The 144,179-nt window shown below is 38.9% G+C and overlaps 1 protein-coding gene across 2 annotated transcripts; it reads left to right on the top strand.

The window, feature by feature from the left end:
• Positions 1 to 38,953: 38,953 nt before the first annotated feature.
• On the top strand, positions 38,954 to 125,431 carry VAMP7 (vesicle associated membrane protein 7). Of its 2 annotated transcripts, none has more exons than XM_060136997.1 (8): positions 38,954 to 39,071; positions 53,801 to 53,955; positions 59,465 to 59,522; positions 61,511 to 61,648; positions 71,171 to 71,261; positions 92,590 to 92,657; positions 100,254 to 100,346; positions 125,276 to 125,431. In XM_060136997.1, the coding sequence occupies exons 2-8, from the start codon at positions 53,810 to 53,812 to the stop codon at positions 125,288 to 125,290; spliced, it is 609 nt and encodes a 202-aa protein (XP_059992980.1). In that variant the 5' UTR covers positions 38,954 to 39,071; positions 53,801 to 53,809; the 3' UTR covers positions 125,291 to 125,431. The 2 variants fall into 2 exon arrangements, with proteins under 2 accessions (XP_059992980.1, XP_059992979.1); XM_060136996.1 differs by lacking the exon at positions 125,276 to 125,431 and adding an exon at positions 104,471 to 106,280.
• Positions 125,432 to 144,179: the final 18,748 nt, after the last annotated feature.

Below are 144,179 nucleotides of genomic sequence, written 5' to 3'. Positions count from 1 at the left end.
TTTCCTTTTCAATCTTTATGACTTTTATTTCATGTACTGGTCTCATTACATAGTGGCTAGGACCCCCAGTAAAATGTTGAAAAGAGATGGCAAGAGTGGACATCCTTGCCTTGTTCTCAATCTTAAGGGTAAAACATTAGGGCCTTTTTGCAGATGACCTTTATCAGGTTAAGTACCCTTCAATTTCTTTTTGCTAAGAGAATTAGTCTTGATTTTTTTCAAATGCTTTTTCTGCATATTAAGATGATCATATGGTTTTTCTCCCTTATTCTGTTGATATGGTGAACAACAGTGTATTTTCTAATGTTAATACAACCTTGCATTCACAGAATAAACCCAACTTACCTGTGATGCATTTTTAGATAGATATTGCTGGATCCAATTTGTTAATACCTTTTTGAGTAATTTTATATCTTTGTTCATAAGGGATGTTGCTCTGTAACTTTCTATTCTTGTGATATTTTAGTCTAGTTTTAATATCAGGGTAATGCTGGCCTAAAATTTATTTGAAAAGTGTCCTCTCTTCTAATTTCTGGAAGAGTTTGTGTAAGATTGATATTACTTCTTCTTAAATGTTTCATAGAACTCATCTTGTCCATCTGGTCCTATAGTGTTTTAAATGATGAATTCAATGTCTTTATAGAATATAAACTTATTCTGATTTTCTATTTTTTAGTCAATTTCAAAAATTTGATTTTTTTACAATCAGTTTGTGAATTTCATCTAGTTGTGAAATGTCTTGGCATAAAGTTATTCATAATACTTTCTTATTATCCTTTTAATATATGTAGGATATGTAGTGATAGCCCTCTTTTATTCCTGATATTCATAATTTGTTTCTTCTCCCTTTTATTCTTGACCACGTTAGTAAGGCTATTGAATCTTTTCAAATAACCAGCTCTTGGTTTCACTGATTTTCTCTATTGTTTTTCTGCTTTTAATGTCATTGATTCCCTTTCTTTATTATTTCCATCCTTCCACACCTTAGATTGAATTTGATCTTCTATTTCTAGTTATTCAGGTATAAGCTTAGATTATTTATTTGAATACTTCTTTCCTTTCTAATAATCAATACCATAAATAACCCATAAGCACTGCTTTAGCTATAACCCACAAATTTTGGTATGGCATATTTTCATTTTCATTCAGTTAAAAATATTTTCTAATTTAATTTATGATTTCTTTGACCCATGTGTTATATACAAATTTGTTTTCAATTCCAAATATTTAGGTAATTTTGAGATACCTTATAGTTATAGAGTCCTATTTTATTCTACTGTGGTCAGAGAACATACTTTGTATGATTTCACTCCTTTTAAATTTATTGAGACTTGTTTTATGGCTCCAAATATGGCTATTTTGGTGACTATTCCATATACAGTTGAAAAGAATGTGTATTTTGATGTGTGGAGTTTTCTATAAATGCCAATTAAATCATGTTGGTAGATCTAACTCTTCAAATATTTTATACTCTTATTGATGTTCTGTCTACTTGTTCTGTCAGTTACAGAGAAAAATGTGTTGAAATACCCAACTATAATCATGTTTTGTCTATTTTGCCTTTCATTTCTGTCAGTTTTTACTTCATATACATTCAATCCCTGTTGTTAGGTGCATACACATTTAGGATTGCTATGTCTTCCTAGAGAATCAACTTGTTTATCATTGTGAAATATCTGTCTTTATTCCTAATATTTCTTATTCTGAAATCTACTTTATATAATGTTAATATAGCCACTTCATCTTTCTTTAGATTACTTTTGCATTGTGTATCACTTGCCACATATTTCCTTTTTACCTTTCTGTGTCTGTATAATAGAGTCTCTTAATTGGGTCTTGGTTTTGTATCCAAGAGAGGAGAAGAGAAAATGTTTCTTTTCTTTTGTAATGTAAGGAACTCCTATTTGAAAGTCAAAGTAAGTGAAGTCAAATGAGTATATTTTCCAAGATGAGTCAATGCCACCTGACCCAACAGGATTTTAAAAAATCACAGTAAGAAATGAGGAAGAATTAAAAATACTTCTGGCAATATTTTGACATTGAATGAATAATGCATGACTCTCAAGCAGCATATAATACAAATTAAAAATTTTGAGTCAACAGCTCAGGCACATTTTATAATAAGATTGCAATAGAGAATGAAGTATAGGCCTAAGTCATAGACACAATTGAAATACAAATAGCTTTCAATTTTATGCCTTAGTATAAGGGAGCAGTGATATTAATGACCTTTAATGAGAAATAATCTGAAACTTATTTTTATTTGTCAGTGGAATAGACTGTAGTACATTGATATGTGTTCTTTTTTCTAGCAGTTTTACAATATACCAGGTAGTTAGGACACAACAATTAACAACACTATCACTATTCCTGCCCTCATGAAGTTTATATTTTATCAGAAGAAAGAATGAAATATGTAATTAAATAATTACATGTAATTAAATAACTACTAGTAGTGAGAGCACTGAATGCTATAGAAGTGTATGTAATGAGGACATAATCTAGTCTTCAAGGGACCAGAACCAAAGGTTATAGTTAAGATATCTAAAGAATGAGCAGGAGTAAGCTATGTGAAGAGGGTTGGTTTGATAGTCCAACATGGGCAAATGCCTGAGGCAGGAGAAAACTTGGTATGTTTAAGGAAATGAAAGAAGGCCCGCTTTATTCCAGTATACCTGGAATAAAGTGAGGGGGATAAGGTAGGATATGAGATAGGAAAGAACTAGGCAGTGACCTGGCAATGTTAAGAAGTTTGTTTTAGTAATTAGGAGGCTGCAAAGAACAATGGAAATCAAGGTAATGACATAATCAAATGTGCATGAAAATTTTTTACTCTTTGCTGTGTGAAGAAAATATTGGAGTGGAGACAAAAGTTTTATGCAGAAACTAGTTAAGAAGGTATTGGAGCAGTACAATTAAGCATTATTAATAGCTTTGTGGTTAGTGGGTATGATTATGGAGATGTAGAAAAATAAATTAATTGGAGATTTTTAAAAATAAATTTATTTATTTATGGCTGCATTGGGTCTTCATTTCTGCATGTGGGCTTTCTGTAGATGTGGTGAGCAGGGCTACTCTTTGTTGTGGTGCGTGGGCTTCTCATTGTGGTGGATTCTCTTGTGGAGCATGGGCTCTAGGCATGCGGGCTCAGTAGTTGTGGCACACGGACTCAGTAGTTGTGGCTTGTGGGCTCTAGAGCTCAGGCTCTATAGTTGTGGTGCACGGGCTTAGTTGCTCCGTGGCATGTGGGATCTTCCCAGACCAGGGCTTGAACCCGTGTCCCCTGCATTGGCAGGCGGATTCTTAACCACTGCTCCACCAGGGAAGTCCCAAGATATTTTTTTAAGAAAGTAAAATTGACAGGGCGTTTTTGATTCATTGTATATATGGGGTGAAGGAAAAGGAGAAAATAAGATTGATTCATAAGCTTATGGCTTGAGCAGTTGAATAGATAGTATTACCATTTATTGAGTTTGGGAACCCCAGAAGATGAGCAGGTTTGAGGAAAAAAAGATAATTAGTTCAATTTTGAACATATTGAACTTGAAATATGCAGATGTAGAGTATGCAATTAGATATAGTATTGAGCTTAGAAAATGGTGTATGCTGGAAATCAAAGGTGGAAGTCATCAGCATATCAATGGTAGTTGAAGTCAAGAGTGGATGGCATTTCTTATGACAAGTGTGTAGAATTGAAAAGCCAAGTGTCCAGGAAGAGTCCTGGGTATTCCAACATTGAAAGGCCAGGTACAGGCGAGGGACCTAGAAAAAGAGACTTGGAAATGGCCACATAATAGGAGGGAAACCAGGAAAATGTAGCTTAATGGAAGCCAAGGTAGGAAAGAACTTCAAGGAGGGAAGGGTCAATTGTGTTGAAAGCTGCTGATCTTGTAAAATGAAAAGGCAGGTTTAATTTTCATACACACATTCCAAATGGATATAATTAGCAAAGAAAGTGGTGTTGTAGAGTGCAAAGAACATGACATTTTATTGAGACAAACCTGGTTTAAAATCCTAGCTCAGGAAAGTAATGTCAGCAAGATAGTGGAATAAGGGTTTTAGCTCTCATCCCCCCACAGAAACACAGATTTTTTACAACAATCAATGATGAGAATACTTTTGTGGGCATGCAGAAGTCCATAGAGGGGTTCCAGCACCTCATTGGAGAAAAAATCCAAGAATAAACTCATTGAAGAGAATAAGAAGAACAGTTTTACTTTACCTGTGTAACCCCTCCCCAAAGGCGGCACAGCTCAGTGCCAAGAGAGATCCCCTTGGCCTGTGATTTCTCCCATGGGGGAAAGTGAGTGCTTGGCTTCTCTAGCTGCTTTGGAGGTCCACTTTATTTTCACTCCACCCATAACACTTAGGATATTGGCAGAGTGAGTAGTCAGGAGGCAGCGAGGAGCAGGGAGAATGGATGGAGACTCAGAGCAACTTGTGTGTGGAACTCAACAAAGGGTCATGGATTCTACTACTCACCTCATGGAATCCACCAAGAGGTCTGTACACAAACCTTGTAGGATGCATCACCTGCAGGCTCCCCCAGCTGGTCCACAGGTGCCCCCAGAACTCCATGCATCCCTCAACCCCCTGGAGCTAGTGCCCTGTGCATGCCTCCATAAAAGGTACATGTAAGCCTCTGCAGATCATGCACAAGCACGTGCATTCAGCTGGCTTGTCTCTGCTGGGTTGGGAGAAGGCACATAACCTTGAATGCTTCAGGGCACTACTCTAGGGAAAATAAATGGGAGACTCTCAGTGCTTGGCCTGGCTTTGCAGGATTGAGAGAGTGCATACAAAATTGACTTCCCCACCCCTAAGAGGGAACAAGAGGAGTGGAGTGGGCACACCCACAGGAAAGGTCTGAGAGACCCCCAGAGTCCCTAGCTAAGCTGACTTGTGAAGGTCTTTCTCTCCCAGAGTCAGTCAGTAAAGACCAGAGGAGCTGACTGTTTCTTCAAATGCAAAGAAGGCAATGCAAGAATTCAAGGAATATAAAAAAAAAATCAAGGAAACATAACACTACCAAAAGAATGCATAATTTCCCAGTAACGAACCCCAAAGGAATGGAGATCTACAAATTTCCTGACAAATAATTGAAAATAATTGTTTTAAGGAAGCTCAGAAAGCTACAAGAGAAAACATACAACTCAACAAAGTCAGAAAAACAACATAAGAACAAAATGAGAACTTCAGCAAAGAGGAAAAAAATCATAAAAAGAGAATGAAACAAATTCTGGAGCTGAAGATTATGATGCATGAAATGAGAAATGCAGTAGAAAGCTTCAACAGCAGACCTCATCAAATGGAAGAGAGAATCTGTGAACTCAAATACAGGTCACTTGAAATTTTCCAGTCAAGGGGAAAAAGAACAAAAAAGACTGAAGAAAACCTATGTGATTCATGGGGCTTCATCAAATGAACCAATAAACACATGGGACTCTGAACAAGAGATAGAAAAAAGGGCAGATGGTTTATTTAAAGATATAATTGCTGGGACTTTCCTGGTGGTACAGTAGTTAAGACTCTATACTCCCAATGCAGGGGGCCTGGGTTCGATCCCTGGTGAGGGAACTAGATTCCTCACAGCACAACTAAAAGATCCCGCATGCCACAACTAAAGATCCTGCATGCCACAACGAAGATCCTGCATGCCACAATGAAGATCCCACATGCTATGCCGCAACAAAGACCTGGTGCAGCCAAATAAATAAATATTTTAAAAGTAGATAAATAAAATAAAGGTATAATTGCTGAAAACTTTCAAATCATGGGAGGGATGTGGACATCCAGATATATGAAGCTCAGATCATCAAACAAGATCAACCAAAAGAAGATTAAACCTAGGCACATAATAATCAAATTCTCAAAAGTCAAAGACAGAGAATTTTGAAAGCAGCAAGAGAAAAGCAACTCATCATATACAAGAGAAATCCCATAAATCTATCACTGGATTTCTCAGCAGAAACCTTATAGACCAGGAGAGAGTGAGATGATATATATTCAAAGTGCTGAAAAAAAAAAACAACCCTGCAAACCAAGAGTAGTATACCTGGCAAAGATGTCCCTCAGAAATGAAGAAGAGATAAAGTTGAGGGAGTTTATAACCACTAGACCTGCCTGACAAGAAATGCTAAAGGGAGTTCTTCAAGTTGAAATTAGAGGATGCTATTAATAGCATGAATACATATGAAAGTATAAAACTCAAGTGGTAAAGCTAAGTATATAGTCAAATTCAGAATACTCTAATACTGTAAGAGTGGTGCTTACATGACTTTTAACTCTAGCATAAAAGTTAAAAGGTAAAAGCATTAAAGAGAACTATAGTTAGAATATTTGATAATGGATACACATTATAAAAATGATGTAAATCATGTCATCAATAACATAAAATGTGGGTTGGGGAGTAGAAGTACAGAGATTTGTATGCAATTGAAATTAAGTTGTTACCAGCTTAAAATAGACTTTTATAACTATAAGTTGTTTTATGTAAGCCTAATAGTAGCTATAAGGAAAAAATCTCTAGTAGATACACAAGAGATAAAGAGAAAGGAATCAAAGCATTGCACTACAAGAAGTCATCAAATCACAAAGGAAGACAGCGAGAGAGAAACAAAGGAACTTTAAAACCACAAAACAATGAACAAAATGGCAATAGTAAGTCCTTACCTATCAATGATTAACTCTAAATGGATTAAATTTCTCCAATCAAAAGACACAGAGTGGTTGAATGGACTTTTTAAAACTTTTTATTTTATATTGGAGTATAGTTGATTACCAATGTTATGATAGTTTCAGGTGTTCAGCAAAGTGATTCAGTTATACATATACATGTATCTATTCTTTTTCAAATTCTTTTCCCATTTAGGTTGGTACATAATATTGAGCAGAGTTCCCTGTGCTATACAGTAGGTCCTTGTTGGTAATCCATTTTAATATAGCAGTGTGTACATGTCAATCCCAAACTCCCTAACTTTCTCTTACCCCACCCTCCCGCCAGTAACCATAAGTTCGTTCTCTAAGTCTGTGAGTCTGTTTCTGTAAATAAGTTCATTTATATCATTTTATTTTTAATTCTTGATTTCTTTCTTTTTTTAATAGATCTTTATTGGAGTATAATTGCTTCACAATACTGTGTTAGTTTCTGTTGCACAACAAAGTGAATCAGCCATATGCATATGTATATCTCTATATCCCCTTCCTCTTGAGCCACCCTCCCACCCTCCCTATCCCACCCCTCTAGGTCATTGAAAAGCACTGAGCTGATCTCCCTGTGCTATGCTGCTACTTCCCACTAGCTAACTGTTTTATATTTGGTAGTGTATATATGTGTCGATGCTACTCTCACTTTGCCCCAGCTTCCCCCGCCTTCCCCTCAATGTCCTCAAGTCCATTCTCTATGTCTACGGCTTTATTCCTGCCCTGCCACTAGGTTCATAAGTACCTTTTTTTTTCTTTAGATTCCTTGCACAGCAAAGGAAACCATAAACAAGATGAAAAGACAACCCTCAGAATGGGAGAAAATACTTGCAAATGAAACAACGGACAAAGGATTAATCTCCAAAATATACACACAGCTTATGGAGCTCAATGTCAAAAAAACAAACAATCCAATTAAAAAAGGGGTGGAAGGCCTAAATAGACATTTCACCAAAGAAGACATACAGATGGTCAAGAGGCACATGAAAAGATGCTCAACATCACTAATTATCAGAGAAATGCAAATCAAAACTACAATGAGGTATCACCTCACACCGGTCAGAATGACCATTATCAAAAAATCTAGAAAGAATAAATGCTGGAAAGGGTGTGGTGAAAAGGAAACCCTCCTGCACTGTTGGTAGGAATGTAAATTGATACAACCACTATGGAGAACATTATGGAGGTTCCTTAAAAAACTAAAACTAAAACTACCATATGACCCAGCAGTCCCACTCCTGGACATATACCCTGAGAAAACCATAATTCAAAAAGAGACATGTACCACAATGTTTATTGCAGCACTATTTACAATAGCCAGGACATGGAAGCAACCTAAGTGTCCATCAACAGGTGAATGGATAAAGAAGATGTGGCACATATATACAATGGAATATTACTCAGCCATAAAAGGTAATGAAATTGAATTTTGTGGTGAGGTGGATGGACCTAGAGTCTGTCATACAGAGTGAAGTAAGCCAGAAAAAGAAAAACAAATACCATATGCTAACACACATATATGGAATCTAAAAAAAAAAGGTACTGATATTTAGATTCTGCATATAAGGGATATCATACAATATTTCTCTTTCTCTGTCTAACTTACTTCACTCGTATGACAATTTTTCGGTCCACCCATGTTGCTGCAAATGGCATTATTTCATTCTTTTTAATAGCTGAGTAATATATCATTGTATATATGTGCCACATCTTCTTTATCCATTATTCTGTCAATGGACATTTAGGTTGCTTCCATGTCTTGGCTATTGTAAACAGCTCTGCAATGAACATTGGGGTGTATGTATCATTTCAGACCATGATTTTCTCCAGGTATATGTCCAGGAGTGGGATTGCACGGTCATATGGTAGCTCTAGTTTTAGTTTTTTAAGGAACCTCCATACTGTTCTCCATAGTGGCTGTACCAATTTACACTCCCACCAATAGTGTAGGAGGGTTCCCTTCTCTCCACACCCTCTCCAGCATTTATTGTTTGTGGATTTTTGATGATAACCATTTTGACTGGTGTGAGATGATATCTCACTGTAGTTTTGATTTGCATTTCTCTAATAATTAGTGATGTTGAACATCTTTTCATGTGCCTTTTGGCCATCTGTATATCTTCTTTGGAGAAATGTCTATTTAGGCCTTCCACCCATTTTTTAATTGGGTTGTATGTTTTGATGATATTAAGCCACATGAGCTGTTTATAAATTTTGGAGACTAATTCCTTTTCAGTCACATCATTTGCAAATATTTTCCCCCTATCTGTGGGTTGTCTTTTTGTTTTGTTATGGTTTCCTTTGCTGTGCAAAAGCTTTTGAGTTTAATTAGGTCCCATATGTTTCTTTTTGTTTTTATTTCCATTACCCTGGGAGACAGAGTGAAAAAGATATTGCTGCATTTTATGTCAGAGAGTGTTCTGCCTATGTTTTCCTCTAAGAGTTTTATAGTGTCTGGTATCACATTTAGGTTTTTAATCCATTTTGAGCTTATTTTTCTGTATGGTGTTAAGGAATGTTCTAATTTCATTCTTTTTACATGTAGCTGTCCAGTTTTCCCAGCATCATTTTTTGAAAAGACTGTCTATCCACCATTGCATAGTCTTGCCTTCTTTGTTGTAGATTAATTGACCTCAGGTGCATGGGTTTATTACCGGGTTTTCTATCCTGTTCCATTGATCTATATTTCTATTTTTGTGCCATTACCATATTCTTTTGATGACTATAGCTTTGTGGTATAGTCTGAAGTCAGGATTCCTCATTCTTCCAGCTCTGTTTTTCTTTCTCAAGATTGCTTTGGCTATTTCAGGTCTTTTGTGTCTCCATACAAATTTTAAGATTTTTGTTCTAGTAATGTGAAAAATGCCCTTGGTAATTTGATAGAGATTGCATTGAATCTATAGAGTGCCTTGGGTAGTACAGTCATTTTGACAATATTGATTCTTCCAATCCAAGAACGTGGTATATCTTTGCATCTGGGTCATCTTCGATTCCTTTCATCATCAGTGTCTTATATTTTTTGGAGTAGAGGTCTTTTGTCTCCTTAGGTAGGTTTATTCCTAGATATTTTATTCTTTTTGATGTGATGGTAAATGGAACTGTTACTTTAATTTTTATTTATGATCTTTTTTTGTTAGTGTATAGAAATGCAACAGATCTCTGTATATCAATTTTGTAACCTGCAACTTTAGCAAATTTGTTGATGAGCTCTAGTAGTTTTCTGGTAGCATCTTTAGGATTTTCTATGTATAGTATCATGTCATCTGCAAACAGTGACAGTTTAACTTCTTCTTTTCCAATTTGGATTCCTTTTTTTCTTTTTTGTCTCTGATTGCCATGACTAGGACTTGAAAAACTATGTTGAATAAAAGTGGTGAGACTGGACATCCTTGTCTTATTCCTGATCTTAGGGGAAATACTTTCATCTTTTCACTGTTGAGTATGATGTTAGCTGTAGGTTTATCATATATGGCCTTTATTATGTTGAGGTATGCTCCCTCTATCCCCACTTTCTGGAGCATTTTTATCATAAATGGGTGCTGAATTTTGTCAAAAGCTTTTTCTGCATCTATTTAGATGACATATGGTTTTTATTCTTCAGTTTGTTAATGTGGTATATCACACTGATTGATTTGTGGATATTGAAAAATCCTTGCATCCCTGGGATAAATCCCACTTGATCATGGTGTGTGATCCTTTTCAATGTATTGTTGGATTCGAATTGCTAGTATTTTGCTGAAGATTTTTGTGTCTATGTTCATCAGTGATGTTGGCCTGTTATTTTCTTTTTTTGTGGTATCTTTTTCTGGTTTTGGTACCAGGGTGATGGTGGCCTCGTAGAATGAGTTTGGGAGTTTTCCTCCCTCTACAATTTTTTGGAAGAGTTTGAGAAGGATAGGTGTTAGCTCTTCTCTAAATGTTTGATAGAATTCGCCTTTGGAGCCATCAGGTCCTGGACTTTTGTTTCTTGGGAGTTTTAAAAACACAGTTTCAATTTCATTACTTATGATTGGTCTGTTCATATTTTCTATTTCTTCCTGGTTCAGTTTTGGGAGATTGTACCTTTCTAAGAATTTGTCCATTTCTTCCAGGTTGTCCATTTTATTGGCATACAGTTGCTTGTAGTAGTCTCATATGATCCTTAGTATTTCTGTGGTGTCAATTGTAACTTCTCCTTTTTCATTTCTAATTTTATTGATTGAGTCCTCTCCCTTTTTTTCTTTATGAGTCTGGCTAAAGGTTTATCAATTTTGTTTATCTTCTCAAAGAACCAGCTTTTGGTTTCATTGATCTTTGCTATTGTTTTCTTCCTTTCTATTTCATGTATTTCTGCTCTGATCTTTATGATTTCTTTCGTTCTACTAACTTTGGGTTTTGCTTGTTCTTCTTTCTCTAGTTGCTTTAGGTGTAAGTTTAGGTTGCTTTATTTTGAGATTTTTCTTGTTTCCTGAGGTAAGATTGTATTGCTATAAACTTCCCTTTTTGAACTGCTTTTGCTGCATCCCATAGGTTTTGGATCATTGTGCTTTCATTTTCATTGTCTCTAGGTATTTTTTGATTTCCTCTTTGATTTCTTCAGTGATCCATTGGTTTTTAATGACATATTATTTAGCTGCCACGTGTTTGTGTTTTTTTACAGTTTTTTTCTAGTAGTTTATTTTTAATCTCATAGCATTGTGGTTGGAAAAGATGCTTGATATGATTTCAATTTTCTTAAATTTACTGAGGCTTACTTTGTGGCCCAGCATGTGGTCAATCCTGGAGAATGCTCCATGTGCACTTGAGAAGAATGTGTATTCTGCTGCTTTTGGATGGAATGCTCTATAAATATCAATTAAGTCCATCTGGTAGAATGTGTCATTTAAGGCCTGAGTTTCCTTATTGATCTGTCTGGATGATCTGTCCATTGATGAAAGTGGGGTGTTAAAGTCCCCCACTATTATTGTGTTACTATTGATTTCTCCCTTTATGGCTATTAGTATTTGCCTTATATATTGAAGTACTCCTATGTTGGGTGCATATATATTTATAATTGTTATATCTTCTTCTTGGATTGATCCCTTGATCATTATGTAGGGTCCTTCTTTGTCTCTTATAACAGTCTTTTTTTTTAAAGTCTATTTTGTCTGATATGTTATTGCTACTCCAGCTTTCTTTTGATTTTCACTTGCATGGAATACCTTTTTCCATCCCCTCACTTTCAGTCTGCATGTGTCCCTAGCTCTGAAGTGGGTCTCTTGTAGATAGCATATATACAGGTCTTGTTTTTGTATCCATTCAGCCAGTCTATGTCTTTTGGTTGGAACACTTAATCCATTTACATTTAAGGTAATTCTCGATATGTATGTTCCTATTACCATTTTCTTAATTGTTTTGGGTTTGTTTTGTAGTTCTTTTTTCTTCTCTTCCTCTTTTGTCCTATTCTCTTATGGTTTGATGACCATCTTTAGTGTTGTGTTTGGGTTGCTTTTTCATTTTTGTGTGTGTATCTGTTGTAGTTTTGGGGTTTGCTGTTCCCATGAGGTTTTGACGTGGCAGTCTATATATGTACAAGATTATTTTAAGTTGTTGATCTCTTTCCTGCCTCAAGGAGTTCCTTTAGAATTTGTTGCAAAGTTGGTCTGGTGGTGCTGAATTCTCTTAGCTTTTGATTGTCTGTAAAGCTTTTGATTTCTCTGTCAAATCTGAATGAGAACCTTGCTGGGTAGAGTACTCTTGGTTGTAGGTTCTTCCCTTTCATCACTTTAAATATATTGTGCCACTCCCTTCTGGCCTGCAGAGTTTCTGCTGAGAAATCAGCTGATAACCCTATGGGAGTTCTCTTGTATGCTATTTGTCATTTTTCCCTTGTTGCTTTTCATATTTTTTCTTTGTCTTTAATTTCTGTCAATTTGATTACTATGTATTTCAGCATGTTCCTCCTTGAGTTTATCCTGCCTGCGATTCTCTGCACTTCTTGGATTTGGGTGACTGTTTCTTTTCCCATGTTAGGGAAGTTTTCAGCTATTATCTCTTCAAATATTTTCTCAGGTCCTTTCTCTCTCTCTTCCCCTCTGGGACCCCTATAATGCAAATGTTGGAGTGTTTAATGTTGTCCCAGAGGTCTCTTAGGCTGTTTTCATTTCTTTTCATTCTTTTTTCTTTATTCTGTTCTGCAGCAGTGAATTCCACTGTTCTGTCTTCCAGGTCACTTATCCATTCTTCTGCCTCAGTTATTCTGCTATTGATTCCTTCTAGTGTATTTTTCATTGCAGTTATTGTATTGTTCATCTCTGTTTGTTTGTCCTTTAGTTCTTCAAGTCTTTGTTAAACATTTCTTGCATCTTCTCAATCCTTGCCTCCATTCTTTTTCCGAGATCCTGGATCATCTTCACTATCATTATTCTGAACTCTTTTTCCAGAAGGTTGCCTAGCTCCACTTCACTTAATTGTTTTTCTGGGATTTTACCTTGTTCCTTCATCTGAGACATAATCCTCTGCCTTTTCATTTGTCTAACTTTCTGTGATTGTGGTTTTCGTTCTGCAGGCTGCAGGATTGTACTTCTTGCTTCTGCTGTCTGCCCTCTGGTGGATGAGGCTATCTAAGAGGCTTGTGCAAGCTTCCTGATGAGAGGGACTGGTGGTGGGTAGAGCTGGGTCTTGTTCCTCTGGTGGGCAGGGCTGTGCTCAGTAAAACTTTAATCCACTGGTCTGTTGATGGATGGGTCTGTGTTCCCTCCCTGTTGGTTGTTTGGCCTGAGGCAACCCAGCACTGGCGCCTACAAGCTGTTTGGTGGGGCTAATGGCGGCCTCCAGGAGGGCTCACACCAATGAGTACTTCCCAGCACAGCTGCTGCCAGTGTCTTCATCCCTGCAGTGAGCCAAGCTGCCCCCCATCTCTGCAGGAGACCCTCCAATACTAGCAGGTAGGTTTGGCCCAGTCTCTTATGGGGTTACCACTTTTATGCCCTGGGTCCTGGTGCACACAAGACTTTGTGTGTGCCCTCCAAGAGTGGAGTTTCTATCTCCCCCAGTCCTGAGGAAGTATTGCAGTCAAACCCACTGGCCTTCCAAGCCAGGTTTTCTGGAGACTCCTTCTCCCATTTCCAGACCCCCAGGCTGGGAAGCCTGATGTGGGACCCAGAACTTTCACTCCAATGGGAAATATTTTGTGGTATAATTGTTTTCCAGTTTTTGGGTCACACAATGGGTATGAGATTTGATTTTATTGCAATTGCACCCCTCCTACCATCTCGCTGTGGCTTCTTGATTGTCTTTGGATGTAGGGTATCTTTTTTGGTAGGTTCCAGCATTTTTTTTCCGATGGTTATTCAGCAGTTAGTTGTGATTCCAGTGTTCTTGTAAGAAGGGGCCAGCACACATCCTTCTACTTTGCCATCTTGAGCTGTCAGGTTGAATGGATTTTTTTTTAAAAGGCACACACACACACACAAGATCCAACTATATGCTGCCTACAGGAAGCTCACTTAACTTTAAGGACACATATAAGCTGAAAGTGAAGGGATGGAAAAAGATACTTCATGCAAATAATCAAAAGAGAAGGGTTAGCTATAGTCAGACCAGAAAAATAGACTTTAAGTCAAAAACTGCCAGAAGAGACAAAATAGGTAATTATATAATTATAAAGGGGTAAATTCATCAAGAGGATATAGCTTTTATAAATATATAAGCATCCAACCCTGGAACACCTAAATATGTAAGACAAATATTAACAGAAATGACGAGAGAAATAGATAACAATAAAATAATAGCAGGAGCCTTCAATAGCCCACTTTCAACAATAGATCATCCAGACAGGAAATCAATAAGGACACATAACACTTGAGTAACACTACAGACCAAATGAACCTACAGATATATACAGGACATTCTATCCAATGGCAGCAGAATGCACATTGTTCTCAAGTGCACATGAAACATCTCAAGGATAGATCATATGTTGGGCCACAAAACAAGTTTTAACAAATTTAAGAGACTAAAATCATATCAGTATCTTTTCCAACTACAATTACCTCCACATAATAAAGGGTATATATGATAAGCCCGCAATTAACATCATAGTCAATGGTAAAAAGTGAAAGATTTTCCTCTAAGATCAGGAACAAGACAAGAATGTCCACTCTCACCATTTCAATTCAACATAGCATTGGAAGTCCTAACCAGAGCAATTAGGCAAGAAAAAGAAATAAAAGGCATCCAAATGAGAAAAGAAGAAGTAATGTTTGTTTGCAGATGACATGATCTTATACACAGAAAACCCTAAAGATGTCACATAAACATTGTTAGAACTAATCAATGAATTTTAAAAAGTTGCAGGATACAAAATCCACACAAAAAAATAAGTTTCATTTCTATATACAATCAACCAACTATCCAAAAAAGAAATTAAGAAAACAATGCTGTTTACAATAACATCAAAAAGAATAAAATACTTAGGAATAAATTTAACAAAGGAAGAGAGCAATGTGTATACTGAAAAACTACAAAACATGGATGAAAGAAATTGAAGAAGACAAAAATGAATGGAAAGATATCCCGTGTCCATGAGTTGGAATAATTAATATTGTTAAAATGTCCATACTGTCCAAAGTCATCTATAGATTCAATGCAACTCCTATGAAAATTTCAATGGCATTTTATACAGAAATAGGAAAAACAATTCTAAAATTCATATGGTACCACGAAAGACTCTGAGTAGTCAAAGCAATCTTTTGCAAGAACTAAGATGGAAACAACACACTTCCTGTTTTCAAAATGTATTACAAAGCTAAAGTAATTGAAACAATAGGATACGGGCATAAAAATATACACACATACCAATGGAACAGAATAGAAAGCCTAGAAATAAATCTATACCCCTACAGTCAACTGATCCTTGACAAGGGTGCAAGAATATACAATGAGGAAAAATAATCACTTCAATAAATAGTATTGGGAAAATTGGATATTTACAAAAAGAAAATTTTCTTTTTGTAAATATCTAAGAATGGACTTGGACCCTTATCTCACACCTTATATGAAAATTAACTCAAATGGATTAAAGACTGAAACATAAGACCTGAAACTGTAAAACTACTAGAATAAATCACAGGGGAAAACTTCTTGACATGGGTCTGCACAATGATTTTTTTTGGATATGACCCTGTATTAGTCAGGGATCTTCCGTGAAACAGAACCTTAGAGATAGAGACAGAGATAGATAGATAGATAAATAGATAGATAGATAGATAGATAGATAGATATGAGATTTATTATAGGAATTGGCTCATGTGGTCATGGAGACAAGAAGTCCTACAATCTGCTATCTGAAAGCTGGAGAACCAGGAATTCTGATGGTATAATTCAGTCCATGTCTGAAGGCCTGAGAACCAGGGAAGCCAATGGTATGACTCTCAGTCCAACATCAAAGACCTTAGAACCAAAGAACCACTGATGTAAGTCCTGAAGTCTGAAGTCCCAAGAACCAGGAGCTCTGATGTCTGATGACAGGAAAAGATGGACATCCCGGCTCAAAAAAAGAGAGAGAATTTGCCCCTCCTTTGACTTTTTGCTCCATTCAGGTCCCCCAACAGATTCGATGTTCCCCTCCCACATTGTTGAGGGTAGATTTATTTACTCAGTCTATTGAATCAAATGGCTATCTCTTCTAGAAACATCCTCACAGACACACCAGAAATAATGATCTGCCAGCTATCTGGGCATTCCTTAGCCCAATCAAGTTAATACATGAAATTAAGCATCACAAACACCCAAAACAAAGGCAACAGAAGAAAAATAAACAAATGGAATTGCATGAAACCAAAAAGCTTCTGCACAGCAAGGAAACAATCAACAGAGTGAGGAAACAACCTATGGGATGAGAGAAAATATTTGTAAACCATACATCTAATAAGGGATTAATATCCAAAATATATAAGGAACTCAAACAAAAAGTGGGCTAAGGAAATGAATAGACATTTCTCCAAAGAAGATACACAAATGGCCAAGCATATGAATAGGCACTTATAATCACTAATCATCAGAAAATGCAAATCAAAACCAGTGTGGTACTGGGATAAAGACAGACATATTGATCAATGGAATATGATAGAGAGCCCAGAGATAAACTCTCATGCATATGGTCAAATAATTTTTGCAAGGTTACCAAGACCATTTAATGGGAGAAAGGACAGTCTTTTAAACAAATGGTGCTGGGAAAACTAAATATCCACATGCAAAAGAATGAAGTTGGACCCTAATCTAACACCATATAAAAAAATTAACTCAAAATAGATCAGATAGATAAATGTAAGACATAAGACTCTAAAACTCTTAGAAAAAAGATAAGGGAAAATCTTCATGACATTGGATTTGGCAATGGTTTCTTGGATATGACACCAAGGGCACAAGAAACAAAAGGAAAAAATAGACAAATTGGAATTCATGAAAATTTTTAAACTTTGTGCATCAAAAGACAGTATAAACAGTAAAAAGGCAGCCCACAGTATGGGAGAAAATGTTTTCAGATCATATATCTGGTAAAGGATCAATATCCAGAATATATAGTGAACTCCTAAAACTCAACAACAACAAACAACCTGATTCAAAATGGAAAAAGCCCTTGAACAGACATTTCTCCAAAGAAGATATGGAGAAATCTAAATGGCCAATAAGCACATGAAAGGATTCTCAACATCATGAATCATCAGATGAATGCAAATCAAAACTCACACCCATTAGGATGGATAATATCTAAAGAACAGAAAATAATGTGTTGCAAGGCTGTACAGAAATTGGAGACCTTGTGCACTGTTGATGGTAATGTAAAATGGTACTATCACTGTAGGAAGCAGTATGGAAGTTTCTCAAAAAATGAAAAATAAAACTACCATATTATCCAGCAATTCCACTTTGGAGGTATACCCAAAAGAATTAGAAGCAGGGTCTTGAAGAGATAGTTGAACACCAATGTCCATAGCAGTATTATTTACAATAACTAAAATGTGGAAATAACCCAAGTGTCAATCAATGGATATATGGATAAGCAAAATGTGAATATATATATATGTGTGTGTGTATATATATATCACTATTGTACTGCGAGTCCTAGCCAGAGCAATCAGGCAAAAAAACTAAATAAAAGGTTCAAAATTGGAAAGGGAAAAGTAAAAATGTCTCTGTTTGAAGGTGACATAATTTTATATATATAAAATCCTAAAGACTCCACCAAAAAAATGTTAGATCTAATCAATAAACTCAGTAAAGTTGTAGGATATAACATCAACATACAAAAACCAGCAGCATTTGTATACACTAACAATAAAATTATCCGAAAACGAAATAAAGAAAACAATCCCATTTATCATAGTATCAAAAACAACAAAATACTTGGGAATAAATTTAACCAAGAGGTGAAAGATCTCTACACTGAAAACTATAAGACACAGATGAAAGAAACTGAAGAAGACACAAAAAAATGGAAAGATATCCAGTGTTCATGGATTAAAAGAATTAATATTGGGACTTCCCTAGTGGTCCAGTTGTTAAGACTTCGCCTTCCAATGCAGGGGGTGTGGGTTCGATCCCTTGTTGGGGAGCTAAGGTCCCACATGCCTCATGGCCAAAAAACCACAACATAAAACAGAAGCAATATTGTAACAAATTCACTAAAGACTTTTAAAAATGGTCCACATCAAAAAAAATCTTATAAAGAAATGAATTAATATTGTTCAAATGTCCATACTTCCCAAAGCCATCTATAGATTAAATGCAATCCCTATCAAGATTCCAATGGAAAAATACCAGAAGTCAAACACACAATCCTAAAATTTGTTTGGAACCACAAAAGACCCCAAATAGCCAAAGAAATCCTGAGAAAGATGAACAAAGCTGGAGGAGGCATTGCACTTCTTGATTTCAAATATTATAGAGCTAATATAATAAAAAATATTGATAAAAAAATATAATATAATAAAAAAATTGATTTATGTTTAAAATATAAATAAAAACAAACACATAGAAACAGATACATAGACCAATGGAACAGAACCAAGAGCCCAGAAATAAACCCATGCATACATGGCCAACTAATATTTGACAAGGGAACCAAGAATACTCAATGGAGGAAATTCAGTCTTTTCAATAAATAGTGCTAGGAAAATTGGATATTGACATGCAAAAGAATGAAACTAAGACTCTTATCTGACAACACTCACAAAACGTAATTCAAAATGGATTCAAGACTTGGGCTTCCCTGGTGGTGCAGTGGTTGAGAGTCTGCCTGTCGATGCAGGGGACACGGGTTTGTGCCCTGGTCTGGGAGGATCCCACATGCCGTGGAGCGGCTGGGCCCGTGAGCCATGGCTGCTGAGCCTGCGCGTCCGGAGCCTGTGCTCCACAGCAGGAGAGGCCACAACAGTGAGAGGCCCGCGTACCACAAAAAAAAAAAAAAAAAAAGGATTAAAGACAAATGCAAGACCTGAAACCATACAACTCTTCCAAGAAAACAAACAGAAAAAACCTTTCTGACATTGGTCTTGGCAATGAGTTTTTAGATATAACACCTAAACGACAAGCAACAAAATAAAGTAAGCAAGTAGGACTGCATCAAACTAAACAGCTTCTGCATAGCAAAAGGAATGATGAACAAAATGAAAAGGAAACCTACAGAATGGGGAAAAGTATTTGCAAATCACATATCTGATAAGAGGTTAATATCCAAAATATATGAGGAACCCATTCAATTCAGTGTCAGAAAAACCCACAAATAATCCAAGTAAAAAATGGGCAAATTACCTGAATAGATATTTTCCCAAAGGTTTTCAAATGGGTATTCACATGAAAAGGTTCTCAACATCACTAATCATCAGAGAAAATGCAAATCAAAACCACAATGGGGGTGGACCTTCAAGATGGTGGAGGAGTAAGATGTGGAGATCACCTTCCTCCCCACAAATACATCAAAAATACAACTACATGTGGAACAACTCCTACAGAACACCTACTGAAGGCTGGCAGAAGATCTCAGACTTCCCAAAAGGCAAGAAACTCCCCACGTACCTGGGTAGGGCAAAAGAAAAAAGAAAAAAACAGAGACAAAAGAATAAGGATGGGACCTGAACCTCTGGGAGGGAGCTGTGAAGGAGGAAAAGTTTCCACACACTAGGAAGCCCCTTCACTGGTGGGAATGGGGGTGGGGGGGGAACTTCGGAGCTACAGAGTAGAGTGCAGCACCAGAGGTGCAGAGGGCAAAGCGGACAGTTTCCCGCACAGAGGGTCGGTGCCGACTGGCACTCACCAGCCCGAGAGGCTTGTCTGCTCACCCGCTGGGGCAGGTGGGGGCTGGGAGCTGAGGCTCGGGCTTCAGAGGTCAGACCCCAGGGAGAGGACTGGGGTTGGCTGCGTGAACACAGTCTGAAGGGGTTAGTGCGCCACAGCTAGCTGGGAGGGAGTCCAGGAAAAATTCTGGACCTGACGGAGAGGAAGGAGACCATTGTTTCGGGGTGCGTGAGTAGAGGGGCTTCCTGCTCCATGTGCCCACAGATAGCAGAGCACCACCTAAGTGAGCTTCAGAGACAGGCGTGAGCCACAGCTATCATCTAGGACCCCACAGGCAGGCATGGACCACTAACGCTGCCACCACTGCCACCAAGAATCCTGTGTGCAAGTGCAGTTCACTACCCACCTCCCCCCAGGAGCCTGTGCAGCTCGCCAATTCCAGAGTCCCATGATCCAGGGACAACTTCCCTGGGAGAACACACAGCATGCATCAGGCTGTTGTAATGTCATGCCAGCCTCTTCTGCCATGGGCTCACCCCACATTCCAATTATGACTACCATATCCCTCCCTTTCCCTGGCCTGAGTGAGCAAGAGAGCCCTAATCAGCTGCTGCTTTAACCCCCTCCTGTCTGGGTGGGGAACAGAGGCCTGAGGGTGGCTTACATGCAGAGGTGGGGCCAAATCCAAAGCTGGACCCCAAGAACTATGCGAACAAAGAAGAGAAAGGGAAATCTCTCCCAGCAGCCTCAGGAGGAGCGGATTAAATCTCCACAGTCAACTTGATGTACCCTGCATCTGTGGAATACCTGAATAGACAATGAATGTTCCCAAAATTGAAGCAGTGGACTTTGGGAGCAACTGTAGACTTAGGGTTTGCTTTCTGCATTTGATTTGTTTTTAGTTTTATGTTCATCTTAGCTTAGTTTTTAGTGCTTGTTATCATTGGTGGATTTGTTTATTGCTTTGGTTGCTCTCCTCCTTTTTTTTTTTTTCTCTTTTTGAGAGTGTATGTGTGTATGTTTCTTTGGGTGATTTTGTCTGTTTAGGTTTGCTTTTACCATTTGTCCTAGGGTTCTGTCTGTTTGTTTTTTTTGTTTGTTTGGTTTTTTTGTGTGTGTTTTTTTGTGGGGCTTTTTGTTTTTTCTTTTTATGACTGTGTGTGTGTATATTTCTTTGTGTGACTTTGTCAGTTTAGTTTTGCTTTTACCATTTGTTTTGCAGTTCTATCTGTTCGGTTTCTCTTTCTTTTTTTACTTCCAAGCCATGTGGCTAGCAGGGTCTTGGTGCTCCAGCCAGGTGTTGGGTCTGAGCCTCCATGATGGGAGAGCCGAGTCCAGGAGATTAGACCACCAGAGACCTCCTGGCCCCATGTACTATCAATCAATGAGAGCTCTCCCAGAGATCTGCCTCTCAACACTAAGACCCAGTTGCACCCAACGGCCAGCAAGCTCCAGTGATGAATGCCCCATGCCAAACAACTAGCAAGACAGGAGCATAACCCCACCCCATAGAAGAGAGGCAGCCAAAAGTCATACTAAGTTCACAGACACCCCAAAACACACCACTGGATGTGGCCCTGCCCACCAGAAGGACAAGATCCACCCCACCCACCAGAACACAGGCACCAGTCCCCCCAACCAGGAAGCTTACACAAGTCACTGAACCATCCTCACCCACTGGGGGCAGACACCAAAAACAATGGGAGCTACAAACCTGCAGCTTGTGAAAAGGAGGCTTACCCCAAACACAGTAAGTTAAGCAAAATGAGAAGACAGAGAAGTATGCAGCAGATGAAGGAGCAAGGTAAAAACCCACTAGACCAAACAAATGAAGAGGAAATAGGCAGTCTACCTGACAAAGAATTCAGAGTAATGATAGTAAAGATATCCAAAATCTTGGAAATAGAATGGAGAAAATACAAGAAACGTTTAACAAAGACCTAGAAGAACTAAAGACCAAACAAACAATGCTGAACAGCAAAATAAATGAAATTTAAAATACTCTAGAAGGAATCAATAGCAGAAAAACGGAGGTAGAAGAACAGATAAGTGACCTGGAAGATAGAATGGTGGAAATAACTTCCTCGGAGCAGAAAAAAGTAAACAGAAGGAAAAGAATTGAGGACAGTCTCAGAGACCTCTGGGACAACATTAAACGTACCAACACTTGAATTATAGATGTCCCAGAAGAAGAAGAGAGAAAGAAAGGATCTGAGAAAATATTTGAAGAGATTATAGTTGAAAACTTCCCTAACATGGGAAAGGAAATAGTCAGTCAAGTTCAGAAAGCACAGAGAGTCCCATACAGGATAAATCCAAGGAGAAAAATGCCAAGAGACATATTAATCAAACTATCAAAAATTAAGTACAAAGAAAAAATATTAAAAGCAGCAAGGAAAAAGCAGTAAATAACATACAAAGGAATCCATGAGGTTAATGGCTGATCGTTCAGCAGAAGCTCTGCAAGCCAGAAGGGAATGGTAAGACATATTTAACGTGATGAAAGGGAAGAGCCTACAACCAAGATTACTCTACACAGCAAGGATCTCATTCAGATTCAATGGAGAAATCAAAAGCTTTACAGACAAGCAAAAGTTAAGAGAATTCAGCACCACCAAACCAGCTTTACAACAAATGCTAAAGGAACTTCTCTAGGGAGGAAACACAAGGGAAGGAAAAGACCTACAAAAACAAACCAAAACAATTAAGAAAATGGTAATAGGAATACATATATTGATAATTACCTTAAATGTAAATGGATTAAATGCTCCAACCAAAAGACATAGACTGGCTGAATGGATACAAAAACAAGACCCATATATATGCTGTCTACAAGAGTCCCACTTCAGACCTAGGGACACATACAGACGGAAAGTGAGGGGATGGAAAAAGATATTCCATGCAAATGGAAATCAAAAGAAAGCTGGAGTAACAATTCTCATATCAGACAAAATAGACTTTAAAATAAAGACTATTACAAGAGACAAAGAAGGACACTATCGATCCTTGATAATGATCAAGGGATTGATCCAAGAAGATATAGCAATTGTAAATATTTATGCACCCAACATAGGAGCACCTCAACACATAAGGCAAATGCAAACAGCCATAAAAGGGGAAATCGACAGTAACACAATCATACTAGGGGACTTTAACACCCCACTTTCACCATTGGACAGATCATCCAAAATGAAAATAAATAAGGAAACACAAGCTTTAAATGACACATTAGACCAGATGAAATTAATTGATATTCATAGGACATTCCATCCCAAAACAACAGAATACACTTTCTTCTCAAGTGCTCATGGAACATTCTCCAGGATAGATCATATCTTGCGTCACAAATCAAGCCTCGGTAAATTTAAGAAAATTGAAATCGTATCAAGTATCTTTTCTGACCACAATGCTATGATACCAGATATCAATTACAGGAAAAAAAAACTGTAAAAAATACAAACACATGGAGGCTAAACAAGACACTACTAAATAACCAAGAGATCACTGAAGAAATCAAAGAGGAAATAAAAAAATACCTAGAAACAAATGACAATGAAAACACGATGATCCAAAGCCTATGGGAGGCAGCAACAGCAGCTCTAAGAGGGAAGTTTATAGCAATACAATCCTACTTCAATAAACTAGAAATATCTCAAATAAACAGCCTAACCTTACACCTAAAGCAACTAGAGAAAGAAGAACAAAAAAACCCACAAAGTTAGCAGAAGGAAAGAAATCATAAAGATTAGATCAGAAATAAATGAAAAAGAAATGAAGGAAACAAGAGCAAAGATCAATAAAACTAAAAGCTGGTTCCTTGAGAAGATAAACAAAATTGAAAGCATTTTGAAAATTGAAAACAAAAACCATTAGCCAGACTCATCAAGAGAAAAAGGGAGAAGACACAATTGAACAGAATTAGAAATGAAAAAGGGGAAGTAACAACTGACACTGCAGAAATACAAAAGATCATGAGAGATTACTACAAGCAACCATATGCCAATAAAATGGACAACCTGGAAGAAATGGACAAATTCTTAGAAATGCACAACCTGCCAAGACTGAATCAGGAAGAAATAGAAAATATGCACAGACCAGTCACAAGCACTGAAATTGAAACTGTGATTAAAAATCTTCCAACAAACAAAGGCCAGGACCAGATGGCTTCACAGGCGAATTCTATCAAACATTTAGAGAAGAGCTAACACCTATCCTTCTCAAACTCTTCAAAAAATGCAGAGGGAGGAACATTCCCAAACTCATTCTACGAGGCCACCATCACCCCGATACCAAAACAAGACAAAGATGTCACAAAAAATGAAAACTACAGGCCAATATCACTGATGAACATAGATGCAAAAATCCTGAACAAAATAGTAGCAAACAGAATCCAACAGCACATTAAAAGAATCATACACCATGATCAAGTGGGACTTATCCCAGGAATGTAATGATTCTTCAATATACACAAATCAATCAATGTGATACACCCTATTAACAAACTGAAGGATAAGAACCATATGATAATCTCAATAGATGCAGAAAAACCTTTCAACAAAATTCAACACCCATTTATGATAAAAAACTCTCCAGAAAGTGGGCATAGAGGGAACCTCCCTCAACATAATAAAGGCCATATATGACAAGCCCACAGCCACCATCATTCTCAATAGTGAAAAACTGAAACCATTTCCTGTAAGATCAGGAACATGACAAGGGTGCCCACTCTCACCACTATTATTCAACATAGTTTTGGAAGTTTTAGCCACGGCAATCAGAGAAGAAAAAGAAATAAATGGAATCCAAATCGGAAAAGAAAAGTAAAACTGTCACTGTTTGCAGATGATATGATACTATACATAGAGAATCCTAAAGATGCCAACAGAAAACTACTAGAGCTAATCAATGAATTTGGTAAAGTAGCAGGATACAAAATTAATGCACAGAAATCTCTGGCATTCCTATACACTAATGATGAAAAATCTTAAAGCAAAATCAAGAAAACACTCCCATTTACCACTGCAAAAAAAGAATAAAGTATCTAGGAATAAACCTACCTAAGGAGACAAAAGTCCTATATGCAGAAAACTATAAGCCACTGATGAAAGAAATTAAAGATGATACAAACAGATGGAGAGATATAGCATGTTCTTGGATTAGAAGAATCAACATTGTGAAAATGACTCTACTACCCAAAGCAATCTCTACAGGTTCAATGCAATCCCCATCAAACTACCAATGGCATTTTCACAGAACTCGAATAAAAAATTTAAAAATCTGTGTGGAAACACAAAAGACCCCGAATAGCCAAAGCAACCTTGAGAAAGAGAAACAGAGGTGGAGGAATCAGGCTCCCTGACTTCAGACTATACTACATAGCTACAGTAGTCAAGACACTATGGTAATGGCAAAAAAAACAAAAATATAGATCAATGGAACAGGATAGAAATTCCAGAGGTAAACCCACGCACATATGGTCACCTTATCTTTGATAAAGGAGGCAAGAATATACAGTGGAGAAAAGACAGCCTCTTCAATAAGTGGTGCTGGGAAAACTGGACAGCTACATGTAAAAGACTGAAATGAGAACACTTCCTAACACCATAAACAAAATAAACTCAAAATGGATTAAAGGCCTAAATGTAAGGCCAGACACTCTAAAACTCTTAGTGGAAAACATAGGCAGAACCCTCTATGACATAAATCACAGCAAGATCCGTTTTGACCCACTCCTAGAGAAATGGAAATAAAACAAAAAATAAACAAATGGGACCTAATGAAACTCCAAAGCTTTTTCACAGCAAGGGAAACCATAAAAAAGACAAAAAGACATCCCTCAGAATGGGAGAAAATGTTTGCAAATGAAGCAACTGACAAAGGGTTAATCTCCAAAATATACAAGCAGCTCAATATTAAAAAACAAACAACCCAATCCAAAAATCGGCAGAAGACCTAAACAGACATTTCTCCAAAGAAGATATACAGATTGCCAACAAACACATGAAAGGATGCTCAACATCATTAATCATTAGAGAAATGCAAATCAAAAGTAAAATGAGATATCATCTCACACCAGTCTAAATGGCCATCATCAAAAAGTCTACAAATAACAAATACTGGAGAGGGTGTGGAAAATGGAACCCTCTTGCACTGTTGGTGGGAATGTAAATTGATACAGCCACTATGGAGAACAGTATGGAAGTTCCTTAAAAAACCAAAATTAGAACTGCCATATGCCTTAGCAATACCACTACTGGGCATATACCCTGAGAAGACCATAATTCAAAAAGAGTCATGTACCACAATGTTCATTGCAGCACTATCTACAATAGCCAGGACATGGAAGCAACCTAAATGTCCATTGATAGATGAAGGGATAAAGAAGATGTGGCACATATATACAATGGACTATTACTAAGCCATAAAAAGAAGCGAAATTGAGTTTTGTAGTGAGGTGGTTGGGCCTAGAGTCTGTCATATAGAGTGAAGTAAGTCAGAAAGAGAGAAACAAATACCGTATGCTAACACATCTATATGGACTCTATAAAAAAATGGTTCTGGTGAACCTAGTGGTAGGACAGGAATAAAGGCACAGACATAGAGAATGGACCTGAGGATACAGTATGGGGGGAAGGGTAAGCTGGGATGAAGTGGGAGAGTGTCATGGACATATATACACTACCAAATGTAAAATAGATAGCTAGTGAGAAGCAGCCACGTAGCACAGGGAGATCATCTCGGTGCTTTTTGGCCACCTAGAGGGGTGGATAGGGAGGGTGGGAAGGAGACACAAGAGGGAGGGGATATGGGGATATATGTATACATATAGCTGATCCACTTTGTGATACAGTGGAAACTAACACAACATTGTAAAGCAATTGTACTCTCATAAAATGTAAAAAAAAGTACATAAAAGAAAAAACCACAATGAGATTTCACCTCAAATCTGTTAGAATGGTTATTTTCAAAAGACAAGAAATAACAAGTGTTGGCAAGGATGAGGAGAAAAGGCAACTCTTGTGAGCTCTTGGTGGGAATGCAAATTGGTGCAGCCACTATGGAAAACAATATGGAGGTTCCTCAAAAAATAAAAGTAGAACTACCATATGATCTAGCAATTCCTTTTCCAGGTATTTATCCAAAGAAAACAAAATCACTAACTCAAAAAGATATATCCACCCCCATGTTCATTGCCACATTATTTACAATAGCCAAGACATGGAAGCAAGCTGTTCCTATCAATGGGTGAATGGAAAAGAAAATGTTTTACACACACACACACACACACACACACACACACACACACACAATGGGATAGTATTCATTCATAAAAAGGAAGAAAATCTTACCATGTGCAATAACATCGATAGAACTTGAGGGCTTTATTCTAAATGAAATGAGTCAGACAGAGAAAGACAAATACTGTATGATCTCATATGTGGAATCTTGGGGAAAAAACTGAACTCAAAAATACAGAGAATAGAATGGTGGTTGCCAGAGGTGGGGGATTCGGGAGGGTGGGCAAAATAGGTGAAGGTGGTCAAAAGGTATAAACTTCCAGCTGTAAAACAAATAAATCCTGGGGATATAATATACAACCCAGTGGCTATAGTTAATAATGCTGCATTATATAATTGAAAGTTGCTAAGAAAGTAGATCTTCAAAGTTCTCATCACAAGAAAAAAAGGTGTAACTATGTGTGGTGATGGATGTTAACTAGACTTATTGTGGTGATCATTTCAAAATATATACAAATATTGGACCATTAGGTTCCACCTAAAACTAGTATAATGTTATATGTCAATTATATCTCAATTAAAATAAAAACAAAAACAATGTCATGCACACACATAGAAAGTCCTCATTATCCGAGGACAACTGGTACTTAAAATGCAACCTGAAGGGAATCAACCTAAAAGGGGAAAAAAATTTCATCACAAATGATGGATAAAAGGTTTGTTTGGGACTTCATCCAGAAAAATAAAACCTAAGATTATGAAAATAGGCTTGCTTAATCTCATATTTAAAAGAATTTAGGTTTTAATTGCAGCTATGCACTAATTTTTAGATTGGACAAAGAATGAAATAAGAATTGTTTGGGGGATTTGGGGCATTTTTCCAATAAAAGTATCACATTATACAGTATCCTTCACCCCATTTATTGTTCTCCTAGCATAAGAAGGTGATTTTTGCCCAAACATTTGAACAATTCATTGTTTCTTCTAAAGACTCCTCATTAATTTGGTATCAAAATACCTATCAGTCATCCTCCATGTAGATTTTCTTCACTTCAGTTGTTAACTGATCTAATTCATGTGTCAGTGGCTTTGGTGTATTGAAGCAATTATCCAACACTACTTTCAAATTTATGAAATCCTGTATCTTTTGCATGATTTATAATTTTCCCTTGCAATTCATTTGTAATTTTTTATTTTGGCCATGCCACGCAGCATGCACGGGATCTTAGTTCCCCAACCAGGGATTGAACCTGCGCCCCCTGCAGTGGAAGAGCAGAGTCTTAACCACTGAACCACCAGGGAATTCCCATTAATTTGTAATTTTTGCATTGTTAGCATTCAACAGTCAACGAAGGACCAATGATATGATGAAGAGTATAGATGCTATTGTTTAGGTTTTTGAGGCGGACTAATTTTATGTGATCAATTTATCGGTGGCTTTTTCCATGGTATAATGAATTTTGCTTTCCTATACAATGTCATAAATCATACACACTCAGAAAAAAATTAAAGTAATTTTTTACACACACATACACACGTCTATATACATGTAAAGTCTTGTGAGATATATACCCTAAATGGTAAGATTAAGGTTGATTTTTATATTTTCCTTATTACCTACTTGCATTTTCAGATTTTTCTATTACTGATCATGCATTACTTGTGTAACTTAAAAAACTTTTATGACTTATCAAATGAAAGTAGGTTTTGAATAAGGTTGGAAAATAATGAGGCTTATAGTCTGTCTAGTGACAGATTTCGTTTGCATTTGTTTTACAAAGTGGCAGCTGAAATTAGGCCTCGGTAGCAGTGTATCCTAGAGACTATGGACAGTAAATGGACTTGAAACTACAGGATGATAGATTTTGGTTATATCTACTAAACGACATTCTGTTTGTGTTGTTAACTCTGGTAGGCACTACTGCAAATTGAAAAATCTGATCCCAGTTTAGGATTAAATCTGATCCTATTTTGGAATTGGGGAATTAAATAGGTTTCCATAGTCTCTGCTTTTGCAGTATTTTCTAAGCTTATCAGCATCACTTGTGTTCCTTGCTACAAATACAGATACTCATCTTACACCCTCAAAAATGTGACTTTGTAGGCCAGGAATCTATGCTAACAGCTAACACCCCAGGTGATTCTTGTGTAGCCTATGCATACACTGGTGTTAAAGGATCAATGTTTTAGTCCAATGGTCCTAGGAAGAAACCACCAAATTCTTGGTGAATGGACATTTACATTCACTTCTTCATGATCATATAATGAGAGTTTCTTAGGGTCCTCCTTGGGCAATAAAAATGTGATACAACTTCTATATGCATCAACTGCCAGCACCTGCCAACCAAGATACAGTGAAAGATTATTATGTTATTCCTCAGTATCAAGTACCAGACCATAGAATGCAGCAAAATTTGAAAGAGAAAAGTAACCACTTAAAAAAGGCTTTTTGCCAGATTCTAATACAGCTAAATTATAAAAATTTTTCTTAATGACCAGCTAATACAACCTCATAATTTATAGAGAGTCAGAAAGATGAAGTCATATGAATTGTATTGAAATCAGAATTGTAACAAAATCCAGGACAAAAATGTCTCAATTGCATATATTATTTAAGTCTTTTCAGAGCATGTATCTCTAGTACTTAGAATACTTCTTGGCACATTATGGCTCAGTAAAGTTTGTTGAACTGAACTGCTCTGTTTAATTGCAGGTAATCAAAGTCATGGCAATAACTTCTAAAAAAATTTCCTAGAATGTTGGCCTTCCTAATTTGGCAGGCTAAAATTGTATGAATAACTCAGTAAGTCTGGATAACTAAATCATGTTACCTTAATGACTGAAGAAAAGAAGTTCTTTCTGTGGGATTTATTACATAAGCAGTAACCTTTGTCTCTATTATGCTCCTGTCCCACTCATCCTTTAAGATGCAGTTTGACTGTGAAGTCAGATTGGGCTTGGCCCCACAGGAAGCTGCATTGTATAAAGGTATATGGGGACCGTGGAGTAAAAAGAGACATTGGATTTGAATTTCTGATTTGCTATTAACATTTAACAAGAGTTAAGCCCAAGATTTCTCACCATTTTCACCATGTTCTTTTATATATCTACATAAAGAGATGTTTACGGATTGTTTGTAAAATTCTAGTTGTTACTGAAATTTTAAGATATGGACCTCAAGAAGATACTACCCAGGGTTGTTGGAATATTAACTGAGACCACATATATCTAAAAAAATGAATGTAAGAACGTGCCTGACACTTAGTAGGAACTCAGCCACTGCAGTCTCCAAGAGAGCAGGAACTGTGTTTTGTGTACTGTTGCAGTAGTATCTCGGACATAGCAGGGACTCATTAAATATATGTTCAATAAATAAAATGTTAATGTTTCCTTTCCTCTGCCTACTTTGTTCATAAAATCTCTCTCATATCAATTATTGTTCTACCATGCTAAGTACCTTGACCCAGATTGTGAACGTATGGTTTTATCCTTGTTTGTAGTCTCCCAGTTCTTGGTCTTCAGCAGGCTCCAATAAATGTTTGCTAAATAGAAGCCATTAGCCTGTATGTTGATTCAATCCTCTTAAATTTCTATATGACTTTCCATTATACTTAGAAACTTACTGTCTTCTTGCAAAAAGTATTTCCATCTCTCAACAAAGCTAATTATCTGCACAGCTGTGTGAAGATAGAATGCAGAGTTGAGCAAGAGTGTATCCTAGAGATCTTGTGAGCCACAGGATACGTGAATGAATTCCAGCCACTTTTTTTTTACACAGCTTCCAAAACACTCTGCAATTACTTCCCAGAAGGAAGTAAGATACCCAAATTAAAAACATATATCCCTTGATTTCCATTGTGTTACATATGGACTCACAGCTTTCAGATACTCTTAAAACATAGCATGAAAACCATTATCTTTACATGTAAGCTATCTGAAGCCTTTTTTTTTTTTTTTTTTTTTTTTTTTTTTTTTTTTTTTGCTGTATGCGGGCCTCTCACTGTTGCGGCCTCTCCCGTTGCAGAGCACAGGCTCCGACGCACAGGCTCAGCGGCCATGGCTCACGGGCCCAGCTGCTCCGCGGCATGTGGGATCTTCCCGGACCGGGGCACGAACCCGTGTCCCCTTCATCGGCAGGCGGACTCTCAACCACTGCACCACCAGGGAAGCCCTCTGAAGCCTTTTTAAATTTCTTTTCCTTACAGGGAACTACCGCGGCCACAGATTTGAAATAAAGTTGAAGGCTGTAGTGGGAAGGAAAAAAAAAGGCTTGTGATGCCTTGGGGACACCAAAGGTGTGGGTGGCAGCCGCCTTGGGTTCTAGTCCCAGCTCCACAGTCTCTAACCCCGGGATGATTTAGAGCAACCCCTGTGAGCCTTACTATTTTAGACTCTAGGACTGGACTCTATCGGTGGTCCCCACCCCGACCCCCCACCCTGTCAGAGAAGTGCTCCAGGTAAATCCCGAGCCGAGTGGGGAGGGAGATGAAATCCTGCTCACTGTGTTTTTGAGAAGCAATAAAAGAAACAAAAGAAAACCAAAGCTAACCTGCTCTTCATGACTGTTCTGTTCCCTTGCCCCTTGAAGAAGGTCACAGGTTCGGTCGGTTTCCCGCTGCTTTTCCGAACCGGGGTCACGAGCCCGCATTCAGCGGCCATGTTCAGTATGGAAGGGTAGCGGCCCTCCTACCCTTCCATTCCTCACTGGAGCGCTGCACCCTTAGCAGAGAAGCTGCCACAGGCAGTGACACAACACCAGGCCTGCCTGGTCTCTGTCCCCTGACCTTGTTCCCGGCTCTGTTTCAAGCTCTGGGCCCCTTGGGCCCTTTCTGCCAAGGTCCCTGGGCTGTGTACTCTGAAACACTTCACCCTTCGGTAGCACTTACGGACTGTCTTACAACCATTTTGCTGAGAAATGTGAGATTTCTGCTCCTTCTCCCATCTCTGTGGCTTCTGCGTTGTAATTGTCCCTTTTCAAAGTGACAGGAAGGCCCAGGACACAGGAACAGAAATGGAGGGGACAAACGGAAGCAAACAGGTCGATCTGGAACTGTTGGATTTAGTCAACCAACACTGATTGCCTATCCTTCCTTGCACTCCCTCTTAAGGAACTTCTGAAACTTATGGAAGACGGGGTGGGTTAGGAAGCCAAGACCTCGGGAGGCAAACCTTGGCCCCTTCAGTTTCTGTGCAACTTGGAGCCACGGTTTTCTTATCTGGAAAAAAAGGTTGATGACAATAATAACGACTTCCTACCATTACACCAATGATTAAATGCAGTAATATATATTTATCTTAGAATACTATTTGATACCAGAGAAAGACATGTGCACAGATATGGAGGTTCAGCGTTCAGTGCTGAGTAAACAGCTGATGCAAAAACTCAAAGGTAGGAACATACCAGCTCTGTTCCAAGATAGAAATCATGGACGTGCAATATGATCACGCCTTAGAGATGTATTTCTACCCCTGTGCATGTGGGGATAACTTATATAGGCATCTTCATCCCTACCAAGGAAGAGTTGGAGAATGGGGAAGACATTGCTATGTGTCCTGGATGTTCTCTCATTATGAAAGTGATTGATGACAAAGATCAGTTTATGTGTGGAGAAACAATCCCAGCCCCTTCCACCAGCAAATCATTGGTTAAAGGCTGAAGGCTTGAGGAGTCAAAAATTCTAAACAATTGGAAATGAGGCAAGGTGGAAAAAACAAATGTCAAGTTACAGGCCTCTCCCATAGGGACACCAGTTTTGTGGTTTGTTATTGCGTTAGATTGTGGATTCTTTACATCAGATTATAAGTAAGCCAACGTATGGATTTTATGCTTAGAGCTTTGAACTCTAAGTGTTCTCAGTTTTTCATCAGAATTGTAAAGGAGGATAATTTCAAGTCAGTGCTTTCTTTCCCTCTGTTTCATCATTTTAATGTCTTAAACCTAATTACTTGCTGTCTGATAGCAGCAGTATCTACCCCAAAGTCATTAGTATCCCTTATTTTTGACTTGGTTATAAAAATAATTCAAAGTAGCCCATTTTACAGTTTGACATCACCCTTGCTTTGGAAACTTTGGAACTTAAGACACTTAGTTGCCTTGTCAGTGCTGCACTTTCATCTCCTGCACCAAGTCTCAGGCTTGCCCTTGGTCTTGCCTTTTTGAGAATGTTCATGTTCTATGAAGCAGGCCTTTTCTGTTACACTCCATGCAGTGTTTGTCATGCCATTAAAGTGAAAATATAGTGAGCTCCCAATTTCTCCAGGACTAAATGTTCGTGGATAAAAAAGAAAAGTCAAAAAGTTAAATGGCCAAAAAACTTGGAATTTCCTCATGAATATTCTGTATTTTTTTTGAAAACTGGAAAAAGTCAAGGAGCTGAGGGAGGTAAAATTCATAACAGAATGAGAAGAGCAAAATATGCCAACTTAGTAAGTGGAACACTTGAATAATTTTGCCAGACCAGGGCAGATATTTCTATATCTGGATGCTCACTTGTTTTTAGAATAGGCTAATGAAATTGCTCTTCAGATGGGAGTTGATGTCAAGTCTTTATGACTGGCAACAATGCTTTCAGCATTATCACAATATCATTTTACTTAACCTAAACAGTGAAGCACCTACAATAACTCTGTTTGCTGATGATTGTCTTGAAAATGAGAAGCCAAATCTGAATAGATGTGTCCTTGGGGGCATATCTAATGCACCTCTATAATCTGTGACCAAACCAGAGGAACACTCTGACAGAAGAATGTTGTCCTGGAGAAAAATAAATATATAAAGAAAGCTGGGTCATCAGCTTTCCTCCATTAGAATGCTGAGAGGAGCAAGAAATTAGAATCAATAGGGAAATTTGAAAACTCCCCTTTTATACACAACTTTCCTGTGTGTATATAAACTTAACAAAAATGCACTGATGTCTGGCAGGTTGTTTGGGAAATGGCTCCTGCAATTAGAAAGTAAAATGGCTTACCAGAATGTGAACATTCTATTACTGTTAGCTGCACATGGAAACAAGAGGTTTAAATTAAAACGTTTGTAGTCTTTTATTTTTGCCTGCCAGCACCATGGCTACGTGTAGCCATTTGACTGAGAAATAATAAATCATCAAAAGTTGGATGATGGAAATGCTTGGTATGTTATGAGAAGCACTGTTCTATTGCAGATGTAAAGAAACGGCATGTCCTTCGTATGATGAGAAATTTCATTGCTATGTGGGATAGAAACCTCAGAAGTAATCCACAGCTGCTTTGCCAAAGCTGGTGTTGGAACCATTGATGGCTAAGGCCAACAGAGCAGGAAGTGTGATGACACTAACTGGAATGAGCTACAAAGAGAAACAAACTGTCCCATACTCAAATGTCAATGATTTTGTAGATATTGATAATGTGTTAGCTCCCTCTACTGATTGTGAATTTCAAAGGAGAACAGGCATTCTCAAGGTAGATCTATTTTGAGCACAGACGAACAGGAAGAAAATTTGCCCAAGTCCAAATATCCAGGAGAAAAGAAGCATAAATAGCACTGGTGATCAGTGATAAATTGCAATAATGTGAATGATGTTGATGCCAAAACAACAGTCACTAGATTTGGTTGTGAACTACAAAATAACACATCACGATCCAATCCTGTTAAGCAGAATGTAAAACCAGGATCTCTCAGATATGACTAGAGTTCTGTATGACATATGTATCTTATTTTAGCACAACAGACAGTTCTGGAGCATCTACTATAAGAAAGCTAGTTTGTAATCCAGGCTCCATCTCTTCTTAGCTTTGTAATCTTTGTCATGTGTATAATTGGGAGACTGGATTAGGTTATCTAAACCATCAGTTCTATAATTCCAGGTTCGGTAGCTGCAGGAACTGAAATGGAAATTGAAACCTTTACTCCATAAGCTCATACTATCTAAAATCATGTATTATAAAAAAAGAGAATCCATTTTTCAGTAACCTGATGAAATGGTAACAGAACTTCTAAATTTGAAAATTATCAAATTATAAAGTCACCTATTTAAATGGTTCTGCATGCACTGTAGTATACACATCCAGAAGCACTCCTCTTGGAAACTACCCAACATATTTTGAAAACTGTACATATTAATTTATTACCAGGGTAGACAGTATATTGGTATGCTAAATAAAGCCAGATAATTTTTTAAAACCCATACATCATTTCACTCCTTTGCTTGAACCTCTCTATTTCCCATTACACTTAGAATAAAGTCCAAACTCCTTCTTCTAGCTTACGCAGCCTTGCAAGACCCTCTGGCCACAAAAAGATAAGAGGGAACAAACTCCAAGCAGAGAGAGCTGGTGCAAAGATATAAAGTGAGGAGGAGCTTGACATGTTTGAGGAGCAGAAAGGCCTGTGTGATCTCCTCTCCTACTACTCTCCCCTCACTTCCACTACCCTCCAGTCACTATGGCTTTATTTCTGTTCCCTCTGATCTTCTTATGGCTGATTCCTTCTTGACATTTATATTTCAGCTTAAATATTACCCCATCAGAGAGAACTTTCCCTGATTTCCCAGTATAAATGCTTGTGCTAGAGACACAAATTTTGAAGCACAGGTGAGATTACTTTAGGAGAGAATATAGAGTAACAAGAGGGGCTTTGATAGAGCTCTAAAACCTCTAAATTGAGGCAACATTTAGAGTTCATATAGCTATTAACTCAGGACTGTCCGGATCCAAAACTTCTCTTTCTAAGATACTATGCTGTCGGGCTTCCCTGGCGGCGCAGTGGTTGAGAATCTGCCTGCTAATGCAGGAGACACAGGTTCGAGCCCTGGTCTGGGAAGATCCCACATGCCGTGGAGCAACTAGGCCCGTGAGTCACAACTACTGAGCCTGCGCGTCTGGAGCCCGTGCTCCGCAACAAGAGGGGCCGCGATAGTGAGAGGCCCGCGCACCGCGATGAAGAGCGGCCCCCGCTCGCCGCAACTAGAGAAAGCCCTCGCACAGAAACGAAGACCCAACACAGCCAAAAGTAAATAAATAATTTTTTTAAAAAAGTAACATCTCAAATAATAGGTATTGAATAAAATTAAATTAATATTAAGATGAAAAGTAAACCTTTGCAGAGGATGAAAAAGCTTAAAACAGCGTGTACTTGGCTGGAAAATTAAGAGGTGATATTTAAGATATGTCTTGAAGGGTAAATAAGACTTAGATAAGGGAGGCAGCCTGTGCAAAGTCACTGAGGCATGAAAGAGCATGGCATTGAAGTGTTAACTCCAGTAGGCAAGGACATTGTCTGTCTTGTTCACTGCTATATCACCAGAATCCAGAATAGGCCTGGCTCATAGTAGGCACTTAGTACATATTTGTTGGAGGAATAGATAGATGGATGAATTAGTGAATGACACCATACAAGAGTAGGCTTGAGCACAGGATGTGTTGGTGAGAGAAGCAGAATATGAAGCAGGGAAGGTAGAGAGAGGTCAGGTCATTGAGGGCCTTGAATTCTCCGTTTAGAATCTTAGACTTTATCCTCTACATAATGGGGAGTGAATTAAGATTTTAAGTAGAAGTTGGAAATGATCAGATTTTGTTTTAGATAGAACAATTTCAAGTGATGAGGAGTGGGTGGGAGGGAGATGGTGAAGGAGATACTGTAGGTACAGAGATATTACTTCTGGTTTCTAGTGCTCAGATCATTTGTCATGATTTTTTTAATGTCTATAGCCCAGCCAGAGCTGATAACAATAAATAAGGTATGGCATATATTGCACACATTAGAGTAGAACAGTTTGTATAGTGCCTCGTGACTACTGCTATATTTTTGTCATGATTGGAAAAATACTGAGGAATGCAGTGGATTGTAACTTACACAAAATATCTCACCATTTCTCATTTTCCTTTTCTTTCTCCCTAAGTATAAAGTAAATGCTAGCTATCATTATGTAAGACCTAATAAAGAAGAACTAATGACAAATATAATGCTTGTTCAATAAATGCTTATTGTCCTTGAGTGCTTACTCTTTGCCAGGCAGTATTGCTCATTTATCATTGCAGCAATCTTTGAAGACAGGTGCCATTATTATCTTCATTTCAAAGATGAGAAAACTGAAGTTTGACAAGTGAGATATTTAGGGAATGGAATTAACATGGCTTGCTGATTATTTGGATGTGAACTATGAGGGAGTGAAAGCATTCAAAATGATACCCAGCTTTCTGGTGTGGGCAACTGATTGCATGGTTGTGCCATTTACTGAGATGGGATTAGAGGAGAAGGAGGAGCAGCTTATGGGAGAGGGGAGAGTAGAAATGTATTAGGTCAACTAAAGACTACATTAAGTTTTAGGTGCCTGAAAGAGATGCCCAGCTTTCATTAGATATTTCAGTCTGGGTTACAGGAGTCTTGTCCAGGCTTCCTATATGTGAGAATCATCAGCATACAGATGATAATCAAAGCAATGGGATTAGTTAAGATCACCCAAGAAAAGTTTGACGACTAAGAAAAGAAGAGAGTGTAAGGAAGAGCCCTATGGAAAATGAACATTTCAAAGGAAAATGAGGATCTGCCACAAAAGTGGGAGGGGAACCAGAAGAGTGCAGCATCTTAGAAAAAGCTAAGAGAATAAAGGGTGCTATAAAGTGAATGTTTATGTTCTTCCCACCCCAATTTATATATTAGAGCCTGGATCCTCAATGTGATTGTATTTGGAGGTGGATCTTTGGGAGTTAATTAGATCATGAGGGTGGGGCCCTCATGAATGGGATTAGTGCCCTTATAAGAGATGTGTGAGAGATACTATCTCTCCACCACATGAGGACACAACAAGAAGGCAGCAGTCTGCAAGCCAGGAAGCAGGTCCTCACCAGAACCCCACCATACTGTGGCACCCTAGTCTGAACCTTGCCAGCCTCCAGAACTGTGGAAAATTAATTTCTGCTTAAGCCATTCAGTCTGAGGTATTTTGTTAAAGCAGCCCAAACTAAGCGGGTTTCAAGAAGGAGGGAATAACCAATGTAAAATCCTGCAGAGTTGAAGTATTGTAATGGTTAAAAAGTGTCTATTCTAGCAACACGGTTGAGAATTTTGACTGGAAAGGAGAAGTTAAGTCTGTGTGTGGTGAGAGGTTTGGGGTGGTGTGGGGTTGAGAAAGCTGACTTTGGAATATTTTAGATGAGAGAAACTTTGACAATCTTTAAATGCTGATAATAAAGGGCAAATAAGCAGGGAGCCGTTGAGACACGAGACAGACTAGTTTATTAGTGGAGCTCGACTGAGTAAGTAAGAAGGAATAGGGATGTAAAGGGGATGAGGGAGTTTACATCAAAGGAGAAGTAGTTGGTTTATTATTATTATTACCATTTTTATTATTGCAAAAGAATGGGAGAAAGGATTGCTGAGGGATCCAAGGAGGTTAAAAAAATTTCGTGGCGAAAGTAGAGGGAATTCCTGTCAGATGAATTCTATCTTGTCTGTGAAGTAACAGGCGACGTTACCTGCTGAGACTAAGCAGGGAGACGGTGGGGAAAGCTCGGCTCTTCATTTATCCCGCCGGTGGACTTTTTGTGGCCGGGCATTCTCTCGCTTTCTCTAAGGAACAGCGCTTGATGTTGTTTATGACAAGAATTGTTGATGGAGCGAGCGACAGATTCGGCGATAGGCCAGCCGAAACTACCACTCCCAGAATGCAGTGCGGCTCCTGGGAAGTGCGGAGGCTGGGAACGCAGCAGGCCCCTCCCCTCCTCTCGCTCCCATTGGAGGAGCGCTCACATTCCCAGGAAGCCGCGCGCGGGCGGGGCGCTTTTGCGGAAGCCGGCGGCGTCTGGTTCAGCCTCCTCCGGGAGCAGGCAGTTGGCGACCCCGCGCTAACCGGCGCGACTCTGTCCCGATCCCCGAGTTCTCACACGGTGTCCAGACAGGTAAAAGCAGCGGGGAGCGCTGGGCCGAAGGCGGGGAGACGATGGCAGAGGGAGGGCAGAGGTGTCGACGGGAAGGTGGAATTAGGAGGCACTGCAAGGTTGACTAGGGCTTCTCTGGTGTCGACAGTTCGAATTGTCGGACAGGTCCAGTTTTGGTGAAGTGCGTTTTATGCCGCTAACAGGGCCTCGAGTGAAAGAGTCAGAATGCGTCACTTAAGTTGTTACAGAGGAAAAAAGAATGTTAACTTTCCCTCAGTTTGCATTCTGCAAGACCTCTTTGTACCATTTGAATATCTTGAGATTTCTTGAATCTTCTAAAAACTCTCTACGCCCTTGTTTCGATGACGTCACTTTCTGGTTAACCTCCTACTTCTAGGCTCCTAGCCCTCTGCGTGCCCTTCCTCCAAGGCCCAGTGTTGTAATTCTTCTTCCTCAGTTCGTATAGGAGCTCTATATCTCTGCCCCGACCTATTTCCTCAGCGTCAGACCTGTACAGTGTTGTTCTTCTTATTACTATTGGCCAATATTCAAGAAACTGACCACGTACTAGACTCTTTAGTAAATGCTTTACACCTCCCTCCTCCATAACCCCCACAAACAATCAGTTATCAAGTCCTTTTCTTTTTGTCTTATTAATTGCTCTCAACTACCTGTACCTCCATTGTCCCACCCTTGATCCCGGAGTATACTGTCATGTTTCGGACATTTTTTCCCTTTGAAAAGCTGTGACTGAGAGCAGAGCCACTCATATGTTTTGTTTAACACACATTTATTGAACAGCTAATATGTGCTAGACACTCTTCTAAGTGCAAGGGATATAGCTGGAAACAAGACATAGGAGATCGCTACTCTCAGTAGCTTACATATTTGTGAGTGTGTGTGGAAGGGGCAAACGAGCATCAAGGTGATGTTATATGGTGGTGGTGGTTAAAGGAAAATAGAACAAATGTTTTACTTGACAGGGTAGTCTCCTGTCCTGAGAAAGTTAGAAGGGTTGGGTTGGGTCTCAGAGCATCACCCCAAAAGAATATTTGTAATACCAACAAGAATAGTCTTGATCTGTGACCAGACGTCAGGATTTTCATAAACACTTCTTCTTTTTCTCTCTCATATCAATGTTTGTTCTTCATTCTTCTGTCTCCTCCAAGGTTATTACATCAGAATTGGTGGCTTTTCTGTCATTTGCTTAGTTCCTCCCTAAGAAGAGTTGAGGATTGGATTATTCTCAGCTCGACTCCTTTATCTTAGGGAGATAGTTTGGTAATCAAACTATTGTTCCTGCCAGGTCCTACTGAATATAAAGTTATCTGTCATTTATAGTATATTTAAAACCAAAGCATGCTCAGTGTTTCTTAAATATTTGAGGGATTATTATATGTCAGGCACTGTGCTGGACATTGAGAACCTAGTAAGGATAAAACAGACTTTGACCTCTCTTCCAAGAAGAAATAATTGTATACTGAGGGAATTCCCAATACATAGGCTGACACCTGCATTTTTTTTTCTTCATCCAAGATGAGATAATCACAAAACTTTAAGGAATCTTCTAAACAATTGGTGCATTCTTAGATTATTCACCCTTAAAGTCTATTGCATTTATTTGTTTATGTCTGTCTTCCATATTTTACTATGGTTTTCCTTGAGTATAGACGTCCTTTCTTGCTGGTCTTCATACCTCCAGTGTTTACTATATTGGGTGCCATATAGTAAAGCCTTAGAACATGTGTTGAACTGAAATAGAAAAACTATTTGAGGAAATACAGGTTACTTAATTTATACAAGGCCTTCTTTTTACATATGGCCATTAGACTTATCCCAAAACCTTCTCATTTGCCAAATGTGGACCATTCCATCTCATCAGGCTAGTTTATTTACCTTCTCAAGCATGTTCTCACTTCTGTGCCTTCTCTTGTTTCATACCTGTCTCCTAAAATGAGTTCCCATCTTTTTCCTGAGCACCTTCCATGCCCCCCACATTTAATTTAATGGGACAATTTAATAGTATGCCCCATGATACAATGGTGGAAAAAATTTAATTTCCATAATGTATTTCCTGTGAAACATTCTGCTAATGAACTGTTGCAAGGATTAAACATAATACATTTCCTTGCAGTAATACAGATAATGATACAAAATGCTTTCTTTTGATTTGGCATTGGCTATTGCCATGCGCTATGTGACGAGTTAATTCTTCCATTTCTTTCTTCTGTTTGAATAGTTGCTCAGTGTTTATTCATATAGCACATTATAGTATCATTTGGGTTCCATTTGGTACAAACACCTTTGAGTATTATTTTTTGCTTAGCTTGAGATAATTTATGAGTTAGTTATTCTTCCACACTGTCATTTTCAGAATGTCAGAAAACTAAGTCTCAGTTCATAAAAATAAAAGTCTTTTTCCATGCAGATATCTTTCAGATGTAAATCGTTACTGCAAAGTATAAATTTTGTCCTTATAACTGATTAAAAAACACAACAGGAATACAAGAGTGCTTGAGTCATGATTGTCATTATGATTTTAGGATGTGTCAGCCTAGGAGCAGCCAGACATGCCTCCAATACATTAAAAATTAAGCACTGTTTTAGGGAATTTCTTGGCACCTATGCCTTCGTAATGCAAATGCAGCACTGAATTGTTTGCCATCACTCATTTATATGGTATACATGTAGATAATCCGGGTATTCGTATATATTTTTAATGTTATCAAAATAAAAATACAGAATTAAAAAATTTCTCAGAACACAAAGACTTGAGTGTGAGAAACACTGACTCGTCCTTTTACCCTACTCAGTTCCCTGAAACCATCTTCAACTTCCATTTGAAGATGCCTCCACTGAGGAGGGACATTTATGTTGTTGCTGTGCTATTTTGTTAGCAATATTTTTAATGCAGGCAATCCCTTACAAATGGATATATCCCAGAATTTCCTTTGTAAGATTATTGTTTGAAACTCTGGGTGCATTTTTTTCTATAAATAATGCTACTTATGACATTTCGGTTGTTAAGCCAACGAATAGCATCATATATAACCTTTAATGGACTTAAAGACCTTCACCACAATTTCTAATAATTCCTCTATAAAAAACTACATTCAGAATTCTCACTCGGATTCCCCCGTAGCATATCTTTTTTTTGGAATCCCAGCAACTGAAACAAAAATGTTCTTTCCTTAAAACTTTCTGGGCAGTAGAAACTGGTCTTTCTAACTCTAAGCTGTTGGAGGTTGCTCTTCTGGCCCATCGTTCTAAGGACAGGCCTCTAATATGATTATGGAAGGATGTGAGACAGAGGTTTTGGAGAAGAGAGGGAGGCAAGTTGGGGTGATATGAATATGTGGAGAGGGGAGAGTAGGAGTGATTTGGGAGGACTGGTGAGTTCCCAAGATGGGATTTGTTGTGTCCTCAAAAAAGATGTTGAATCCTGACCCCTGCTATCTGTGAATGGGACCATATTTGGAAATAGGGTCTTTGCAGATGTAATTAAGATGTAAGTTAAAGTGAGGTCATACAGGAGTAGGTGTCCTTATAAGAAGGGAAGAGACGCAGAGACTACCATGTGAAGACATAGACACACGTGGAGAATGCCATGTGACTATGGAGGCACAGATTGAAGTGCTGCAGCTACAAGCCAAGGAACGCCAAGGATTGCCAGCAAACCACCAGAAACTAGGAAGAGATTCTAGAAGAGATTCTCCCCTACAGATTTCAGAAGGAGCATGGACCTGCCAACATCTTGAATTCGAGCTTCTGGCCTCCAAAACTATGAGGCAATAAATTTCTGTTATTTTAAGCCTTGCATCTTTTGGTACTTTGTCACGCAGCCACAGGAAACTCATACAAGATTCTTAGCAGGAATGTAGTAGAATTGGGATGATGGCTATGGGACCAAGCAAGGAGTGAGTAAGAGAACAGGGAGGGACAGTGTTAAGACAACTTTCCTTTATATTCCATTATCTTTTTTTTTTCTTCTCTTTCTGGCTTATAGTTTAATTCTTTTTCTTCTTGAATCTGATCTTATATAGCACTTTATCATTTAATGGACATTCACATACTGCTAATAATTAGCAGAGCCATGTTTTCGGACTTCAAATGCAGTATTCTTTTGGCCACAGTTGTTTCTATTGTCCCAATATTCATTAAGACATTACAGATTCTATTGCAAGATAATAATAGTGGGCCCATGTGAGACTTGATTACAGGTGTGATTTTTAGCAGTATAGGAGAGAGTAAGAAATGCTTATTTGTTTTTAACATCTTTATTGGAGTATAATTGCTTTACAATGTTGTGTTAGTTTCTGCTGTATAACAAAGTGAATCAGCTATATGTATACATATATCCCCATACCCCTCCCTCTTGCGTCTCCCTCCCACCCTCCCTATCCCACCGCTCTAGGTGGTCACAAAGCACCGAGCTGATCTCCCTGTGAGATGCAGCTGCTTCCCACTAGCTATCTGTTTTACATTTGGGGGTGTATATATGTCAGTGCTACTCTCCCACTTCATCCCAGCTTACCCTTCCCCCTCCCCGTGACTTCAAGTCCATTCTCTATGTCTGTGTCTTTATTCCTGTCCTGCCTCTAGGTTCTTCAGAACCATTTTTTTTTTTTAGATTCTATATATATGTGTTAGCATACGGTATTTGTTTTTCTCTTTCTGGCTTACTTCACTCTGTATGACAGACTCTAGGTCCATCCACCTCACTACAAATAACTCAATTTAGTTTCTTTTTATGGCTGAGTAATATTCCATTGTATATATGTGCCACATCTTCTTTATCCATTCATCCGTTGATGGACACTTTAGGTTGCTTCCATGTCCTGGCTATTGTAAATAGTGCTGCAGTGAACACTGTGGTACATGACTCTTTGAATTATGGTTTTCTCAGGGTATATGCTCAGTAGTGGGATTGCTGAGGCATATGGTAGTTCTATTTTTAGTTTTTTAAAGGAAGTTCCATGCTGTTCTCCATAGTGGCTATATCAATTTACATTCCCACCAACAGTGCAAGAGGGTTCCGTTTTCTCCACACCCTCTCCAGCATTTATTGTTTGTAGATTTTTGATGATGGCCATGCTGACTGGTGTGAGGTGATACCTCATTGTAGTTTTCATTTGCATTTCTCTAATGATTAGTGATGTTGTTAGTTCATGTGTTTGTTGGCAATCTGTATATCTTCTTTGGAGAAATGTCTATTTAGATCTTCTGCCCATTTTTGGATTGGGCTGTTTGTTTTTTTTGATATTGAACTGCATGAGCTGCTTGTGTATTTTGGAGATTAATCCTTTGTCAGTTGCTTCATTTGCAGCTATTTTCTCCCATTCTGAGGATTGTCATTTAGTCTTGTTTATGGTGTCCTTTGCTGTGCAAAAGCTTTTGAGTTTCGTTAGATCCCATTTGTTTATTTTTGTTTTTATTTCCATTTCTCTAGGAGGTGGGTCAAAGAGAATCTTGCTGTGATTTATGTCATAAGGTGTTCTGCCTATATTTCCCTGTAAGAGTTTTATAGTGTCTGGGCTTACATTTAGGTTTTTAATCCATTTTGAGTTTATTTTTGTGTATGGTGTTAGGGAGTGTTCTATTTTCATTCTATTACATGTAGCTCTCCAGTTTTCCCGGCACCACTTATTGAAGAGGCTTTCTTTTGTCCATTGTATATCCTTGCCTCCTTTGTCATAGATTAGTTGACCATAGGTGCGTGGGTTTATCTCTGGGCTTTCTGTCCTGTTCCATTGATCTATATTTCTGGTTTTGTGCCAGTACCATACTGTCTTGATGACTGTAGCTTTGTAGTATAGTCTGAAGTCAGGGAGTCTGATTCCTCCAGCCCTGTTTTTCTTTCTCAAGATTACTTTGGCTCTTCAGTGTCTTTTGTGTTTCCATACAAATGGTGAAATTTTTTGTCCTAGTTCTGTGATAAATGCCATTGGTAGTTAGATGGGGATTGCATTGAACCTGTAGATTGCTTTGGGTAGTAGAGTCATTTTCACAATGTTGATTCTTCCAATCCAAGAACATGCTATATCTCTCCATCTGTTTGTATCGTCTTTAATTTCTTTCATCAGTGGCTTACTGTTTTCTGCATACAGGACTTTTGTCTCCTTAGGTAGGTTTATTCCTAGATACTTTATTCTTTTTGTTGCAATGGTAAATGGGAGTGTTTCCTTAATTTCCCTTTCAGATTTTTCATCATTAGTGTATAGGAATGCCAGAGACTTCTGTGCATTAGTTTTGTATCCTGCTACTTTACCAAATTCATTGATTAGCTGTAGTAGTTTTCTGGTAGCATCTTTAGGATTCTCTATGTATAGTATTATGTCATCTGCAAACAGTGACAGTTTTACTTTTCTTTTCCGATTTGGATTCCATTTATTTCTTTTTCTTCTCTGATTGCCGTGGCTAAAACTTCCAAAATTATGTTGAATAATAGTGGTGAGTGGGCACCCTTGTCATATTCCTGATCTTACAGGAAATATTTTCAGTTTTTCACCATTGAGAATGATGGTGGCTGTGGGCTTGTCATATATGGCCTTTATTATTTTGAGGGAGGTTCCCTCTATGCCCACTTTCTGGAGAGTTTTTATCATAAATGGGTGTTGAATTTTGTTGACAGATTTGTCTACATCTATTGAGATTATCATATGGTTTTTATCCTTCAGTTTGTTAATATGGTGTATCACATTGACTGATTTGCGTATATTGAAGTATCCTTGCATTCCTGGGATAAGCCCCACTTGATCGTGGTGTATGATCCTTTTAATGTGCTGTTGGATTCTGCTAGTATATTGTTGAGAATTTTTGCATCTATGTTCATGAGTGATATTGGCCTGTAGTTTTCTTTCTTTGTGACATCTTTGTCTGGTTTTGGTATCAGGGTGATGGTGGCCTTGTAGAATGGTTTGGGAGTGTTCCTTCCTCTGCATTTTTTGGAAGAGTTTGAGAAGGATAGGTGTTAGCTCTTCTCTAAATGTGTGATGGAATTCACCTGTGAAGCCACCTGGTCCTGGGCTTTTGTTTGTTGAAGATTTTTAATCACAGTTTCTATTTCAGTGCTTATGATTGGTCTGTTCATATTTTCTCTTCCTTCCGGTTCAGTCTTGGAAGGTTATACTTTTCTAAGAATTTGTCCATTTCTTCCAGGTTGTCCGTTTTATTGGCATACAGTTGCTCGTAGTTGTCGCATGATCATTTGTATTTCTGCAGAGTCAGTTGTTTCTTCTCTTTCTTCATTTCTAATTCTGTTGATTTGAGTCTTGTCCCTTTTTTCTTGATGAGTCTGGCTAGTGGTTTATCAATTTTGTTTATCTTCTCAAGGAACCAGCTTTTCATTTCATTGGTCTTTGCTACTGTTTCCTTCGTTTCTTTTTCATTTATTTCTGAGCTGATCTTTATAATTTCTTTCCTTCTGCTAACTTTGGGGTATTTTTGTTCTTCTTTCTCTAATGGCTTTAGGGGTAAGGTTAGGTTGTTTATTTGAGATTTTTCTTGTTTATTGATGTAGGATCACATTGCTATATACTTCCGTCTTAGAGCTGCTTTTCCTGTGCCCCGTAGGTTTTGGGTCATCGTATTTTCATTGTTATTTGTTTCTAGGTACTTTTTGATTTCCTCTTTGATTTCTTCAGTGATCTCTTGGTTATTTAGTAACGTATTGTTTAGCCTCTATGTGTTTGTATGTTTTACAGTTTTTTCCTGTAATTGATATCTAGTCTTATAGAGTTGTGGTCGGAAAAGATACTTGGTATGATTTCAATTTTCTTAAATTTACTGAGGCTTGATTTGTGAACCAAGATATGATCTATCCTGGAGAATTTTTCATGAGCACTTGCAAAGAAAGTGTATTCTGTTGTTTTTGGATGGAATGTCCTATACATTTTAATTAAGTCTGTCTTGTTTAATGTGTCATTTATTTTCATTTTGGATGATCTGTCCATTGGTGAGAGTGGGGTGTTAAAGTCCCCTACTAATAGTGTGTTAGTGTCGATTTCCCCTTATGTATTGAGGTGCTCCTAGGTTGGGTGCATAAATATTTACAATTGTTATATTTTCTTCTTGGTTTGATCCTTTGATCATTATGTAGTGTCCGTTTTTTCTCCTGTTTTAGTCTTTATTTTAAAGTCAATTTTGTCTGATCTGAGAATTGCTACTTCAGCTTTCTTTTGATTTCCATTTGCATGGAATATCTTTTTCCATCCCCTCACTTTCAGTCTGTATGTGTCCCTAGGTCTGAAGTGGGTCTCTTGTATACAGCATATATACGGGTCTTGTTTTTGTATACATTCAGCCAGTGTATGTCTTTTGGTTGAAGCATTTAATCCATTTACATTTAAGATAATTATTGATACGTATGTTCCTATTACCATTTTCTTAATTGTTTTGGGTTTGTTTTTGTAGGTCTTTTCCTTCTCTTGTGTTTCCTGCCTAGAGAAGTTCCTGTAGCATTTGTTGTAAAGTTGGTTTGGTGGTACTGAATTCTCTTAAATTTGTGTGTCTGTAAAGCTTTTGATTTCTTTGTCTAATCTGAATGAGATCCTTGCTGGGTAGAGTAATCTTGGTTGTAGGTTTTTCCCTTTCATCACTTTAAATATGTCCTGCCACTCCCTCTGGCTTGCAGAGTCTCTGCTGAAAGATCAGCTGTTAACCTTATGAGGATTCCCTTGTGTGTTATTTGTTGCTTTTTCCTTGCAGCTTTTAATATTTTTTCTTTGTATTTAATTTTTGATAGTTTGATTAATATGTGTCTTGATGTGTTTCTCCTTGGATTTATCCTGTATGGGACTCTCTGCGCTTCCTGGTCTTGATTGACTATTTCCTTTCACATGTTATGGAAGTTTTCAGCTGTAATCTCTTTAAATATGTTCTCAGCCCCTTTCTTTTTCTCTTCTCCTTCTGGGGACCCCTATAATTTGTGTCTTGGTGTGGTTAATGTTGTCCCAGCAGTTTCTGAGACTGTTCTCAATTTTTTTCATTCTTTTTTCTTTATTCTGCTCTGTAGTAGTTATTTCCACTATTTTATCTTCCAGGTCACTTATCTGTTCTTCTGTTATTCTTCTATTGATTCCTTCTAGAGAATTTTTAATTTCATTTATTGTGTTGTTCATCATAGTTTGTTTGCTTTTTAGTTCTTCTAGGCCCTTGTTAAATATCTTGTATTTTCTCCATTCTGTTTTCAAGATTTTGGATCTTTACTATCATACTCTGAATTCTTTTTCAGGTAGACTGCCTATTTCCTCTTCATTTGTTTGGTATGGTGGGTTTTTACCTTGCTCATTCATCTGCTGTGTTCTCTGTGTTCTCATTTTGCTTAACTTACTGTGTTTGGGGTTCTCCTTTTCACAGGCTGCAGGTTCGTAGTTCCGTTGTTTTTGGTGTGTGCCCCCAGTGGGTAAGGTTGGTTCAGTGGATTGTGTAGGCTTCCTGGTGGAGGGGACATGTGCTTGTTTTCTGGTGGGCGGGGCTGGATCTTGTTGTTCTGGTGGGCAGGACGCAACCAGTGGTGTGTTTTGGGGTGTCTGTGAACTTAGTATGACTTTAGGCAGCCCCTCTGCTAATGTGTGGGGTTGTGTTCCTGTCTTGCTAGTTTTTTGGCATGGGGCATCCAGCACTGGAGCTTGCTGGCTGTTGGGTGGAGCTGGGTCTTAGCGTTGAGACGGAGATCCCTAGGAGAGCTCTCGCTGATTGATATTACGTGGGGCCACGAGTTCTCTGGTGGTCCAATGTCCTGAACTCAGCTCTCCCACCTCAGAGGCTCAGGCATGACACCAGGCCAGAGCATCACGACCCTGTCAGCTACACGGCTCAGAAGAAAAAGAGAAAAAAAGAATAATAAAAAAAGTTTTTTTAATAATTAAAATAAAAATAAAATTTAATTATTAAAATAAAAAGGTAATAATGAAAAAAAGAAGAGAGCAACCAAACCAATAAACAAATCCACTAATTATAATAAGTGCTAAAAACTATACTAAGATAAACATAAAAATCTGAAATCAGTTCCAGACAGCAGACCCCAAGTCAGTTACTCCCAAAGTCCACCGCCTCAACTTTGGGATGATTCATTTTCTATTCAGGTATTCCACAGATGCAGGGTACATCGAGTTGATTGTGAAGATTTAATCTGCTGCTCCTGAGGCTGCTGGGAGAAATTTCCCTTTCTCTTCTTTGTTCGCACAGCTCCTGGGGTTCAGCTTTGGGTTTGGCCCCGCCTCTGCATGTAGGTCATCCTCAGGCATCTGTTCCTGTCCAGACAGGACGGGGTTAAAGCAGCAGCTCATTAGGGGACTGTGGCTCACTCAGGCCAGTGTGGGGAGGGAGGGTTACGGAATGTGGGACAAGCCTGTGGCCGCAGAGGCCAGTATGACGTTGCAACAGCCTGAGGCACGCCGTGTGTTCTCCCAGGGAAGTTGTCCCTGGATCTCGGGACCCTGGCAGTGGTGGGCTGCACAGGTTCCCGGGAGGGGAGGTGTGGATAGTGACCTGTGCTTGCACACAGGCTTCTTGGCGGCTGCAGTAGCAGCCTTAGCATCTCATGCCCATCTCTGGTGTCCGAGCTGATAGCCATGGCTTGCGCCCGTCTCTGGAGCTCGTTTAGGCGGTACTCTGAATCCCCTCTCCTTGCGCATCCCAAAACAGTGGTCTCTTGCCTCTTAGGCAGGTCCAGTCAGCTCCCAGCCCCCACCCACCCCAGTGGGTGAGCAAACAAGCGTCTCAGGCTGGTGAGGCTGGTCGGCACCGATCCTCTGTGCAGGAATCTCTCCGCTTTGCCCTCTGCACCCCTGTTGCTGCGCTCTCCTCCGTGGCTCTGAAGCTTCCCCCACCATCTCCACCAGTGAAGGGGGCTTCCTAGGGTGTGGAAACTTTTCCTCCTTCACAGCTCCCTCCCAGAGGTGCAGGTCCCATCCCTATTCTTTTGTCTCTGTTTTTTCCTTTTTCTTTTGCCTTACCCAGCTACGTGGGGATTTTCTTGCCTTTTGGGAAGTCTGAGGTCTTCTGCCAGTGTTCAGTAGGTGTTCTGTAGGAGTTGTTCCACATGTAGATGTATTTTTGATATATTTGTGGGGAGGAAGGTGATTTTCACATCTTACTCCTGTGCTATCTTGAAGGTTCCCTCAAGAAATGTTTATTAGTGACATCTGAGAGGAAAGTAAAGTTTCGGTTGCGATGTACCCAATGTTTAATAGGCATTTTTAAAATTGAGGACTGCTTTTATTGAATAAAACACTGCTATGCATAACTTACATAGCTATCCTTATAACTTATATTCACTGTTCCTAGTTATATTCCAAATAATGTCCTCCCTCTTCTAGGTGACTATACTTTATATAAACTTGAAGATTGCTGTCTTTTTCATGTGTAATATTTCTAGTTCCTCTAGCCATTCTTCAAGTGATACAATCTCCAGGTCTCTCACCATACTTTGCCCTTCTGTCCAGTCTTAGAATACTGTACCTAGAACTGAACTCAGTATTACACATGTGTTCTAAATAGCACAGAGTATAATGGCAATAGTACTTAAAGAGATCAAGATACCCTGTTTCTTAATGTAATTTAAGATTACATAAGCATTTTAAGCAATTACATCATAACACTTCATAACGAACTTATGGTCCGCTAGCACACTAGATCTTTTTGTATTGTTGCTAAACTCAGTTTTCTTCTTGAAGCTGCTAAAGGACTGAGGCTGCTACCTTTTCATCTCTTTGTCTCAGGGACCATATGATTTCTCATCTCTGTTTCTCTTTGTGTTTTTTTCCCACTCCACTGCATGTCTCTTTGACCCTTACCAATGACCTCCTTCCTTATAAAATTTCAGTGACTGTTTTATAGTCTTAATACTGTGTATCAGTGAACAGAGCTGGGAGGTGACACTTGTTCCTTCTTCAAGGTTTCTTTTCCTTTGGCTTCAAGGCCACCATACTCTTCTGGCTTTCCTTTCACTTTCCTGGTTGGTCCTCCTCCATCTTCTTTGTGGGTCTCTATTCATCTACCTTTCCCTCAACTATTTGGTATGCCTTGTGTTTTGTCTTTGGTTTTTCCCTCAACTTTGGTTGTGCCTTTGGTTTTTTCTGTATGCAATGTATCTTCAGCAAATAAAGCATGTTTAAAATGGCAGGTCTAGATGAGCTCATCTAGGATAAGAGAGTGTAGAACCAGTACCCATGGAAAGTCAACATTTAGAGGTCAGCTAGAGGAGAAGGATTCAGCAAGAAGACAGAAGGAACAGCCAGACATTTAGGAGTGTTCCCAGAAGGAGGGTTATTCAGATGTGTTGACTATTTCTGAGAGGTCAAGTAAGGTGAGAATAGAGAAATGACCACAGAAGTTTGCAATGTAGAGGCTGTTGGTGATCTTGACAAGCATGGTTTTGTGGAGTGTTGAGGGGAAAAGCCAGATTATAGAAGAGAAGAATTAAAAGAAGATAGAGAAGCAGAGATAGTGTGTAGATGATAATTTTAAGAAATGGAACAGTACCTGGAGCATGTTACATGGTCAGTTGAGGCTTTTAGGTTCAAGGGATATAGTGTATGAGAAAGTCATTTGGAAATTATAACATGCTACTACATATGTGTGTGGAGAAATCCAGAAAGAAGATGGCTGAGGACACAACCCTGCGAAACACCTTCATTTAGAGAGTGCAATGAAGAGACTCCAAGAGGAGTTCAGCTCAAGAGACACATGAGCATTTCTGTTCTGTATGCTGTCCTTCATACCAAAGGCATTCCAAGAGGGAATCAGTGGATTCCCTGACCTCAAGCATTTTATAGTTACTGTGTTTCACAAAACGTGGTCATGTGAATCACCTGCATCCAGACAGGCTTGGCTCTTAAGTATATATTCCAGGGCCCCACCTCAGGCCTACTGAATCAGAATTTCAGGGAATTATACCAAGGATTTGAATTTTTAATAAGTGACTCTCACTTTGCCACCCAAGATGACTCTGGCTTATTGGATGAAACTGAACATGTTAACAAATAACATTAGGTTGAAGAGTTAGTTGAAGAATAGGAAGATATTTGTTCATCTCTTTTATAAGTTCATGCCATTAAATAAGAGAAACCAGGCTATTCTGTGGGGAAAAAAAATAGTACAAATTCATAAACATGAGGAAAATACAGGCATACCTCTTCTTATTGCACTTTGCTTTATTGTGCTTCACGGATATTGCTGGGGTTTTTTGTGGTTGTTTTTGTTTTTTTAACAAATCAAAGGTTTGTAGCAACCGTGCATTGAACAAGTCTGTCAGTGCCATTTTTCCAACAGTATTTTGCATACTTCATGTCTCTGTGTCACATTTTAATAATTCTTGCAATATTTCAAACTTTTTCAGTATGTTTGTTATGGTGATCTGTGATCAGTGATCTCTGGTGTTACTGCTGTGACTCCCTGAAGGCTCAGATGACGGTTAGCATTTTTTAGCAATTAAGTTTTTTAAAATTAAGACATGTACATTGTGTTTTTTTTAGGTATAATGCTATTGCATACTTAATAGACTACAGCATAGTGTAAACATAACTTTTGTATGCACTGGGAAACCAAAAAATTCATGTTACTTGTTTTATTGTGATATTTGCTTTATTGCGGTGGTCTGGAACTGAACTTGCAATACCTCCAAGGTATTACTGTAATCTTAAACTCATTCTGTATTGTTTTAGAAATATTTTGTTTATAAAGGATCTTACCATAATTTATAGAACCATTCCTCTCTTGCAGAAGATTCGGGTTATTTTCAGTTTATTTCTGTGATGGATAATGCCTTCGTAGGACAGGCAGAATATAGTATAGGGATAAAATTGTGAGTTCTAGAACCATACTGCCTGGGTTTAAATACCATCTTTTACCACTTACTAGCTCTGTAATTCTGAACAAATTATTTAAGTCATTTATACTTCATTTTCCTCATTTTAATGTAAGTATCATGATAGTGTATTAATTTCATTGATGTAAGGATTAAATTAAGTGTTTAAAATGGTGCCTGGTGCATAGTAAGTGCTTAATAAATATGGGCTATTATTATTGTTAATAGGTATATTAGTGAATATAGACTCTAACTGCTGTTGAACTATTTCCCTAGGATAAATTTTCAGGATGGGATTACTTTATTAAAGGATGAAGACTTTTTTTTTTTTTTTTTGCGGTACGCGGGCCTCTCACTGCTGTGGCCTCTCCCGTTGTGGAGCACAGGCTCCGGACGCGCAGGCTCAGCGGCCATGGCTCACGGGCCCAGCCGCTCCGCGGCATGTGGGATCCTCCCGGACCGGGGCACGAACCCGTGTCCCCTGCATCGGCAGTCGGACTCTCAACCACTGCGCCACCAGGGAAGCCCGATGAAGACATTTTTATGTCCCTTTGCCATCTATGGTCATTGCTTTTCAGAGGATGATAACAGTTTGTGCTGTGTAATTTGTAAATGCAACCTGTGTATCAGTGTAATGTATGTGTATGTATGCATGTATCACATATACATTACATTGTATATACACACACACATAAAAATATATTATGTGTATGCATTTGGTTTTTCTCTAAATATGAATGCATATCAGTGTGGTTTAGGTTATAAGTTTGTAGAAGACTGTGATTTTGTTAAATCTGTTGTTAAGTCTGTTCTGTTTAATGTTACAGTGCCTTGGTCAGTACTGTCTCCAGATGGATGTTGATAACGATAGTAAGTTACTTTTGAAAGATTATGTCAAAGAAATATTCTAAGTCTTATGTGTCTTTTTTCCTTTTGATAGATCGAAGCCATGGCCATTCTTTTCGCTGTTGTTGCCAGGGGAACCACTATCCTTGCCAAACATGCTTGGTGTGGAGGCAACTTCCTGGAGGTGACAGAGCAGATTCTGGCTAAGATACCTTCTGAAAATAACAAGCTAACGTACTCACACGGCAAGTGAGTTCTGCTCTGTGTGGGTAGCGGGTGAAAGAAGTGAATTATATTATTATAATCAGAAAAGTAGAAAACTAGAAAAGCAAGCTTCTCAGTAGATAATCTGAATAAGCTGACAGAACAATAATCTTTACCAGCTTAGAAAATGTCTGGTTCTATTAATTTTAAATTTAACTAAAAATTATTTTATTCTATCATCAAAGTGATATTAATATTTTAAAGAAAGATATGGAAATGTTAGATATAAAAGTGACTTTGCTATAGAGCTCTAGTACATGTGAAACTTGATGTAGTTAAGATAAAGAATATTTTTTTCTTTCATTCTTTCTGTAAATATTTACTGAGCACTTGACTATCGCCAGACGCTTTGCTTGGTGCTGGGGATACAAGAAATCACTCAGTATTTGCCCTCATGGAGGTTATAGTTTAATGAAGGAGACAGTCAAATCCATAGGTAATCACAGTAGAGGGTAGAAGCTAGTGGATAGGGGGATGGTATTCCAGGTAGAAGGAACAGCTGGTAGAGAAGTATGGAGGCATATTTAGCGAACTGCAGGTGTTTGTCTGTGACTGGTGCCCAACATGGTGAAAATAAAGCTAGAGAGACCGACAGAAGAGAAGTCCTGTAGGGCCTCATAGGCCATGTTAAGGGGTTGTACTTTACCGTATGGGCAATGGGAAGGCATTGAAAGTTTTCAGCTGGGGTGTGACTTGGTAAGCTTTTGCTTTAGAAAAATCACTGTCGTGGCTGGTTGGAGAATGAATTGGAGGGGGCATAGGTGGGAAATCTTAGTAATCATAAAAAGTACCTCAACCTTCCTCCTCAGTACTTAACAATCTTTGGTTACCTAACTCATCCTAATTTCCTTAGACCCTATCTCAGAAGGAGGTCCTTATTGGTTTCCAGGGCCAACTCCTTGTATAATTTAGGATCTAGTCTAAGCTGCTGTAAGAGAGAGAACCCAAAATACAGTATTAATTTATGAGATAGCCCAGAGATGAGTACTTCGGGACTGGTGGGGTGGCTCTGCCATTTTTAATTAGTGCCTTCCAACTCTGGCCAAGGCAGCTTCTTCTGTTCTTGTTACTTCCCTGTGCTTGCCCAGTATTTTTAAAGGCAAAGCCCAGAAGTGGCCTGACAGTTTATTGTTGACTGCATAGTTATGTAGCTAACCTAGCTGGAGTGGAGACTAGAATTTGTCATCTCTAGCTGTGCAGCCATATGCTCAGCTAAAACTCTGTTACTCTGGAGGAAGTTATAGGACATCAGGAGACAACTTGCAATCTTCCAGTCTACTCTTCTGGGCCACCAAAATATTAGGATGTACTCTTCTTCCCAAACATGGAGCATACCTCCTCTCTGCAGGAGGTGGCCCCAAAGACTCATCTGATCGCTGTGTCCAGCTCCAGGTCCAGACAGTCCGAGTGATACGCAGTCCTCTCCATCATGCACAGGAGTGGCTCCTGTGGCCCATTAACAACAAGCTAAAAGACAAGTCATATGATCTCCCTGTTTCATCAGACCAACCCAATAGACATTGGTGGAATAAGAACAGCATCACCAAGTGGAAGTTGTAAACCTCGATTTAGAAAAGGGAAGAACAAGAAACACATAGATGTCACTGCTTCTTAGCAATATTCAAATAACTACTCCACAGCAATTTCAGAGACTCTTATTCTGACCTGGGAGTGGTTAGTGGTTCTGCTTTCTTGGAAGAAATTCTTCATCTTTTCTCCCTTTCTTCTCCAGGAGGCTCTTCCTGGTCCATTATCCTCTCTGGCCACATCCAGAATGGGTGTTAGTGTGTCATCTTTGGGAACTGTATAGGTTTTGTAGTCTGTCACTTCCTGGTGTAGTTTAGGGGCTAAGAAGTTACCTCTGGGTTAAATGACCTCAGTTTCTTGTGAGTATGGCTTTAGGGTTTCTTCAAAAATTTATTGGGCTCAACGATCGTGTTTCTAGTCAGTTCCCAGGAAAGTGCTCAGGGAAAGCACATGTCATCTTTGTAGAGGCAAGGCTGGGAAGTAGGGCATGTTTCCTCCACTCATATTTTATCAGGCAGAACTTAGTCACTAGCCATATCTATAGCTACAAGAGAAGCTAGACTATGTAATCCAATGAAAATGTGGTTATAGTGCAAGAAAGTGATGTTATCCATCTGCTGTGTCTTTCCACCAGCATCCTGACCCAGTCCTACCCGGTATCCTTTGGAGTAAGTCTCTATCACTGAGTTGTCTTTTCTTTTTAACCCTCTGCCTTAGTTTCTTTCCTATAATCATGTTCCATCATCCCAATCAGTTTGGGAATAAAATATCTTTTATTACTGTACACCAACAGAAAAAAGTACATTTTACTGTATGAAAATCATTTCTCCCTGAAATCTGACCTTCCTTTTGCTATTTCTTTCTTTCTTTAATAGCATCACCAGTCATTCAGTTGGCTAAGCCTAAAACTTCAGAATCATATTTGACTCCTTAACCAAATCCTTGCCATTCTCCTCCAGGAGGTATTTCAATCTCCTCTATCCTCACTTGTCATAGCGTCTGTTCAGGCATTCATTGTTTCGCATTTCTAATAACCTCCTCCTAGCTGGTTTTTCTGCTTCTAGTTGATCCCTCCTTAAATCTGTATTTCACTTTCCTATGATTATACTTTCTTGCTTAAAACCCATTGCTTTTAGAATAAAGCCCAAACTCAGCCTTCACAATTTTGTCTATTCCTGACTTTTCTTTCCTTATCTCTATAGAAATCTTTGTCATTACCTGACCTATCTATGTTATTTCAAGCTTTGGTATACTTTTTTCATGATTTTGTGTCTTGGAATGTCCTTCCATTCCTAGGCCCCCGGTAAATTTTTGCTCATTTTACAGGTTCCAAATGAAATACTTTCTTAATTGTCACTTTAATCCTTCTGATTAAAGGGCAGTTCTGATCATGTCCCTTCCTTCAGCAGGTACTCAGGGTAAAGTTCCTTAACACTACTTGAAAGATTCTTCAAGATCTGCCCCTGCTCCCTTCTCTGGCCTTATCTCTCTTTACTTGAGCCCTCAGTTTTGTTCTCCAGCCATACTCAGCTACGTGCATTTCAGTGTTGGGTTCTTTCTCTCTTCCTAGCCTTGCAATAGCTATTACTTTTTAAAAATCTGAGTTTGTCTTCCTGAGCTTATACGTTTCCTCTTCTGGAAACCCCCGAATTCCAAGACTGGGCCAGGTGCCCCCTTTTTGTGTATCTCCATAGCATCCTGTGTTTATTCATATTGTAACACTTATGAAGCAGTGTTATAATTGCTATCTTTATTTTTTGTCTCTGTCCTCTGACTATAGGCTCCTTGATGGCAAGGACCATATCTCATTACCTTCTGTGGTCTTTGCACCAACATACTCCCAAGTGTGGTTTAGGAGAAACAAATTTTGTGGGGGAAATGATGACTTTCATTTTTGCACCTGTAGTGTTTAAGTTGTCTATGGTACTCCTGTTGGATATGTCTAGTAGACAGTAGCGTATGCAGGCCTGGAGCTCGGGAGATAGGTCAGATTTAGATTTGGGAATCATTATTATTGTAGTAGCTGAAAACAGATATCGACAGCAAAACAAGAGAGTGGATGCCACCCGCCAGGGAATGTGTGTGAGAAAAGCAGGGGGCTCCGGATGCTGCAAGACATCAACAGAGAGCGAAAGAGACTACCATATAAACCAGGCAAGCCTGGTGTTAAGAAATCTAGTGGAGAGAAAACACTTTCTAGAGGAAGGAAGTGATCAGCACTATCAAATGTGTCAGAGAGAGCCACTGAATATGCAGTGTGGAAATCATTGGTGGAGTTGATATCAGCAATTTCAGTGGTGGAGGAAGACATTTTGCCTGAGTTCCCATACCTCCTTGTAATTCATATCAAGCCTCTATGTGAACATTAATAATACAATTCAGCAAGTATTCTTGTCTATCTACTTGCCCAGGGTAGAAATCTGGGAAGCAAAATAGACTTATCCCTCTGCCTCACCCCCAGTAGCCAGTCATCAAGTTCTATTATTTCTTCTCAGTCCCTTCTTCACTGCCCATAGTACTTTAGTTTGTTTCTCTCACTGTTCTACTTCAATAGTCTTCTGTCTGGTCCTCCTTTCGGTCAGTTCTCCACACTTTAGCCTAAGCATCCTTTTATATGGCAAATCTGATCACACTCCCAGGCTAAAGCCCTTTGATGCTTGTTCATTGTTCTTAGGATAATGCATAGTGAGGTTTGAAAGTCTTATACAGCATGATATTTGCTTACTTACAACCTCATTTGTGCAAGCAGTTTATTTTTTCCTTAAATTCTGTACTCTAGTCCAGGGGTCCTCAAGCCCCAGGCTGCGGACCGGTGGTGGTCCAAGGCCTGTTAGGAACTGGGCCACACAGCAGGAGGTGAGTGGCGTGTGACCAAGCAAAACATCATCTGTTGCTCCCCATCACTCCCATCACTCGCATTACTGCTTGAACTATTGCTCGCTCACATTCATTACCACCTGAACCATCCTCCCAGTCGCTCGCATGACCGCCTGAACCATCACCCCTTCCCCGCCTGTGGAAAAATTGTCTTCCACGAAACTGGTCCCTGGTGCCGAAAAGGTTGGGGACAACTGCTCTAGTCATATTAACTAATTTTACTTTTAAACCCAGTATTTGCTCTTTTATCTCAAAGCCCTTAAGCTTGTTGGTCTCTCACTCTGGAACACTCTTGCTTGTTCTTTTTGCCGTCTCTTACTTAGTCTTCAGGTCTCAGCTCAAACATCACTTGCTCCAGGATGTTTTCCTGTTACCCTTTGACAAACTCTGTTAGGTGTCACCTCTATGTCCTCACAGCACCATGTACTACCCTTAACTCCTTATCATCCTGCATACTGTGTTTGTTCCACAATTGCCTGCACTTTCATCTCTGTAAAGGCAGGGATTGATGGTTTTGCTTATTTGTATCCTCAGCACCTAGCCCAGTGACTAGTTCAAAGTAGATGACAAATAAATGTTACTGTTGAGTATTCAGTAGAAAAAGTGTTTGCTATGAAATCTTAGGAGAAGTCAAAGAAGACTGTATGGCCCATTTGGGGGTTATTCTTAATTACGTGTCCCTCAGATGTCATCTCTTGTTCAAACCTTAAGTATCTGGGAATTCCCTGGCGGTCCAGTGGTTAGCACTTGGCGCTTTCACTGCCAGGGCCCAGTTTCAATCCCTGGTTGGGGAACTAAGATCCTGCAAGGCACGTGGCACAGCCAAAAAAAAAAAAAGTCCAATTATGCTTTTGCAGTTATTATTTTAATGGGTAATGTGCATAACATTGCACTATGTAGCTTGTTTTAATTTCTTATTTATTTCTATCAGTTTGACTTCAGAGGAACATGTATATAGGGGAGAGGGAGAATAGACAGTATCTATAAATAATATGGTCACGTTGGCAGTACTAAAATTTCTTATACATAGATAGAAGTGAAAGAGATATTACTCATAACCACAGTAAGTTTTATATCTTTTATTCTACAGTTATTTGTTTCATTACATCTGCCAAGACAGGATTGTATATCTTTGTATCACTGATGATGTAAGTAACTTGAAGACATGTTGCTATTTAAGTATGTGTAATGTTAATAGAGCTGGTTCTTAATTATCTGTATCTGTGGTGGGTAAAGGTGATGTGAATATAATGTCTGTAGCTGGAAATTTTTTTCTATACTTTGTATTTATCATATAGAGCAGCAAAACAAAATAAAAGTTGATATCTGGGTATATGCAAATCAGCTTGGTTTTGTAGAGTTTTAGCTTAACCTCTTGTAATTTCTACATTTATTTTATTGTGTAGTGAGAATTGGTGTTCATAATTATGATTCTTTGGTATCAGACCCCCTCAAAATTTATTTATCTGAAATAGTAAATAGATTATTTCACTCCTCCAATCAATAGTGAATTTCTTTTAATGTATGTGGACTTTGGGAAAACAAAATCACAATACATTATGATCAGCTTTGTAAACCTGTAGTTCACATTGGTAGGTTGTTTTTGAGTATTTGTAGCTTCTAGATGGAAAATGCTCAATAACTTAACGGTGGTCATCAAGGTCCTTTCTCCTCTCTGCAATCCTAGTGTTAGCTTCTTCCTGGACACATTCCCCTTATGGTTGCATGGAGCCACATGCTTATTTATTTGTGTCCAAAAAAGACGGACTATGTCTTCTCAAGTCTCTTACTGTATGAATGAGGAAACTTCCCAGATGCACACCCTCCCCTCCCCGCGCTTTCAAAGTAGACTTCTTTTCATGACTTATTGGCTAGGACTAGGTTAAGTATTTATTTCTAAATTAATCACTGACAAGAGGCATGGAATTGGCATGATTGCCATAGGTCAGGGTTCTTACGTTTATTGTGTCACAGACCCCTTTGGCACTCATGGGCCCCTCCCAGAATTTTTTTAAATGTGTGATTATAAACAAAACCAATTATATTAAAATACAGTATTCAAAATATTTTAAATATTGATATAGTAATGTATATGCTTCTTTATGAATTCATTAAATAACAAGTTCTACTCATGGGTCTAATAAATAAAAATTATTTTGATGTGGTGATGAGTATAAATAATATTTTGAGAGATGTTTATAACTGATGGTATATGAAAAAAAGACTTCTCTTGGTGACAAAGTCACAGGTACTGTTAAATACTTCTCCGGTTTGTTACCACATTCACAATTGAAATTTGAGTTAAAGATTGGTGAAAATAATGATGAGATTTTTTTTTTCTATCCAAGTACATCAGCTCCTTGAATTTGGACCATTGACCCCACTTTAAGAACTCTTGGCTTAGACTAATCATCTTAGGTGAAATGGAGATGAGTGTCAACCACAGTGATCATCACAATGATTTATATTCCCTGATTTCACAGTATTTTCTAAAATTATTTTAAAAATACAGCTATATCTGAAATGACTGATGGGAAAGTGCTTGGAGTAGGTGAGAAATATCACTAAATTTGGGATGCTCAGAGTTGAGTCTTATATTTCTTGAGCTATAATTATATTTTTGTATATGTTACACACACACACACACACACACACACACATTTTGACTGGGACTAGATAAGAGTACATCCCTTGATCTTTTCAAATGTACCACCACTATTGAAAAAAATCAATTCAAACTTTATGTCAATAGTGTTATCTTTGTATGTGAAAGACTGTACTATTATGGATTTCTTAAGCATCTTCTTGTGCTGGGCTTTCTAATAGATCCTGTGAAAGATATAGATGGAGTAAAACCCAATTCCTGCTCTCAAGAAGCTAACCTAGGTACTGTTATCTTAGTTGGCAGTAATCAAACATATTTGGATTAGACTCTCAGCTCTTTCATTTACTAGTTGTTTCACCTTTGGCAAGTTAGTTACCTTTTCAGAGCTTTTGTTTCTTTATCAGTAAAATGAGGTCAGTTCCTCCTCATGGAATCGTTGTTAGTAAATGTTAGCTGTTCTTCTGGTTGTTGTTAATCATCCATATCGTCTTTGTTTACTGTAATGTAAACTCTGTGTTGATCTCCTTTCAGGATTTTGAGCGTTCCAGAGCCTTTAATTTTCTGAATGAGATAAAAAAGAGGTTCCAGACTACATATGGTTCAAGAGCACAAACAGCGCTCCCATATGCCATGAATAGTGAGTTCTCAAGTGTCTTGGCTGCACAGCTGGTAAGATCTTTCTCAGGATATAGTATTTGATTCATATCTTCTTTATTACCTTAAAGCACCATGAATGTAGGGGACTCTGACCTGCAGTGTATTTTTCTGATTGTGTTATTATATGCCAAGATAGTAAAACTTCCCTGATTAAAAAAATATATACAGGGGCCATTTTAGGATGGAAAGTGAATAATTGGTGATATTCTCTATAAATGGTGCTCAGAGTATCTCAGGGTTGGGAAAGAGATTAAAGATCATCTACTTCAACTACCCATTTAATGTGTAAATCCACTCAACATGCCAAATGGCCTCTTAACCTATACATTAACCTCTACCCTCCCACGAGGCAAATTTAAATTTTGAACAGCTCAGTCATTTGAAAGTCTGTTCATCTGTATGAATACTTAATTATCCGCTCAGTAAAGTTGTACATATGTATACACCCGTGAAATACCACCCTTTTCAAGATACAAAACATCTCCATGACCCTAAAGGATTCCTCATATCCCTTTGCAGTCAGTTCCCTCCCCATCACTCTGCCTGAGGCCACCACTGCTCTATTTTGTTTCACCATAAATTAGTTTTATCTTTTCTAGAATTTCCTATAAATGGAATCATACATTATATACTCTTTTGTGTCTTCCTTGTTTTGTCAGTGTAAGCTTTTTGATATTCATCCATGTTGTATAAATCAGTAGTTTCCTTTTTTGCTGAGTAGTATTGTATGCATACACCACAATTTGTTTCTCCATTCACCTGTTGCTGGATATTTGAGTTACTTCCAGTTTTCAGCTATCGCAAACAAAGCTGTTATGAACATCCATGTACAAATCTTTGTGCAGACGTGTTTTTATTTCTCCTTGGTAAATACCTAGGAATGGAATTGCTGGGTCATATGGTGAATGATGTTTAATTTTATAATGAATTGTCAAACGTTTTTCCAAAGTGGTTGTACCATTTATATTCCCACTAGCACTTGCAGTGTTTCTGCATACTTGCCAACGCTTGTTATGGTCTGTCTTTTTAATGTAATTCGTCCTTGTGGGTGTGTAATGATATCTCATTGTGGTCTTAATTTGCATTTCCCTGATGACTAAGGATGTGGAGACCTTAAAAAAATGCTTAGTTACCTTTTATCCATGAAACTATTTGAGTGCAAAGACATAAGTTTTATCTGTGATGGTGTTGTGAATGAGAAAAAGAGACTTACTGTAATTGAATACTTTCCTTTTCACTTCTCCTTTTTAATACCCTTTTTGAGGATTACACTTCTAAATATGCATCCTGTAGGGATGAAGTTCCTTTAAATAGTTATAAATCTTTATTATTCAATCAGTTGGTTTGTTTCATACTTCCACTAGGAAACATTCATATATGTGAAGCTATGTAAAACATCACCAGCAAAATATATACCAGTGCCCATTTGAAAGTAAATAGGGTCAGGTTGGTGGCCAAGATGGTGGAATAGGAAGACCCTGAGCTCACCTCCTTCCATGGGCACTCCAAAATTACAACTATTACAACTATTTACAGAGCAACTACTGATGAGAAAGAACAGAAGACTAGTAGAAAAGATCTTATACAACTGAAGATATAAAGAAGGAACCACAGTAAGACAGAGGGGCAGAGACACAGTATAATCAAGATCCATACCTCTGGGTGGGTGACCCACAAATGGATAATTACAATTGCAGAGGTTCTCCCCAAGGAGCGAGGTGTCCAAGCCCCACATGAGGCTCCCCAGCCCTGGGGTCCTCCATTGGGAAGATGAGCCCCCAGAACATTTGGCTTCAAAGGCCAGCGGGACTTAATTTCAGGAGTGCCAGAGGGCTGTGGGAAATAGACTCCACTCTTAAAGAGCATGTATAAAAATCTCACATGCTCTGGAAACCAGAGCAGAAGCAGTAATTTGAAAGGAGCCTGGATCAGACCCACCTGCTGATCTTGGAGAGTCTCCTGGAGAGGCAGGAGGCACCTGGAGCTCACTCTGGGGACATAGACACTGGTGGCAGCCTTTTTTGGGAGCTTGTTCTACCATCCTTTACTAATGGAGCTCGCAAGCACCATTTTAGAATCTTCCCTCTAGCGTATTAATGCCAGGACCTGGCCCTGCCCATCAGCCTATCTGCATCAGTACTGGGACACCTCAAGCCAAGCAACTAGCCAGGCAGGGACACACCTTCACCCACCAGCAGGCTGGTTGCCTTAAGAACCCTTGAGCCTACAGCTACTCCAGGACCTGGCTCTGCCCAACAAAGGGCCCAGGACCTGACCCTGAATAGCAGTGTGCCTGCACTAGCCCTAGGACCCGCTGGGCACTGGCCCTGCCTACCAGCAGACCAACACCAACTTCGGGACACCCCACACTCCACAGCCAGCCATCTCAGAAACTAGCTCTGCCCATCAGCAGGCCAACACCAGCTCTGGGATCCCCAGGGCCCTGCAACCAGAGACCCCAGGATCCCCTGGACCTCTACAGCCAGCTGCCTTGTGACCTGGCCCTGCCCACCAGCGGCTGACAGCCTCCACACAAGGCAGGATCTGGCAACCAGCCAGACTGGGGACCAGCCATGCCTACCAGATTATCCACAGTAGTCAGCCAGCCACAACAGAAGGACCCACACAGCCCATGTAGGAGGTATCCTTATAGCATACAGCTCTGGTGACCAGAGGGAAGTGCACTGCTGGGACTCGTAGGACGTCTCCTAGAAAAGGCCAACTTCTTCAAGGTCGGAAAATGTAATCAACTTACAAAATACATAGAAATAAAAAAAGGAAATTAGGAAAAATGAAGGCACAGAGGAACGTGTTCCAAACGAAGAAACAAGATAAAATCCCAGAAGAAGAGCTAAGTGAAGTGGAGATAAGCAATCTACCGAATAAAGAGTTCAAGGTAGTGATTGTAAAGATGATCAAAGAACCCAGGAGATGATTGGATTAACAGAGTGAGAAGTTAGAATTTTTTAACAAAGAGAAAGTGTAAACAATGACCGAACAAAGATGAATACAATAACTGAAGTAAATACACTAGAAGGAATCAACAGTGGATTAGATGATACAGAGGAATGGATCAGTGAGCAGGAGGACAGAGTAGTTGAAATCACTGAGGTGGAACAGAAAAAAGAATAAAAAGAAATGAGGACTGTTTAAGAAACCTCTAAAACAACATCAAATGTACTAACATTTGCATAATAGGGGTCCCAGAAGGAGAAGAGAGAGAAAAAGGGGCAGAGAACATATTTGAAAACATAATAGCTGAAAACTTCCTTAACCTGGGGAAAGAAACAGATATCTAGGTCCAGGAAGCACAGAGAGTCCCAAACAGGATCAATCCAAAGAGGACCACACCAAGACATTGTAATTAAAATGGCAAAAATTAAAGAAAGAATATTAAAAGCAGCTAGGGAAAAGCAAAGTGTCACATACAAGGGAATTCCCATAAGGCTGTCAACTGACTTTGCTGCAGAAACCCTGCAGGCCAGAATGAAGTGGCACGATATATTTAAAGTGATAAAAGGGAAAAACCTACAACCAAGAATGCTCAGCAAGGCTTTCATTCAGTTTTGGTGGAGAAATCAAAAGTTTTACAGAAAAGCAAAAGCTAAGAGTTCAGCACCGTCAAACCAGCTTTACAGGAAATGTTAAAGAGGCTTCTCCAAGCAAAAAAGAAAAGGCCACAAGAAGAAATATGAAAATTATGAAAGGAAAAATCTCATTGGTAAAGGCAAATATACAGTAAAGGTAGTAAACCAACCACATATAAAGCTAGGAGGAAGATTACAAGAAAAAGGAGTAAAATCACCTATAACCACAATAAAGGATACACAAAACAAAAAAGATGTAAAATATGTCAGTGTGGTGGGAGGGGGCATAAAAATTCAGGGTTGTTAAAATGCATTTGAACTTAAGAGATGAGCAACTTACAATAATCACGTATGTATATATAGATTGCTACATATAAACGTTATGGTAACCACAAACCAAAAATCTATACTAGATACACACACAAAAAAGGGAAAGGAATCCGAACATAACACTAAGATACTCATCAAATCACAAGGGAAGAGAGGAAAAGAAGAACAAAAAAGAAGTATAAAAACAACTGAAAAGCAGTTAACAAAATGACAATAAGTACATACCTGTCAATAATTAAATGTAAATGGATTAAATGCTCCAATCAAAAGACATAGAGTGGCTGAATGGATACAAAAACAAGACCCATATATATACTGCCTACAGGAGACTCAGTTCATATCTGAAGACGAAAACAGAAAGTGAAGGGATAAAAAAGGTATACCATGCAAATGGAAATGAAAGGGAAGCTGGGATAGCAATATTTATATCAGAGAAAATAGACTTTAAAACAAAGTCTGTGACAAGAGACAGAGAAGGACTACTTAATGATAAAGGAATCAATCCAAGAAGATATAACAATTGTAAATATATATGCACCCAACATAGGAGCACCTAAATACACAAAGCAAATATTAATAGACATAAAGTGAGAAATTGACAGCAACACAATAATAGTAGGAGACTTTAAAAAAAATTAATTTATTTTTTTACTTTTGGCTGCATTGGGTCTTCATTGGGTTGTGCGGGCTTCTCATTGCAGTGGCTTCTCTTGTTGTGGAGTACGGGCTCTAGGCTTGAGGGCTTTAGTAGTTGTGGCTCTCGGGCTCTAGAGCACAGGCTCAGTTGTAGCACACAGGCTTAGTTGCTCCCCAGCATGTGGGATCTTCCCGGACCAGGGCTCGAACCCATGTCCCCTGCATTGGCAGGCGGATTCTTAACCACTGTGCCACCTGGGAAGCCCACTAGGAGACTTTAACACCACACTTACCTCAATGGACAGATCATCCAGATAGAAAATCAATGAGGAGACACTGGCCTTAAACAACACATTAGACCTAAATGGGCTTAATTGACATATATACAACATTCCATCCAAAATCAGCAGAATACACATTCTTTTCAAGTGCACATGGCACAGTCTCCAAGATAGATCACATGCTAGGCCACAAAACAAGCCTCAGCAAATTTAAGAAAATTGAAATCATATCAAGCATTTTTTCTGACCACAATGCTATGAGGCTAGAAATCAACTATAAGAAAAAAAACTGCAAAAGACACAAACACATGGAGGCTAAACAGTATGCTACTAAACAACCAATGGATCACTGAAGAAATCAAAGAGGAAATGAAAAAAGTACCTGGAGACAAATGAAAATGAAAACACAATGATTCAATATCTGTAGGATCCAGCAAAAGCAGTTCTAAGAGGGACATTTATAGCAATGCAAGCTTACCTCAGGAAACAAGAAAAATCTCAACCTAACATTACACCTAAAGGAGCCAGAAGAAGAACAAGCAAAACCCAAAGTTAGTAGAAGGAAAGAAATCATAAAGATCAGAGCAGAAATAAATGAAACTGAGACTAAGAAAACAATAGAAAGGATCAATGAAACTAAGAGCTAGTTCTTTGATAAGATAAACAAAACTGATCAACCTTTAGCCAGACTCATCAAGAAAAAAAAGAGAGGTCTCAAATCAATAAAATCAGAAATGAAAAAGGAGAAGTTACAACAGATACCACTGACATACAAAGGATCATAATAGACTGCTATGAACAATTATATGCCAATAAAGTGGACAACCTAGGAGAAATGGACAAATTCCTAGAAATGTACAATCTCACAAGACTGAACCAGGAAGAAATAGAAAACATGAACAGAACAACTACCAATAATGAAATTGAGTCAGTAATTTTAAAACTTCCAACAAACAAAAGTCTATGACCAGATGGCTTCACAGGTGAATTCTACCAAACATTTAAAGAAGAGTTAACACCTGTCCTTCATAAACTATTCCAAAAAATTGCAGAGCAAGGAACACTTCCAAACTCATTCTACAGGTCAGCATCACCCTGACACCAAAACCAGACACAGATATCACAAATAAAATTACAGGCCAGTATCACTAATGAACATAGATTCAGAAATCCTCAACAAAATATTAACAAACTGAATTCAACAATACATGAAAAGGATCATACAGCATGATCAGGTGGGATTTATTCCAGAGATGCAAGGATGGTTCAGTATCTGGAAATCAATGTGATATACCACAGTAACAAATTGAAGAATAAAAACCATATGATCATCTAAATCGATGCAGAAAAAGCTTGACAGAATTCAACATCCATTTATGATAAAACCTCTGAACAAAGGGGGAACATACCCCCAAATAATAAAGGCTGTATATGACAAGCCCACAGTTAACATCATACTCAGTGGTGAAAAGCTAAAACCCTCTAAGATCAGCAACAAGACAAGGGTGCCCACTCTTGCCACTTTTATTCAACATAGTATTGGAAGTCCTAACCACAGTAATCAGACATGAAAAAGAAAGAAAAGGAATCCAAATTCGAAAGTAAAACTGTCACTCTTTGTAGATGATGTGATACTATATATAGCAAATCCTAAAGATACTGCCAGAAAAACTGTTAGAAATAGTAAATTCAGTAAAACTGCAGGATACAAAATTAATATATAGAAATCTGTTGCATTTCTATACACTAACAACAAACTATCAGAAAGAGAAATTTAAAAACAATCCCCCTTACCATCACATCAAAAAGAATAAAATGCTTAGGAATACATCTAACTAGGGAGGTAAAAGACCTGTACTCTGAAAACTATTAAGACCCTGATGAAAGATATTGAAGAAGACACGGATGAAAAGATATACTGTGCTCATGGATTTGAAGAATTTATATTGTTAAAAATGACCATACTACCCAAGGCAATCTACAGATTCAATGCAATACCTATCAAAATACCAATGACATTTTTTACAGAACTATAACAAATAATTCTAAAGTTTGTATGGTGATGCAAAAGTTCCAGAATAGCCAAAATAATCTTGAGAAAGAAGAACAAAGCTTGAGGTATTACACGCCCAGATTTCAAACTATACTACAAAGCTACAATAGTCAAAACAGCATGGTACAGTCACAAAAACACATAGATCCATGGAACAGAACAGAGAGACCAGAAATGAACCCATGCTTATATGGTCAATTAATCTACGATAAAGGAGGTAAGAATATAGTGGGGAAAAAGCTGTCTTTTTCCCTCTTCACCAAATGGTGTGGGAAATCTGGACAGCTACGGCAAAAGAATCAAACTGGACTACTTTCTTACACCATGCACAAAAATAAATTCAAAATGGATTAAAGACTTAAATATAAAACCTGAAACCATGAAACTTCTAGAAGAAAACATAGGCAGTATGCTCTTTGACATTGGTACTAATAATATTTTTTTGGATATGTCTCAGGCAAAGGAAACAAAACCAAAAATAAACAAATGGGACTTTATCAAATTGAAAAGCTTTTGCACAGTGAAGGAAACTACCAACAAAATGAAAAGGCTGCCTACCGAATGGGAGAAGATGTTTGCAAACAGTATATCCGATAAGGGCTTAATATCTACAATGTGCAAAGAACTGATAGAACTTCAACATATAAAAAACAAACCAACTATAAAGTGGGCAGAGGAGCTGGATAGCTGTCTTTCCAAAGAAGACATACAGATGGCCAACATCTTTTCATGGCCAACATGAAAAGATGCTCAACATCACTACTTGTCAGGGAAATGCAAATCAAAACCACAATGAGATATTACCTCACACGTGTCAGAATGGCTATTTTCAAAAAAGGCAACAAATAACAAGTGTTGGTGAGGATGTGGAGAAAAGGGAACCCTCCTGCACTGTTGATGGGATTGTAAATTGGTGCAGCCACTATGGAAAACAATATGGAGATTACTCCAAAAGTTAAAAATAGAACTATTGTATTATCCAGCAGTTCCACTCCTGGGTATTTATCCAAAGAAAACAAAAACAGTAATTAGAAAAGGTACATACACCCCTATGTTCATCGCAGCATTATTTACAACAGCCAAGATATAGAAGCAACCTAAATGCCCATCAAGAGATAAATGGATAAAGAAGATGTGGCATACACACACACACAGACACACAGACACACACACACAGGAATATTACTCAGCCATATAAAAGAATGAAATCTTGTCATTTGCAACAACATGGATGGATCTAGAGGCTATAATGCTAAGTGAAATAAGTCAGAGAAAGACAAACACTATGATTTCACTTATATGTGGAATCTAAAAAAACAAAACAAATGAACAAACTTAACCAAACATTAACAGAGTTATAGATACAGAGAACAAATAGGTTGCCTGAGGGGGGAATGTTGGGGGTAGGAAAGAATAGGTGAAGGAGATTAAGAGTTACAGACTTCCAGTTGCAGTATAAATGAGTCACAGGTATGAAATGTGCTGTGTTGGGAATATAGTCATAACTATGTAATATCTTTGAATTTTGACATATCATAGCTAAACTTATTGTTGTGATCATTTTGAAATGTGTAGAAATATCAAATCACTATGTTGTGTAACAGGAAATAACATAGTGTTATAGGTCAATCATACTTTAAAAACAAACTCATAGAAAGATAGATCAGAGAAGCAGAGTTGTGAGGAGGGGAATTGGATGAAGGCAGTCAAAAAGTACAAACTTCCAGTTATAAGATAAATACTGGGGATATAGTGGACAACATGATAAATATAATTAATAATGCTTTATGTTATGTATGAAAATTGTTAAGAGAGTAAATCCTAAGAGTTCTCATCACAAGGGGGGAAAAAGGTAAATAGGGTTAGCTGGCAGCAAAACTTTCAATTTAGCTGGTTTGTCTTTAGCTCCAGATGTGTGTGTGAACCTCTAAACAAATCTGTGCCAGGATCCTTGACTATAAATGGAGATAATAAAAATGGCATCTTCGTCATAGAGTTTTTGCATGGATTAAATAATATCCCTTATTTGAAGCACTTAGCACAGTGAAGTGACTGGCATATTGTGTATTAAGCAGTCCACAATTGTTTGCTATAGATAATAATTTCAAAATATATATACTATCTTCAGTGTCTTACATTTCTAGATCCTATAAGAAGCCAATGAAAATAGGATGCATACTCTGATCCCAACAGATAACAAGAACAGATGCTCAGAAGCTGGGCCAGTCCCTACCTCATCATACCCAAGAAATGGGGGAAAATTTAGAGTACCCTTTCCCTGTCCTGTTCCTGTTCCCCCTGCCCCCACTACAGTCTTTTCTCCTTTCTTCCTTGTCTGAGCACAGATTATATAACACCCTACTTCTGCCCCAGGAGTCTCAGATGTATATTTGATGTAACACGTTTAGCTTTATTTCATTTAAAATAAGGTGATCTTTTTATACTATAACAATTATATATTTCATATGGTAGCAAGTTTTATGCTTGCCTATATTTTTGGTAATAATTTTTGAATGAAGTGACATCTATCTTTTGTGCCAAAGATAAAGACAGTTTTATAGCATTCTTCAATGTCATTCCTCTTCTTTTTGTTTTTGTATTGTAAATAATGTCTGGGTATCATGAGTTAAATCATATTCTTTTATAGAAGCATCACTCCGAGAATAAGGGCCTAGATAAAGTGATGGAGACTCAAGCCCAAGTGGATGAACTTAAAGGAATCATGGTCAGAAACATAGGTATGTTTCATGGCATACTCCGCATGCATGAGGGCAAAAATGATAATAGATTACTTGATTGGGGTCAAATCATTCTAGAGAGGCGGAAATAGCACTTCCTTATTCTTAATATTGGAAGCTAATTGTCAGCTGAGATATGGATATTACTTACCTATGATACTGCCTGCTGTATGATGGTTTCTTTTTAGCACTTATGACTATTCATTCTAAATTTGTTAGCTTGCTTAGCAAGACTAATTTCCAAGACCCTTAAACAGTTCAGCAACTTAGAATAATTTAGTCAGTTTTGGCTGGAAATACCCAGATAGTTGATATCATCAGTATAGACACTTAAAGTATAACTATTTGCCCTCCTTAGAAAGTTTGTAGCTCTTGACTGAGAAAGAATTGGACCAAAAAACTGTTGTATTCTTCAAGAGAATGAACTATGGCATGAATTCCATTGGCCTGTGTTTTGTCAAGAACCTATTTACCACATTAAAGTAATCCAGAGAAATGCACTGTTTATTTTTTAATTGATTATAACAGTGGTATTTAGATTTAGGATGATGTTAATTTTTTAATAGCACCAGTTCTCACAATATAGTCCCTGGGCCAGCAGCATCAGCATCCCCTGGGAACCTGTTACAAATGCAAATTTTCAGGCCCCACCCCAAGCCTACTGAATCAGAAACTCTTGGAGTGGGAAATCTGTGTTTTCACAAGCCCTCCAGAGGATTCCAGTGCACACTCAAGTTATAGAACCACTCTTAAATATATCTTCTAAGAGGAATGTCTTGCAGAGAATAAATTCTTAATATAAAATTGAACAAAAACTAGTATATAAATGCTTTACAAGATATTTAACTGAGATGTCATTTCATAAATGTCCATTTAGTTATAATTTTGAATTTACTATTTGAATTTTACATTTATTATTAGAACTCTTAAAAGTTATGAAAAGACATTTTAAAAAATTTACTTTGTCTCACCATCCTAAAGTTTTATTTACATTTTCTTTCCTTTAAATTTTTACTTACATGTATACATAGTTAATCATAGTTTATATTCAGTTTTGTGGAGGCAGTATAATAGAGTAATCAAGATTTGGAGTCATACATGCCTGAGTTTGAGTCCTGATTTCACTTCCTACCTGCTGTTAAACCTTGATCAGTCCTCTAACCTCTCTGACCTTTACTCCTTAATCTGCAAAAAGGAGGTAATAGAACCTGAGATTACCAGGATAAAAGAGGTAATGTATGTAAAACACTGTGTACAGTCCCTGGCACATAGTAAGAGCTGAATGATTGTTAGCTGTTAGTCTACTTTATGCTCATGCAGTATTTCTTTGAGTTATATCACAGGTTACCAATTATGTCCTTATGTTGGACACTTTGGGTCTTTAGAGCATTATTACTCAGAGTGGTGTTTTACAACCAGCAAGGAGCTTGCTCCAGAATAGAAGTCAATGCTGTGCTTCCTTCATTGAGAACATCTTGCTATGAAAATGTCAATTTGACTGAACAGTATACTTGGAAACTTAGTTGAGCAGTAGCAAACACTCTTAGGTAGCACTGATTTAGAGTTTGTGTTATAGTAACAGTACTGTTATAAATGTTTCTGTGCCTATTATATTCTTCTTATTTTGTTGAGATTAGTTCCCAGGAATGGGATTAATAATCAAAAGGCAGAAACATTTTTATATTTCTTTTTTTTCTTTTCTTTTCTTTTTTTTTTTTTTTTTTTTTGTGGTACGCGGGCCTCTCACTGTTGTGGCCTCTCCCGTTGTGGAGCACAGGCTCTGGATGCGCAGGCTCAGTGGCCATGGCTCACGGGCCTAGCTGCTCCGTGGCAAGTGGGATCTTCCCGGACCGGGGCACGAACCCATGTCCCCTGCATCGGCAGGTGGACTCTCAAGCACTGCACCACCAGGGAAGCCCTATATTTCTTAATATGTATGTCTCTGGGTTATTTGAAGTGATTTCCTTTCATTGATTTTAGTTTTAAATATAGGTCTAGATGCAGACTAGAGAACTCTTAAATATATCTTTCAATATACCTATTGAAAAACTACTAATATTTTTCTCTTTTTTTGGTCACCAAATATATTTATTTGGCCTAAAAGTGGAAGCAGCCAACTGCTACAATAGTATTTATTGCAGATGCATAATGTTTCCAGAAAATGAACCTTTTTAATCAACTCCTCTTAAATGACATTTATGTTTAGAATTACAGAAATAGCAAATTAAAAATGTAGCAAAAACCTTTCTAATCATCTCCCTTTGATTTTTTAACAGCTTTATTGACATATAATTCACATACCATACAATTTACCCATTTAAAGTATACAATCCAATGGTTTTTACTATGTCCACAGAGTTGTGTGACTATCACCACAATCAATTTTAGAATATTTTCATTACCCCCCAAAGAAATTCTTTACCCATTTACAGTCATTCCTCTTTTCCCCTCAACCTGCAGACCTAAGCAACAATTAATCTCCTTTCTGTCTGTATAGATTTGCTTGTTCTGGACATTTCATATAAATGGAGTTATATAAAATGTGGCCTTAGCAATTTTGAAGTATATAATACAGTATTGTTGACTACAATTAGTGTGCTGTACACTAGATGTTCAGAACTTACTAATCTTGTAGTTGCAAGTCTGTACCCTTTTACAACATCTCCCCAATTCCTGTACCCCCCAGCCCCTGGTAACCACCATTCTACTCTGGTTCTATAAGGTTCACATTTTTAGATTCCACATATGAGTAATATCATACAATATTTGTCTTTCTTTGACTAGCTTATCTCACTAAGCATGGTGCCCTCAAGATCCATCCCTGTTGTTTCAAATGGCAGGATTTTCATTTTTCTCATGGCTCAATAATATTCCATTATATATGTACACTACATCTTCTTTATCCATGCATCCATTGACAGACACTTAGCTTGTTTCCATATCTTGGCTGTTGTGAAATAATGCTGCAATAAACATGGGAGTACAGATATCCTTTCAATATCCTGCTTTCATTTCCTTCAGACAGAAACTCAGAAATGGAATTGCTAGATATATATGGTAGTTGTATTTTTAATTTTTTTAAGGAGACTCCATACTGTTTTTCATAGTGATTGAACCAATTTACATTCCCACCAGCAGTGCATAAGGGTTCCCTTTTCTCCATATGCTCACCAACACTTATCTCTTTCTTCTTGATGATAGCCATTCTAACTGGTATGAGGTTGATATTTCATTGTGGTTTTTATTTGCATGTTCCTGATGACTTGCGATGTTGAGCATCTTTTAATGTACCTGTTGGCCATTTGTATATCTTCTTTGGAAAAATTCTATTCAGTTCCTCTGCCCATTTTTTAATCCAATTGTTTGTTTTTTTGTTACTGAGTTGTATTAATTCTTTATATATTTTGGATGATAACCCCTTATCCAATATATGGTGAATATTTTCTCCCTTTCTATAAGTTGCCTTTTCATTTTGTTGATTGTTTCTTTTCATGTCCAGAGTCTCTGTAGTTTGATGTAGTCCAACTTGTTGATTTTGCTTTTATTGCTTGTGCTTTTGGTATGCTAAATATCATTGCAAAGACCAATGTCAAGAACTTTCTTCCCTATATTTTCTTCTAGGTGTTCTATTGGTTGCAGGTCTTACATTTAAGTCTTTAATCCATTTCAAGTTAATTTTTTGAGTGATGTATATAGGGATCCAATTTCAATTTTCTGCATGTGGCTATCCATGTGGTTTTCCCAACACCATTTGCTGAAGAGACCATCCTTTCCCCATTGAGTGTTCTTGACTCCCTTGTCAAATCTTAGTTGACTCTATATGTGGGGGTTTATTTCTGGTCTCTCTGTTTTGTTCCAATGGTCCATGTATCTATTTTTGCCAGCAATACTGTTTTAATTACTATAGCTTTATAGTATAGTTTGAAATCAGGAAGTGTAATGCCTCTGGCCTTGTTCTTCTTTCTCAGGATTACTATGGCTATTTGGGATCTTTTGTGGTTTCATATACATTTTAGGATTGGTTTTTCTATTTCCGTCAAAAATGCCATTGGAATTTTGATAGAGATTGCATTGAATCTGTAGATGACTTTGGGTACTATGAATATTTTAACAATATTAATTTTTCTGATCCATGAACATGGGATGTATTTCCATTTGTTTGTAATTTCTTTCATCAAAGTCTTGTAGCTTTTATCACACAGATCTTCACTTCCTTGGTTAAGTTTATTCCTAAATATTTTATTATTTTTTATGGTATTCTGATTGGGATAGTTTTATTACTTTTGTTGATATTTTGTTATTATATAGAAACAACTGATTTCTGTATGTTGATTTTATATCCTGCAACTTGATTGAATTCATTGATTAGTTTAACAGTTTTTTTGGTTGAATCATTTTAAGATTTTCTATGTATAATATCATATCATCTTAAATAATGGCAATTTTACTTCTTCCTTTCCAATTTGGATGCCTTTTATTTCTTTGTCTTGCCTGATTGCTCTAGCTAGGATTTCTAGTATTTTATGAATAATAGTGATGAGAGTGGGCACCCTTGTCTTGTTCCTGATCTTAGAGGAAAAGCTTTCAATCTTTCATCATTGAGTATGATGTTAAGCTATGGGTGTGACATAATGGCCTTTATTATGTTGAAGTAAACACCTTCAATATTCAGTTTGTTGAGAGTTTTTGTCATGAAATTATGCTGAATTTTGTCAAATGTCTTTTCCCCATTTATTGAGATGATCATAAATATTTATCTTTCATTCTATTAACGTGGTATGTCACATGTATTGATTTGTGTATATCAAACTATCCTTGCATCCCAAGGATAAATCCCACCTAGTTGGTGTATGATTGTTTTGAGGTGTTGTTGAATTCAATTTGCTAATATTTTTTTGAGAATTTTTGCACCTATATTCATCAGGAATATTGGTCTAGTTTTGTTTTCTCATAGTGTCCTTATCTGGCTTTGGTATCAGGGTAATGCTGGCCTTGTAAAATGCGTTTGGAAGTGTTTCCTCCTCTTCAGTTTTTTTCAAAGAGTTTGAGATGAATTGGCATTAACTTTCCTTTAAACGTTTGGTAGAATTCACCAGTGAAGCCATTTGGTACTGCGCTTTTCTCTGTTGAGAGGCTTTTGATTACTGATTCAATCTCTTTGTTCATTATTAGAATCTTCAGAGTTTCTATTACTTTCCGATTTAGTCTTGGTAGGTTGTATGTTTCTAGGAATATATTCATTTCTTCTAGGTTATCCAGTTTGTTGGCATATAACTTTTCATAGTAGTCTCTTATGGTCCTTTGTATTTCTGAGCTATCATACGAGCTATCAGTTGTGATATCTTCTCTTTCATTTCTGATTTTATTTATTTGGGTCCTCTTTTTTTCTTAGTCTAGCCAAAGCTTTGTCAATTTTGTTTATCTTTTCAGAAAACCAGCTCTTAGTTTTGCTGATATTTTCTTTTGTTTTTCTGGTCTCTATTTCAGTTATTTCCACCATGATATTTGTTATTTCCTTTCTTCTGCTAACTTTGGGCTTACTTTGTTCTTTTTCTAGTTCCTTGAAGTGTAAAGTTAGGTTGTTTATTTGAGGTCTTTCTGTTTTCTTAATATATGCATTTATCACTATAAATTTCCCTTTGAGACTGCTTTTGCAGCATCCTATAGGTTTTAGTATGTTGTCTTTCCATTTTCACTTGTTTCAAGATTTTTTTATTTCCATTTTGATTTATTCTTTGACCCATTGGTTGTTCAGGAGTGTGTTATTTAATTTCCACATATTTGTAGATTTTCTAGCTTTCCTTTTATTGTTGATATCTAGTTTCATACCATTGTGGACAAAACAGATAGTATGATTTCAATCTTCTTGAGTTAGTTAAGACTTGTTTTGTCCTATCAGATGATCTATCCTGGAGAATGTTCTGTGTGCACTTGAGAAGACTGTGTATTCTGCTTCTGTTGGATGAATTGTTTTGTACATGTCTGTTAGGTTCACTTGGTCTAATGTGTGTTTTGAGTCCAATGTTTCTTTTTTGATTTTCTGTCTGAATGATCTATCCATTGCTGAAAGTGGGGTGTTGAAGTCCCCTAATATTATTGTATTGTCTATTTCTCCCTTCATATCTTTTAGTATTTGCCTAAGATAATTAGGTGCTCTGATATCATGTGAGCATATCATTGATTGTTATATCTTCTTAATGAATTGACCACTTTATTATTTTATAATGACCTAATGTGTCTCTTGTTACCATTTTTGGTGTACAGTCTTATTTTGTGTGATATAAGTATAGTTATACCCACTTTCTTTTGGTTTCTACTTGCATGGAATATCTTTTTCTATCCCTTCACTTTGAGCCTGTGTGTGGACTTAAATCTGGAGTGAGTCTCTTTGTAGGCAGCATGTAGTTGAGTCTTGTTTTTTTTTCTGTTTGGTTTGTTTGGTTTTGTTTTTTTTTTTGCGGTACGTGGGCCTCTCACTGTTGTGGCCTCTCCCGTTGCGGAGCACAGGCTCCGAACGCGCAGGCTCAGTGGCCATGGCTCACGGGCGCAGCCGCTCTGCGGCATGTGGGATCTTCCTGGACCAGGGCACGAACCCATGTCCCCTGCATCGGCAGGCAGACCCTCAACCACTGCGCCACCAGGGAAGCCCGAGTCTTGTTTTTTAATCTGTCCAACCACTCTGTGCCTTTTGATTGGTAAATTCAGTCCATTTACAGTTTGAGTAATTATTGTTATGAAAGGACTTACTAATTACATTTCATTCATTGCTTTCTGCCTGTTTTATAGTTTCATTGTTCCTATTTCCCTCTACTTCTGCTTACCTTTTGAAATTGGTGATTTTCTGTGGTTGTGTCCTCTATTTCCCCTTTCTTTGTCTTTTGTGAATCTAATATAGATTTTTGTTTTGTGGTTTCCATTGGGCTTACATAAAGGCTCTTATAGATAAAATAGTCCATTTTAAGCTGATAGCAACTTAACTTTGCATACAACTCTCCACCCATTTACTATCCCTATTTTATCTTTTTGACATCACACTTTACCTCTTTTTATATTGTGCATTCATTAACAAATTATAGTAGCTGTAATTATTTTTTAATTAGTTTTTATTGGAGTATAGTTGCTTTACAATGTTGTATTAGTTTCTACTGTACAGCAAAATGAATCAGTTATACATACACATATATTGCCTCTTTTTGGATTTCCTTCCCATTTAGGTCACCAGAGTGCATTAAGTAGAGTTCCCTGTGCTATACAGTATGTTCTCATTTGTTGTCTATTTTATACATAGTATCACTAATGTATATGTATCAGTTTCAATTTCCTCACCCCCGCCCCACTTTCCCCCTTGGTATCCATACATTTGTTCTCAATGTCTGTGTCTGTTTCTGCTTTACAAATAAGATCATCTATACCATTTTTGTAGATTCCACATATGTGTGTTAATATATGATATTTGTTTTTCTCTTTCTGACTTACTCACTCTGTATGACATTCTCTAGGTCCATCCACGTCTCTGCAAATGACCCAGTTTCATTCCTTTTAATGGCTGAGTAATATTCCATTGTATATATGTACCACATCTTCTTTATCTGTCAGTAGACATTTAGGTTGTTTTCATGTGCTGGCTGTTGTAAATAGTGCTGCAATGAACACTGGGGTGCATGTCTCTTTTTGAATTATGGTTTTCTCAGGGTATATGCCCAGTAGTGGGATTGCTGGGTCATATGGTAGTTCTATTTTTAGTTTTCTAAGGAACCTCCATACTGTTTTCCATAGTGGTTGTATCAATTTACATTCCCACCAACAGTGCATAAGGGTTCCCTTTTCTCCACACCCCCTCCAGCATTTATTGTTTGTAGATTTTTTGACGATGGCCATTCTAACCGGTGTGAAGTGATACCTCATTGTAGTTTTGATTTGCATTTCTCTAATGATTAGTGATGTTGATTATCCTTTCATGTGCCTCTTGGCCATCTGTATGTCTTCTTTGGAGAAATATCTATTTAGGTCATCCACCCATTTTTTGATTGGGTTGTTTGTTTTTTTGATATTGAGCTGCATGAGCAGCTTGTATATTTTGGAGATGAATCCTTTGTCAGTTGCTTTGTTTGCAAATATTTCTCCCATTCTGAGGGCTGGCTTTTTGTCTTGTTTATGGTTTCCTTTGCTGTGCAAAAGCTTTGAAGTTTCATTAGGTCCCATTTGTTTATTTTTGTTTTTATTCTCATTACTCTAGGAGGTGGATCAAAAAGGATCTTGCTGTGATTCATGTCAAAGAGTGTTCTGCCTGTGTTTTCCTCTAAGAATTTTCTAGTGTCTGGCCTTACATTTAGATCTTAAATCCATTTTGAACTTATTTTTGTGTATGGTGTTAGGGAGTGTTCTAATTTCATTCTTTTACATGTAGCTATCCAGTTTTCCCAGCACCACTTATTGAAGAGGCTGTCTTTTCTCCATTGTATATTTTTGCCTCTTTGCCATAGATTAGGTGACCATAGGTATGTCAGTTTATCTCTCGGCTTTCTATCCTGTTCCATTGATCTATATTTCTATTTTTGTGCCATTGCCATACTGTCTTGATTATGGTAGCTTTGTAGTATAGTCTGAAGTCCGGGAGCCTGATTCCTCCAGCTCCGTTTTTCTTTCTCAAGATTGCTTTGGTTATTTGGGGTATTTTGTGTTTCCATACAAATGGTGAACTTTTTTGTTCTAGTTCTGTGAAAGATGCCATTGGTAATTTGATAGGGATTGCATTGAATCTGTAGATTGCTTTGCATAGTATAGTCATTTTCAAAATATTGATTCTTCCAGTCTAAGAACACAGTATATCTTTCCATCTGTTTTTGTCGTCTTTGATTTCTTTCATCAGTATCTTATAGTTTTCTGCATACAGGTCTTTTGCCTCCTTTGGTAGGTTTATCCTAGGTATTTTATTCTTTTTGTTGTAATGGTAAATGGGATTGTTTCCTTGATTTCTCCTTCTGATCTTTTGTTGTTAGTGTATAGGAATGCAAGAGATTTCTGCGTATAAATTTTGTATCCTGCTACTTTACCAAATTCATAGATTAGCTCTAGTGGTTTTCTGGTGGCATCTTTAGGATTTTCTATGTACAGTATCATGTCATCTGCAAACAGTGACAGTTTTACTTCTTCTTTTCCGATTTGGATTCCTTGTATTTCTTTTTCTTCTCTGATTGACATGGCTAGGACTTCCAAAACTATGCTGAATAATAGTGGCGAGAGTGGACATCCTAGTCTTGTTCCTGATCTTAGAGGAAATGCTTTCAGTTTTTCACCATCGAGAATGATGTTTGCTGTGGGTTTGTCGTATATGGCCTTTGTTATATTGAGGTAGGTTCTCCCTATGCCCACTTTCTGGACAGTTTTTATCGTAAATGGGTGTTAAATTTTGTCAAAAGCTTTTTCTGCATCTATTGAGATGGTCATATGGTTTTTATTCTTCAATTAGTTAATATGGTGTATCACATTGATTTTCGTATGTTGAAGAATCCTTGCATCCCTGGTATAAATCCCTGTTGGTCATGGCGTATGATCCTTTTAATGTGTTGTTGGATTCTGTTTGCTAGTATTTTGTTCAGGATTTTTGAGTCTGTGTTCATCAGTGATATTGGCCTGTAAGTTTCTTTTTTGTATCTTTGTCTGGTTTTGGTGTCAGGGTGATGGTGGCCTCGCAGAGTGAATTTGGGAGTGTTCCAGCCTCTGCAGTTTTTTGGAAGAGTTTGAGAAGTATAGGTGTTAGCTCTTCTCTAAATGTTTGATAGAATTTACCTGTCAAGCCATCTGGTCCTGGACTTCTTTTTGTTAAACGATTTTTAATCACAGCTTCAATTTCATTATTTGTGATTTGTCTGGTCATATTTTCTATTTTTTGCTGGTTCAGTCTTGGATGGTTGTACTTTTCTAAGAATTTGTCCATTTCTTCCAGGTTATCCAATTTATTGGCATAGAGTTGCTTGTAGTAGTCTCTTATGATCTTCTGTATTTCTGTGGTGTCAATTGTGTCTTCTCAGTTTTCATTTCTAATTTTATTGATTTGGATCCTCTCCCTTTTTTACTTGATGAGTCTGGCTAAAGGTTTATCAATTTTGTTTATCTACTCAAAGAACCAGCTTTTAGTTTCATTGATCTTTGCTATTGTTTTCTTCATTTCTATGTCATTTATTTCTGCTCTGATCTTTATGATTTCTTTCCTTCTACTAACTTTGGGTTTTTTTTGTTTTTTCTCTAGTTGCTTTAGGTGTCAGGTTAGCTTGTTTATTTGAGATTTTTCTTGTTTCTTGAGGTAGGGTTGTATTGCTGTAAACTTCCTTCTTAGAACTGCTTTTGCTGCATCCCATAAGTTTTGGGTCACTGTGTTTTCATTGTCATTTGTCTCTAGGTATTTTTTGATTTCCTCTTTGATTTCTTCAGTGAGCTCTTGGTTATTTAGTAACATATTGTTTAGCCTCCATGTGTTTGTACTTTTTACAGTTTTTTTCCCCTGTAATTGATTTCCAATCTCATAGCATTGTGGTCAGAAAAGATGCTTGATATGATTTCAATTTTCTTAAATTTACTGAGGCTTGATTGTGACCCAAGATGTGATCTATCCTGGAGAAAATGTTCCGTGAGCACTTGAGAAGAAAGTGTATTCTGCCACTTTTGGGTAGAATGTCCTATAAATATCAATTTAGTCTATGTGGTCTGTTGTATCATTTAAAGCTTGTGTTTCCTTATTTATTTTCTGTCTGGATGATCTGTCCATTGGTGTAAGTGGGGTGTTAAAGTCCTCCACTATTATTGTGTTACTGTCAGTTTCCCCTTTTATGGCTGTTAACATTTGCCTTATGTACTGAGATGCACCTGTGTTGGGTGTATAAATATTTACAATTGTTATATTTTCCTGGACTGATCCCTTGATCATTATGTAGTGTCCTTCATTATCTCTTATAATAGTCTTTATTTTAAAGTCTATCTTTTCTGATATGAGTATTGCTACTCCAGCTTTCTTTTGATTCCCATTTGTATGGAATATCTTTTTCCATCCCCTCACTCTCTGTGTGTATGTGTTTCTATGTCTGAAGTCAGTCTCTTGTAGACAGCATATATAGGAGTCTTGTTTTTGAATGCATTCATCTAGTCTGTGTCTTTTGGTTGGAGCATTTAATCCATTTGCACTTAAGGTAATTATAGATAATGTATGTTCCTATTACCATCTTCTTAATTGTTTTGGGTTTGTTCTTGTGGGTCTTTTCCTTCTCTTGTGTTTCTTGCCTAGAGAAGTTTCTTTAGCATTTGCTGAAAAGCTGGTTTGGTGCTGCTGAATTCTCTTAGCTTTTGCTTGTCTGTAGAGCTTTTGATTTCTCCATCGAATCTGAATGTGATCCTCGTTGAGTAGAGTAATCTTGGTTGTAGGTTTTTCCCTTTCATCACTTGAGATACGTCCTGCCACTCCCTTCTGGCCTGCAGAGTTTCTGCTGAAAAATAAGCTGATAACCTTATGGGGATTCCCTTTTTGGTTATTTGTTGATTTTCCCTTGCTGCATTTAATAGTTTTTCTTTGTATTTAATTTTTGTTAGTTTGATTAATATGTGTCTCTGTTTTTTCTCCTTGGGTTTATCCTGTATGGGACTCTCTGCACTTCCTAGACTTGATTGACTATTTCCTTTCCCACGTTAGGGAAGTTTTCACCTACAATCTCTTCACATATTTTCTCAGTACCTTTCCCTTTCTCTTTTTCTTGGACCCCTATAATTCAAATGTTGGTGTGTTTAATGTTGTTCCAGAGGTCTCTTAGGGTGTCTTCATTTCTTTTCATTCTTTTTTCTTTATTCTTCTCCACGGCAGTTATTTCCACCATTCTATCTTCCAGCTCACTTCTCCGTTCTTTTGCCTCAGTTATTCTGCTGTTAATTCCTTCTAGTATATTTTTCATTTCAGTTATTGTGTTGTTCATCACTGATTGTTTGTTCTTTAGTTCTTCTAGGTGCTTGTTAAACATTTCTTGTATCTTCTCTGTCCTTGCCTCCATTCTGTTTTCGAGATCTTGGATCATCTTTACTGTCATTACTCTGAATTATTTTTCAGGTAGATTTCCAATCTCCTCTTCATTTATTTGGTCTTGTGGGTTTTTATCTTGCTTCTTCATCTGCAACATATTTCTTTGTCTTCTTATTTTGTCTAACCTGCTGTGTTTATGGTCTCCTTTCCACAGGCTGCAGGGTCGTAATTCCTCTTGCTTCTGTTGTCTGCCACCTAGTGAGTGAAGTTGGTCCAGGGGCTTGTGTATGCTTCCTGGTGGAAGGGACTGGTGCCTGTGCTCTGGTGGGTGGAACTGAGTCTTTTCCCTCTTAGGGCAGGGCCGCGTCAGGTGGTGTGTTTTGGGGTTTCTGTGAGCTTAGTACAACTTTAGGCAGTCTGTCTGCTGATGGGTGGGGCTGTGTTCCTGTCTTGTTGGTTGTTTGGCGTGAGGTGTCCAGCACTGGAGCCTGCAGGCAGTTGTGTGGGCTGAGTCCTGGTGTTGATGTGGATACCCCAGGAGCACGTGCACCGATTAATATTCCCTGGGCCCAGGGATTCTCTGGCGGTCCAGTGTCCTGGAGTAGGCGCTCCCAGCCCAGAGGCCCAGGCCTGACCCCTGGCCAGGGAGCCAAGAGCCTGCAAACTTCACAGAGTGGCCAGAGAAAAAAGGAAAAATAGAAAAGAAAACAAACAGACAAACAAAATCCAAGACAAATAGAAAAAACAACAGCAAAGAGACAGCAGCAGCAACAAACACACACACAGAAAAAAGAAAATAAAATAAAAACAAAACAAGAGCACAAGCAAAGGAATTCAAAGATGAGAATAGTCCATAAGGACTAAACTAACAAAAACAAAAAAATGAAAAATAAAACTAAAACAGAAAGCAAACAGCAAAAAAAGTGAAGAAAACAAAATAGAGACATAAAAACAATAAAAAAGTAAAAGGGAAAGAACAAAAACAAGAATAAACCCACAAAACAACAAAAAAGTAAAGTAAAAATTTTAAAATATATATGTTAGGGGCTTCCCTGGTGGCGCAGTGGTTGAGAGTCTGCCTGCCGATGCAGGGGACATGGGTTCATGCCCTGGTCCGGGAAGATCCCACACGCCGTGGAGTGGCTGGGCCCATGAGCCATGGCTGCTGAGCCTGCGCATCTGGAGCCTGTGCTCTGCAACGGGAGAGGCCACAACGTGGCCTGCGTACCGCAAAAAAAAAAAAAAAACAAAAAAACAAACAAAAAAATATATATATATGTTAAAAATTATTTTTAAATAAAAATAAAGAATAGAAAGGTAAAAAATAATAAAATAATAAAAGCAACAGCACCAACAACTGAACAAAATGAAACAAACCAAAAACGAATAATAGTAATAAGAATATTTTCCTGGGGCCTCCTCTGTCAGTGTCCTTGCCCCCACAGTGAGCCAGAGCCAATCCCTGTCTCCCCAGGAGGCCTTCCAATACCTCTAGTTAGGCCTCGGGACCTGCTGTGGGTACTGTGGGGCCAACTCAGACTCTGACCTGGCCAGACTCCTTGCCCCCAGAGTCCACTGCTGCAAAGGCTAGACTGGTCTCAGTTGTGGAACACTCGTTGTCTACTCAGGTATTCCACAGACACAGGATTTAGCAAGCCAACCTCAGGGATTTAATCCGTGGCTTGCACAGCTGCACAGAAAGATTTCCATTCCTCTGCCTGAGTCGCACTGCCCCTGGGCCTCAGCTTTGGTTTTGACCCCACCTCTGCGTGTGCACCGCCCTCAGGCATCTGTTCCTTGCCCAGGCGAGAGGGAGGCGAAAGCAGTGGCCGCTTGCAGCCCACTGACTCAGGCCGGGGGGGGGTACAGCGGCCACAGCTGGGCTGTGTGCAAATTGCCTGCGGCGGCAGAACCAGCAGGCAGTTGCAACAGACGGGCACACTCGCTCTGGTGAGAGTCCCTCCCAGTGCCCGTGGAGGCAGGAGCTGGAATGTGGGGGCGGTGGCGGCCCTGCCCCCCACGTGTCTCTCAACAATGGTGCCTCATTTTCCAGGCAGACCACACTTCCTCTAGGGGCATTCCCAGCTGCGCATCCCCTCACTCCTGTCCCCTCTGCTATATCCACACAGCCAACAGTACTCCTCTCCCCAGACCCATTCTTCCAACCCCACACGTTAGTTCTCAGCCCCCACCAGCATCGACAGACTTTTTGTACCAGGCAGGGGTGCCCAGAGCTGGTTCCCAAGGAGGTTTTGGGGTGTGCAGCGCTCAGTCCCCCAGAGCCCACGGGCAGAGACCCCAGCTCGAGAGGCAAGTGGGCCTGCTCAGATGGGAGCCCCTCTCAGCGCCTGCAGAGGCTGAAGAAGCTGGTGGGTGGGGAAAGGGGTTGTAATGGCGGCTCCACCCCTCACGCACCACTGAACAATGACACCTTGATTCTATGGTATCCTGGATTTTTTCCACAGACTTTCCCAGTTGTGGAGCTCCTTACTCCTGTCCCTTCAGACTGTCTTTTCACAGCCAACAGCTGCCCCCTCCCTGGGTCTGCACTCCAAACCCCACTTTGCAGCACCCAGCCCCCCTCCACAACAGGCAACTCGCGACTCAGGCCAGAATGTGCAGAGCTGCAGTGTAGACCATGCATGCAGTCTTTGTCCTGCCTTCCACAGAGTGTCCACTGCATTCTCCTTTGATCCCCCAAAGATCCGTTTCTGTCCCAGCTGATTTCCCCACTGTGAGGGAGTTTTTCTGAGTGTGGGGACCTCTCCTCACCTTCAGCTTCCCGCCAGATTGCTGGTCCCTGTTTTGATTCCTCTTTTCTTTTTTTCTTCTTTCTTTCATCCTACCTGGTTGTGAGGGAATTTTTCTTGTCCTTTTAGGTTGTCTGAAGTCCTCTGCTAATGTTCAGCAGGTGCTCTATGAGAGATGTATTGTATTGTAGATGTATTCTTGATGTACTTGTGAGGAGTGACAAATTCCATGTCCTCCTATTCCACCATCTTGACTCCTCTCCAGTAGCTGTAGTTATTTTTAATACTCTTTTGCTTTAACCTTTATACTGTAGTTGTGTTTAACACACCAACCTATTACAGAATTAGAGTGTTCTAAATCTGCATACTTACCTTTACCAGTGTATTATATACTTTCATATGTTTTCATTTCACTAATTAGAGTCTTTTCCATTCAGCATTTCTTGCATTGCAGGTCTGGTGGTGATGAAATCCCTCAGCTTATGTTTGTCTGGGAACATCTTTATTTCTCCTTCATATCTGAAGGATAACTTTTCCATATAGAGTATTCTTGGCTGACAGTTTTTTTCTTTCAACATTTTGAATATGTCATTCCACTCTCTCCTGGCACATAGGGTTTCTGCTGAGAAAACTGCTGATAACCTAATGGGGGTTCTTTTGTAGGTCACAATCTTTTTCCTCTGGCTGCTTTTGATTTTTGACAGGTTCATTGTAATTTATCTTAAGAAGGTCTTTTTGCATTGAGATAATAGGGTGATTAGCATCATGAATTTGGATGTCCCAGTCTTTCCTTGAGTTTGGGAAGTTCTCAGCTATTATATCTTTAATAACTTTTCTGCCTTTTATCCCTCTCTTTTCCTCTGGAACCCCAGTTATTATAATATTTGTATGTTTGATGGAGTCCTATAGATCACATAGGCTTTCTAAATCACTCTTTTTCATTATTTTTTCTTCGTTATCCTCTGATTTCAAATTTCCTATCCTTTAGCTCATTTAATCTATCTTCCACTCAGTCTACTCTGAGATAGATGCTCTCTATTGCATTTTTCATTTTACTCATTGAATTCTTCAGCTCCAGAATTTCTGTTTGGTTATTTTCCATAATTTATATCTCTTTATTAAATTTCAGATTTTGTTCATGTACTGTTTTCCTGATATTGTTGAATTGTCTTTCTGTGTTTTCTTGCTGCTCTTTTGGTTTCCTCAAAACTGCTATTTTGGGCTTCCCTGGTGGCAGCAGTGGTTGAGAATCTGCCTGCCAATGCAGGGGACACAGGTTTGAGCCCTGGTCTGGGAAGATCCCACATGCTGTGGAGCAACTAGGCCCGTGAGCCACAACTATTGAGCCTGCACGTCTGGAGCTTGTGCTCCGTGACAGTGAGAGGCCCGTGCACCACGATGAAGAGTGGCCCCTGCTCGCCGCAACTAGAGAAAGCCCACACACAGAAACGAAGATGCAACACAGCTAAAAATAAATAAATAAATAAACAAACAAAAACCTGCTATTTTGAATTCTTTATCAGCTAGATCCTAAAATTTCATGTCTTTGGTTATTGGTGAATGATTATTACCTTTTTTTTTTTTTTTGCGGTACGCGGGCCTCTCACTGTTGTGGCCTCTTCCGTTGCGGAGCACAGGCTCCGGACGTGCAGGCTCAGCGGCCATGGCTTACGGGCCCAGCTGCTTCGTGGCATGTGGGATCCTCCCGGACCGGGGCACGAACCCGCGTCCCCTGCATCGGCAGGCGGACTCTCAACCACTGCGCCACCAGGGAAGCCCTGATTATTACCTTTTGGTGATATCATGTTTCCTTGATTCTTCATGTTCCTTGGAGTTTTGTGTCACTGCTTTCACACATGAAGTAGCAGACACTTCCTCAAAACTTTGCTAATTGCTTTCAGGTGGGAAATATTGTTCATACGTCCTGTTACATCGGGGGTTTTCTCTGACCTTGTGTGGATATACCTGCTCCATGCTTCTTGCTCCCTCTTGTGGCATAATTATTATTTTATGTCTTGTCTGGTCTTACAGCTCACCAGGATGTCTGCTAGAAACCTCTCTTTTGTTTTTCAGAAGGTAGCACTACAGTTCAAGTTTTTGATTTCTCCCTTTCACATAGACCCTGGTCAGGTATTTTGAGAGCACTTCTTTTATTGGAGCTTGCTCTTGCCACTGAACTCAGGAGCACATATAAGGAGCTGGCCGGAGAGTGGGGGGAGGTGTGAGTCTTGCCCTCTGGGCATTGGGGGTGACTGTGGGACTGGTGAGGGGATCATCGGGTGAGGGTTTCCCAGAAGCTCACGGATGGACTTTCCACTGAAGTCTTGAACACAGTCATCAGGAACTATATCCCTTTAATATTGATATTCTTACCTGCTTCTTTCCTGATTTCTTCCCTTCCCCCTTCCCCCAGTCATGGAGGTCCCAGCCTCAAATTTGTTTTGTTTTGTTTTGCTCCAGTAGCATGCTGGAATCTCCCCTCAGCAAGGCTGGAGTTATACAAATTCTCTTTTGTCCTTGGGTGCCTGCTCAAGTCAGTACTCTTCAGGTTTTCCCCAGCCCAACCATGGCCAAGAGGGATTGGGGCAGGTTCACCGGTCCTGCTGATTCCACAGCTCATACAATGGTCTTTCTGCCTATTACTGATGCACAGGTGGATGAGACTCCTCCCAGGTCCCTTGGCATATCTGGATCCCAGAACTCTAACAGAGGGACTTTTGTTCATGGATGGATGCCTAACTAGTTGTTTAAAAGGGGGGACAGAAAGGAATATCTTATGCCACTATGATGCTGACATCACTTGTCCTTGTTATATTCAGAGTTGAGCTCAGTCTCTCTCCCCTATTCCAATAATCTTGACCCCTATTGCAATAGTCTTGAATAAAGTCTTTCTTACCATTTTTGACAAGTGCCAGAATAATTTCTTTTTAATAGTATCTCTCTTCCAACATCTTTCTTGCCTTGTTCCCATTTTTTTATGCTATTGTAAATTGAATTTTTCTCTTTTTTTCTTGGATTTTTCATTGCTCATGTATAGAAATACAGTTGGTTTTTGTATTTTGATCTTGTACAATCTTGTTGAACTCATTTAATAGTTCCATATGATTTTATATATATAGGATCATACCATCTGACAGTAGAGTTTTAATTCTTCCTTTCCAATCTGGATAACTTTCATTTCTTTCTCCTGCCTAATTGCCCTGGCTAGAACCTCTGGTACAGTGTTGAATGAAAGTAGCAAGAGTGGACATCCTTGTCTTATTCCTGATCTTAGGAAGACTTTCACAGTTACGTATGATGTTAGCTGTGGTACTTTCATAGGTGCCATTTGTCAGGTTCAGGAAGTTCCCTTCTATTTCTTGTTTGTTGAGTTATCATGTAAAGGTGTTGGTTTTTGTCAAGTCCTTTTTTGTATCTATTGAAATGATCATATTGGTTTTTGTCCTTTATTTTATTAAAACATTACAATAATTGACTTTTGAATACTAAATCAACCTTGCATTTCTGAAACAAATGCCACTTCATCATGGTGTATAATCCTTTTTATATATTGCTGGATTCATTTTGCCAGTACTTTACTGAGGACTTCTTACGTCTTTATTCATAAGAGATATTGATCTATTATTTTCTTGTGATACCTTTATCTGGTTTTGATACCAGAGTAATACTGACCTTATAGGATGAGTTGCAAGTATTCCCTCCTCTTCTATTTTTAAAAGAATTTGTAAAAAATTGGTATTAATTCTTCTTGAAATGTTTGGTAGAATTCACCCTTGAAGCCATCTGTGCTTGTGCTTTTCTTTCTGCAAAGTTTAAAAATTACTGATTCAATCTCTTTATTTGTTGTAGCTCTATTCAGATATTCTGTTTCTTCTTGAGTCTGTTTTGGTGGTTTGTGTCTTTCTAGGAATTTATCCATTTCATTTATCTAATGTGTTGACATACTCTTGTTCATAGTATTCTCTTAGGATCCCTTTCATTTCTATGAATTTGATAGTTATTATTTTAGTAATTTGAGTATTCTCTATTTTTTTGGTCTGTTTATGCAAATATTTGTCAATTTTGTTGATCTTTTCAAACCTACTTTTGGTTTCATTGATTTTCTCTATTTTTCTTTTATGATCTATATATTTTTTCTGCTCTAATGTTTATTATCTACTTCCCTCTGTTAGCTTTGGATTTAGTTTGCTCTTCTTTTTCCAGTTCCTTAAGATAGAACAATAGGTTATTAATTTGGGATCTTTTGTCTTAGTCAACTTAGAGTACTATAAAAAATTACTATAGACTGGGTGGCTTAAACAACAGAAATTGATTTTCTCACAGTTCTGGAGGCTGGAATTCTAAGGTCAGGGTGCCTGTATGGTTGGGCTCTGATGGGAACTCTCTTCCCAGCTTGCAGATGGTGCCTTATCACTGTGTCCTCACATGGCTGGAAGTAAGACAGGGAGCAAGCTCTCTGGTGTTTCTTCTTATAAGGCCACTAATCCCATCATAAGCCTTCATGGCCTCATCTAAATCTAATGATATCCCAAAGGCCCCATCTCCAAGTACTATCACATTAGGGGTTAGGGATTCAATATATGAATTTGTGGGGACTCAATTCGGTCTATAACATTTTTCTTCTCTGTAATGTAGGTGTTTGCTGCTATAAATTTCCTTCTATTCACTGCTTTTACTTAATCCCATAAGTTTTCCTTGTTATTGATTTCTAATTTCATTTCATTGTTGAGTGAAGCAGCTGAGCTCCCCCTCCCCAAAGCAAGTTTCTAATTTCTGCTCTTTTTCCTGTGTATGGATCACACTTTCCTGTTTCTTTTCATATCATAACTTTTTTTGAAAATTGGACATTTTCAATAATGTAGCAATTCTGGGTACTGATTCCCAACCCCTAGGGTGTATTGTTTGCTGGTTTACTTGTTTAGTGACTTGGCTGCACTTTTTCTTTGAAGTCTATTTCTCCCACAGTGTGCAGCCTCTAATGTCACCTCTCAGAGGGAACAGCCTTGGGCATGCACACAGTCACCCTGGAATGACACAGCTTTCTTGTTTCTTTTCCTAATCTCCCTATTAAGCCTGCCTCTGTGGTACCTCACCCAGCTGTTAGCCTCCACTAATTGCAGACTAATTGTTCCATTTTTATTTTTCTGACAGTTTCCCATACATAAAGTCCTCCAGTGATCTAATTAGATTTGGGTTCCCTTGTGTTTGAGGCCAGTCTTAGGTATTTGTTCGGACCTCAGGAGGGTTCTTCTTAGCTGACTCTTCCCCCAGGTACTCTGTTAAACTTCTAGCTGTCACATGGTTTAGCTTGTTATTCTCATGAAGCTCCCAGCTTCCTGTAACTGCTCATCTCTCAAATCTCCATTGTTTTTGACAGCACCCTTAGGCTTGAACTTCCCCATACTCTGTTCCAAATAAAGTCTGTTCTCTTAGGAAAGCTCTCTGTTCTTAAGTCCTGCCTTTCCCCCTGGGAACAATCTATGAACCACTGTTCTGGAGCTATGGATAGGGACAGTGGACTGCTTCTCTTGGAGTGACACCCTTGCCCTACCAGTGGAGTGCTGGGTAACCCTGGTTTTCTTGGCTTGCCTCTCCCAGTATGGAACCTCTACTCTATGAGTTACGTCAGGGCAGGGGCACTCAGAGCCCACTATTCTTGGCCTCCACCTGCGGTAGAGCTTCTGCCCTGTGCATGGGGGCTAGGTAGATGGAGGAAGCCTCACACCTACCAGTCATGCCATGCTAGAATAGAGCTTCTGCCTTATGGACCTGGGGATGGGGTGAGGTAGGAGGAGAAATGCTGATGAGTTGCTCCTCCTGGGGGCAAAGCATAGCCTTTGAATGGGACCTGAGGGGAAAGAGCGCTCCCAGGCTTTATTTGCCAGGAGTAGAGCTTCCATCTCACTGAACTGAAGCATGGAGTAAGTAGATCATGTCTCAAATACCATAGACTCTCACTTTTCTTACTAAGAATTCATTGATTTTCTTGTGTAAATGTTTCTTCATTTGCTGTATGCCCTTAGGACATTCACAGTTTTCAGAGACTTTAACTTGTTTTTGTTTGTTTTTATAATTTTTACCAGTTATGGTGGTTTTATTGGAGAGAGGCTCTGTGGAGCTCCTCACACTGCAGTTCTGGAAATGTCCAACTCTCATTTATTTTGAAGGTTCTTTTTTGGTTTTTACTCTCAGATCATACCCTTAATTCAGGTGTTTGCAAACTACAGCCCTTGGATCAAATCTGGCCTCTTTTTCTAAATAAAGTTTCATTGGAACACAGTCATGCCCATTCGTTTATTGTTTATGGCTGACAGAGTTCAGTAATTGCAATTGAGACCATTTGGCCCACAAAGCCTAAAAATATTTAGTGTCTGGCCCTTTACAAAAAAACTGACAACACCTACTTTAGTTGATAAGCTTTACTAAAGTCTTTCATTACTTAAAGATATAAGTGCTTCCATAGTAAATACGAGTTGTCAAGAATACCAACAATAATTAAAATCAGATTTGGCTTAAAGGCAAAACTAGTAGATTTGTAATATAAACATGATATTTTTTGTTTTTCCAACATTTTCAGATCTGGTAGCTCAGCGAGGCGAAAGATTGGAATTATTGATAGATAAAACAGAAAATCTCGTGGATTCGGTAAGTATGGGGTATGGTAATATTTTTCCAGGGTGTAAACTAGAGAAACCGTGGTTGATGGCTAATATAATAGGGAAATGTCTTAAATTCAATACTTTAGTGGGGTTTTTTTTCCATTCTAACCCCCATTATGTGACTACATTGTGATCATGAGGATATCAATGAGGCATAGAAAAAAGCCATAACCAATTAATAGCCATTAAGGAAGCTTTCATTTGGAAAACATACTCAATATAAAGAAACAATTTTTTAAAGCTTTGGATTGATGCCTGCATAATTTAGCACCTTAGCTACATATACCAGTCTGTTCTCTGTATATTCGTAAAACACAAAACGAAAGTGCGGGCCAGTTGTGACCCATTGTGGATCCTAAAAATCAGACAGTTCAGTCACTTTCTTGCTTACCGTGACAGCTTGAGCTTTTCTTGTATTAAGCAAGAGGCAGAGATTGATAGGGAAGGATGTGTCCCTGTAACCTACTTATGCTACAATTACGTGTGTCTCTGCATTTTCCATCTGGTTGGTGGATGAAAGTTTTCAGGGAAGATGATACATATACAGTGAATAGGAGGAGGGCAGAGATCAGTTACAATTTGGGTCTATACAATTACAAATGTACATGAAGAGTAGAAATTTACCCCTTGAAACAGATATCAGTGAGTGATCTTGTTCATTCTTACTGACAGGTAGATTGTAGTGGTTAAGAGCACAAGCTCTAGAGTCTGGTTGCCTGGGATTGAATCCCAGCTCTGTCACTCACTAGTTGTGTGACCTTAGGCAAGTTACTTAAACTCTCTATGCCTCAGTCATCATCATCTGTAAAATGAAGATGAATCTTCTTCATAGTGTTTTGAGGGTTAAAGCACACAATGCATGCAAAATCCCTAACACAGTGTCTGATACATAGTAAGAGCTATTTAAAGGTTTATTGTTATTGTTAGTTTTACAGAGACATCTATTAACGGTAGGTCTTAGGAGGATAATAGTTTTTTCACCAAAGTACATGGAAATTGGAGGAAGAGTGGCACCATACAGGAAGTTAAGACACCAGGGTTCTATAATGGCTCACTTTGTAAACTGTTGCCTGGGGACAAAGAGAGACAGGTGTCTGATTGTAGATCTGATGACAAGTTTTTTTGTACTTCCAGTCTATCTCTTAGGTATCCTTAGTCCCTGAAGATGACCTTATTTAGCTGGAGTGGCCTGTGTTTGACCAGTACTAGTATAGTCTGCACTTTCCAAAAAAAGCTTTCTTAATTTTGTTGACTACATCACCCAGATTAACAAAAGGTACTCATTAACTGCTGCCTCTTTTTATGGAGGAATAACAAATACAATAAAGTGCAGTAAATGTACTACTTTTAATAAGTGTGCAGCTCAGTTATTTTTTTACATATGTTTATACCCATGTAACCACCACCTAGGTCAAGATATAAAACACTATCAGCACCTCAGAAGGCAGCCTCAAGCCCCTTCCAGTTAATAATCCCCAACAGAAGTAACTTTTCTGACTTATATCACCCTGGATAATGTTTTTCCCATTCTTAAAATGTATAGAAAAATGGAAACGTATGTTATATATTTGCATCTGTCCCCTTTCACTCACCAGTATGCCTATGAGATTCATCCATGTTGTTGAATGTAGTAATAATTTATTATTTTTTATTGTTTTGTACTACATATTCCATTGTATAAGTCTACCTACCACTATTTATCCATCCTCCTCTGTGGGGCTTTAATTCTGGATTCTCTATTTTGTTACATTGTTCTCTTTGTCTGTCTTTATGCCAGTACCACACTGTATTGCTAACTGTAGCTTTATAGAATTCCCTAAGTCCTTCACTCTGTTCTTCACCAGGACTGTCTTCACCATTTTAGGTCCTTTGCATTTCCGTTTGTGTTTCAGAATAAGCTTGTTATTTTCCATCCTTAAAAAAAATTTGTATCTTTGATTGTGATTGCATTTAACTGATAGGTCAACTTAAGGAGAATTGGTAATCTTGACAGCATTGAGTCTTCCTATCCATAAACTTGACATATGTCTGCTTTTGCATAGGATTTCTTTAATTTTTCTCACCAGTGCTTTTTAGTTTTTGGTGTACAAGTCTTGCACATATTTTGTGAAATATACCTTTGAGAATTTCATGCTTTTGCATTCTATTTTAAATTTTGTTTTCCAATATTTATTGCTAATTATATAGAAATGAAATTAATTTTTGTATATTGACCTGGTTTGTATCCTTCAACTTTCCAAAATTCACTTATTAGTTCTATGAGCTTTTTTGTAGGTGCTTACATTTTATTTCTTTTCCTTGTATTATTGCACTGGCTAGAACCTTCTACACAATAGTGAAGACAAGTTGTGACTGGACATTCTTGAATGAAGCACATCTTATGGGGAAAAATTCAGTATTTTCACAATTATGTTGTTAGCTGTAGATTTTTTAATAGGTACCCTTTATCAGGTGAAAGAAGTTCCTTCAATTCCTCATTTCAGAGTTTTATTCATGAATTTTATCAAATATTTTTTCTCTCTATATTGAGAAGATTATATGGTTTTTCTCCTTTAATCAGTTAATATGACTGAACCTAACTTACTAAACTAATATTTATTTCTGAATGTTAAACTAACCTTGCATTCCTGCAAGATCATGATACAGTATCCTTTTTATATAATACCTTACTGGATTTGCTATTGATTTATTCAGAAATTTTGTATCTGTGTTCATGAGGGATGTTAGTCTATAATTTATTTTTCTTTTTGGGCTTTGGTATCAGGGATATACTGGCCCCATCAAACAGGTTGGGAAGTGTTACCTCTCTCTCTCTATCCTCCAAAAGAGTTTAGGTAGTATCGATATTATTTGCTTCTTTGCTGTTTGGAAGGATTCACCAGTGAAGCAGTCTCAGCCTGGAGTTTTCTTTGTGGGAAGGTTTTAAATCTACCATTTTACTATTTGTTTCCTTTTTTTTTTTTTTACCATCTGTTCTTTGTTCCCTTCACTCTCTTTTTCTGCCTTCTGTTCCATTAATGAGTATGTCTTAAATTCCATTTTTATTCTGTTTTGTTATTTTGTGATTGCTTTAAGGTTTACAGTATAAGGCTTTAACTTATCATAGTCTACCTCCAAGTGGTATTATCCCACTTCACAAATAGTATGAGAACCTTATAATAGTATACCTCCAATTTTTACCTGGCCTTGGTGCTATTGTTGTCATACTTTTATACACACATATAACCTTCAAAAGAGATTTAAATAATAAGAAAAACATCTTTTCTATTTATCCATGTAGTTAATATTTCTCGTAACTCTTCATTCTTTTGTGTAGATCCAGATTTCCATCTGGTGACATTTTCTTTCTGCCTGTAGGATGTCTTTTAACATTTCTTGTAGTGTAGGTCTGCTAGTAATAAATTCTTTCAGTATTTGTATATCAGAAAAGTCTTTATTTCACTTCCTTTTCTTACAGATATTTTCACAGAATAGAATTCTATATCATTTTTTTCTTTCAATATTTGAAAGATGTTTCATCACTGTCTTTTATCTTCTTTCTGACAAAAATTCCACTGTTGTTTTTACATATATAATTTGTCTTTTTTTCCTCTGGGTGCTTATAAGATTTTTCTATCATTGGTTTTAAGAAATTTGATTATAATATACTTTGGTGTAGTTTTCTTTATGTTTCTTCAGCTCTGGGTTTGTTGAACTGTGGGTTTGTAGTTTTTATCAAATTATGAAAACAGTCAGCTGTTATTTCTTCAAATATTTTTCTGTCCTTCTTTCCTTCTAGGACTCCAGTTATGTGTACATTAAAGCACTTGAAGTTGTCCCACAACTCACTGATGCTCTGTTCGTTTTTTTCAGTCTTTTTTCTTTCTGTGTTTCATTTAGGATAGTTTCTATTACAGTGTCTTCAAGTTTACTTATCTTTTTATGCTGCAGTTTGTAATCTGTTACTCCCATTTTGTGTATTTTTCATGTCTACAAGTTTGATTTTGATCTTTTTTATGTCTTTCATGTGTCTCCTTAACATTTGCATGCTTTCCTCTACATTGCTTAATATATAAAGTATATTTATAATTGAAATGTTTATTCCACTTACATGTAATATAAATATTGATAGAGTTGAGTTTAAGTAAGCTATGTTGCTCTTTGGTTTTTATTTGCTCTGTCCTCTTTGTTCCTCTTTTTTATTTTGTTTATTCAAATGTTTAAAAAATTGTTTCATTTTATCACCTCTTGGTTTTTCTAACAACCTTATTTAATTATTTATTTATTGATCAATAAATCACAGACCATACAGTTGACCCATTTAACGTGTACAGTTCAATGGGTTTTGGCATATTACATTATAATTTTTAATTGTGGTGAAATATATACATATAATAAATTTGCCATTTTAACCATTTTAGTGTATAATTCAGTGACATTAATTACATTCATAGTGTTGTGCAGCCATCATCACTATCTATGTCCAAAACTTTGTCATTATGCCAAACAAATTCTGTAACTGTTAACCAATAAGTTCCCATTCCCACTCCCCCCAGCCCCTGGTAACCTCTTATCTACTTTCTGTCTCTATGAATTTGCCTATTCTAGAGATCTATAATTGGAATCCTACAATAATTTGTCCTTTTGTGTCTGGCTTAATTCACTTTGCATCATATTTTCAAGTTTCATCCATGTTGTAGCATGTGTCAGGACTTCATTTCTTTTTATGGCTGAATAATATTCCATTATAGGGATATACCACATTTTATTTATCCATTCATCTGTTGATGGACCACTGAGTTATTTCCATCTTTGGGCGCTTGTGAATAATTCTGCTATGAACATTGGCATACAAGTATCCATTCAAGTCCCTGCTTTTAGTTCCTTTGGGTATTTACCTAGGAGTGGAATTACTGGGTCATATGGTAATCCTATGTTTAGCTTTTTGAGGGACTACCAAACATTTTTTCATAACTGCCACACCATTTTACATTCCCAACATGTGCAAGGATACCAGTTTTTCCACATCTTCACCAGCACTTGTTATTTTCCGTATTTTTCTTATAGCCATCCTGGTGGGTATGAAGTGGTATGTCATTGTGGTTTTGATTTTCATTTCCCTAAGGACTAATGATGTTGATCATCTTTCCGTGTGCTTATTGACAATTTGTATATCTTCTTGGGAGAAATTATTCAAGTCCTTTGCCCATTTTTAGTGCATCATCAGCTGCTAGTGAAACCATCTACATGAAGTGGAGAGGCCATCAGGCTGGTCAGCTTGCCCTTGTCATTCTCACAGGGGTTTTTTTATCTTTTTGTTCTTTTCTACTTACATCCACCCCCACCCATCCCCAAGGGAAGCTTTGGTAAGGTGTAACAATTGTTCTTTATAGTTGAACTGGTTTTAAACAGGTGATATATCAGTGTTCAAATACTGACCTGAGGATTGTGGAGAAATCTTCACCCCAACCTGTTGAATCACATAACTGTATTTAGGTTTATTAGTTTCATTGCTCACTACTTTTTCTTATTCATATTATCTTCCTCCTTCTTGGAGTCTTTATTGTGACTTAGTTTGTGAGTAATTGAAAAGAGTTTGGGCAACTGAGAAGTTCACCAACTATGTACAATTTAGAGGGCACAGTCCCCAAGCCTCCCTCAATTCTGACACCAGCTGCAAGTTTGTTCATTCCCCAAACCATTCTAAGGTTTGATAACTCACTAGAAGGACTCACAGAACTCTATGAAAGCTATTATAGTTATGGTTTTTACAGGCAAAGGTTACAGATTAAGCTCAGCCAAAAGAAGCAGCACATGGGGTGGAGTTGGAGAGGTAACAAACCCACAGTTTCTGTTGTTCTCTCCCCATGGGCTCATTACTCTCCCAGCATAGATGTGTGATGACATTGTCAACAAAGAATTAATCAGTCCATCTAAGAAAGAAATGGAAAATTTTATTTGAGCCAAATTTGAGAATTATAACCAGGGAAGAGAATCTCAGAAAGCTCAGAGAACTGTTCCGCCTGTTAGAAGTCAAGTCACAGTTCTATAAGGCTTTTGAGACAGAGGACTGGACATTAAATGACATATTATTGACACTTACACAATCCAGATCTAAGTGTCACTGTGACCCCTTACAAGATCAAGAAGGAATGTTATCTTTAAGTTGTCTTGTTGGTGCTGGGAGAATGTTGGTCTTTATGGTTGAGCAGGAGTTTTTGCTGATGGGGAAGGTTTGGTCAATGCATAATGCAGATACACAGTGCACATTGTGGGGAGAGAGGAGGCCAAAGGGCAGAGAAAAATTTTTATGTTTAAATTTTTGTCTTGCCATAAAATATGAATTTTATTTCACAAAATACACAGAGCATTGTACAACAAGGAAGCTTGCCCAAGCTTCATTGTTCAGTTTTGTTGTTTTTATTGAAGTATAGTTGATTTACAATGTTGCATTAGTTTCTGGTGTACAGTAAAGTGATTCAGTTATATATATATATATATATATATATATATATGTATGTATGCTTTTTCACATTCTTTTCCTTTATGGCTTATTATAGGATACTGAACATAGTTCCCTGTGCTATACAGTAGGACCTTGTTATTTCATTTTTCAGTTTTTATTGTGGTTTCATTACATAAGCATGATTGACTGATTGCCTACTTGCTTAATCTGAGTCTCCAGTCTCTAGCTCCTCTAGAGACCCAGAGCCCCTATCCTAAATCATATAGTTGGGCTTTCTAGAGTGAGTAGTCCCTGCACTAAATCACATTGTTACTATTTGGCTAGCCCATGGCCCCCAGAAAAGAAAAGGTTACCTCCCAGGAGCTGAGAGCAAAGGTCAGATCCCTGTTTGGGCAAGGTTAAATTCTTTATGATACAGTACACTTAGTAGGCATTTGGGTTGTTTCCAGTCTTGAGATTAGACAAATAGTGCAGTTAGAAACATTTTTGTATATGTCTTTAGATGAACTTGTACATGTAATATCTCTGTTGGGTATATACCTAGGAGTGGAATTGCTGGGCTCTTAGGAATTTTTGTTTGTTTGTTTGTTTTAAACTGCTTGTGTCCTGGTGGGAATCGTTCAGTAGTTATTGAGAAATTGATGCTGCAACAGAAAATGGATAACTGAAGGAGTGAAGTTCTTTGGGTTTGGGCCCTCATACGAGTAAATACATATCTTCCTATGGAAATTGAACAGGTTCTTATGGTTCACAATGCCAGGATTATACTGGGCAGAATAGGCAAATGTGTTTGCAGCCAACTAGCTCATGCTTTCTTATTGGAAGCATGAAGATGAAAAGGCTTTTCTGCTATCACGAAGAACTACTTCTAGTGCTCAACATCACATGCATTGCTGTGGTGGAGAAGAAAAAGGAGGGAATCCTTTCCAGTGGGCTCATACTGCTTACCATATATGTGGCAGAGTCCTGCTTTGTGGAACTAGTGATTATGAATGGCCAGTCTCTACCTGTGGAGAGGGAAGGGGTAAAAACCATTGAAACAGAATTTAATGAAAGTAAAAGTTTTGCAGGTATTATTGCAAATCAATCATGTAGTCAATGCCAGGGATCAGACAATTCATGCTTTTTTTTTTCTAGTCTGTCACCTTCAAAACAACCAGCAGAAATCTTGCCCGAGCCATGTGTATGAAGAATCTCAAGCTCACTATCATCATCATCATCATATCAGTCGTAAGTTTTTGTCCTTTTAATATATGATTTTATTTTTCAATCTCTAAGAAATTAGGTGCTGGAATTCTTTCTCAGTGATTAGCACTCTGAAAAAAAATGATTAGCACTCTGAAATGAGCTACATATAAATTTTAATGGTGAAACACATGACCAGGGATTAGCTTTCCTATGAAGTTACTGTGTCATAGCATCCCTACTTAAACCCTATTTCCCTACTGAGAATTCTTATATGTAAGTAGTCGTTTAAGGCATTCCAGATATTCCTGATTATTTAATGGTTTTCTCACTGCTGAAATGGGACTCTTTTAAACTTGCATTTTCTAATTGAGTGAATATTTTCTAATTATATTTCTGTTTTCTAGTTAATTCTGTTTTCTGTTCCTTTGTTTCTGTTTTCTCTTTTCTAATTCATCTGTTTTGTTTCTGGCAACCTTGCATAATTTTTAGTAGTTGTAATAGTTTGTCAGTTGATTCTTCTGTGTGCTGTAGATCAGGAGTCAGCAAACTTTCTGTGAGGTCCAAATAGTAAATATTTTAGGCCTTGCAGTTCACATACAGTCTCTGTCACATATTATTTTTTTAAACAACTGTTGAAAATATAAAAACCATTCTTAGCTCACAAGCAATGGCTGTAGTTTGTTGACTCCTGCTATAGATAAATTATGATACTGTCTATTAATAATCTTAACCTCATCATTTATTTATACACACACACACACACACACACACACACACGCACACACACACACATTTCATTTACAAGCGGTGCTGAATAATTGTGGTATCAGTAGGAATCTTTATTTAGTTCCTGGTTTTAATTGGAATGCTTCTAATATTTATGAGTGATATTTACTATGAATTCTTGTCACTTTTATTGTGAAGTTAAAGAACATTTTATTTCTAGAGTGCTAAAAGTTTTTTTTAAGAAATGGTATTTCTCTACCCAATGAATTGATAATATAACAACATTTAATAATATATTGAATGACATTAATGAAAGCACTAATAATTAACTATTCTTTCATTTCTGGGATAAGTACTAAGAGGTCATTATGTAGTATTCCTTTTTTTTTTTTTTTTTTGTGGTACGCGGGCCTCTCACTGTTGTGGCCTCTCCCGTTGCGGAGCACAGGCTCCAGACGCGCAAGCTCAGCGGCCATGGCCCACGGGCCCAGCCGCTCCGCGGCATGTGGGATCTTCCCAGACCAGGGCACAAACCCGTGTCCCCTGCATCGGCAGGCGGACTCTCAACCACTGCGCCACCAGGGAAGCCTGTAGTATTCTTTTAATGCATGGTGAGTTCAGTTTCCTAATACTTACTTACTTACCCTTGTCTATAAATATAAAGTAGTCTAGGGACTTCCCTGGTGGTCCAGTGGTTAAGACTTTGCCTTCCAATGCAGCAGGTGCAGGTTCAATCCCTGGTTGGGGAGCTAAGATCCCACATGCCTCGTGGCCAAAAAATCCAAAACACAAAACGGAAGCAATATTGTAACAAATTCAATAAAGACTTTAAAAATGGTCCACATCAATATAAACAAAAAAAAATGTAGTCTGTATGCTGTCCTCCTTTTGGAACCCCAATATAAAAAGATATTGGACCTCTTTGAACTATCCTGCATGTCTGGTAACCTTTTTAATATGTTTAAACTCCTTTTTGCAACACATTCTGGGTGAATCATTCAGCTAACTCTTCCAGCTCTGTTCATTCTGCTATCCAGTTCTTCTTTTTAAAAATTAATTTTTAAATGTTTATTTTTTAAAGCCATGCTTTAAATTTCTAAGAACTTTTATTATTCTTATTTTAACATTTTTTTTTTCATAGAAGTTGTACTTGTTAACAAATATACTCTCTCCTTGAATTTGTCTGGATATATATTCAGAGATATATCATAGGGAATTCATTTCTGCAAGGGCAAGAGCTGGCTAGGCAAGTCCAAAATCCACAGAGCAGGCTGTCAGGAAGGGCTGGCTGGACCTGAGGGGCAGGAGCAAACCTGTATATACAGGCAGAATATCTTCTTCAAGGAAACCTTGGCTCCACTCTTAAGGCCTTTTAACTGCTTGGATCAGGCTTATTCAGATTATGTAGGATAATCTGCCTTACTTAAAGTCAACTGATTTATGAGCTTTAATCACATCTACAAAATACAGCAACACCTTGATTAGTGTTTGATTGGATACCAGTGCAGTGTAGCCTCCCCAAGTTGACACACAAAACTGACCTCACAGAAATGTAGTTAGTTATGTTTATACGTAATGGATATATTTTTAAAATTTTATTTCTAATATGGTTAAGTGTTGATAGTTATAACCCACCTCTAAACAAGAGGTCTTTGGAGTCCTCACTAATATTTAAGAGTGTAAAGAAGTCCTGAACCAAAAGCTTGAGAGCTGCTGCTCTAAGGAGTGGGGGAGGGATCCTTTGCTTTGGGGGTAGTTTGTGTCTGGGCAAAGCAGCATTTCCTCCTCATCCTTTTTTCATTTACAGATGCCCAAAGTTAACTCCTAGCAGATATCTCTGACTCAGCTCCACTTCTCCTTGACCCCTATTGAAGGTCTTCCACCTTAGACAGCTGGACTTGCCTAACAGAGAAGGGCAGCTATAGCTCTATTAATGTTGTACTGGAAATTGTGCCTTGATTGTTCCCTTGTTCAGGATCCTCAGGTGGCACATTCTTGGCTTCTCAGCTTAGCTTCTTCCTCCTTCTTTGGTCTAGGAATTTAGATTGATTTATAAAGGTAGATTATTATTAAATTCAGATTATATTTATTGATTACTTACTACATGCAGAGTACTTTGCCAACTTGCCAACCCTTTACCAGAAGGTGTTGACACCTAACATATTGTACTTCAGCTTTAAAAATCCTTATATTTTAGCCGTGGCAAAGAGTCAACTTTCTATCAAATTGGAATATCTGTGTTTATGTGAATATGTTGAGTAGTTTAGGCTATTTATTAATAACCAGAATTTTCTATAACCCCTACCCCCAACATTTATAGAGAAGTAAGGAAAAACACTTTGCTGACTTTAGGTAGGGAGCATGTAATTCATAATGTATTTTTTTCTAAGTGTGTGAGTAATGAAATCAGTCACTTAAAGATCTTAGAAAGTTGCAATTTAAATCAGAACAAAATGACTGATTTAATGCGAACCTAAATTTTACAATGAATCTATTTTTGGAATGTAGTAATCTGAGCAAGCATATGCCATGCAGAATATCATAATTTAAAATTATAATACCATAATTAAAAAGCTAATACCTCTTTTTTGTTTTTTCAATTTTTAAAGCTTTTTAAAATTGAGATACTTAAAGGAAAATGCACATATCTTAAGCATACAGTTCAATGACAGATTCACACATTTGTGTAACCCATACTTTTATCAAGATACAGAGTGTTTTCATCCCCAGAAAGACGGTTCATGTCCTTTCTCAGTCAACCCCCACCCCCAGCTGAGTGGCTACCATTGTTCTGATTTCTTTTGCTGTGGACTACTTTTGCCTCTTCTAGGACTTCACGTAACAGAATCATACAGTGTATCTTGTTTTTGAGTCCTAAAACGCTAGTACATCTTTATTAGGACTAGTATTTTTGCTGTGTTACTTATAATTGGGTAATTATAATTATCATTGTAATCCACTGAAAGGTTCATGGCAACATTTTTGCTCATAGGTGATATAGATGTAGAGTCTACTCATGCTTTTTAATATTTTTAATCATCCTGATAATGAAAAATTAATCCATGTGCAAAAACCTAAAAATATACTTAATTATAAAATCATACTTAAGGGAATCATGCTAATCTGTGATCTTTATGACAATGATGTTATCAGTAGAGTTGCTTATATAATTCCATTCTGCCTACTTCCCAGTGAAGAGAAACAACCCCACTGCTTTCCCTACCAGAAAAGAAAACAGTGGAATTCAAGTGGATGTGGGTTATATCAAAAAAGATCATTTTAATTCCACTTCTGTGTTTGAAAATACTTGATTAGTATATTGTATTATTACACAACTCCTACTCTAATGGAACCAATATTTGTTCATCAGTCTTTATATATTATTTAGGAGCCTATGATGGATTCAAGAAAATAAAATTGCCTTCTCTGCCCCTCCCCAGGTATTCATCTATATTATTGTGTCACCACTCTGTGGTGGATTTACATGGCCAAGCTGTGTGAAGAAATAAAAAAGTTATCATTAACCAAGGATACGAGAGAACAAAGAGTTAAAAGCAATCCGTGTGATTCAAGCCTTTTAATACTGACAGACGGTGTCTGCCAGTCTCTTCAACCCTCTTCTTTCTCTTTTTTTAATATTCTTCTATGCCTCCAGATTTATCTTTGTCCTATCAACCAGTTTATTCCAGTGCACTTCAGACTGAACCATTTATTGCAGCAGTAGCCTTAAAAAGGCATTTTGTTTCTTTGGTTTGTTAACTAGTGTCATCTACTTATAGATACATTTTTGTTTATAACTGCACAAAGCTATCACCAAGGTAGAAACCACCTGTCTTATGAGCTGTCTACTGAAATTATGGATGACCTTTGTGCACACAAAAGTTTAAGAGACAGTATTGCTAACATCTCGTCTTAATGTCTTTTGATTTTGAAGGGTTTTAAGTGCTTGAAAATAAAATACATGGAAAATTGTTGTTATTTGGGGAATTGTAATTAATTGTTGGTGTTTCTAGGAGCCCAAGCAGGTAAAGTATTAAACATTTTATCTCAGTCAGATGGGGAACGTTTTGCTAGCCTGTTAGAAGCAAACAGAATTATCCTTGTCTGCCTATTATTAACTTTTAGGAAGAAAGTTTTGATCATTCACAAACCTCACAGAGCTTGATAGTCTCTGTTTCTCCATTGCAGTTGATTTGAGAAGACGGTGGTTTAAATATTGTTGAAGGTTGTGGTTTTTTACATATTCCTTTTTCTTTGGTGGGTATTTAGGGCAATTGTGTAGATAATAGAATGGGTAGTGGAGGGAGTGGGGAGACACATTCCTCTGGCTCACCAAAGAAAAGGAAGAGAACCACAGTGGAAAAGCCCAAACTGAATATAGTCAGCAATCAACTCCAGGGTTTGGGTTTGACTGGTGTTGAATAGTAGTTTGAGCATCCTTTGTGGTTTAGTAAGTTCTTTAATCTGCCTAGTTTTGAAGAATTCTTTTGGGAAACTTGAGAGTAGACAGTATGATACATAGAAACAGTACAAGACATTTTAGCTAACATCCATGTAACTGCAGTGTGAAATAACTGGAGTGTAATCATACTGCTTTGGCTACTCTGGCATCTGTTAGCTAGTGTGTACTTTTGGTGTGTATCTGAAAGGACAGCATTTGCTGCTGTAGATCTAATTGCATTTATTTATCAATAAATGCCAGTAAATGGAAATTATATTACATTTGACTATTTTCCCAATGAAAGAACAAATTGGTCTGTAAAACCTAGTCACCTTTTTAGCCTAATCATGTGCCTTGAATATTTATGTGTCACATAATCTGGCACCTGCTACCTGTTCTTCCATCTATATCTTTCAATTCATGCTGATTCGTTTATTTGACATATTTTCAACCCCTTGGGACTCTTTTCCTGGTGAACATGTATAGTGAAAATGTTTTTTCAGTCCTCTTTATCAACACTAATGCCTTTTAATTACATCAGCATTTCCTATTGGAAAACACATTTGTTCCATGAAAACATTTGGCATTCCTTAATAATAACTTCCAAATGTCTTTAATCCAAAGAAAAAGACTTAAAGCTTATTTCCCTTTCTTATACACACCCGAATAAAAATGATGTGCATGTTTTAGGGATAAATTACTTAACCATCCCTTGATCTATTTATGTATAAGAATGCTTTTTAAAGCACATATCTTGTTTTAAATGATGCACAAACTGAAGGCATTAATAAAATTTAAGAGTAATACAATGAGTTGCTTGTTTTAGAGTTTCTTCCTGCAGTCTGATTTCTTCTGATGACATTTTACTATAGTTTACAGAACAAAAGTATTTTACTTATGCTGAAAATACATTTAAAAGTGTGACCTGGAGCCTTTCAATAAAGAGCTATAGCACTGTCTCAGGTGTAAAAAATTTCTTCAAAACCAAAAGACACAAAAGAAGTTAAAAAAGTATGTAGGGCATACCAAAAACAATGAAAGATCATGAAATGACCACACAGCCTCTACAGCCATCATCCTGAGACCATGGTTGAGACAGAACAGGAAAAGAACCCCAGGGATTGTAATCCAGTTCAACACAACTGACTGGTTCTGAAATAGATGGCTCAAAGGAAGGCATTTGAGGGTGAGAGAGAATAATTTGTTGGAGCAAAACAGGTTTGGGTAAAGAAAAAAAGAAATAAGAGTGGCAAAGATGAAATGTACAAAAACTGGGCCACAACGAAACAATAATCTGTCACTTTGGGCCTTTGAACCTAGGTAACTGAAGTCAAGAATGGTAGAATATGTTTCTGTACATGCTAGAGCAACTCAAAAACAGCCCATTTAACTCTCCCCAGGCCTCATCCAGGTTTCAACTGAAGTGTGCATTCCCTAACCAGACAGAGGGGGGAAAAAGGCTATTTGGTTGTTATGAACAAAGAAATAAGTGGTTAAAAGCTAATTATTTCTCTTTACTTCGAACCCTTGGCCACAAGGTCAAATAGTGTCACAGTCCCTAAGTTTCCTTCAGAATAGATGGATATGGCTTCCATCAGATAATGATTCTTCCTTGCTTAACTCTGCTTTCCCAGCCTCAAGATAGACGAAGAAATTGGGTTGCTTCCCTGGATATCTTAATGAAATTGATATAACAACAGAAATAACAGCCCTAGACCCTCCTACAGTGTTTTACATTAGAAGCAGATCTGTTTCTGACTACTCCATCTTTTAAAAAATAATAAATGGGGTAGAGTGGTGGTGGTGGTGGTGGTTAACCTATGATTCAGTTTGAATTCAATGAGTAAAACAGAGCCAACACAAGCATTACTGAAACAAGGGGTTTAATACTGTCTTCAAGCTTATACAGGTGTATGACAAAGTAGGAAGATAAAGTCTGGAAGGGAGGTGCCAGGGGATCAGAGGAACAGTCCTAAGCATTTCCACTTAAAGTGCTAGTGCTGTTGAACAGGTTGGAGCTTGTTGGAAAACCTGAGAATCCCTACACGTCTGTTTGCCAAAATAGGTGTGTGACAAGAGTTGTGTGGAAAAGAAGCCACAGGCTCAGTAAACCTGATGCCAAGTACCCAGTTGTGTCCCCAGTTGGTCAGCAGGGCCAGTAGTCAAGAGGATGAGCTGGATGCAGAGTGGAGGAGATAGAGAAAAAGCTAGGGTATGTCAGGCACCTTAGCGTCTTCATGTCTGACTGCCCTGACCTTCAAAGAGTATTGGCCTCCACTTTCCTTCTGCTTTCCAAGTCTTACGTGAGTTCATTTCACTGGCAAAACAATTCTAAAAGCATATAGGGAAGGGAATTTTAATGAAATTCCCAGCTTCTAGCAAGAACAGTGGTGCCAGTCTAGCACAGTCAAGTTCTTCCTATATTCATTTTTAAGATCAACTGCTTCATCTTATGGAGAAAGACCATTTGGGAAGTTAAAGCATTCTTTTGGTCAAGGTACATTGTACAAAATTATTTTGGATGCGTGTTGTTTACTAAAACAAAACGTCTAAATTCAAAATATGTTGTGACTTGTTACATCTCTTCCAAAAAGAATAACTGTGAAAGAAAATTCATATGCACAAGTTGACACCCTGATTTACTTGTTTTTTATTTGCATTCCAATTTGAACCAGCATAAAGAAAAGTTTAAAAGTCTCATGCACAGAGAGAGAACATTAAATTCAGTAATACCCCTTACAGACTTCACTTCTGGCCAAGATAGAGTAACAGTGATTGTATTTACCCTCCTACCTGAAATAACCCAGTAAAGGACAAAATATTTGAAACAACTGTTTTTAAGACACTGGACTCCAGGCAATGAAGGGCAGTGATATTTCAAAGAGGTGAACCCAATTATTGCCCCAGCTTATTATGTTGAGAGAGTATCCAGGCTACAATGGAGTGAGAAGGAACCCAGGAAGAGCCTGGAAGATTCCTTAAGTTGACACATGACAGATACCCAGAGATGTTTGCAGGGCAGGGCATGGTACTAAAAATGAGACAGTTGCAGAGAGAGGACTCTAGAGATCTGAGGAAACTACCCAATGGCAGGGAAAGAACCACCCAAAGACTAGAAGGAAGAATATCCTACACCCACACAGGGCTAGGAATAACCCTACAGATAGGAGATAGACAGGAAAACCTCATGAGTCACAGGGTATTGGGTAGAGTACTCAGAAGGGTCTTGCATAGACCAGGGTTTCTCAATCTTGGCACTGTTGGCCTTTGGGGCCAGATGTTCTTTGAGACTGTCCTGTGCATTGTGGGATGTTTAGCAGCATCCCTGACCACAACCCACCGGATGCCAGGAGCACCCTCTCTCCAATTGTGACAACTAAGAATGTCCCAAATGTTCCTGCAAAGTTGGGGTGGGGAACAAAATCAACCTTGGTTAAGAACCACTGGCCTAGGGCTTCCCTGGTGGCGCAGTGGTTGAGAGTCCGCCCGCCGATGCAGGGGACACGGGTTCGTGCCCCGGTCTGGGAAGATCCCACATGCCACGGAGTGGCTGGGCCCGTGAGCCATGACCGCTGAGCCTGTGCATCCGGAGCCTGCGCTCTGCAATGGGAGAGGCCACAACAGTGAGAGGCCCGCATAACGCAAAAAAAAGAAAGAAGAAAAAAGAACCACTGGCCTAGACTTAACAGTCTCACCCAGGATAATAAATCTTAAAATCCAGACCTTAGAAGCTGTTTCCAAGTAACTGTCCTAGAACAAAGCTTAAGGATATATTTGTGGGAATATAAACAAGGTAAAAGAGTGTTGGGCAGGGCAGCAAATAAAAAATGACCAGTCACACAAAGAAGCAGAAAATATGACCAATAATAAGGGAAAAGCCATTCAATTAAAATAAACGTGGAACTGATACAGATGTTAGAATTACCAAAGACATAAAAAGTTGTTAATATTATATTTCATATGTTCCAAAAAGTAAGTAAAATATGGAATTTGAAAAGGCCCATTGAATTTTTAGAGATGAAGGCTAGGTTTTCTGAGATTAAAAAATACACTGGATAGAATTAGTGACAGCATAGACGTTTCAGAAGAAAAGATTATTGACCTTGAAGACATAGCAATACAAACTATCTGAATGAAACATACCAGTTAAATACATTGTTAAATGTCAAAATGAATTTTAAAAAAGGAAGAGTCAACTCTAAACGCCTATAAGAAACTCACTTTAAACATTAATGGGTTAAAGTAAAAATATGGAACAATATACATGCTGACACCAATCAAGAAAATTGGAATGGCTATTGTAATATCAGATGAAGTAGATTTCGGAGCAAAGAGTATCCAGGGATGAAGGAGTTTATGTGTCAATTCATCGGGGGTCAGGGTATAGGGATTAATATTGGGGGATAGGTTTGGGGTCACCTCTAACTGCAGCCCTATAATATGGGGAAAAAAATAAATACTAGAGGTTGGTTTGTACTTCAGATTCTTGCTTAGAAACTAACCCTAGTAAAGAATTGTGACTGGAGGTACAGTGAGACATGAGAAATCAAAAGTATACCTTTATCAATTATATATTACTGCATAACTACAATCCCAAAAATGTGTGCCATTAGAAAATTACAAGTATTTTCCAGTGTTCATGTTTATGATCAGGTTAAGGACTCCATAGGGGTCAGGGTAAGGGTCAGAAACAGGGGCCAGGGGTAGTTGTCCGGAGTAGGGGTAGGGGTCAGGGTTAGGGGCAGTTCAGTTGCTCATCATTGTGCATAAATAGATAAAGCACAGATAAATACATGTTAAAGGTTACAATGTAGAGGCATGGATTTTAATTTAATTATTTGCTTTATGGTCTGCAAATACTTGCTACAGGTAAAACATACACAACAATCCTGAGGAAAATGAACACTGGGTTTCTGATTAGCGCTAACATTTCTGAAAGCCACTTTTTCTCTGATGGCTCCATGTGGCTTTTGAAGTAAATAAACTGAGCACACAAAGATCAACTTTGACCCACACACCACTAAAACAAGCAACGCTGGTGAAAACTGTAAAGAAAAAAAAAAAACCATTGCAGTCCTGGAAATTGACTTAAGGGCAGTCAGCACATGAAAAAAAATCAGAAAAGTCTGCTACATCTTGGTAAGAACAGTGAGATTCTGTGGCACTTTAACCCTGACCCACTCCCTCTCTTCCCCTCCAAACTCAAGCTTGATGGAGTGAGGCTAGAAGATAGGTATCCCTCCTCTTCCAGCTCCAGTCAAGAGATATGGAATCTCCCCAGGAGTGTCAGGCTGCCAGCCCTTCTTATGTCCCCAGCTCCACATTACAGAGGCTCAATCCTAGGTCAGTGCAGCCAAGAATCAAGGCTCCCTTCCTCCACCTAGTACCCCTTCATAGGGCAGAGGCTCCACCTCAGGTGCAGCATGATGAAAATACTGGGGCTCCAATCTCCCTCACCCCAGGTCAATTGTAGAGTACAGATTCTGTGCCAAGGCAAACAGGCTGCCACTCCAGCTCAGCACCGTGTCAGAAAGCACAGGTATCACTTTGAGGGAAGTGGGTTCCTGTCCCTAGCTCCAGAGAAGTGCCTTAGATATTCCACCCAGGGAGAGAGGCAAGAGATAGAAGGCTCTAAAGCTATCCCTAAAGGGACAGGCTATATATAGAACAGAGTGTGTGGGACGAAGCCTACGATGTAGATAATGGAGCAAAGCAATTGAGAGCAGACAGGAGATCAAGATGGAATAGAAGGACATGGAGGTCACCTCCTCCCACAAATGTATAAAAAATAGTTACATGTGGAATAATTCTCACAGAATACCTGCTGAACACTGGCAGGTGATATCATACAACCAGAGCTGCAAGATCACCACATAACTGGATAGGACGAAAGGGCAAAAAAAAAAAAAAAAAAAAAGGAATCAGGACAGAACCTATGCCCCAGGGAGGGAACTCTGAAAGGGGAAAGGTGCCCTCATCCTGGGAACCCCCTTCACTGGCTGGGAGATTAGCTGGACAGATAGAGAGCTTCAGAGGCTCAGAGGAGAGTGCAGCAGCCTGCTTGCAGCAGGCAGAACAAAGATAGACCTGCACAGAAGGCCACCTGGCCACCTCACTGAACACCCCAGCCTGAGATGTGTACCTGCCAGTGTATGCATCGGCTGGGTGCTGAAATTCAGGCTTCAGTGGACAGACCCAGGGACAGGACTCAGTTTGGCTCTGTGGAGACAGCCCAAAGGACCTGGAGTGTGGTCTGAGCCACAACTGGTGGTGTGAGCAGGATGGAGTTCAGGTCCACAATAAGAGCCCCATGATCAATGCCTGCCTGAAGGGAGGGGTGTGGCCCCGCCATAGCAGCCTCATTCTTAGCTTGCTCACAACGGGCCTAGCTCCACTGCTATGAGTTCTTGGAGCACGCAAGCTCTGGGGGCAAGAGGGCTGAACTCTGAGCTGACTCCCAGTGGGTGTGCAACTTTGACAGATTCATTCTGGCAGTTTTGTGAGCGCAGCACCTGGGGGACATCCAAGGTGATGACCGGTGCTCCCGTAGCTGAGGTGGGTCCAGCACCAGCAGCAGCAGGCTTTATGGGTGCACACACACAGAGGTGGGGCTGAAATCTGAGCTGATTTGCAAGTGCTTCCACAGCAGAGGTGGACCCAAGTGTAGTGCCAACAACAGTGTACTTTGTGAGCACAGGCAACATCACAGAGTACAGTGGGTGACAGGCGGGTGACAGTGGGTGACAGGCAACATGGGTGACAGGCAACATCACAGAGTACAAGTCTTGGAGGACAGCTCTTGGAGAGGAATACACAGTGACTCCTTTCCCAGCAGGAGCACTCCAATTCCACCTACCTCACACCTCAGCTTAAAACTGGATCTGGGGACTTGTACTCCAAAAACTGGAGAGCAGACCCTGTCCCCAAAAGGGCTGTGACAACCATGGAGCAAAGAGGAGGCCCTGTCTAACATCCAGTGCAGACTCTGGTCACCACAGCACTTATCATGCCCCCTATCAAGGGGATAATGACCAACACATCCTGAGGAAAGATATGGCAGGCATCCATACCAAAAACAGCCCTTGCACCAAAAATATTAGACTTGTGCAGGCTACACAGGGATGACCCCACATAAAAACAGGCCTTCAAGACAACAGTAGATAACTGTTTCTCCTAAATTCATAGCGTCAGAGAAATATAAGCAAAATGAAGAAGCAGAGGAACCACTCCCAATTAAAAGAACAAGAGAAATCCCCTGAAAGAACAAATAATGAAACAGACCTTCAGTCTACCAGACCCTTTGTTCAATAAGTAGGTAATAAAAATGCTGAAGGAATTAAGATAGGCTATCAATAGAAATGCAGATCACTGTAACAAGGAACTAAAAACTTTAAAGAGAAGTCAATCAAAACTAGACAACTCAATTGCCAAGATGAAAACTGAGCTAAAGGCAATAAGTAGCAAGGTAAATAATACAGAAGAACAAATAAGTGATCTGAAAGATAGAATAATGGAAATCATCTGATCAGAACAGCAGACAGAAAGACAAATGAAAAAAAATAAAAGCAACATATGAGACTTATGGGATAATATAAAGCATGCCAATAGGGATCCCCAAGGGAGAAGAAAGAGAAAAGGGGATCAAAAATGTGCTTGAATAAATTATAGCTGAAAACTTCCCAAACCTAAAGAAAGAAACATATCCAGGTACAGGAAACACAGAGGGTCCCAAACAAGATGAACCCAAACAGACCTAAACCAAGGCATATCAGGATTCTAAAGGCAGCAAGAGAAAAACAAAGTGTTAGTTACAAGGGAACCCTCATAAAGCTATCACCTGGTTTTGCTACAGAAACTTTGCAGAAGGGAGTGGCAAGATGAATCCAAAGTCCTGAAGGGGAAAAACCTGCAAGCTAGGATGCTTTACCCACCAAGATTATCATTTAGAATAGAAGAGAAAGAATTTCTCAGACAAGCAAAAACTAAAAGAATATAGCAATACTAAACCTATCCTAAAAGAAATATTGAGGGCTTCCCTGGTGGCACAGTGGTTGGGAGTCCGCCTGCCGATGCAGGGGACACGGGTTCGTGCCCCGAGCCGGGAAGATCCCACATGCCGCCGAGCGGCTGGGCCCGTGAGCCATGGCCACTGAGCCTGCGCGTCCGGAGCCTGTGCTCCGCAACGGGAGAGGCCACAACAGTGAGAGGCCCGCGTACCGCAAAAAAAAAAAAAAAAAAAAAAAACCATTAGGCCCAAAAATGAGCCACCAAAATTCATTACAATACCACAGCCAGTTCTAACACTCACAATTAACACAAGCTCACAATAAATTTGTGAAGGTTTTAAAGAAAAGCCTATACAAGTAACTAGAAAAATAGTACTTAAATACAGTGTATGTCATCATTATTCTTACATGGAATGTAACCATGGCCAATGACATGAAAAGTCCTTACTGTATTTCAACTATAAGAACACTAATGATCAACATTCAAAAATCCCTCGCATTAATCAAAATTGCTAATGACAAGTTTATTGATCTACCAGTCCTATGAAATATCTCATCATAGTGAAGTTTCTATTCCCTGCTTGGTATTTGTTTAATTTTACAAATATTAACAGATTTATTCCTAGCAATATATTATACATCAGATACAATAACCATTTTCTCATCTGTAATGCATATCTACCAAGATGTAAACTACAGATGAATTATCCGATACTTACATGCAAGTGGAGCTTCCATATTCTTTATTTGCTTATTTGTTCATGTAGGGTGAAGGCCTGTATTATGGATTTTGCACCCTTCTTAGAAACATGAGACATTGGAATCATCCTACTATTTACAGTAATAGCCACAGCATAGGTTATTACATCTTACCATGAGGCTAAATACCTTTTGAGGACCAACAGTCATTTCAGCAATTCCTTACATTGGCCCCAGCCTAGTCAAATGAATCTGAAAAGGATTCTCAGTTGATAAATCCACCCTTACCTGATTCTTCACTTTCCACTTTATCCTCCCATTTTTTATTGCAGCTTTAACAGCTGTTCACCTATTAGTCCTTCATGAAACAGGCTCTAATAATCCAACAGGAATCTCATCCAATATGGGCAAAATCACATTTCATCCATACTGCAAAATTAAAGATATCTTGGGTGCCTTGTTCCTATTTCTAATCTTACTAATACTAGTAGTATTTTCACCTGAACTTCTAGCGGACCCAGACAATTATACTCCAGCTAACCCCTCCAACACTCCCCACACATCAAAGCAGAGTAATATTTCTTATTTGCATACACAATTCTATGATCCATTCACAAAAAATAGGTGTACTAGCCTTAATCTTCTCGATCCTAATTTTAGCAATTGTCCAAATATTTCATACATCAAAACAACAGAGTATAACATTCTGACCTCTTAGCCAATACTTATTCTGAGTACTAGTAGCAGGCTTATTAACACTAACATAAATTGGAGGACAACCCATTAATGATTCATTTATTATCATTGGACAACCAGCATCTATTCTATACTTTCTTCTAATACCACTAACAAGCATTATTGAAAGCAACCCCCTAAAATGAAGAGTCTTTGTAGTATATTTATTACTCTGGTTTTGTAAACCAGAAAAGGAGAACATATTTCTTTTTCTTTGTTTTTTTTGGTTTTTTTTGCAGTACGCGGGCCTCTCACTGTTGTGGTCTCTCCCGTTGCGGAGCACAGGCTCTGGATGCGCAGGCTCAGCGGCCATGGCTCATGGGCCCAGCCGCCCTGCGGCATGTGGGATCTTCCCGGACTGGGGCACGAACCCATGTCCCCTGCATCGGCAGGCGGACTCTCAACCACTGTGCCACCAGGGAAGCCCAGGAGAACATATTTCACTAAGACTCAAGGAAGAAGCTCCAGCTCCACCATCAGGACCCAAAGATGAAATTTTACTTAAACTATGCCCTGAACAATTTGCTATGGGACATAAACGCTATCTTTAAGTAATATATAAGTATTTAAAAATGACATCATAAAAGCTAACATTACTATGTATTTGTGCATTGTGCCCTCCCACATATATAAACACATAATATGCTTTATCATACATGGTACATATATGTATAATTGTGAATTAATTATCTACCCCATGCATATAAGCATGTACATCAGTCTATTAATATTACATAACACATTAAAACAGTTCAATGCATATTAGATTCCAGCCCCTAAGGATATTCATAGGGATAATTGAAGTGATTAATATTACATAGGACATACATTTATTAATCATATATACCACATAAAGTCAAATCATTTCCAGTCAACATGTTTATCATAACTGATAATGAGAGCTTAATCAGTAAGCCACAGTAAATCATAAACTTGCCCACAAACATGCCTCTCTCTTTGTTCTGGGCCCATGAACCATGGGGATTTTTGTAAATGAACTATATCTGGCATCTGCATCTTACTTAAGGGCCATCTCACCTAAAATTGCCTACTCATTCTACTTCAATAAGACATCTTGATGGACTAATGACTAACAACCCCATGTTAACACATAACAGGTTTCATGCATTTGGTATTTTTAAATTTTGGGGGGTGCTGTGACTCAGCTATGGCCATCAGAGGCTTTAACACAGTCAAGCAACTTGTAACTGAGCTTAAATTGAATATTATTTACCAATTATTTACCAATAAGCAACTATAATGTGTTATTGAGTCAATGGTCATAGTACATAGAGCAATTACACATATATGTACATATGCACATGTGTTTCAAGTAAATAGCTTCCTTAATCAAACCCTCCTACTTCCCACTAAATCTCATACTTTGTATGCCATTATTGCCCTGCCAAACCCCCCCAAACAAGGCAAAGCATATAACTACACAGGAGTCAACTAACTCATCTAACAAACATATTGCCCTTACCTCACCAACCCAAAGTTAGTATAACTACAAACTAGCCTCCTCATAATACCAATTACCTATAGAAGTCTTATATAGAAAGACATCCCCCTAGATCTGCCATTTACTTCAAACAAAATAAATAATAAAGTACATTTTAATACTCTGCATAAGAAAAAATATTAAATATTTCAATACTAATTTTAACACAACCCAAACTACTAAACCAAATACCAATATATCACTTAAATACAGAAATCTTATATGTACAAAGTCCTGCTTAACCTGTAATGTAGCTTAATAATTAAAGTGAAGCACTGTAAATGCCTAGATGAATTTATTAACTCCATAAACACATAGGTGTGATCCCAGCCTATTAATTTCTTATAAAATTCCACATGCAAGTATCTGCGTCCCATTGAGAATGCCCTCTAAATCATAAAAGATTAAAAGGAGCAGGCATCAAGCACACTAAAAAGTAGCTCACAATGCCTTGCTTAATTTCGCCCCCATGGAAAATAGCAGTGATAAAAATTAAGCCATAAAAGAAAGTTTGAGTAAGTTATATTAACTAATTAGGGCTGGCAAATTTCATATCAGCCACCTTGGTCATAAGATTAACCCATATTAATAGAACTACAGAGTAAAGCATGTTAAAGATTACCCCAAAATAAAATCCTAGCTAAGCTAAAAAGCCCTAGCTAAAATAAAAATAAGCTATAAAAGTGACTTAACATTTCTGATTATATGACAGCTAAGATCTAAACTGGGATTAGCTATCCCACTATGCTTAGCCCTAAATTCAAATAATTATAACAATAAAATTATTCACTAGAGTACTTACTAGCATCAACCTAAACCTTAAAGGACCTGGTGGTGCTTCATACCCTGCTAGAGGAACCTGTTCTATAATCGATAAACCCCAATAAACCTCACCAAACATATACACCACCATCCTCAGGAAACCCTAGAAAGGAACAGTAGTAAGCATAATTATAAGACATAAAAATGTTAGGTCAGGGCTTCCCTGGTGGCACAGTGTTTGAGAGTCCGCCTGCCAATGCAGGGGAGATGGGTTCGTGCCCCGGTCCGGGAAGATCCCACATGCCGCGGAGCAGCTGGGCCCGTGAGCCATGGCCGCTGAGCCTGCGCGTCCAGAGCCTGTGCTCCGCAATGGGAGAGGCCACAACAGTGAGAGGCCCGTGTACCAAAAAAAAAAAAAAAATTGAGGTCAAGTTGTAACTTATGGAATGGGAAGAAATGGGCTACAATTTCTACCTCAAGAATATAAATAATTTATATGAAAGATTTTATGAAATAAAACCAAAGGAGGATTTAGTAGTAAATTAAGAATAGAGTGCTTAAATGAATCAGGCCATGAAGCACACACACACACTGACTGTCACTTCCCCTCCAATACTGATAATTTCATATGCCAGTAATAAGTTCCAGACATATAAGAGGAGATAAGTTGTAAGGAGGTGAGCATACTGGAAAGTGTGCTTGGATGAACCAAAGTGTAGCTTAAAGAAAAGCACCTAGGGACTTCCCTGGTGGCACAGTAGTTAAGAATCCGCCTGCCAATGCAGGGGACATGGGTTCGATCCCTGGCCTGGGAAGACCCCACATGCCTCAGAGCAACTAAGCCCGTGCGCCACAATTACTGAACCAGCGCTCTAGAGCCTGCGAGCCACAAGTACTGAGCCTGAGTGCCACAACTACTGGAGCCCGCACACCACAACTACTGAAGTCCGTGCACAGCAACGAAGACCCAACACAGCCAAAATTAAAAAAATAAATAAGAAAAGAAAAGCACCTAGTTCACACCCAAGAGAATTCATACTGCATGAACACTTTGTACTACAAGTAGCCCAAACTGCCCACCAAATTCAACTATCATTAAGTAAATTAAATAAAACATTCATTCAACATCTTAAGTATAGGATATAGAAATTTGTCTGGTGCTATAAAGTACCATAACGGAATGATGGAAGAAGTATTAAAAGTAGCAAAAACTTACCCCTTTTACCTTTTGCATAATGATTTAACTAGAAAACTTTAACAAAGAGAACTTAAGTTAAATACCCTGAAACCAGACAAGCTACTTATGAACAGTTTACAAGAACAAACTCATCTTTATGGCAAAATAGTGGAAACGATTTATGAGTAGAGGTGACAAGCCTAACAAGCCTGGTGACAGCTGGTGGTCCAGAAAAGAATTTTAGTTTAACTTTAAATATTACTTTAAAAACATAACTTTTAACATAATTTTAAATGTTATTATAAAAAGGTAGAGCTTCTTAGATATAAGATACAACCTTCCTTAGAGAGTATGCATAAATATCACCATAGCTGACTTAAAAGCAGCCACCAGTTAAGAAAGCATTCAAGGTCAACAACACATTCATCTTAATACCAATAGTAAATAAACCAACTTCTAATTTAATACTGGACTAATCTATTAATTAATAGAATCAATACTGTTAATATGAGTAACAAGAAATATTTCTCCATGCATAAGCTTATATCAGAACAGATAGCCCACTGATAGTTAACAATAAACCTAAACTAATACTTAATCTATTCAAACACTGTTAACCCAACACAAGTATGCATTTAAGGAAAGATTTTAGAAAGTAAAAGGAACTTGGCAATCACAAACCCTGCCTGTTTACCAAAAACATTACCTCTAGCACTTCTGGTATTAGAGGCACTGCCTGCCCAGTGACATCTCTTTAATGGCTGTGGTATCCCAACTGTGGGAACACAGCCTAATCATTTGTTCTCTAAAGAAGGACTTGTATGACTGGTCACACAAGGGATTTACTCTCTCTTTTAATCAGTGTAATGGACCTTCCTGTGAAGAGGTGGAAATAAGATGAGGAGACCCTATGAAGCTTTAATTAATTAATCCAAAAAATAAACAATAAACTTTAAGGGCTAACATCACTTTTTTTGTTTTTTGCTAACATCACTTTTAATGGATTAACAATTTTGGGTGGGTGACCTCAAAGAATTAAAACAACCTCCGAGTGATTAAAATTTAGACCAACTAGTCAAAATGCTTTACCACTTATTGATTCAAAATATTGATCAATGGAACGAGTTACCCTAGGGATAACAGCTCAGTCCTCTTCTAAAGTTCATATCAACAATAGGGTTTATGACCTCAATGTTGGATCAGGACATCCCAATGGTGTGACTGCTATTAATGGTCTGTTTGTACAATGATTAAAGTCCTATGTGATCTGAGTTCAGACTGGAGTAATCCCAGTCGGTTTCTATTATACATTTGTCTCAGTATGAAAGGATGAGAGAAATAAGGCCCACTTTACAAAAGCACCTTCAAACTAAATGATGATAAAATCTACATTCAATTAATTTATACATATCCTATTGTAGACAGGGTTTGTTAGGGTTTGCAGAGCCCAGCAATTGCATAAAACTTAAACCTCTATTCCCAGAGGTTCATGTCCTCTTCCTAAGAATATGTTTATAATTAACATTCTTTCACTAATTACCCAATTTTACTCACCATAGCATTCCTTACATTAACTGAATGGAAAATCCCAGGCTATATTGAAATCCAGAAAGGGCCAAACATCACCAGCCCCTATGGATTATTACAGCCTACTGCTGATGCAGTCAAATTATTTATTAAGGGACCACTATGACCATCAACATCATCACTTTATATGTTTATTATTGTGCCAATGCTAGCCTTAACCCTGGCTCTCACAATATGAATTCCTCTTCCTATACCTTATTCACTTATTAATATAAACTAGGCATACTATTTATATTAGCCATATCAAGCCTAGCCATTTATTCCATCCTCTGACCTGGATGAACTTCAGATTCAAAATATGCAGTAATTGGAGCTCTATGGGCAGTAGCACAGGAAACTTCATATGAAGTAACAGTAGCAGTTATTCTCTTATCAGTCCTACTGATAAATGGATCATTTACACTTTCAACAGCAATTATTACACATGTGGACTGAAAAAAATGCACAACGTGAGAGTTGTGAGTTAAGTTTTATTTGGAGCAAAATGAGGACTATAGCCCAGGAGACAGCATTGCAAACAACTCTGAAAAACTGCTCCAAAGAGGTAGGGAGGAAGGTCAGTACATATGTGATTTTTCAGAAGGCTGCTGCTAATCTCATGAAGCAGATGTCACCATGACAGATTTTGGTGCTTTTCTAGATATGAGGAGATGCAAGAATTGGGCTCATAAAATTTTCTCCTGAAAATATCTAATTTCTGAAGGCCTGTTCTGCCAGTTTTCCCCAGAGCACAGAGGGCCTCATTCCTGATCTCTGCCCTGAACTCCTTTCAGGGGTTGTTGAAAGTCAGTGGTCTCAGCAGCTTGTGAGTTAATCCTTGTAGAGATAGGTGGCAAGTGCCAACCTTTAGTTGGCACACAAGAACACCTGTAACTAATGTTCCTCCTGACCCCATCCATAAATCGTTTATTCTAGCAGAAATCCAGTGGAGCCCCATTTGATTTAACAGAAGGAGAAACCTGTATTTGCCTTCAATGTAGAAAACGTAGCCGGACAATTTGCCCTGTTCTTCCTAGAAGAATATGTCAATATCATCATAAGAAACATTTTCATAACAATCTTATTTTTAGGAGAATTTCGCATTTCCTTCCAGAATTATATACAGCTAATGTCATCATTAAAACACTCCTAACAGGGCTTCCCTGGTGGCGCAGTGGGTGAGAGTCCGCCTGCCGATGCAGGGGACGCGGGTTCGTGCCCCGGTCCGGGAAGATCCCACATGCCGCGGAGCGGCTGGGCCCGTGAGCCATGGCCACTGAGCCTGCGCGTCCGGAGCCTGTGCTCTGCAACGGGGGAGGCCACAACAGTGAGAGGCCCGCGTACTGCAAAAACAAAACAAAACAAAACAAAAAACAAAAAAAAAACCACTCCTAACAGTCTCCTTTCTATGAATTCGAGCATCGTATGCACAATTTTGAAAGGATCAACTTATACATCTCTTATTTTTTTAATTTTATTTTATATTGACATATAGTTGATTCACAATGCTGTGCCAATCTCTGCTGTACAGCAAAGTGACTCAGTTATACACATATAGATATTTTTTTTTTTTTTTTTGCGGTGCGCGGGCCTCTCACTGCTGTGGCCTCTCCCGTTGCGGAGCACAGGCTCCGGATGTGCAGGCTCAGCAGCCACGGCTCACGGGCCCAGCCACTCCGCGGCATGTGGGATCTTCCTGGACCGGGGCACGATCCCGCGTCCCCTGCATCGGCAGGCGGACTCTCAACCACTGCGCCACCAGGGAAGCCCAGATATTTTTTATATTCTTTTCCATTATGGTTTATCACAGGATATTGAATATAGTTCCCTCTGCTATACAGTACGACCTTGTTTATCCATTCTATATATAATAGTTTACATCTGCTGATCCCAAACTCCCAGTCCTTCCCTCCTCTATACTGCTCCCCCTTGGCAACCACAAGTCTATTGCCTATGTCTGTGAGTCTGTTTCTGTTTTGTAGATAGGTTCATTTGTACCATATTTAGATTCCACATATAAGTGATATGATATGGTATTTGTCTTTCTCTTTCTGACATACATCTCTTATAAAATTTTTTTACCACTAACATTAGCCCTATGTATTATATATGAGAGGTTTCATCACATCAGGCATCACACCACAAACATAAGTAATATGTGTGAGAAAAGAGTCACTATGATAGAGTAAATAATAGAGGTTTAAATGCTCTTATTCCTATAATCATAGGAATTGAAACTACCCTTAAGAATTTTACATTCTCCATGCTACCACATAACACCACATGCAATAGTAAGGTCTGCTAAATAAGCTATCGGGCCCATACCCCTCAAAATGTTGTTGTATATCCTTCCTGTACTAAGAAACCCTATTTTTACTATCATTCTACTGACCATCATCTCAGGAACCATAATAGTAGTAACAAACTCACACTGGTTACTATTATCCCCATTATAATAAAAAATTTAACTCATGAGCTATAGAAACGTTCAACAAATATTTCCTAGAACAATGCACCACATCAATACTACTTATAATGGCGATTATCATTAATCTAATATACTCTGGTCAAAGAACACAAAGAATAACACAAATCTTTAATCCAGCAGCATCCACCCTCATGACAATCGCCCTTGTCACAAAAGTAGGACTTGCCCCATTTCACTTCTGAGTGTCTGAAGTCACACAAGGCATCCCATGAACAGCAGGCCTGATGCTATCAGCCTGACAAAATTGCACCCCTATCAGTTTTATACCACATGTCACCATCCATCAACCTAAATATACTATTAATCATAGTGATATTATAAATCATAGCTGGAGGCTGAGGCAGACTTAGCCATACTCACCTGGAAAAAATAACACCCTCCTCATCAATTGCCCATATAGGATGAATAACAGCTATTATAAAGTATATTCCAATTATAACAATCCTAAACATACTAATTTATATCATAACAACACTCTCCTCTTCTTATTTATGCCCAGATCATGTACTACAAGAGTATCATTATCACACACATGAGATAAAACACCTCCCATCACAATCCTTTTCCTCACCATTATAGTATCATTAGGACATCGCCCATCACTATCAGGGTTTTTACCCAAATGAATAATTATCCAAGAGATAACAAAAATGATAACATCATTCTACCAACACTAATAGCCATCATAGTAGTACTCAGCATATATTTCTACTTGCAGCTAACATACTCCACATCACTAACTATATTCCCTTCAATAAACAACACAAAAGTAAAACAACAGTTTGAACATACAAAACAAATAACCTTCCTATCATTACTAATCGTGATAGCCACATGATTACTACCCTTAACTCTGAATTCTATCAGTGCTGGACTAGGAATTTAGGTTAGTTTAGACCAAGAGCTTTCAAAGTCCTAAGCAAGTATTATTTACTTAATTCCTGAAAATAAGGATTGCAAGACTCTATCCTACATCAGTTGAGTGCCAAGAAAACACTTTAATTAAGCTAAATCCTTACTAGATTGATGTTCTTCCACCCCAGGAAATTTTCATTAATAGGTATGTACTCTAGTCAACTGGCTTCAATCTAATTTTGCCATCAAGGAAAAAAAGGTGGGAAAAGCACCAGCAGAACTGAAGCTGCTTCTTTGAAGTTACAATTCAATTTGTTGATTCACCACAGTGTTTGGCAAAAAGAGAGCTCAATCTCTGTCTTTAGATTTACAGTCTAATGCTAGCTCTGTCATTTTACCTCTGTTCGTACACTGCTATGTAAAGTTAAAATAAGGAAGGAATAGAATTGTTTTCAACTGCTGTCAAGCCAACACCATAATCATTATTTCTTTCTCAATAAGTGAGATAATAGTAAAAAATTACATAACTTTGTCAAAGTTAAATCATAGGCAAAAATCCTGTGTATCACTAAGGCACATCCACTTCATCTAGGCTCTCAAGATGCAGCATCATCTATTATGGAAGAACTTTTACATTTTCATAATCACACATTAATAATAATTTTTAAAATAAGTTTTCTAGTCCTCTATATTATTTCACTAATATTGACAACTAAACTGACTCATATGCGTAAAACAGATGCACAGTTAAAGAGAAGTTGAACAATTTGCCAGCCATCATTGTAATCTTAATTGCCCTATCATCATTGTGAATCCTTTGCATGATACAGGAAATCAATAACTTTTCCCAAACCATAAAAACTAGGGGTCAGTAATGATGCTGAAGCTACAAATACACAGATTATGAAGAATTAAATGTTGACTCCTCTATAATCCCCACATCAGATCTAAAACCAGGAGAATTATAACTAATAGAAGCCAACAAGGGACTTCCCTGGTGGTCCAGTGGTAAAGAATCCACCTTCCAATGCAGGGGACACAGGTTCAATCCCTGGTCAGGGAACTAGATCCCACATACTGTGGGACAACTAAGCCTGCGTGCCACAACTACTGAGCTCGCACCCATCAACTAGAGAAAAGCCTGTGCCATGCAACGAAGAGCCTGCATGCTACAACGAAACATCGTGCATGCCTCAATGAATATCCCATGTGCCACAACTAAGACCCAACGCAGCCCCAAAAATAAACAAATAAAATAAATAATAAATATATAAAAAGAAATCAATGGAATTTAAAAAAAGAAGTCAATAAGGGAGTAGCATAGAGATAATCATCAAATGTTAATTTCATCTGAAAATGTTTTACACTCATGAGCTGTTCCTTCTTAGGCCTAAAAAACAGTTGCTATCCCAGAATACTTAAATTAAAGAATCCTACTATTGACAGGACCTGGCGTTATGTTGTGGACAATGATCAGCAGAGGTCGTTTTCCTGCATTCAAAGACAGGACAGAAGGAGATGGCTGAGATGCAGGGGTGAATTTGGAGCCCATGGGGGACGTGCTCTCTGAGCTCCACGACAGAAACAGGGTCCCAGACCACCCGTCATGCCCTCCTGAGCGGAGTCTTGGGAACATTATGTGTTGGTGATGAAGTGATCTGAGTGCTTGCATAGCCCTGATGCTTGTCCAACATGGGCCCCATGCTCTTGGGACCACACCTTGCAATCTATGGGTCCACCCTGCAGGGTCCTTCCTGCCACAGGAGTAGAGACCACCCAGCAAGCAACCCCCTCCCCAACTAACAGGAGGAGGGGAGGAGAGCAGGGTCACCAGAGGAATCTCACTTAGACAACAATACCCCAGGGGTGCCAGCGGGAACAGTGATGATACAGATGAGGCCCAGAGACTGGACCAGAGGGCCCAAAGGCAGCTGGTCAGGTCCTGGCTCATCTGCACCCCAGACACCCTGTCCTTCATACACCCCCTTCCTCATATACCCTCTCCCTAAATGCAGATTCTTCAGATGTAAACAGGCAGAGCTTCAGACTGAAAGTCAGCTCTTCCAAAATGATCCCTCAGCAAACACTGCAGGATTCCACTCAAATGGGGGCCCTGGAGTTGACAACTCATGGACTGAGGTGGACGGCAGTGCTGGGACAGTGGGAGGGAATGGGAGTGAGACTTTCGTGGTTGTGGAATTTTGGTTTTACAAGATGAAAAGTTCTAGGGTTGGTGTGATGACTCCATGGGAAGGTGAATATATCTGATGCCTCAGAAACATGCACTTAAAATGGTGATGATTGTAAAGTGTATGCAATGTATGTTTTATTTCACTTAAAATAAAACAAAAATTTTAAATGATGTCTTATTAATTGGGATTCCAGTTAGACTCTCCTTTATCACAAATGTGTGAGGCCCAAGCACCATCCATCACCTTGGGGGCCATAATGGTACCCTCCCATGGCACGTGAGGGACCATTCGTAGGGGGGCTAGTCTGTGATACCTAAGCTCTGTTCAGGGGAACGCAGACAGTGGTGACACCCCTCAGATTAGATATACAATATGCTATGATATTAATATGATACCACCAAGGGTTATTTGTCACTCAGCAGAACACAGAACAGCAACTCACTCAAAGTTGCCTGTCCTCAAATGAATGCGACAAGATTAAGACAAGAAAAGGGACCACAGGTTAATCAGGGCAACAGCCTCAATTCAGATGTTGGAAATCTCAGAGGGCACAAGACACACTACAGCCAAAAAGCAGATGTACACGTGATCCTGACCCATGCAGATGACGTGAGACCCACACAATCCCCACACTCCCTACCTGGGGTCACCTGTCCATACTCCCTAGAGTGACCCCACCTCCCCAGACTCTGTACCTGGGGTCTCACATCCACACTCTCCAGGGTGACCCCACCTCCCCAGACACTGCACCTGGGATCACACTTCCACACTCATCAGGGTAATCCCCACCTCCCCAAACTGCCCACCTCGGGTCACACGTCCACACTCTCCAGGGTGACCCTCACCTTCCCAGACCCTGAACCTGGGGTTACCTGCCACACTCACCAAGTGACTCCCACTTCCCCAGACTCCACACCTGGGGTCACATATCTACCTTGGTCAGGACACCATGGCTGTGCTAAGTGGGGCCATATGTGTGAACAAGGCAGGTTCCTGGACCTCCTGGGACCCTAGAAAGAAGTGTAGGGTCCATCTCCTCTCCCCACACTTGGCCCAGAGAAGTCAGTCCCCTCCTGTTTCCACTTTGGTTCTATGTTATTTTAATTGTTTTTAATGCTTTCATGCTAAAGTTGAACACACCACCTTGGTTCTGGCAGGCTCAGCCCTTTCCTTTCTCACTGAGGTGATGAGAAAACTCATGGGACAGGAAGGCTGAAAAAGGAGGACAGGCCCAGAGAGTGGGGATGGATGGTCGACCGGAAGGACAGTGCAGAAGCAACCTCACCTGCTGCCCATCAGCCTTAAGTCCAGGTCCACGTGCCCTGCAGTCAACTCACCAGGTAAACCTGCCTCCCTACTCTCCCTGTGCATGCTGGTGAATAGGAATAATTACCAGGTAGCACACCTGAGGAATCTCCATGAGCCCTAGGAAAGGTGAACCTCACAAGGATGAGAACTGAGGCCTCTACCACAGCACTGACCCTCAGCATGCATCCCCTGGGAGGGCCAGGTAACCACACTCAGAGCAGAGGCTCTTACCCAGACAAGCCCACATCAGCTCCAGACCCCAGACATCTGAGCACTGACATTTGGATGAAAGCACAGAGCTTCCCAGTGCTGAGGCCAGGCCAGGTCTCCACATCCACCCTGAAGCTCCCAGGACTGAGGCAAGGCTGGGTCTCTACCTAGGTCTCCACATCTTAGTGCATGCAGAACACTGTCAGGTCTAAATATACTTGGTGTAAAGAAGATGGTAAGGTCTAAATTTCCCAGCATAGACAGAAAATATTCTGGTCTAAATGTTCCAGTATAGACAGAACAAGCTCAGGTCTAAATGTACTCAGTGTAGACAGTACTTCATCAAGTATCAATGTGGTCAGAGTGACAGAATACTGTTAGGTCTAAATATACTCAGTGTAGGGCTTCCCTGGTGGTGCAGTGGTTAAGAATCTGCCTGCCAATGCACGGGGCACGGGTTCAAGCCTGGTCCGGTAAGATCCCACATGTTGTGGAGCAACTAAGCCCATGCACCACAACTACTGAGCCTGCGCTCTAGAAGCCCATGAGCCACAACTACTGAGCCCACGTGCTGCAACTACTGAAGCCCATGCACCTAGAGCCAGTGCTCCACAACAAGAGAAGCTACCACAATGAGAAGCCTGTGCACCAAAACGAAGAGTAACCCCCACTCGCTGCAATGAGAGAAAGCCTGTGTGCAGCAATGAAGACCGAATGCAGCCAAAAATAAATGAATAAAATAAATAAATTAAAAAAATAAAATAGTTAGATAGCCTTATCCACCAGAGGGCAAACAGCAGAAGCAAGAAGAACTACAATCTTGCAGCCTGTGGAACAAAAACCACATTCACAGAAAGATAGACAAGATGAAAAGGCAGAGGGCTATGTACAAGATGAAGGAACAAGATTAAACCCCAGAAAAACAACTAAATGAAGTGGAGATAGGCAACCTTCCAAAAAAAGAATTCCGAATAATGATAGTGAAGATGATCCAGGACCTTGGAAAAAGAATGGAGGCAAACATTGAGAAGATGCAAGAAATGTTTAAGAAAACCCTAGAAGAATTAAAGAACAAACAGACAGAGATGAACAATACAATAACTGAAATGAAAAATACACTAGAAGGAATCAATAGCAGAATAACTGAGGGAGAAGAACGGATAAGTGACCTGGAAGACAGAACGGTGGAATTCACTGCTGCAGAACAGAATAAAGAAAAAAGAATGAAAAGAAATGAAAACAGACTAAGAGACCTCTGGGACAACATTAAACGCAACAACATTCGCATTGTAGGGGTCCCAGAAGGAGAAGAGACAGAGAAAGGACCAGAGAAAATATTTGAAGAGATTATAGTTGAAAACTGCCCTAACATGGGAAAGGAAATAGCCACCTAAGTCCAGGAAGCGCAGAGAGTCCCATACAGGGTAAACCCAAGGAGAAACATGCCAAGACACATAGTAATCAAATTGGCAAAAATTAAAGACAAAGAAAAATTATTGAAAGCCGCAAGGGAAAAACGACAAATAACAAACAAGGGAACTCCTATAAAGTTAACAGCTGATTTCTCAGCAGAAACTCTACAAGCCAGAAGGGAGTGGCATGATATACTTAAAGTGATGAAAGGGAAGAACCTACAACCAAGATTACTGTACCATGCAAGGATGTCATTCAGATTTGATGGAGAAATCAAAAGCTTTATAGACAAGCAAAAGCTAAGAGAATTCAGCACCACCAAGCCAGCTCTACAACAAATGCTAAAGGAACTTCTCTAAGTGGGAAACACAAGAAAAGTAAAGGACCTACAAAAACAAACCCAAAACAATTAAGAAAATGGTCATAGGAACATACATATCAATAATTACCTTAAATGTGAATGGATTAAATGCTCCAACCAAAAGACACAGGCTTGCTGAATGGATACAAAAACAAGACCCATATAAATGCTGTCTACAAGAGACCCACTTCAGACTTAGGGACACATACAGACTGAAAGTGAAGGGATGGAAAAAGATATTCCATGCAAATGGAAATAAAAAGAAAGCTGGAGTAGCAATACTCATATCAGATAAAATAGACTTTAAAATAAAGAATGTTACAAGAGACAGGAAGGACACTACATAATGATCAAGGGATCAATCCAAGAAGAGGACATAACAATTATAAATATATATGCACCCAACATAGAAGCACCTCAATACATAAGGCAACTGCTAACAGCTATAGAAGAGGAAATTGACAGTAACACAAAAATAGTGGGGGACATTAACACCTCACTTACACCAATGGACAGGTCATCCAAAATGAAAATAAATAAGGAAACAGAAGCTTTAAATGATGCAATGGACCAGATAGATTTAATTGATATTTATAGGACATTCCATCCAAAAACAGCAGATTACACTTTCTTCTCAAGTGCGCACGGAACATTCTCCAGGATAGATCACATCTTGGGTCACAAATCAAGCCTCAGTAAATTTAAGAAAATTGAAATCATATCAAGCATCTTTTCTGACCACAACACTATGAGATTAGAAATCAATTACAGGGAAAACAATGTAAAAAACACAAACACATGGAGGTTAAACAATACGTTATTAAATAACCAAGAGGTCACTGAAGAAATCAAAGGGGAAATCAGAAAATACCTGGAGACAAATGACAATGAAAACACGATGATCCAAAACCTATGGAATGCAGCAAAAGCAGTTCTAAGAGGGAAGTTTATAGCTATAAAAGCCTACCTCAAGAAACAAGAAAAATCTCAAGTAAACAATCCAACCTTACACCTAAAGGAACTAGAGAAAGGCGAACAAAAAAACCCCAAAGTTAGCAGAAGGAAAGAAATCATAAAGATCAGAGCAACAATAAATGAATTAGAAACAAAGAAAATAATAGCAAAGATCAATAAAACTAAAAGCTGGTTCTTTGAGAAGATAAACAAAATTGATAAACCATTAGGCAGACTCATAAGAAAAAGAGGGAGAGGACTCAACTCAATAAAATTAGAAATAAAAAAGAAGAAGTTACAACAGTCACCGCAGAAATACAAAGCATCCTAAGAGACTACTACAAGCAACTCTATGCCAATAAAATGGACAACCTGGAAGAAATGGACAAATTCTTAGAAAGGTATAACCTTCCAAGACTGAACCAGGAAGAAACAGAAAATATGAACAGACCAATCACAAGTAATGAAATTGAAACTGTGATTAAAAATCTTCCAACAAACAAAAGTCCAGGACCAGATGGCTTCACAGGTGAATTCTATCAAACAATTATAGAAGAGCTAACACCCATCCTTCTCAAACTCTTCCAAAAAATTGCAGAGGAAGGAACACTCCCAAACTCATTCTATGAGGCCACCATCACCCTGATACCACAACCAGACAAAGATACTATAAAAAAAGAAAATTACAGACCAATATCACTAATGAATAGAGATGCAAAAATCCTCAACAAAATACTAGCAAACAGAATGCAGCAACACATTAAAAGGCTCATACCCCATGATTAAGTGGGATTTATCCCAGGGATGCAAGGATTCTTCAATATACGCAAATCAATCAGTGTGATACACCATATTAACAAACTGAAGAATAAAAGCCATATGATCATCTCAGTAGATGCAGAAAAAGCTCTTGACAAAATTCAACACCAATTTATGATAAAAACTGTCCAGAAAGTGGTCATAGAGGGAATCTACCTCAACATAATAAAAGCCATATATGACAAACCCACAGCAAACATCATTCTCAATGGTGAAAAACTGAAAGCATTTCCTCTAAGATCAGGAACAAGACAAGGATGTCCACTCTCACCACTATTATTCAACATAGCTTTGGAAGTCCTAGCTGTGGCAATCAGAGAAGAAAAAGAAATACAAGGAATCCAAATCGGGAAAGAAGAAGTAAAACTGTCACTGTTTGCAGATGACATGATACTATACATACAGAATCCTAAAAATGCCAGCAGAAAACTACTAGAGCTAATCAATGAATTTGATAAAATTGCAGGATACAAAATTAATGCACAGAAATCTCTTGCATTCCTATACACTAATGATGAAAAATCTGAAGGAGAACTTAAGGAAACACTCTCATTTACCATTGCAACAAAAAGAATAAAATACCTAGGAATAATCCTTCCTAGGGAGACAAAAGACCTGTATGCAGAAAACTATAAGATACTGATGAAAGAAATTAAAGATGATAGCAACAGATGGAAAGATATACCATGTTCTTGGATTGGAAGAATCAACATTGTGAAAATGACTATACTACCCAAAGCAATCTACAGATTCAATGCAATCCCTATGAAATTACCAATGGCATTTTTTATGGAACTAGAACAAAAAATCTTAAAATTTGTATGGAGACAGAAAAGACCCCGAGTAGCCAAAGCAGTCTTGAGGGAAAAAAACGGAGCTGAAGGAATCAGACTCCTTGACTTCAGACAATACTACAAAGCTACAGTAATCAAGACAATATGGCACTGGCACAAAAACAGAAGCATAGATCAATGGAACAAGATAGAAAACCCAGAGATAAACCCATGCACCTATGGTCAACTAATTTATGACAAAGAAGGCAAGGATATACAATGGAGAAAAGACAGTCTCTTCATCAAGTGGTGCTGGGAAAGCTGAACAGCTACATGTAAAAGAATGAAATTAGAACGATCCCTAACACCATACACAAAAATAAACTCAAAATGGATTCGAGACCTAAACGTAAGACTGAACACTATAAAACTCTTAGAGGAAAACATAGGAAGAACAGTATTTGACATAAATCACAGCAAGATTTTTTTGATCCACCTCCTAGAGTAATGGAAATAAAAACAAAAATAAACAAATGGGACCTAAGGAAACTTCAAAGCTTTTGCACAGCAAATGAAACCATAAACAAGACGAAAAGACAACCCTCAGAATGGGAGAAAATATTTGCAAACGAATCAATGGACAAAGGATTAATCTCCAAAATATATAAACAGCTCATGCAGCTCAATATTAAAGAAACAAAAAACCCAATCCAAAAATGGGCAAAAGACTTAAATAGACATTTCTCCAAAGATGACATACAAATGGCCAAAAGCACATGAAAAGCTGCTCAACATCACTAATTATTAGAGAAATGCAAATCAAAACTACAATGAGGCATCACCTCACACCACTTAGAATGGGCCTCATCAGAAAATCTACAAACAACAAATGCTGGAGAGGGTGTGGAGAAAAGGGAACCCTCTTGCACTGTTGGCAGGAATGTAAATTGATACAGCCACTATGGAGAACAGTATGGAGCTTCCTTAAAAAACTAAAAATAGAATTACCATATGGTCCAACAATCCCACTACTGGTCATATACCCAGAGAAATCCATAATTCAAAAAGACACATGCACCCCAATGTTCATTGCAGCACTATTTACAATAGCCAGGTCATGGAAGCAACCTAAATGTCCATTGACAGATGAATGGATAAAGAAGATGTGGTACATGTATATAGTGGAGTGTTACTCAGCCATAAAAAGGAACAAAATTGAGTCATTTGTAGAGACGTGGATGGATCTAGAGACTGTCATACAGAGTGAAGTAAATCAGAAAGAGAAAAACAAATATCGTATATTAATGCATGTATGTGGAACCTAGAAAAATGGTACAGATGAAATGGTTTGCAGGGCAGAAGCTGAGACACAGATGTAGAGAACAAACATATGGACACTAAGTGGGGAAAACCACAGGTGGTTGGGGATGGTGGTGGGCTGAATTACGTGATTGGGATTGACATGTATACACTGATGTGTATAAAATTGATGACTAATAAGAACATGCTGTATAAAAAAATAAATAAAATTAAATTTAAAAATTTAAAAAAATAGCAAAGAGGACAAAGCAGGGAAGTAAAAGCATCTCTTCTTACCAAAATAAATAAATAAATAAATATACTCAGTGTAGACAGGACACCTTCAGATAAATGTTCCAATGTTCCAGTGCAGAAAGAACATAGCCAGGTATAAATGTACTTAGTGTAGACAGATCACTCTTGGGTCTTAATATCACAGTGTAGACAGGATATGGTCAGGTCTAAACATACTCGGTGTAGACAGAATATGGGAGATCTAAATCTACTGTGTAGACAGAACTTGGTCAGGTTTAAACTACCTTAGGGCTGCTCTCCTAGGAGGACAGGTCATACAAGTGGGGTCTCTCATCTCTGGACAGGGGGCTCACTCTCATGGTACATTGCTTGGAGACTAAATCAACATTGGGCTCCACACTTCACCCACATCAGGAAACAGAACAAAATCTCTCTGTCATTAAACATTTTGGCATGCAAAACAAAAATGTTACCAGTTTCTCTGGCCACATTATGGTTGGGATCCAGGGAAGAGTAAAATATGACTCCATGTTGGATCTGCTTCTTTTACTTTAACTTTTGCTCTCCGTTGCTTTTTGTTACTATAATCACTAAAAGGATGTTGACTATAGCCATTGGCATACATAATGGCCTACTTTGGGTAATCCTGCCCCTCTGCCTGAATGTTAAAGTGCCTTTGTTCCACTCACAGGGAGACATTCTGACCTTACCCACCTGTGAATAGCTGCAGAAAAGAAGAAATTAAGACATCCCCTCCCCGAGGCTGACCAAAACCAGGAGATATTTTGCAAGACTTATGGCCTTTTTACTTTACTTCCACATATCCTCCCCCTCTCTGTTCTATAAAATAAACTGGCATCCAGACCCCAATAAGATGATACTCTAGGACATTAGTCCACCATCTTCTCAGACGCCTGGCTTTCCAAATAAGTCACTGTTCCTTGCCTTAACACCTCATCTCCTGATTTATTGGCCTGTTGTGTGGTGAGCAGAGTGAGCTTGGACTCGGTAACAAATTTGGCTTAGCCAGCCAGGAGCCTTCCTGCTCGTGGCTAGCCAGTCCTGGTCAGGGAATTTTAGGGCAAGGCCCTAGCAGCTGCTGGGACCATTTGTCCTGAAGATCTTCTCTTCAAACTCCATGAAGCAGCACCTGCTACCCCAGCGCTTCACAGTTGAAGCAAGGAAACTACACACTTATGCTAGTTGATGGACTCGATTTTGGAGGGTAAGTCACTCTGGTGTGCACCCCAGGAGCATATTCCCCCCTCAATTTTGGCTTTCCCTTTATGGGACAAGCCAATTTGTTTGGTCAGGGTACCTGTTGGAGAGGGGAATTGTTGTTGGACTCTACCTGATTTGGGAAGCGGTTCGTTGGTTTTGGTTTTGGTTTTGTGTGCATCAATGCTGGAATTTATTTTTGGCTTTTGTGTTGGAATTTGTTTGCGTCTTTTGTGTTTTGGTGTTATCAAACTTATAAAAATGGGAAATACTCCATCTATCCTGAAGGAGAGCCCTTTGGGGCATATATTAGATAAATGGGCAAAACATAGCTGTGATGGTGGACTAAGAAAGACATGATGTACTATTGTAATAGGGTGTGGACTGAATATATGTTAGGATAGAAGAATGATGGCTCCTGAATGGCTCACTCAATTATTATATGATCTTGCAATTAGAAGTGTTTTGCAAAAGAGCAGGGAAAAGAGATGAGATTCCATGTGTAGAAGCTTTTATGCTATTGCATCAGGAGGAAAAGGAATCAGAGGGCTGCCGCCTTATGGTGCAGTGGTCTGAAAGAAAATCCAAGAGGGGACCTAGACAAAAGAGCTTAAAGAAAATTCAGGAGATAAAACAAAAACCAAATGAGGATCCATCCTCATTTGGATTTCTACAGTTTCTAGAAAGGATTTACCAAGATAGAGTTTCTAGAAAGGATTTATCAAGCTTATAGGCAGTATACAGATACAGACCCTGAAGCCCCTGAGAACTTAAGGATGGTAAATATGACCTTCATCGGGCAAAGCACCCCAGATATAAACAGAAAATTATAGAATTTAGATGGTGCATTTGGAATGAACACTTCTCAATTAGTAGATGTTGCTTTTAAAGTATTCAACAACAGAGAACAATGACAGAAGCAAGAAGATGCAAAATGAAATGCAGCCTTTCTGGCAGTAGCATTGAATTCCCAGAAGGGGGGTAACCTAAAGGAAGGTAAGCCAACACTGGGGAAGGAACAATGTACTTACTGCAAGGAGGAAGGGCACTGGAAAAAAGATTGTCCTAGACTAAAGAATAATAGAAGGAGGACAGGAGCCTCTCATATGTTAAAAAGAGAGGAACACTCTGTTAATGAATGAAGAGGCCAGGGGACTCCCTTGGGCTTGACACATCTGATTCTAATTTCCCCACAGGAGTCCTGGGTAACTTTGACAGTGGGGAACAAGTTGATTGACTTTCTAATAGATACGGGTGTCACATATTCTGTGGTAAACACCAAGGTGGCACAGAAAACATCCCAGTCTAACCTGGTCAAGGGAGTTTCTGGAGAAGTACAAAACCATTCGTTCTTACAATCTCTAGAATGCCAACTAGGGGACCTCACCCTGAAACATCCAGTGTTCAATCCCCCTTTTAGGGTGAGATCTCCTTTGTAAAAGGAATGCTGGAACACCTAATCTAAAACAATATCCTCTGAGACAAGAGTCCCAAAAGGGAATTCAGCCAATTTTGGAAAAGTTTTTGAAAACAGGACTGATTAAACTTTGAAGGTCCCCATATAACACCCCTATCCTACTGATCAAAAGGCCAAACTCAGCAGAATATCGCTTTGTCCAAGATTTGAGGGCTATAAATCAAGTAGTCCAAGACTTAAACCCTGTGGTGCCTAATCAACACACTCTGCTCACAACTATTCTGGGAGAATACGGCTGGTTCTCAGTCCTGGACTTAAAAGATGCCTTTTTTCTGCATTCCTATTGCAGAAGAATCACAGCAGCTAAGAGTAAAACGTTCCAAAGTAGGTAAATGGGTATGTCAGTCCTTCAATATCATTGAGGTAGCCACCTAATTCTTTGAAAAAACTGTTCTTGTTTTACAAATATAGTCTTTACAGGGCCAGAGGTGTGGCTCCAAAAATAATCCGAAACCCACCAATCCTTTTACCACTCCCCAAACCTTCCCTATTTATCTTAACAGGCTTGTAAGTATTAAACAAAGGGGAAACAAAGTCATCCTAGGGGAAACTTGCCTATATCTTTAAGATGCAAATGTCCTACCTGGTCTTCTCAGGAACCCTTTACCTCTGCCATCTTTTTAAAACGCAAATTTTGAAAAGAGGGTAAAGTAATTTAGAAATTGACTTGTCAAGGATAAATAGAAATCCTAAGTGTCTTTTCCATAAACATTAGTAAAAAGATTTAGCCATCTAGACAAGTGAGCTTGATTTGTTCCATTGCCAGGAACCCAATTTTAATCCAACTGCTTTTGTAAACTGATGGATTTTACATGCTGTACCTGACTCAGGGCTGAAATTTTGAAACGAGAACTATGTCTCTCTGTTTGTGTGTTTGTATGTGTCTATGTGTGTTGTAGATGTATGGTATTACCAAAATTAATTCGTAAAAGAGCTCTACCTAATTGACTTTTAAAAAATTAAGTGCTTATATAAATACTCAGGAATATAAAACTGGACAGAATGAATTTTAGGTTCACATGATCTAGAAAATATTCAACATTAAACTGATATCTGGTACTGAAGGTGGCTTAAGCTTGTTGATCTAATTAATATAGACATGTCTTCAGAGTCATTAATATTAAGCATAATACTTTTTTGTACATAGGAATCAAATAAGACCTTATTACATCTGTTGCAAGGAAAATAACTTGATATGATGAAACTTTAAAGTAAATGTAAACGAGATAAGAGCTTTTAGGTAAACTCTATACGAATAATTATGTTCTGAAAATTATCTAAAGTAGTCTCTCCAGATTTGGTGACTATTACTTGCCTCTTGGTTTTCACTAGAAATTAAGGTTTTTAAGAGTTGGAGATTCTAATTTAAATATGTAATTAAAACTACTAAAAATAATGAAACATTTCACTATATAATAGGAAAGTGGGATATATGTTTTGAGTAAAAAGGAGTTTTATGCATGGTCAGGCTGAGATTGGATTAAACTAAATTGGGTAAATAGATTTTGTTATTAAAAGTAGACTGGTGCAGGACCAGATTTTGTGCCTCTTTGCTAAGAGAACAAGTTTACTTAGAATGCTGCTTTTGATAACAGATTGTGTGAACTATCTTGCCTTTGAGCTGTATTTGTTCTTAAATTTTCTATCTGACCAAATGTTTAAAAATTTTTTTTTGATATTTTTGATGATTTTCCTATCAAATTCTAATTAAAGTTCTTTTGACTTCAGCTAGCTTTGGGATGCTTCAGAGGGCCCCTGAGAGCCTTCCCTATTGTGTAGGTTTTGCCTATGGCAGAGTGTTGGTTGGGATTTTCCCTTTTGAACTAGCCTTGGTCATTCATTCAGCTTCATCTCCAATGGGGCATTGGTTGGGGTTCTTCCCTTTTGTAGTGATGGGGCACTGGTTGGGAATCTTCCTTTTTTGGGGCTAGGGAACTGTGACCCTGGGGCACCTCCAAGGCGGGGGGGGGGGAATATATATACATATTAAACTGACTAGAATTGGTTGGTATGCTAAATTACATGGAAAGCATTGTCAAATGAATGATAAGCCTCCTCAGATTGTACAGTATGAATAAATGTTATTGATATAGACATTCTAAAAATTATATAAAGTTTCTGAAATTTGCATATATCCTGGTATAATTTTATAGTTTTAGTTGTTATCTTAAAGTGTTGTATGTCACAACAACTTGGATAAGCTTCTTTGCCAAGAAGAATTGTAATCAGATCTTTAATCTTATCTTTTTAAGACCTTTATCATTCATAGGCAGCTAAGGTGATGCTTTGCAAAACTGCCACATCTTCAAGAAGGCTCATAGGGACTTCCCTGGTGGTGCAGTGGTTAAGAATCTGCCTGCAGGGGCTTCCCTGGTGGCGCAGTGGTTGAGAGTCCACCTGCCGATGCAGGGGACATGGGTTCGTGCCCCGGTCCGGGAAGATCCCACATGCCGTGGAGTGGCTGGGTCCGTGAGCCACGGCCACTGAGCCTGCGTGTCTGGAGCCTGTGCTCCGCAACGGGAGAGGCCACAACAGTGAGAGGCCGGCGTACTGCAAAAACAAACAAACAAAAAGAATCTGCCTGCCAATGCAGGGGACACGGATTTGAGCCCTGGTCTGGGAAGATCCCACATGCTGCAGAGCAACTAAGCCCGTGTGCCACAGCTACTGAGCCTGCGCTCTAGAGCCTGTGGGCCACAATTACTGGGCCCACATGCCACAACTACTGAAGCCCACACACCTATAGCCCATGCTTTGCAACAAGAGAAGCCACCGCAATGAGAAGCTCGCGCACCACAACGAAGAGTAGCCCCCGCTCACAGCAACTAGAAAAAGCCCGCACGCAGCAACGAAGACCCAACGCAGCCAAAAATTAATTAATTAATTAATTTAAAAAAAGAAGGCTCATAAAAAGAAATTTTTTAACAAATATAAGTTTCTGATAGCCTTTAGATAATACCATTAGACTGGGTAACAAATGACAAAACTAATGGGAAAACATTACTTCATCTAGATCAACAGGAATTAATTACATGGGACTGAGTGAACTGATAAATATAATTTATAATTTTATGACTTTGGGAAATATACTAGCCTTAATCTTTGTTTTCCAGAAAGACCTTTTCTCTTATGCTATGACCTACAACAAGTTGATAAAGTATACCCTTGTAAACAAAGGTGAAACATTTAGCTTTTTCTCTCTACCTGATCCTGCCAGAATTTGGCTTCTCCAGCTAGCTCTCCTGTGGACTTGATGGTTTACTGTAACTGGTTTACAACTAGTTATATTAAGCATTGTTTTAATTTGTTCTTTGTTTCCAAATTGTTTATGTTTTGTGTCTCCCTACTGCACTATGACTTTGTCAATGTTACTAGCTGCATTACTTATATACTGTCTATTTTATAAGATTGTTGTCTCTTAGAGTACCTAGTATGTAACCAGGTTTCCAACACAATTGATGATAGCTCAACATCTTGAGGAAATAGATCACATTTATGACTCTTATAGAATAATTGTAATACTGTGATTCTAAGTATGTGAGGAAGCAATAAGGGAAAACATTTTCTGGATCATAATAGACTAGAAAGACAGAGAATCTTTAATTATCACCAGGGCTTAATCTGGAAATTAGCACCTGGAGTGGCATATCAACAAGAATTTTCACCTGATCTTGGATGAGCCTTCCCAGTGCTGTGGGACAAAATTTGGTCATGAAATGTCTCCCAAATATTGGTCGAATTCCAGACCAAGAGGAGGATCTGAGAAATGGAATATTTCCTGCCACAGTCATTGGTGATTGCAGCCCTCCAACATGAGCTGTTGAGCCCTGTGGAAGGAAGAATGCCTGCCATCTAGCAGCCATCAGACTGCAGCCACTCCCTATGGTGAACCTTGAGGAAACTCAGGATGTGAAAATACAGGATTCAGGCCCCAGATAGCTGAGGTGCATATCAAAGGAATGATTTCAGCGAGCCCAGACTCTTGCGTTTTCCCATACAAAGAAAACTGCTAAACTCCTTAACCTGAGATTGTAATTTCCTTACAGTTGGACAAGGGTGGGTTAATCTACTTGTTTAATCCTATTCAACTGAACAACACAGCATCAGGTTCAAAGAGTTGGGAGTTTCACTATTTACTAAAAATTCTAAGAATTATTCCCTGCACAAGGCTGATCAATTCTATTCCATGATCACCCCTCGTCAACCTTACACCTCAGGAAGCAGTTAGAGTGGTCATCGCCCCTTTTCCCACAAGATTGTGGAATGAACATTGACTGTGGGGAATTGTAACAGGGAAGAGCAAAATTTCACTCCATGTTGGATCTGTTTCTTTTACTTTAACATTTGTTTTAGTTGCTTTTGTTATTATAATCATTAAAAGGATGCTGTCTATAGCTGTAAGCATACATAATGGCCTGCCTCGGGGAACCCTGCCCCTCTGCCTGAATGTTAAACTGAAGTGCCTTTGTTCTGCTCACAGGGAGAGGTTCTGACCCTGCCCACCTGTGAATGGCTGCAGAAAAGAAGAAGTTATCACATCCCCTCCCTGTTGCTGGCCAAGCAGGGAGATATTTTGCAAGACTAATGGCCTTTTTACTTTATTTCCTCACCTCCTCCCCCTTTCTGTTCTATAAAAGAAACTGGCATCCAGGCCCTGAGAAGATGGTACTCTAGAACATTAGTCTGCCACCTTCTCGGATGCCTGGCTTTCCAACTAAAGTCACTATTCCTTGCCTCAACATCTCGTCTCCCAATTTATTGGCCTGTCATGTGGTGAGCAGAGTGAGGTTGGACTTGGTAACAGGGTGAGCAGGGAGCTTCATGTAGTGCAGCCCAGGCTCCTGCAAGGACAGACCAGAAGTGGCCTGACTCCAGCGTCCTGGGCTTCCAGCAGGAGGCAGCTGCACTGGAAGCCTGGGCAGAACAGTCCATCCCACGGGTTGACTCCAGACGTAGCACATTCAGGGTCACCGAGAGCCCCACACTCAGGTCCTGCTTCCCAGCAGCATGTGTGTGTGTGTGGGCCTGATGGCTCCTATGGCTTCTGGTCAAGTGACTTCCTGCACTAGTATGATGCCCAGAATGGGCACTGCACTGTCTTCTTCAAGGGAAGCCATCCAAGTGGAGAACCCACAGGCTGAACTCCTTGCACACTGCCCCATCTCCACCCAGTGACCCACCTGTCCACCAGGGGCCCATATCCCATGCCCACCACCCCTGTGTGCATGGTGCCTGCTCTTTCAAAAGCAAAGTCTCACATGAAGGAGACCCAGTGGGGGCTGTCAACTCCCCAACTCTTGATGCTGAGTTTGAGGAGAATGAACCCCCTTCACTGAACAGTAGGTCACTCTGAGGAAAGAGGTGCTGACCCCATCAGAGTCAGGGCTGTGCTGAGCAAGTTACTCCCTGAATATTATAAGACATGAGAAATTAACGTAGACACTACCTGTGTCCATTAATGGCTGAACAGAAAACCAAAACATGGTCCATCCACACAAAGGAATGTTATTCAGCCTAAAAAGGAAGGGAATTCTCACACAGGCTACAGCGTGGATGACCCTGAGGGCATTATGCTCAGTGACATAAGCCAGACACAAAAGGACAAATACTGTGTGATTCCACTCACACAAGGCCCCTGGGGCAGGCAGATCCACAGAGACAGATGAGAGTTTCACCTTCCGTCATTCTTGGGGTGTAACCTGCACTTTTAAGCAACACCCAGGGGTCCTGTGCAGAGGCTGAACGCCCACCCCACACGGTGCCCAGTCCCCCGTGAAACCAGAGCCCAGAAGGAAAGGTGAGACGGGCCTGCCTGTTTACAGGACCAGTGTCCTACGGTCTCATGTGAAAACACCTCGCTGGTCCGCGTCCTGTGAGAGCCACTCCCCAGGGCACCACGCGGGCAAGACCGAATGGTCAGGGCCACGGTGCTGCCTTCAGTTCAGGCCCACTCATGGTAGCCGTCTAGCTGGAAAGTGCGGAGGCTCCAGGGGAGGGTCCTTCCCGCCTCTTCCAGCTCCTGGGGGCTCCAGGCGTCCCTGGGCTTGTGGCTGCATCCCTCCCATCTCTGCCTTCATCTTCTCATGGCTTCCCTCCGTGTCTGTGTCTCCACTCATCTTATAAGGACACAGTTACACAGGATTGGGGCCACCCTAATGCCTTTGTCTTACCTACTTACACGACCAGGCCCTACTTCCAAACGAGGTCACGTCCTGAGGCCCTGGGGTCAGGAAATGGATGTCTCCCTGTGGGGTACACGATACCCCTTCACTCTGAGATAACAGATAATGTTGCCCAGAAAACAAGCAAGCCCCTTACCTAAGCCAGCCCCTGGAAGAGATCTGAGCCCTCCTGGTCTTGGAAATTGACGTGGGCAGGAGAGTGCAACTCATGACCCGAGTGTGAAGAATGCCAGGAAGCACCCGTGTGAGGGTCCAGTTCACAGCAGCAGCACTGGACCAGCTGATGAAGTCCAGCAGGGCAACTCTGTCCTCCTTATAGGACTCAACCTATGTGGTCTGGGGGTGACAGGCAGCAGTGAGCAGTGAGCAGTGTGATTAAGTGTATGTGATGGGTTTGCAGTGAGCAGGTGAGCATACGTGTGTCTGACATCAGGCACATGTGGGGTCAGCAGTGAGCACACATGTGTGAGAAATCAGGTACATGTGATGCACCAGTGGTGCAAACACACGTGATCAGGTGCACCTGGCATCTTGGCGGGCAGGGCACCACAGGGCTGCAGAGCTGCCACAGGTTCGAGCCACCGACCCTGCCTGGTGTGGAGCATCCTTCCCCCACTACATGCCCCAGCAGCTCCCATGTCCCCAGCTATGTCCCCCTCAGTGGCTGCACCTGCACAGAGTATGTCCCCTGGGCAAGTACTACTTGAAGAGTGTCACCTCCATGGTGATGGTGACCTTCCTCTTCAGCTGCTTCAGCGAGGGCCACCCCCACCAGCGGCTGCTCTGTGCCAAGGCATCTGGTCCACGGAGAGGTGGTCCCTGCACCTGAGACCAAGGAGAAGGACTTGAGGGGCTGCGTTTTCCCCCACCAGGAGCCCCATATCTGGGGGGCCAGTAGAGGCATGTCAGACACACAGGGCCAGACATTCTGGTTCAACTTCCCCCAACACAGTGGGTGAAAGGAGAGCCATGTGGGACCTCAGACCACGTAGGTCAAGGCACATGTTGAGGACCTTCTCACCACTGTCGACCGGCCCATTCAGTTTGCTCTCCTCTGAAATGTTGTTTATGACTGGCCCAGTTTTCTACTGGGCTATGTATTATTGGGACATATGTATGGCTATTGATTATTGAGTTATTTTACACATGTATGTGTGTATACATCACTATATATATATATATATATATATACACACACACACACACATATATACATATATACACAAATGCATAATGTCATGTATCCACAATTATAGTATCATACAGAGTATTTCTCTGCCCTAAAAATCCTCTGTGCTCTGCCCATTTGATGCCCCAGCCCCTGGCAACACCATCCTCTTACTGTCTCTGTAATCTGCCCTCCCCAATATGTCATTTGGTTGGAATCACACAGGATGTAACATCTCAGACCAACTTCTTGTTCTTCTTTTTTTATTTGAAATTGTCTTTTCATTCCACATCACTCAGAGACTTATTCCAATGCAATGGACTTTGATGCCTAGAAGTCTCACTGACTACCCAGCATATCCATGTTTATAAATAGATTATTAATTTTTTGTTTTATTTACTATGATCATAGAGTTCTAAGGGTTGCATTTTTTTCTTAATTGTTATTACAATTATAAGTAGTTCCAACTCATTAAAACAGTATATATATTATTACACATATTTTATAATTATTAAAGATAAATGCTTTTTGGTTGTTTTTTTTTTTTTTTTTTTTGCAGTACATGGGCCTTTCACTGTTGTGGCCTCTCCCGTTGCGGAGCACAGGCTCCGGACGCTCAGGCTCAGCGGCCATGGCTCACGGGCCCAGTCGCTCCGCGGCATGTGGGATCTTCCCGGACCGGGGCACGAAGCCGTGTCCCCTGCATCGGCAGGTGGACTCTCAACCACTGCACCACCAGGGAAGCCCGATAAATGCTTTTTGGAAACATATCTTTTAATAGAATGAATGTGACTTTTCCCTTTTATTTTTTATATGCATTCAAGGATGACCATGACTATTTGCTAGGAAGAGAAAAGATTCAGAAATTGGATCTATTCCTAGTTTGTATCTTTTACACATTAGCACTGAGACACCTTGTTCAGATAAGAGTGGGAGTTTTGTTTTAAAAATGTCACTTATTCTTTCCCAATTACCTACCTAAATATTACACAAAATATTTGGTAATCTATCAGCTGACGATGTCATTAGCTTTTCTTTCAATCTTGCTGAAAGCAAACCATGGAAAACTTTCAAGAGGATTTATGAGAATCCCTTCTCAGTGTCTAGGAAGCAGGACAAAGCTTTCATTAGGCTCAGCAATTGAGCAACTGTCAATTTGACCAGCTACTCTTTCACTGAGAAAGTCTTGCTTAACTTGATGGCCCAGGAAAGTTGCAACAATTGAACAGGCCTGGTTGGATTCTCTGATAGTTAAGACTCATTTCAATGTGCACTGCAAGAAGTGCGTGC

The sequence above is a fragment of the Lagenorhynchus albirostris genome, chromosome X, assembly GCF_949774975.1.
Source record: "Lagenorhynchus albirostris chromosome X, mLagAlb1.1, whole genome shotgun sequence".
NCBI classification, from domain to species: Eukaryota; Metazoa; Chordata; class Mammalia; order Artiodactyla; family Delphinidae; genus Lagenorhynchus; species Lagenorhynchus albirostris.
Note: the sequence above shows the minus strand (reverse complement) of the source record. Positions and strands in the feature narration are given on the sequence as shown.

What these genes read in the sequence shown, in the direction of transcription:
- VAMP7 (XM_060136996.1), top strand. Translation starts at nt 53,810, where the DNA reads ATGGCCATTCTTTTCGCTGTTGTTGCCAGGGGAACCACTATCCTTGCC. An exon ending in GTGTCTTGGCTGCACAGCTG is followed by an intron (nt 61,649 to 71,170) that starts GTAAGATCTTTC and finishes ATTCTTTTATAG; the next exon opens with AAGCATCACTCCGAGAATAA. An exon ending in CAGAAAATCTCGTGGATTCG is followed by an intron (nt 92,658 to 100,253) that starts GTAAGTATGGGG and finishes TTTTTTTTCTAG; the next exon opens with TCTGTCACCTTCAAAACAAC.